The sequence below is a fragment of the Catharus ustulatus genome, chromosome 5 (genome assembly GCF_009819885.2).
Source record: "Catharus ustulatus isolate bCatUst1 chromosome 5, bCatUst1.pri.v2, whole genome shotgun sequence".
Lineage (NCBI taxonomy): Eukaryota > Metazoa > Chordata > Aves > Passeriformes > Turdidae > Catharus > Catharus ustulatus.
Window position 1 is genome coordinate 14,412,102 of NC_046225.1, and position 144,179 is coordinate 14,556,280.

General features: G+C 38.9%; 1 protein-coding gene across 1 annotated transcript; it reads right to left on the minus strand.

Moving 5' to 3' along the window:
• Positions 1-1,983: 1,983 nt before the first annotated feature.
• Positions 1,984-77,576, minus strand: LOC116996330 (hedgehog interacting protein). The gene is made up of 13 exons (XM_033059788.2): positions 76,941-77,576; positions 69,829-70,024; positions 61,468-61,624; positions 60,453-60,654; positions 26,842-26,993; positions 26,232-26,405; positions 25,265-25,408; positions 24,268-24,389; positions 22,123-22,246; positions 21,645-21,775; positions 20,966-21,047; positions 10,587-10,735; positions 1,984-9,140 (listed from the first exon to the last, which is right to left on the minus strand). Exons 1-13 carry the CDS (start codon positions 77,205-77,207, stop codon positions 8,947-8,949), a joined length of 2,094 nt encoding a protein of 697 aa, XP_032915679.1. The 5' UTR covers positions 77,208-77,576; the 3' UTR covers positions 1,984-8,946.
• Positions 77,577-144,179: the final 66,603 nt, after the last annotated feature.

The window sequence follows — 144,179 nt, forward strand, 5'->3', positions numbered from 1 at the left end:
ATTTACAGTTAAACCAGGAGCTGATCCATTACTTAGTGTTTTCATTAAAGTAAAACAGAAAAAAAGCACTTGTGCCATAATCAGTCTCATGAAACACTTGTAAATACGTAGTGAATTCAGTGCAATAGAAGAGAGAAAGCAGCATGTCTATAAGAAAAAAAAAAAAAGAACCAAGGACTTAAGGAACAGAGCTCTATGTGGAAATAAAAAGAAGGCAATAAAAAGAAGATTGTTCAAAGTATGTATTTTGGGAATAGTGATTAACTACTTAATCAAATATATGAGTAGTAACTGTATTACTAACAAGAAATGCTTCTGAATTGTGCATTGAGGCTTTGGATTGCTTTTGAAAGTTTTGGCAAACCACACAAGCCTTGTTCAAGAGGCCAAGGATACCTCCTTTGGTAGATCTGAAAGGAGATTCAGAATTTGGCCTTTCAGGTGTAGGATATCATCAGAAGCTCTAGGTAGAATTACAGTCCTGCTATACACAGCTGAGTGTATATAATTCTCTAAGTAAAATTCATGTCTTATGTGTTGTAAAAGGAATGAAAGGTAGCTGTTAATTCCAAGGCTTATAAATATGTCAGTGGGTTTTCATAATGTCTTAATAAATTACAGGAACAAACTCAGTGACTCATGATGTCACCAGAACTACACACTGCACTGTATTTACTGTAATTATGTACAAAACTCACAGAATTCTTTTTACTCTTTACATGAATATATAGGTACCACTAAAAAACCAAAACAATGCTCATGGGTTTCTTCATTATTTATTTGCCATCTTTCAGCTGTTCTTGTTCTGAGCAGTTTTTCAAATGGAGAAAATTTTCAAGAAAATATGTTTAAAAGAACATTGCTGCAACTGCTGTATTTATTAATTGAAAAACTGAGGTAAAATACAGTTTCCAAATATCCTCAAATTTGGGTGAAGTTCAAATTTTCCTTGGATCCTAGTTCTCTGGTTGGCCACCAGCCCATATCACGAATGGTATAGCTAGCTGAAAAATGGAAAAACAGTTTCATGAAAATTTCAAGATTATTTTGGCTTCAATCTGAAATGTAGAGATAGCATCAATATCGTAGAGTTGGTAATGCTTCATTCTTTAGTTTAAGGAATAAACACAGGACAGGCTAAAGGCTTTAGGTCAGTTAAATGTGTAAAACTAATTCAATAGCATTTCACACCACCAAAGTAAACTTAGTGTGTAAAGAAGCCCTTGGCACTTTAGTGGTCCTTGTCCCAACTGGTTTTTGCTGTCCCAAATGCAAGTGTGGTTTGCATTTAAGTGTTGTGATAATTAATTTTTCTCTGTATAATAAAACACACGGGGTTGATCTATGGAGCTGGCCCTGTTCCCATGTGTGTGCTCAGGTGCTGAGTTCAATGGAGCAGAACCTGTTACTTAGGATGGGGAGCAAAGGAAAGAATTCCACACTGCATCCATGTTTTATGGCCCTCATTTAAACCACTGGAAATGGTACCTCTGAATTTCACATACTTTGATTTGATGATGTACTCCTCTGAAGATATGAAATAAGCAACAAATAAATGACCCCAATGTTTCTCCCACTGTTGCTGAACTAGTTATCCAAGATATCTGTACTTCCAAAGCCTGTTCATGAAATCCCCTTGTTCCAGCTCCAAGTCCACTCACATACTTCTTGCCATGCAACAGATATCTTTTCAATATGGATGTCTTAATTTTCTGTCCAGGAAACGCCATTCCAGACTTCCCATTCCAAAAATAATAAGTAGTGTTCAGTCACATTTTATGAAAGCATCTTAGAATTTATATAAATAAAACTAGTGTACATTTCAAAGATTGTATAAAATGCTGGCGTTTTTCTTTTACTGCAAAGATCAAAGAACTGTTTAAAATTAAAATTTCATGAACTTTAAATTATGCATTTAGTCATAAAAAATACTGAAATAAACAAAAAAAAATTAAAGCAGCAGGTGTACCTTATATAGTAAGATAAAGTTTAATATATTTTATTAGCTTAAGGGACACAGAATAACTATCTAATCAGAACTTCAGGCATGCATTTACATAAATATATTAAATTAAGAAAAGCAATTATACACTTAAACATCCTTTTGTCTAAAAAAATCATTAAATCCACAGATTAACAATAAATCCAACTCTATGTATTTATCACTTCCAGATACAACTGTTCCATTTCTCAGATATTACACAAATACATTTGTTAGAATTTATATGCATTATACATATATTATATATTACATAATAGTGTGTATACATACATGGTGTTCAATAATATAATAATAATTTGGAGTTTTTATAGCACTTTTCATTTGAACAGCTCAAAGCGCTTTACAAGGATTGATTTCACTAATTTTTGGATGGGAAGTGGAGGCACAAAGATGCAATTATTTCAGGTTATATAGAATTTGTGACAGACAGCAACTAAATTCTCTTGTTGGGAACTTCAGTCCTGCTGTCTCCCTAAAAAGAAATGCACATATAGCATATGGAGTCTGTGTAGGTAGACTTGCAAAGACTTGTCTCAAACCAAGAAAGCACTTAATTATATTAATAATGTTAAGCACATGACTTCAGTGAGGCTCATATGCTTAAAATTACTTGTGTGCTTCCAGCTAGATCGGTGCCTGTATATGCTTAGTAGTATAATTCAGTTTACAGAAGATGTTTAAACCTAGTTTGAGTGATATTTTCTAAGCTATTTTCCCACATTTCAAATGTACATACAGCACCTGACAGCTACTATGAAATAGAACTAGTTGAACAGAGGAATGCCACTTCAGTAATGTTCTCAAGTGACAGAAGTTTGTTATTTCCTTTTCTGCTTGGATCCCATTACAATCTAATTGTTCTCAAAGGGGAATTGAAGTTTTAATTCTGCAGTATATTTTGTGGGGGACAGCTAATAGCATTTCTGGGTAGTTCACAGGGTAGGGTTACTGCTTCTGGTACTAATGGAGACCACTACAAGCTACATCTGGTGACTTAATACCAGGTGGTTTCTGCTCTCAGTATGTCTTGATATGAATTAAGTTCATTCTGCACAACACTTTTGACTGCCTAGAACATTTTCTTTTACAGCTCCTCCTAGGAACATTCAGAAAATGGGGTTGTTTGTTACTGCCTTGTGATGCAAAACACCCTTTTGTCCTACTGTAAAATGTATCCTACATTAAAAAAAAACCCCTGTATCCAAACCAGCCAACTCTCTCTGCCCTCTTTCCAAGAATACTGTGAGCACAGCCATTGTGTATATTCACATGCTTTAGCTGATACTGCCTTTCTGAAAATTCCTGGGAATTAAGCAGTTTTTAACTTATTTTTTACTTCATCACCAAAAAAAAAAAAAAAAAAAAAAAAAAAGGAAAATCTCATAGACCTTTGCTATATGATACACTGGACCCTCTTGATAATGTGTAACAGATGGAAAGTTAGTTTTTATCTGTAGAAATAAAACTCTTCTCCAGTAATGCAGCTTGCTGTCTGTTCAAGAATGTTTGTTTATGGAAGCCTGTCAGTGTGCAGTGGACAGTAGGTAAAGACACACATTATTTGCATGTAAGGCAAAATATTAAATGTTTGTGAATGTCTGTAGCATAGAATGATCACTAGATGACACTTTTTCAGTGCTGAGAGCTCAGGGAAGGAGGTGACTCACTCGGCTTTCACATCAGCTGGTTGCTGGACATTTAAAAAGCATCAAGAAGTCAGGCAGATTTTGTGTAAATTCTGGCAATACCAACAAGGAAACCCAGGAGTATTGGAAAGCTCTGTGGAGCTTTCTGCAGGGCTGGGTCTGCACTCTTATTCCACAAAACATTGGTGTAATGCTGCAGATGCAGACACGGAGAGGTCATGTGTGCACTGATGTCTGAAGTTAAGATCTTCTGCCAGCTAAGTGGATATCTTTTAAGGACTTAATCCTATAACTAATGAAGTCAATAGGAGATTATCAGTTGACATCAATGGGCTTGGAGTCAGGTCCTCAAAGATTAAAGTAATCCTGTACTAAGCTTTCAGGTGGCTTCTGCTATTTCACACCTATATGCCAAAAAGTACGTGCCTTATTTCACTGCATTACTCTGTTGCCAACAAACTTTACAGCAAAACAGTATTTTTTTTTTCAATGTTTCTGAAACTGCTTAGGGAAATATTTATTTATCAGGTTTTTTGTAGCCAGGACCCAGAATATTTGGTACCAATTTTCTGCAAATTTGAATTGAAATAAATTTAAAGGATTGGCTGAATTTTTTATGAGAATCTTACTTTTATTTTTTAATATTGTAAAATGAAAATAATTAGCTTTTATTTACCACCTTCTGTAATTTTCCAAGATGAAGGACACCTTTTAAGTTGGTCAGCAGATCAAAATGGCATCATTCCTAATTAAACTGATACACAAATAATCTAAAAGATAATAAATTAGAATGCATGGATGTCTTTTAAGAATTTACATGATTAAGGAGAAATTAGCAGAACAGGCTGTCCTTGGACATTTTTTTCCATGAAGAACTAATCTTATTAGAATTAGAATTACATGTATAAATACTCATTTTCACCATAGTGCAACTTTTCATCTGTGGAGAGACTTGTTAATATTTTTAGTGTCTCTATTTTGCATAATTTTACAGGAAAAGGTCCTTGTTTCTCAACCCAAATTAGAGAAAATGTGTACTGAAAAGCTACATTTCATCATGCTAGGGATGGTTTTCAGTTAAGGCATCTGATCACTGGATTGCAATGGGCAACTTTGTGATAAGCACAATGTCTGAAGTGATTTCTGCCTTCCTCCAGCTTCAGTCTGTGCCTGAGCTGTGTGAGGCTGGTACTCCTTAACTGTAAATGCCCAGCTAAGACACAATGCTAGAAGTCACTGTAAAATAACAAAATTCTGTGGAATGTCCAAAAGATAAAAGCCTCAGCTGCTGGGAAGATTTTGATGCACACATCTGTCAGGCGCACATATCTGTCAGGCACTTTCAAAAATAATAAGCACCTGCAGCAGCCAGGGATTGTTGATGTTTGCTGTGGGTCTAGAAAAGAAGGAGCTGCAAAACCAAATGTGGACAAGTGAGTGAAAGAAGGAGATACACAGAGATGTCACATCAGTGATATAGAATTTATATTCTTATTTGTACCTAACTTATACTTTGTTTGCATGAAATAGAATAATGTGTGAGGATTTAAAGGTGAAGAGGGCAAAAAGGGTTTGGATCTGTGTCCCTGTCTGTTAACAGAAGAAATTTATTCCCAGAGGGGGAGGCTTTGAGTTAGTATTTCTTGCTGGGTGCAGTAGAAAAATGAGTTTACTGTTTTTCTGAAATGGAGTGAAACAATTTGGAGCTGATTTTGCGTAACATCTTTTTGTCTCCCTACTTATCTATGGAGTAAAGATGTCTCTCCTTATATTCCAGTTATATGCCTTCCTTCTGATCAGCAGAATTAGAAAGAGAAAGATGAGTTTTCTATCCCAAAATAATAAAGCAGGGGTTTAACACTAGCAGGCATCAGGGAGAGTCATGTTTCTTGCAACAGGTATGTTTGTTCTCCTTTAGCAGCAGAAAAGCTGAAAGAATGCTTGAAATGTACAATGTGTTGGGAACAGAGAGGCAGTATCTCCGAATAAAGGAAGAAATGAATGGAATAAAAGATTAGGAGAGAGAGACACAGAGGCAGAGACAACTTGAACACATACATAAAATCCTTTCTGGAGGCCCTTATCTAATTGCCTCATTTATCTAGTTTCATTTATAAGCTCAGTTTTATTCTGGGACACTCTTGGAGGTTGTGTGAGAATGGCTGCAGAATGACCTAACTGGCAACAGGCTTTCTACAGACACTTTTTTTTTTTTTTTGTATGCCAATTCTCAGGGCAATTACTGCATTGCCCTTTTTATATCAGCATCTTGGGTGGCTAGGCCTGGGGTTTGCTCACTCTTTTTAATAGTATAATTTCTTTTGATAAATAAGCAGCTAGGATTTTTTGTGTCTTTTTTGTTTATTTTTTGGTTTTTTTTATGAGAATACTTCTTTTCCACTGGGACTTCCTATGAACATGTGAGCTTAATGCAGATGCCTGCTTTTACACAATATAAAAGATGATTTAAAAATTAATCAAAACAATTTCACAAGCTATCTCACTCTCCCTCTAACCTTCACTTAGATTATTTCTTAATTTTGAAGTTTTTACAGAATGACTCAGAGCATATTTTTTTTTTAAATAAAACAAACTGAAGAATTTTACTTAAATTTTGCTTAATTTTTTAAAGCGATTTTCTGGGTGTAGCACAGTCAACTTGAGTTTTTGCTGTTGATTTGAATGAAGCCTGGATTTAATTCTTAGCTCTTACTGGAGTTTTATTTTTGGCTTTCACTAGTAAATGAAATTGTTTTTACTAAGATCAAAACTCCAAAATCACTGTTTTTTGTTCTCTGCATGACTGTGGCATATATATATATATATATATATATATATTATTGTGAATCTTCAATTTAGATGCCATCTGTGGTATTTTTTAAGGCACTAAGCAGTGAGAAAAGAACTATCACATCTTCCCAGCTGGTTGTTGAAAATAACGTGTCACAGTGGAGTTAAAGTTGGGTTTATTTTTAAATATATTTCATTGAAGAAAGTGTTAAAGATGTTATCTCTGTCAGGTATTTAAATGTTTCTAAAATACTTCAGCGACTTTCTTGCCTTGCTGGTTATGAAGAGTGTAATGAAACCGTGCTATGTGACAGATTTAGACAGCTGGCTCATTCATGAGAAGTTCACATTTTTGTCACCCACGTTGAATAAGGAAAGATTAGATGCTAAGGTCAATTTACAAAAATGGTTGTCAGGACATTTTTTAATTGTAAAACTTCTTGTGATGGAATTCAGGGAAAAGACTAAAGGCAGAAAGCAGTGGAGACAAAGAGCTGCTATTAACCTACAGATGCTACCACAGGGTTCATTTTAAGATTGGTCACACTGCTTAGCCAATGAAGTGTTCGTGTGACTATAAGGGACCACCCTTTTCTGGGGTGAGAGGGCAATTTGGTCTTCATGCTCATTTAATCCCAAGATGTCTTTCAATGGACTGTCAGTTGAATCTACATTGTGCAAAATTATGCATGCACTTTTTAATGCAGACCATTGTTCTCTGAGCACTTAACCAAGATTTCTCAACCAATTTCCATTTGGCATGAGGTCACTCGAAACCCAGGCAAACATATATGGAAGGCAAATGTAACTGTCTGTTCCTCGGAGCTGGAATGTGTGAGACACACAAATAAATGCAAGTATTGGTTATGCTGTAATTTCAGATTTGATACTCACTAAATTAACACTGACAAATTTCTGTAAGGGAAAATTTGTTGCATGTTGCTGCCTTGGAGAGATGATTTTACTACTGGAGAGTTAACATGGTGAAAGTCTTTTAGATCTGTTTGGCTGAAGTGTTGTCAATTGTTGATGCATGAGCAGCTGCTTCTTAGGACCACGGGATGTGCACACTGGGGCTGCTCTGCTTCCTTTCCTTAGGCAAGATTTTGCAGAAGCTGCAGTAGGTAGTTTGCAGGTAGTGCAAAGGAAACCTGATAGTTCGTAAGTAGTGAACAAAGAAACTGCCAGCAGAGCTGGAGATGAGGGCACCAGTTCTGCAGGTACATCTAATTAATTAATACCTTAGAAAACCTGACTACAGCACGTACACCACATTTATTGATACATTTACAAAGACTGATTCTGTTGGCTCCCCAAGGAACATTTAGCATTCATTTGACATGAACTTCTGTGAGTTTTGCATCGTACACAGGCAGCACACGCTCGAGTGAGCTCTGCCCAGTGTGGCAGAGTCTGCCCATGCATCACCTCTTACACTGTCCTGCTACAGTGAAAAATCACTTTATGGACACTTTTAACACATGCTGTAATTTTATTATGGTTGGTGGGTGTTTGCTTTTTTTCTCATCTGGTGTAAATGAACACAAGTTGACACAAGGGTACATTTCTAGATTAGATCCACAACACATTGAAGTGTGTGTGTGTTTGCTCTCTCTTTCCCAGTCTTTCCAATTAAGTTGGTGAAAAATGTAACTTTAGTATTTTACAGGACATGGTAAAGCTGTCTCATCTAGGTGATGTCTATATTATAAAAATAAAATAAAATAATATAAATATGTAACATGAACCCAGTGCCCATCGTTAAATAAAATATATGATAAAAAGCAGACCTTCTAGGATGACTGGTTTTGAAATATGCGAATATAATTTAATTATTAAACACTTGAAACAATCTTGATATTAAGCTGCGATAACCAGATTTTTGCATCTATGCTAGATAAAGAAATAACATTCTGTAATAGAGTTACATTGATGAAAGTGAAGGTTACAGTCTTACAATGAATTGCCTAGATAGGAATGCATTAAGCAGTTCTGAAATATTGTCTCATGATGGAGTTCAGTTTACCTTAGAAACTATTACAACTGGATTTTATTAAGTCCAGCAGTTTATACAGCGATGTTTGGAAACTGCTTTCTCACTGCTATAATCAGATAGGTACAGGAATGAGATTTCTGGGATGTCAAAGAATCCATTAAGACATCAGGAAAGTCCTTTGACGAGAATGTGTTTTACAGTGGAATTGCTTCGTAAACTATTTCTCATGAAGAAATAAATATTAAAAAAAGATTCCACTCTCTGCAAAACCGTACTTGTGCTAGCGGCTGCGTGTGTATGTGTGCACATATTGGATATGGGGACGTCTGTGGAGACGTGCAGGCATATTTACACACATACAAGGGGTTTTTCTGCACATTGGTGGATATTACACTTAAATTAATAAAGTAAATCAAATCACCGGTGTTTGTTGCAGGATAACAGTCTTTCAAAAATGACAGGATTCAAAACAAATGCCCGTTGAAAGTGGAGTTTCCAAATAGTCCCAGAAACTATACAATGTAGCTGGTTAGGTCCAGCAAATAGGATGTCATGTCTAGGATCTGATCAAGAATACCTGCCCTCGTCACTCTTCGGATGTTTCTATCCACTTGTTCGCACTGGGGGCCCAGATAGCCTTTTTTACATAAGCATTTATTGGGCCTTACACAGACACCTCCATGTCGACAGGCTGGGTCACATTTTGCTGTGGGTGAAAAAAACAGCGATTTTCTAATTTGTTTAGAACATCACAAACTAAAAAAAGATACAGTGCACGTTCATTTAGAGCTTTTCTAACCTTGTTGTGATAACACTTATAAATTAAACACAACACAGAAAGGACGAAATATTAGCAGTGTTGAAAGTATATTTTTTAAACTTTTAGAATATGAGGGCGAGGAAGTAATTTTGTGTATCTGTGAGGATGTCCCCTCAAATAACAAATAACTCAATAACAGATTTTTTTTGAAATGTCCAAATCCCATATTCAGATTTCATTTAGGAATCTCAGGCAAGCACCTTTATATACTTAGAGTTCTATACTACACATGTGCTTTAGCAAAGCAGACTACACCTGAGCAGTGAACCAAATGCACTCCTTTGGCTCTTGAATCACTTAATGCTGGGACCAAAATTAAATTGCTAGTGGAGAAAAAAGAGCCAGGGTATTTTTCAACCATTTTTATCAGTTATAGAAGTTTCAAAGTTTTCCCCTCTCTTTAGCAGACGCCTGATGATTTATCTATAGAGGTCTAGGCTAATCAGCTTGCTTCAGTCTTTCAAATATAGCTCCTATTTTAAATTGTAGCCACTGTTAGCAAAATTAATAATCAATAACTTTAGTTGTGGAAGTATTTTCTTCTGGGGTAGTCACAGCACTATGATATATATATAATGTATATAATGTATCTTTCTTTTTCTGCAGGTGTTATACTGCTTAATGTTATCTATTGCAATGAACTTTAATATGGATTTATGAATATTTATAATACACTCTAGAAATTCAGGGTTTTTTATTTTATCCAAGAGTTTCTTAACTACATGAAAATGAAACTAATACCTCATAAAGTAAATTTTGTTATTTAAACTATAACAGCTTGAGGTTCAACTTAGAACATCCCTATTAATTGTTTTGTGGGATGTAAGGAAGGAAGATCTTTAATCTACATATTTTCTGTGTCTTTCTTGTTCATTGTGTCCATCAAATCATCTATCATAAAGCTGTGGTTTTTAAAATAAAATGTACAAAAACTAAAAAAATCTGCATTGAATTAGTGAAGTGCAAAAGATGCAATGGAGATCTGCAGTTCTGATTTACCATCTTCCCTGACAAGTCACCTCTCCTTGACACTGACAGTGATAATAGTGCAAGTGGAAGGTGAATGTCCAAACACAGGACATATATTGACTGCATCTCCTTTCATTTGAAAATCTTAGTGGAAAAAAAAAGAATACTGTTCTCATTTTTATGCTATCAATTGTATTCTGCACTGGCTCACAATGCATTAGATGAAATCAGTATTTTTTAATGTTGTCTTAGAACTGAAGGCCATATTGGTCAACATATACTGAAAATTTCTCTGAGCAAATAAAAGCCAATTATGACATGTCACTGCTTTTTTCAGTTGTTGCTATAAATCTGTATACAAACCAGTTCTGCAGAACTCTCCTTCCCAGCCTTGATTACAGCAGCATTTTCCTGTGGGAGTGCAGTGCCCGTTCCGACAATGCCTTGAGCATTCAGATGTCAGTATCTGTGCAGGCTGAGCTGTTCTTTTGCATTCTTCAGGGACTAAAGGCCTGAATAAAACCACACAAAGCAAAGAGTTAAAAGTTGGGATCAAGAAGAAAAATTTTGACTTTTTTTTTTTTTATTAAAGGCCTGATTCTCTGCTGTAACATTATCAGTGGAAGAAATCAAGATTTCTTTTTTCCTCAGAAAAAGCAGTAAGCCCAGAGATGATATGTTACAGTACAGAAAAATACAGTGCAATTTGCTATTATTTCATGTAACTGCCTTCAGAGATCTTCCACAAGATTAAGCAATAGTCCTTGAAAATTCTTGAAGCATGAACCTGCCAAAACCAGCTTGCTGAAGGTTTATCTTCATAAAGCTGCCAGCTTATCTCAGGCAGCATCTGAAGGTTGGTTTTTTTTTTAATTTCTAGCTGATCTAGATTTCCCCTAAGAAAGGGAGAAGAGTAACGTGAACAAGCTTTATGTCATGCATTATGATGTGTCATAATTTTGCAGAAGTATTTCCTCTGTCTACAAATTCAGTTTTAAACTGTTGGCTTTCTATTTCCATATTTCCATGGAATGATTTTTGGATTGTGCATTCTGGATGCTTAGTTAAGAATCTGAACATCAGAAAAGACTTCTTCACCCTGAGAGTGACCAAGCACTAGCACAGGTTGTCCAGAGAGTTGTGCAGTCTCCATCATTGGAGATGCTTGGAAGTTGTCTGGACATGGTCCTGGGAAATTGGCTGTGGGTGGGAGTCCCTGTTTGAACAGGGAGATTGGACCAGGTGTCCTCTGGAGGTGCCTTCCAAACTCAGCCATTCATCATTGAGTGATCCTGTGCAATGTATGCATGAAGGAAATTCTGGTTCAGATAAAATATTTGTGACCCTGGATGTTTTGGTTAGGATGATAGGATCATCCAAAGGCTAAGATTCCCAGTAGAGGTACCATGTTTTGTCTCTGCTGTAGGTTTGGTTGCACAGGTACAAGTTTGGAAAAGAACGTCAGGATCCCGCAAGTGATCTAATCAAGTAATTGAATAGGAGCATAATGGGAAATTAAGTTAATTAAAGACAAATACAAAGTTACTCATTCCCAAGGAAATCGTCTTAACTACTGCCATACATACTAAGCTTGAAATGAGCAGGAAAAAGATTTTAATAGTTTCATGGAGAGCTTAGAGAAACCTTGACTAAATGTCCAACTAGAATCCAAACAAACCAAAACAAAATTCTATGAGATGAATAGAATAGAATAGAATAGAATAGAATAGAATAGAATAGAATAGAATAGAATAGAATAGAATAGAATAGATCATTGTTCATTGTACTGACATCAGTATTAACAGCCCAATTATATGCAAGCAGCTGGAATGGCAGCTTGCACACTGATTACTCTGACACATATTAAATTTCTAAAGTGACACTCCTGTGCAGATGAAAGGATATTTTTTGGGGGTCTGAGAAAGATCAGGCATGATGGAGGTGCGAAAAACAGTGACAGAAAAAAAAGAGGAGAAAAATTTGGCATTCCTGTTTATCTCCCATTTCAACATCAGAAGAAATATCAAGGGAAAAAATTAAACTAAAGAAAATAAAATAAACTAGGTGAACTTGTGGCTCCTAAGATATCAAAAGATATCTGAAGCCCATGTTCTACTAGGATTTTAAATAGGTATTTCTGTGCACAATGGGGCCAAGTAATATTTGATAGGGCAAATAATTTTTAAAAAATAAGCATTCATACCTAAGTCCCTCACTGGCTGGCTGGGCTTACATTTCCCCCTCCCATTTTGACATGCATCTTGTTATTGGTCCACTACAGGGCTTCTTGCATTTTTCCTTGAAACAGTAATACAGTACAGGCCCACTGGTTTGTTTCAGCATAGCACTTTCTCTGCTCAGTCTTAATTACTACCATGATTATTTAAACATCCACACACAAGAACTGGTTCCCCAAAGATGTTAAGGACAGAAGGAATGTGTAGGTGCTTCTTTAGCATAGCACCAAGTCCTGATTTCCAAAGCATTTCTGAGAACCAGGTTGAAGTCCTGTATTATTTGAGGGCTTTAAAACATATTTCGACACCTTTGCTGCAGCATATTTGAAACCCTTTCAGTTTTACTGTTTACATATTTCCACAGCTGTCTTTTAAATAGAATGCATTATTTTTTTGACCTGTAAGGAATTCCAGTTCTGTAATGAGCAATGAGTGTATTACATATGATCTGGTTAAGAAAGTTTCTACCTTTAAAATTTATAAGCAATATTCACATGCAATACTGTTTTGGAAATGGTTCTAGAAAATAATATGATTTTCAGTGGAGACTTGTTCAGATTTAAAGTAAAAAGATCTGTCTTCTAATTCATACATCTGGAAAAAAATTCTACATTTGAATTTGTTCCTGTATAGCCAATTACATAGCATGCAACATTCTTTATCTGTCACTATTTAAAGCTCATTTATTTCAAGTTACTTTAAATGGGAGGCTTGTCTTTCTCTTGCTCAAACAAAAGTACAGTACAGTGTTTAGAAGGAAGCATAACCTCAGGCTTCTGGAGCATCTCTTGGAAAAGAGCTCCAGTGGCATATCTTTAGCAAAGAATGACCTCATAAGTCACACAGATATTTTATTTGGGAAGGTAATGATTTATTTTATTAATAGATGTGAAGTATTTGTCTATGATAGTGCTATAATATGTGGTCCTTTTTGTATGCAATTAGAAAGGTAGAAGTCACACTTTTTTGTATCCAGCTAAGCATGGCTGGTCACTTTTATGATTTAAAGTTTTCTACCACTCTTGGTACTTGTGAATATAACCTTGCCTTTTATTCTACCATCAATCAAGAACTTGCACTCATCAGCCTCGGATAATATTTATTAATGGTGGGGTGGAGTAGAAACAAAGATGGAAAAAATTCTGGTTGGCAGGATGCCTTAGGAGAAGAGGAATACAAATGCAGCTGCAGCAGAATCCTCGTGTGTGAGAATCGCTGGTTTTCCTTAGCTGTGCTCTGGGAAAAGCCACACTTCTTTCTCAGGGACCAACACATATCAAGAGAAAGCCTCTGCCCCACAGTGCTCACACTGCATTCCTAGGGCTTGGAAGGGGTGGAAATGTTCAGGCTCAGCACAAGCTGAAGTGAATCTCACAAAGATAACGTAAGTCCTGACACTGACTGTTGGGACTCTCCCGCACTTAGACAGGACCATGATTCTGTTTATATAACCAGTGCTTCACTGTGTCTCCTGACGTGGAAAATGGAGGGGAATAGATGGAGCCCCACTCTGGGCTGGAGAGAATTTTTTTTCCTTGTATCCCTCCATCTATAAAACTCTAAAGGGTACAGCTTGATTACTCTTACAGTAAGCACTATTTGGTCCGCAGAAAGTCAGCCAAAAATGTAGCTGATAATGACTATTTATATGGTCTGTACAATTCTAGTTATCTTAAAGAGCTGTTCATATATACAGTAGAGTACAGTATATCTTGCTTGTTAAAACAGGCTTTCATGAAACTGTATAACAACTCTAAATGTATGGAACATGGAGGAAAAGTTGTACTGGGGACTGGGGCCTCGCTGGATCCCTTCGCTGACGTGTGCAGTGAGCTGGGAATTCTTGACTGTGCAATGTGTAAAAAAATTTTTGCTGCCTTACCATAGCTAGCAGGAGAAAGCAGTCTCCACTGTTTAGAGGCATATAAAAGTCCAACATGCTTTATTAGATTAAAACTCATCCTGGCATAGCTCAGGGCTTCATGCTTTCTTTAGTGCATCTCTTTGCAGCTCCACTAAACACATAGAGTGATTTAATTGCTGTATGTGCTATCTGTAACTCAGATGTGCATAAATGAATGCAAATGGAGGGCCAAACTCAGCAGTAAAACAATGGTACTGAACAGAAAACAATTCCTGCACCAGGCTTTTGACACAATATCAAAAATTTCTACTTCCTTACTAAAGTGAGGGAAAAAAAAGGTAGACAAAATTCCTGGATGTTCAGATTCAAACAAGAGACACTGCTGTAGAAATCTTGATACAAAATATATTGAATGTTATGCTTCAATTACCTGCACATAAGATTTAGGTATTAGAATGATACTTAAGTATATCACCAACATTTGTGCATTAGGTGTTGAGGTTTTTTCCTTTATAAGGGAAAATGTCAAGAAAAAATAATTTTGTTTCACTCCTTGTCATAACCTAAATTTACTACTTGTCATAGAATAAATATAGCATCTCTTCAGGTACAGCTTCTAAAATTAAAAAGTATACCTTTAGTCCTGGGAGAGATGCCAAAAGCTCGTTACTTGCCTCCAGATTTACTACATGGGAATAATGTGGAAAAAACTCATGGCTTTTAAGATTTAAACTCAGCAGCATATCAAATTTATTCTTATATGGTATACTTGTTCATGACCTCTAGTCTTAAGAAATTCTGTCATGTTTGAAAACTAGTCCCTAGTGAAGTCTGTATCAATGTTAATAGCTAAGAGGTCAATGCAATTGCTAAACAGTTTGTATTACTGTCAGGGTGGTCATGAAAACAACACCTGCTGCATGAGCACTTGGCAGCTGGGTCAACAGGCACTGTGGGAATTTATCAATTTAGGGGGCCACTTGCATAACACTTTGACTGATGAATTGGGAACGACTGGCTTACTGGGCTAAAGCTGCTCTATTATGTGTGACTTTCTTTAGGATGGCAGAGGCTTCCTGCAGGCTCCAGAAAATAAGCAAAAGATAAACTGAGCTGTTTTTTTCCTTATAAAGCGATAAAAAGTGAGAACTCCTTCATAGCCAATGCTAGAAAGACGTTAAGAAAAGGGGAAAAAATATGAAACCAAAACAAAAACTTTACAGTCAGTGAGCTGTGATGTGATTGAAAAAAATCCTTAGGTTTTTCCATCGAGGTTACAAAGGAGTTTTTGTGAAGTACTTCTGTAAAGTGAAACTCTCTAGACTGGTATTCGCAAAAAGCTCTAATTTCTCTTTAGTGTCTCTTGTGGGAATAGTAACTGCATGTGGGTAAGTAAATGAGATAAGAATTTTGCATGCTCCGGCTAAACTAAACATAATTAGACATTAATTCTGGCTTTCCATTCCCTCAAATGACTTAAGGGATAGTAACTTTCTGAACAGAAAGAAATCATATGGCCCACCTGGGCTGGTGAGTGCATTCAGCAACAAAATTGGCTCCTTCTACAGATAGTTTCCAGTAGGAGCTTTGGAGTTTATCTATAACCCATCAGAGCTGAGTATCTTGATGCAGATTACTCTAAAACTGTGTGCTTCCATTTCCACAGGAATTAAAGTCTCAAACAGAGCTTCACTTTAATAAACGCTTTTCTTCTGTTGTACCACTGTCGTACTCCTGACTCATATTAAAAAATCAAATCACTAATCGTTTTCTGAAGAGCCTGAACAGCATCACAATGAGGTATGAGCTAGGTATTGTCCCTTCATGTCTGAAATCAGGCTGTTTGGAAAAGTTCTCCGACAGCGGAAATCCCGGAAGGTGATGATGGAAAGGATGATAAGTGGAATTATATACTCTGGAGGGGCATGAAAGAGGAGTGAGATGGTTTGAATCAAGTTCAAGTTTCAATCCAACGGGAAGCAGCTATTCCGGTTGTTGATATGAAACACATTTAAATCCAGATCTAGAAGGTGTTACAAGGACAGGAAGAGGAAATCTTCTTCGTATGCAGGAACACTTACTGAGGCTCTGCCCTCTTTCATAAAAATCACCTGCTGGTTTCAGTGAGCCATCCTGGTCAAAACAATTACTCATCCCCTTTGGAATCACTGTATGGGTGGTGGCAAACTCTTAAAGCTTCACATTCAAAATTTCACAGCACACCTTTTAAAAGGAAAACCTTTGCATTGTCTGTCATTTCTAGACTCTTCCCTGGATATCTTTCCTTTTGTCTGTAATTTCCTTAGAAATTAAAGTGATCATATTATAAGTACTCTAAAAGAAGACTTACAAAGCCTCTTTATAGCTGTTCTTCCACCTTCCAAAGTTTATTTTCTTACTTCTTGGTCTAGTAATAATGTTTAAATTACAGACTGCATGGACCTATCAACAGATCTTACTTACTTAAATATTCATTTTCACAGTTGATTTTCTCCTCTCATCATGCTAGAAAAATGATTACTTTTTCTTTTCTAATGGGTTTGTCTCCTATTTTCTCTGTTATCGACTAACTGGAATTTTTTGATGTCATTACATTTTCTACCTCATTGTTTACTTAGGTGTTTTTTCTTTTCAATTCATCAATACTTTTGTGATTTATATTAGTATGTATTTTAAGAAACAGAAAACACTACAGAAAAGTTATGAAACAGAAAGTAGAACACTAGATAATAAAAATGTTTTGGTTTTTGGCCACAAAAACAATTTACAAAATGCTAATATTTGCACTGACCTTCAGGATATCTGACTGACTCTACCTTTTAGCTGAGAAGAACGTAAGTCTTTCTCCCTAGTTTCTCACTAGTTCCAATTCCTGGAAAGAAGTGGTAACGGGTTTTTTTGATAATCATCAAACAATGGATTTATTTTTCAGAGACAGTTTTAACTTAAGAACTTCTTCTCTTAACTGCCAATTTAACTAATGTGCCCAATATTGGTTTTACATGCTTGTAATTTTTAATGTTTCCCACATCTCCTCCATCTTCAAAGCTAAATATGCTATTGGCTCTACTCATTTCTCTATGGAATTTTTGGCAATATGTAGTATATCTGTATTTTGCAGCACCTCACATACTTAGGGCTTTTCCTTAATCACTTCATTGTCCATGAGCTCTCAAGCATTAATGCATCACTATAACAACCTTTTTACAAAGAGAAGGATTATTTCACTCTGTACTTTCAGTAGGAGTCTATTTAGTTATTGATATGAAGTATTTGGAAGAACTGAACAAAAGTTTTACTGTGGTACCTGGACTTCTGTACTTCAAACTGGTTTGATAATTGTGGGATTCAGAACTTCTGTGTTGATCACGTTCATCAATTTGTCATGTATCACCTCAGTTTAATATCTCACTTCTGTTATATTTGAAGGAGAGTTTTAGGATGGGACTTTCCCATTGCTGCGTAATGCAAAGGGTTTTCTGGATTACCCTCATCTTCTGATCTTATAATGTTTCAACCTGCCCACTTAATTGGATTCTTTTTCTATATCCAAGTAGGAGATTTCTGTCTTAAGCTACATTTGAGACAAGAAAAATCCAAGTCATAGTTATGTTTGAAAACAGCTTTGGTTATGCAGTAGTTTTCTTTTAGACAAAAGAACATGGCCTCAAGCTGTGCCAGGGGTGGTTCAGGCTGGACATCAGGAACAATTTTTTCACTGAAAGGGTTTTTAAGCACTGGAATGGACTGCCCAGGGAAGTGATGGGGTCAATGGAGTCACGATCCCTGGAGGTGTTCAAGAAACACCTGGACATGGCACTCAGGGCACTCAGTGCTCTGGTTTAGTTGACAGGGTGTTGATCTGTCAAAGGTTGGACTTGCTGATCTTGGAGGTCTTTTCCAACCTTAATGTTTTTTATAACCTAAAAAGACCAAAAGAAATAAAATCCTGCACATTTATGTAAATTCTTTTAAAATAAAAGAAAATTTTGTAAGTTTGCAGCAGCTTACAAATGACCTCTAGCAGAAGAAGGTTGGGCTTGCATGGAATTATTAATTTTCAGCAAGGGGCTACTGCAAGGAATGATAATTTTATTCTTCTACACTGCCCCAGGCATGGAGGATTCTCTTTGCAAATTAACAGGTCTGCCAGGGGCCACCTCTCACAGGGGTGTTTTAGTAAGTAATGCATTTCTAAGACATGACAAATCAATAGTTTGATGATTTTATTTTTACCTGCTACTCATAATCCACCTGTAGCATCTTTATTCTGTGTTCTACAAAGTTTAGTGTGGTAGGGTTTATGTGAATATTCGTTGTATTGGTATGGTGCACACCACAATGAGAAGCAACAAAATATTAACATGGAAAAGAATATTATCTTGTAAATAACAATATTTTGTTACTATAACTTTACATGAACTTTTACCAAAGCCATGGAATTTTTAAGTTGTTTACACGGATGGTATGAACTTAGCATGGAATGGCAAATACATCTGCAATGCTCTATTGTGGAAGTCACTCATTGTCCTTCCCTTAAAATCTGCAATGGTGTGAGACTGAAAAACAACAAAACTCAAAACTTTGCCTGAATGCAAATTATCCCATGTTTCTGAGAAGTGTTACCAAAAACTATATCCCTTTGCCACAGTCTGTTTAATTTCAACTGTGTGCCAATTTAAAAACGTATTTTATAGTTTTCTGGTTACTTTCACCAGTAACAAAACACAGTCTTGACCCTTTTCCATGCATGAAAACAGCCAACCGTGAGTGCAGCAATGGGAGGTCTGGCCTTTCAGGTATGTCAGCTGAAGACCACCCTACTGGAAGAGGCAACAAGAACACAAAGCTGAGGTCAAACAAGGCAGCCCCATGTAATTAGATACTAATAGTGGATTTAGGGTGTAAAATTCACTTAAAACCATACACCAACAGACTAAACAATCCCAGGAAGAATAGAAAGTTTTGTTCTAAAAAAATGTTTTCAATACCAGAAAGCATAAATAAAACATACAGAATAACCTTGACTGACAGACTGTACCAACCTGCAGTAACATCTGCTTCCAAATTATTTGCTGTAGTTTTGGGATAGTACAATTATAAAACACTGAAACTCCACTACCACTGAAACTCTACTGTAATTTATAGTACAGTGTTAATCCAATGTCTTGAGTTTCTTTCTGTATTCACTTGTTATCCCACTAACAATGTTTAGAATTTAAGTTTGACAAGAAAATAAATTCCTCTCTTAACAGCAAAGCCAAAAATGGAGGTCTGTATCTGATAGTTAATGAAGGAACATGCTAAAGTAGATGCTGAACAAATAAGCAGCTGCTTTTGTAGGGTCTGATGGGGTCAAAGTAATTATACAACAAACTTTCTGTTGGCTGTCTCATTTTGTGTTGATTTCTGATACTTTTGCAGGATGGATGTGCTACTTTTACATGTCAGAACTTGGTCTGATAGAGCAGCAAGATGCATCATGAGGAACATGGTATTCCCCCAGCTAAAGTGAGTATCTACCTGCTAGTCATCAGCTCTTATTGCTGCTGGGGCCCCTGGGTCATGTTGGGAATTGGCTTTTTGCAGTCCTTCCAGATTCCTTAATATTTTCATACCTCCAGCTGCTCTGCAAAGATCATGCCTTGAGGAACTTTGATTTGATAATTTTCATTTAGCCTCATTTTACAATTGGTAAATTAGTCTAAATAATTAGAACAATCCTATTAATTCCATGTCCTATAAATCACTTGAGTGGGATTTATAAGCCCTTTGGAAGCAGTTCTTTAAGAATGGTTAAAGAATTTTGTGTATTTCTGGCACAGGATCCAAGGACACAGGATTTCCCTCCTTGGTGCTCCAAGCTTGGCCAGGGAGAGACAGGCAATGGAAGGGGTATGGAAGGATGCTGAGTATTAGTGACAACTCACACCTACTGAGAACTGAGTCCTCTCTATTATTGTCCATTCCTGGTATCTCCTGTACAACAGAAGAAATGTTTGGGAAAGATTGAACAAGTCCCTTAGAGCTTACTTATGGCCAAACTGACACTGGCTAGGACTGCCAGGTTATTATTCTGTACTTGCTTTTTAGTTCACAGAACAGGTATTGTCACATAGTGCTGATCTTTGGAGCCAGCTCCCGTTGTGCACTGTCCCACCACAGTAGCAGGTGAGGAAGCAGCAGCACTGGGGAAAATTCCAGCATCTGCCTTCTACTATGCTGCATAATTTTTTGTGGTACTTACAAATCATTTGGCTTCAGAGCTACAAGGAGCATCTTTTACCAGTCCATATGGTTCCACATTAAGTAGGTCTACTTCTCTAAGAATACATGCTAAGAATATACACCTAGGTGGGAAAGTGGGCAGCTTTCAGCACAATGTCAAAGTGTAAGAATTCCCAGAAGTTAGTGCTGGTTACCCCTCTGTTGTTCTGACATTCACTTGCTATGAACAGTGAATCTATTCAGCTTGCTGCTGCTGGAACATTTGCTTTTAGGGAGCCCTCTGCATTGAGAATTTTTCTTTTTACTGAATGTCAATATTGCATAATAAAGCCACATGAAGAGAACTGCAGTTACCTTCTGGTTTTTAACCTATTGAAGGAAAGACTGATCCCAAAGAGAAGTGCAATACTCACCTTTTTGGGTCAACGATCTTGTAGAGTTTTCCACTGTGGGGCTGTGTCATACTTTTACTGCTTGATAATATGTAAACCTCACCTGTTAGGGAAAACAGTGCAATAAATTACCCCACTTCTCCTTTCCTAAGGTGTTAAACATATGAGTTTTGTGATCTGGTTGTATTTGCCAAATGAGATTTTAAAAACTTAAGAAGAAACACTGAAATATACAACAGAAACATTTGCTATTTGAAAATTCATATAAGCACTTTCCCCAAATTGATACTAAAATGTGAAAAATATTCTATCAGGAAAGGTATTTTTTTCATGTAGTACAGAATTGATTAAAAAAATTAAATTGGTGAGGAAGGGAGAAGAGGGGTCAGTATGCCCATGCATTATTTTTGCCTCTTAATTCTGTAATGCTGGAAATAAAAGCAAGTATTTTACAGGTTGTGTCATAGTGAATGCCATGGTTCACAGCATGTGAGACGCAATAAGGATTTCTGCCGCTTCCAGCAACACATTCTCTTCTCAGTTCTTCCTACAAGGCTGCTTAGGTGTAGCTGAGAGCAGTGTAGACAGCTTCAGCAAAGGACAGATAACCTTCTTTTTAAACGTTAACTATAATTACGAATGCTTCAGCAGAAATTACTGATAAACCTTATAATTTAAGAACAATTCTTTTAGTATTTACCTAATTCGTCTTCTCCAAATCCCAAAACAGGGCCTGAAAAGAAACCTCTACATGAGCCAGTGTTGCCAAGACAGAGGGGTTTTTCTTGCCACTGTTTGGTTGCAGGACTCTGTTGCAGTGTTAAAAAATTTCTACATTCAAAAATACATAAAAAAAAGAAAAAGTCATATTACATTTTGAACAGAGAGTTTTCATTGTCCAGATGAATAAGTAAACACTTGCTGCAAGTAGCTTCATAGATACATCTGTGCAGTTCCTTGTCTTACAGTTTCCTGTACTTTTTTCCAAGGATTAGCTATGTTCTGTATGTCACCATTCATTAGAATGCTGTGCTATTTTATGCCCAGATCTAGAATCTAATCCACATTACCACACTGCTAAACTGGCCAAGTGACACAATATACAAGACTGTTGGTGTGGCTTTGTACAGGCACTTCACATGCATTTTTTGTTTAAGAGTGAGTTGTAGAAAACGTACCCATTGCGGTCTCCAAACACGTAACTTCCATAGAGCCTCTCCGACTGGCAGCCCCGATACACAAATCCACCAACCAGGGATCCACTACTAAATGGTTTGAATTCTAGAAGGGAGGGCTCACTCTCTGAAAAGGAACTACCTTAGCATTAGATCATATGCATTTCCATACTGATGCACATTTAGGAAAATGTTACTGCATGAAAAAAAGAGATTAATTTCACTTAAAGATTCCTCAGAATTTGAGGTGTGTTGCCAGAAATAAGATGTTAAAAAAAAACCCGGAAAATTACAACAAAGTCTGTTCGTGGAACAATCCATTAGAGATTTCAAATGGAGAGGCTATAATTGCTGGGAGAATAAAACTATGTAAAGATTAGGCTGGACTTCCATTGAAAACAATGTGATTACTGCTATTAATTTCTACATGTCAATCCAGTCTGCAGACTGGATCTCCTGAACTTCAGGAACAAAATAACCTCTATTCACTGTAGAGTCCAGTGCCGAAATGCCAGTGATTTTCAGTAGAATTAGTTTTGAAATCCTTTCAGTAGTTTGAGAAGCTTTCCAAATGACAGTTTTAAAGATGGTATGTGTGTTATATCCCTATTACTATTATCCCTAAAATATTACTATTACTGGCTTTATCTTCTCATGGTAATTTATTTTATGCTGCTGTAGTAGTTGCAATTTCTATACTTTTTTTCCCCTTTTTTATTTCACAAAAACCACGGAGTTTAATCCTATCAAACAATTCTTCAAGGAAATTTCAGTATTTCTATTCATGCAATCAAATACTGCTTAGGGTACATGCAGGCTCCATGTGACATGCTGGCTACATAGTTTTTAAAGAAAACCAGTAGACCATTTTTTAATAAATTTTTTTTCAGTCAGAGGGCTATCTGCATTTGATAAATGCATTTCCCAGATTGTTCTACATGAGTTAGAGCTGAAATTTTATGGGCGAGAAAAGGATGATGAACTCTTTTTATTGAAGCCATTGACCCACAGCCTAGTATTAATATTGGCAAGCTACTCTGGATAGACACAATATTGCTTAGTTTACTCTGCAGTAAGGATGCAGTCAAAATTCCATTGGAGCAGTGGTTAACCAAATATTATTCTTTGGTTTGGCTTTTATAAAATGGACACAGAAAATCCATGCAATAACTGAAGTAGTACAATTGCATTATGCTATTGTGTACTGCTGTGCCAGCCAGCACAGCTGCTTAGCTTTTAAGGGAAGTACAGGTGGCAGAACCAAGGGATGTGAATTAGAAAGGGAAATGCTGAATTCCAGGAGCCAGGCCAGTTCTCAATGCCTTTACAAACCGTTGGCATTTATCACATGTTACCATCAGGAATTTACAAGCTGCTAAATGGGCACTCAAGGCAGGTGATAGCTTAGAGGAAGTGTCTGAACTTGCCTGAACTAGCAAGGGATCTTGGTGAGCATCAGAGTTAACATCAAATTGAAATTGTGACTGGCAATCATAGTGATTCAGAGAGAGCATGAAGCACTTTATTATTTTGAAGTCCTTAATTGAGTGTATTAATCTTTTTGTAATTTAATCTAACCTAGTCATTTATTATGAAGTAGTAGCATAGTGCCTTTTTCTAAGTTTTTTATTTTTAGTAACATTTAAACAGAGCTCAGTCATTTCCCTGTTTGGTTGTCGTCTGTTGTTGTCTACCTCACTTTTTCCATTATAAGAGGCACATTACATGAGGTTTCCATTCTCTGTCTTAAAAAGTTATTTGTGAAAGACTAAGAATACATTTTCATCATTTCCTGATATTCCAAAATATTCTCTTTATGAGCCAAAACATGCAGCAACAGTGAGATATTTGACAGACTAGCAACTGTCAAATTTGTTAAATCTTATTTACATGATATTCTACACCAACAAGAACAAAGTTGAGTCATTTCAATTTGGTTTGGCCTGCATCATTTATCTGCTTCTAAATCGAAGTTTTCTCTTGAAAACTTTTCACTTCTATCTCAGATAAGTTGTCTATCCTATCTATCCTGTAAGATCCCTATCATGGCTATACAGGCATTTACATATTCTCTTCTGCTTTCTGTTTATTATTCCATGGACTTAGAACCTGACTGTTGCCAGCAGCTTTACCCTGGATAGAACTTACCATAGTCTTTGCCCTTTATTATTTGTAAGATCCTTGCTGAAGATCTGTTCTTTCCATTTGAATCGGAACAAAGTATGGTTAAATTGATGTTTACATCAGTTGGATGCCGGTCCACAGCACACCTTTATAACAACAAAAAAGAGAAAATCCATGAGAAAGGTGAGTTCATAATATATAATTATCAATATGAAACATTACATTTTAAAGTGTTATTGTTTCTTTGCCTCTTCATTTGAGGGATCTACTTCATGCTGAGCCAAATTACCTGAGAAATGTGTTATATTTATATACAGGAGATAAAACAACTTTCCCATTCCTACACCATTTCTTCATAGTATGAAATAAAAGTATTTTTCTCTAGTGATATAATGTCGTCTGCAGTACAGCACCTGAAAAGAATAGTGCCTTAAGCTAAATGAACTTATATGGTGTGGGAATTTTGGACTGTTAAAAAGTCCAAGAATGAAGTCCTTATCTGAACAACCTGACTTTCTGATTTTTTCCAAACCATGACTTTAAATGTCACTTCAGTACTACCACCCACCTAATTTGCTGAATTATGTGTTGTTTAGTTAAAGCATTGTTCTCCTCCTTGCTATTGTTTAGATATCACCAGATGTTCTCATTTGTTCTCCACGTGCCTTTTTTTCCCAGTCAAGATTCCCATCTCAGCTGTACTTTACCAACTCTCTGCTTTAAGCTCTTTTCTTGCACAAAGGTAATAATTTTATTACAAATTAAAACTAAAAATCCTGTATTTTGTTTCTGTCATTTTGGTCTTGACTTGTAGTAGTTGTGCATGCTCTTCTCTTTCCCCTTTGCCAATGTACATTTGTTTCTAACTGTGACATATGTGTGGAGGTGGAGGAGTGGAAGATTCAAAAAGTTCACGAGTGCTTTTATTATTAAAATATTGCTGCCTGACTGTATAAAAAAAAGCCTGGTTGGAAACAGTGCCTGCTCCAGAGTAATTTCAGTTTAATTGAAACTTACTTACCGGCCTGGATTGTGGAGTCCATGTGCAAAAATCTCAGGAGGTTGGTTTGTGCTATTGAAGTGTGGGTTGCTCCGTGGGATGGAATAAGGAACATTGCACAGGTCAGTATTGACGTCAAGGCGCAATACAGAACCTGTAAAATCACTGAGAGAGTTGGAGGGTAAAATAATTGGGTTTTTAAAAGTATTTTACTGGTAGATTTAATCCATATAATACTAGAGTGAACCATCAAAACAAATGACACACTTTACTGATGAATCACGTAGAGATTGATTTCATAGCGGATGCAAGTCCAAAGAAGAGCAGCAGAACCTTTCAAAGATTCAGTTTAGCAACTATCCTGACTTGTTATATGCAGACTAAAATGCCTCTGACCATGTTGTTGGGAAGCAATTTGATCATAAGAAAAACTTTCCAAACATCATAATTGTTTAGGACCTCAAATATAAGGCTTCTAACTCTTTTATACTGTGTGTCATGTAGAGTAACTATGGATATAATCACATTGTAATGACAAAATGCTTTTTGCTCACACTTTGGATCCTACTCTTGAATTCAACGATTTCTGGTCACAATACAATTCAAAGACTAATATAGAAAGCAAATGAGAAAAAAAATTGTTTGAATGGAGATATTGATACTTTTGGTAAAGATTCAGAATTTTCTCGTTATATGAAATAGGAGAAACTAAAATGTTTTAACTTACATTTGTGATTGTGTTGGAGGAAAGGAGAAGTAGAAGAAGAGCATGAAAACTATTTTCATAAACATGAAAAAATGATGTTTAGATTAATTCCATTCCATTAATTTAAAAGCAAGTACTACAATTGCCCTCTGGTCTGGGTTTTGAGTATATCCTTATATTTAAAAAATACTTTTAAAACCACAGGAGCACCTGCAATTCTGCTGAGCCAAAGAGGCCTTTTGAGCACAATAATAGAAGTCTATCCACTGGTAGTTTTTGTACCTTAAACCATCCATCTCCTCCATGTCATCTAGAGTGATCATGCCATCTCCAAGAAAAATGTATAGGAAACCATCTGGGCCAAACAGCAACTGTCCTCCTAGATGTTTTCGATGTAGTTCTGCTACTTCTAAAAACACTCTTGCTGTCCTCATGTCAACTTGGTGTGGATTTTTCCTGCAAGTTAAAGACATGAACGCATTTTTCACAGTTCACTATCACTGTTCATCTTTCTGAAAATACACTTGGATCAATCAAATTATGCTTTGAGATGTGGATGTTGTAACTTGGTGGAAAAATGCCTAACAGTTTTGTCTGAGAAATTTCAATTTTCTAGCATTCACAAACAATTACTTTGATGCCTATACATAATAAGTAGGAAGTAATTAAAATTTAAAAATGACAGAATAACTGAAAAAAAGTCTTAAAAAGAAAAAACAGTGTACTTACTGTCATCCCAAAACTACTATTTGAAATAAAATCCACAATAGTTTTTCTGCAGGTGCCCAAGTTTATACATTGTAAACCTCATATTCATTTTAGAAATCAGAAATACTAAAGTGCAGAGGTTGCAGAGAAATACAGTTTGTTAATTTCAGACTTCTACTGATACCTGGATACTGTGTACTCTACGACCCTAAGGATGTGGTCATGAGGTCCAATAGCCCACCGTTCTTGGTTGGTGGTATAAGACACATACAGCTTTCCATTTTTCTTGTAATTGGGGTGGAATGCAAGGCTTAACAGTCCTCTTTCATCTCCTCCCTGCAGTCAAATGAAAAACACAAAGAATTGTGAAGTTAATTATGTTCTTTATTGTGTTTCAGCTGGAACCCAAAAAAAAAAAAGTTTCTTTCTTGTGGATAATCTTTGCCCAAACTCTTTTATTTCTTTCCTGACTACTGCACAAAAAGGATTATAAAACATTTCACTTTGGGGAAGTCTTTAAGAGTTAGAACAAGACAATTGCCTTATGTAGTTATCTATGCACAAGTCTGTTACGCCACTTTTGTGGAGTGATTTGTGTATGTAATCTTTGGGAAGCCATGAAGACAAGTTTAAGTGCTGTGAAGGATTCTTTGCTGGGTTACTAGGTTGCTTGTAATTCGTAGAAGACGAATAAAAAGGTCTATAATCAGCAGTCACTTCTAATCCAAGTATCCAAAACCTAAAACACAGTGCTGGCTGCCAACTCCCACTGTCTTGGCAATATGTTTAGAAAACAGTTAAATTGCTTGTGTAATATGTAAACCTTTGTTTTACCCTGGAGGCAGCAACATCAGTTGTCACAACTATGGTGGTCTGTTCATCATAGCTGGTGTACTGTAGGTAATAAGCAGCCTTGGTCTGTGTGCAGAGAAACCATAGTTTTACATGTGGTCCCTCACTGGAAAGGTTTTTTGTTATTTTTTAAAATAAAAATAGAAAAATCTCAGAACAACTTTCTTTTGTTATTATGTTTGCCATGAAGATTAGTACAGTTATATGTTAAGCATCCAATCCATGTAATGTACTGTGACAATGCAAATACCCTGTGAACTTAAATAGAAGGCTATTTTCTTTTTGGCTACTAAAAAGTTTCTAAAAATGTATGTACCATTACTATGCCTAAAACTGTATTTGTATAAACAACGAATAAAACTTGGATTTATTTGTTGCTCTTGAAGCAATACAAGGGAGCGAAACTGAGGCACGGAAATAAACACAGCACATAGTCAACAATTCAAATTCAATTAATATATGTGATTATTCACAAGGGGCTAGATGTTTTGGGGTTTCACTCAGGACTTGCCAGCCCTTCATAACCAGAACCAGTGACTCTTGTAGATTCAAGTGCTCCAGCTCTGCACCCATAAGGAGACAACATTTTGCAACTCTAACCACACCCAAGATAACTAATTATGAAATTTGAAATTATAAGAGAGAACGAAGCTTTAAAAACGTATTTGCATTTCAGAGTGATGGATGGGCCTGTCTTCCTGTTGAAAGTCATCCCACAAAGGGCCTAATTGGGAAAGTGCACAGCTTTAATTTATTTTAATTCAACATGATTGCCGTACTTCCTTTTTAATCACAACCACCAAAGAGAAACCTGAGTCAGAGATGGAGATGTAAATAGGTCAAGAGATTTCCATACAAACAGATTTGTACAATGAAATCTGGATTCTGCTAATTTAGAGGCAGACAAAATTTGCTAGTTTGTTTGCTAGAAAAATTTAGTTTCAGGGGGTTATCAGAGAGGTTAGTTTTGAAAGTCTAGCTAGAGCTGCCAAATCAGTTGCAGTCATCATGGATGAAGGGACTGCCAATCCAGCTCCTTCTCCCTTATGAGCCAAAAATAATTCCGCAGCTGAGTCTGAACTGATTGTAGATATTATTGTTTGAGTTTCTAAGGGTTTTGACCAAGTTGCTCTGATAAAGTCTGAAGCAAAGGGAGGCAAATCAGTTGCTTTGGGAACAGGAAGGCATATTTCAAAGATTCCTGATGAATGATTCTATCTGTTGTGCCCAGACAAAGACAGTCCTATTTCTTCTCCTGAGAGATGAGTTCAACTCATTTAAGGGGCCAGGAATGTCAGTGAGTCACACTAGGTCTGCCATGCAAGGTGAGTTATTGAAAGTATTAGTAAGAAAAGATCTTTTTGTTACAGAGCTGAAGATTTTATTTAGTGCTTGATGCCATGGCAGCCGTCTCAGTGTGAAAGCGAAGCTGTTGAAAGCGTAAACAGGTGAAAATTAAATTAAGAGCTTTTAATGAAGTACACATGAAGCAAGAATTTGAAAAATGAATGAAACATGGGACCTGCAAGGTAGTAACTATGGCAAGTTGCATTTGTAGGATGAGGCTGTGACTTTTACTCATGGCTGTCTTGCATGATTGTTAGAGAACAGTTTATCACTTTGTGGATTGTTTCTGTTACTTCTTAAAAAGTCACACTGCTGTTTTTCAATGTCAGATAGACACATTTTGTTCTAAAAAGTCTGTTTACTCAGGCAGTTAATAAAAACTTTGTGAATATCCCTCCAAGACACTGAAATCAGTGCAGCATCCAGCTATTAGTTGGCTTATGTTCAGCTAGAAATCTAGATGAGGTTTTCCACATTTAGTTTTCTTGGTTTTGGAAACTGATTCTTCATGTGTATTTTCAACTTTATCACTAACTAGCAAAGCTGTTCTTCCCAATCAAATTCCTGCCACAACTTCCATAGCTTTTGAAATGCCCTCTATGTGCCAGAAAGTATATAGTTGTAATTCTGAAGTGTTGTCTCATATGCTGTGTGGTAAATTGAGAGATATCCAGCAAAATCTCTTAGAAGTAGTAATTTTAGTACTCCCAAAATGAATAATTATGTACAAAATCTCAGACTTTCTTGCTAGAATATTCCCCACTTTTATTTTTTATCAATGGACTTTTGATGTGAAACACGCATCCCAGGCGTTACAGTCTTTCCTGTGGATACCATGTGTCAAATATCTGTTTCTATTTCTCAGCAACTTGAAAGGTTATTGACATTCTTTTCCTTGAAAGTTTCCCTTTAGATGAAACCAGCACCAACAAACTGTAGATGACAAAGCAGCTTGTATGAGATTCTGCACTGCACTATTTGATGGAATAACCATTAATGTTTGTCAGTTGTATAAGGAAGGGCAAGAAGAATGAGACAAATCTTTGTATTCCATTGGGATGTCTGTTGAAGACAAAGAATGATGGTTGGCTGAAATGAGCATTAATTACTTAAACATACTGTGGACTGGGGCCAGTGTGAAATTCGTGTCGTAACCGAATCTGGCAGCTCCCACGTTCGATGTCTGCCTGTGCTGCTCCGTAGCTTGAACGCTCCCCTCTCCTCTTCATGGCTGTGGCACCTCTGCACCAATACTACCCTTTCTTTCAAAACTGATCTCCTTGGGGCGGGAACACTGGACCTTTAAACCCCAATTTGGTCTAGTTTAAGACCACAGCCATGAGAATAATTTAATCAGAATTCCATAAATCAGCACAAAACCAAGCAAACATTTTCATTTTTAAAGGGCTGTTTAGCTACGTTACGTCAGTTCTGAAAGTATATTGCAGCAGTATGTGTTCTCAGCTGAAGGATATTTTTGATATTTCTTTTTGCGTTGTAATTTCTGCTGTAATACATTTACACTTGTAAAAATGTTAAACAAGTGCACAAAATGATCCACTTTGTATTTCGACCTAACACTGAGAAGTAACTTGCCTGTGAATACTGGATGTGAGGCATGTGAATACTGCATTTTTATAGAATGGTGCTATTTTCATGGAACCACTCCTTAGAAGTGGGCTCTGCTTCCAATTTGCGTGCTTTCAAAGGTACTCTGGTATACCTCTGATATTATAGACAGAAGTTTTATTATATTATTAAGATATTATACTGTTTCTATAATACAGAAACATATGCTGCAGTTATTTTTAAGCCATACAGCCATTTAATTATGTCTATATATGTGTTATTACATAGAGTAAATACAGAGAAATACACAGGAATGCTTTAATTGGTATTTTAAATTATTTAATTTAAAATAGATCATATTGTAAGTATGACCCTTAATTACGTATCCTTAGTAGTAATTAATGCTAGTAAGTAAAACCAGACATGACCATTTATTTCCATTACTCTGTGTGGCTTAATAGTAAACAATGTAGGTAGCATATTCCAAGTTCTCCTTTAAAATTGATTTTGAAATGCACTGTTTATATAATACTTATAAAATAACAGTATTTATACTTAACAGTACTATCGTGATGTATATATACATATGGGATATAATGGTTTTTATACTTGACTTTTTTGTCCGGACAAACTCACTTCCTGCTGGAATGGAGTAACAACATTTCTTAAAAGGGGTTGTGCTTAAAATATGCAAATTTAACACTGACTTCATATTTTAACTCTAATACCTTTATATCTTTCTTTTCATCTATTCTTATTGTGCAAATGCGTAAGTTGTTGATGTAATATAATCACTTTTAATTTAGTTTATTTCCTATGTAATAAATAGCATAACCAATATGCCTTACCAAGTGTTTGATCTTAAGGAGTTTTATTTGTAAAAAACCTGGGTGAAGGGTAAAACCTCTTATCAGGCAGCACCATCTGAACTCTTCAAGATGAGATTCAGGAGGGCTTGGAGATCAGTGTCAGGTATTCTTCTCAGTGGGAAATATTTGCTTAATTGCCATGTTTTGGAAATTTGGCCTCAGCACAGGACAGAAACGTGACTCCAGCAGAAGCAGAAGTCTGCCAAGGTCTGCTGCAGGGGTACAGCCTGCCCTTCGAGCTGCACCACCTATTCTGAGCGCCACAAGAGGGAATTGCCCCTGACTGGAGGAGATACAGCAAACACAAAATGAAAGGAGCAGAAGTTGTCTGGGCTGCAGGCAGGCTGCAGGAGCAGAGCTCCTGTGAGACCTCTTGGGTGTTGAGGACTCCAGTGCTTTGCTATCTGTGGGGCCTGAGGCCTCTGGCAAGGGAAGGATTTGAAACATAAGACATTTACCTTAGGGGAAAATAATTACACTGATGTCATGGCTCAGTATGGTCTACATACCAGACCCTATCTCCAAAGCATTTCCTTTTTCCTCTTGTGTTGCAGAGCTTAATTTTTTTTCCTTGTTTATAAAGGGCTTTGCACTTATCTAAGGATTTTTTTTAACATTTTCATCATTTTTTACTGATTTCAACAAATGTACTATTTTAATACTTGACTTTAAAATAACTTTAGGTACAGGAATGCTTTACGATTAAATTTATTCATGAGAAATACTTAAAGGGCTGTACTCTGACTTGGAATTTAAGCACAAAACCTGCTAGAGATGCCTTTTATTCAGTTAGGTGCAGGGCAGGATTTAGCTGAAAATGGTCAAAGTGCCTCCATCACAAAGTTTTCTGTTCTGATGTTTGATAGCACTAGAACTTAAAGCCTAATTCTTTTTTTTTTCTTACTTCTGTTGCAGCAAAGACAAAATTTTGACATGGGGGGATCATTTTTTTTCTTTTCCTTACCTTCACAGTCCTTTGAAGATACCAGTCACTAAATGCAGGACCTTTCACTTCTAGTCCTAGTCCTCTGTACTTATTTTTTTAATTCCTCAACTCCAGATTTTGCTGTTCTGCTGGGCAAGTCTTTAGTTTAATCCAAATGACAATCCTCGTCCCCTGATAATACAATTCTTTCTTCCCGTCCTCCTAAAGAAAGTACATGAAACTTATAAGTGCAGATGCCAACCCAACACAAACCCACAGCTTGCCTCCTTCACACTCTCCTGGTACAACAGGAATGCTGCTTTTGCAACTCTCCCAGTTATTGGTTGAGAGCAGCTGAAAGCTTGAGACTGCCCAGAGCCAGCCAATAATTGAGAGGTTTCGGGCAGAGTGACATACGGCTGCGAGTGTGCTTGCAAGGAGGTGGCCATGAGCCCATGTGAGGTCTGCATCTGGACTGAGAAACTTTATGTACTGCACTGCTTTAGGAGAATTGGAATAACAGAAGACAGTGGAAATCAGTCCCGGAAGAGGGAGATTCAAATAAAGACCAGATGATTATTGCATTCAGTAAAGCTGGCTCAGGAAGGTGTGAATTACACACTTTCCTGCACCACAGAGGCCTCTTGAGCTGTAAGCAGCCATTTATCCTCTGGGAACACAGGTGGTGATTCCACCTCTGTCCCCAGCTGGATTTATTTTCAAGGAAGCTTTACATTCCACCAGCAACTCAGTGAGTGGTTCACCAGCGGAGGCCACTATGGGAAGGTAAAAAATAAGCATGCTCCTTCTCAACTCCCTGGCATGCCTCCACTTTCTGGTCTTTTATTTATTTATTTGGCATATCTGCTCTCCTACACTTTTCCTCTTCAGCATTCTTCCACTACAGACTGTCTTTCCCTGACAGGTTTTCTGCTGCATTGGTTTGAGGTCTATTGTGCTGCAGAATTAGCCTTCCAGGAAAGCAAGAAAGCTTCCTTCCACTGAATGAGAATGCAGTAAGTGTTCAGAGATTTACTGACCATGAAAATCCTTCATTAATAGGGGAGAATAGACTTGATGACCTTTGTATTTTTTCCTCCTCCTTTCTGTTGCTCTGAAGCTTTACCCACCTTTCCATGCCACTTCTGTGATAAAGGCAAATTTTACAACTCTCTTTCCACGGGCAGTCCAATAAAATTGGCTCAGATGATGCCCCACAGAGAACAGACTACATTCCATTAACATTCACAAATACATGACATGATGACAAGACACTAATAATCCTTTTTCCCAGTCACCAAGACTTTACCTCTTCCAATCAAGAATGACTTTTTAAAACTTACACCCTATTTTGATTCTATCTAACTTTATTTTTCTGTAAACACACAAACAACACAAATTAATCTTATTAGTGACTTGCTGTTCTACCAATGCTCTAATCTGACTAAGATCCTTTCAACCATGTGTTCTGATTTTCTCATGCTGTCCTTCCTTCACTATGTATACCAAACTTAACTTTGTTTTTCACTGGCATGTTCAATACAATTTTTCATTTTGTTTAAAATACAGATAAATGGCAGAGAGTTGTCAAAAGACTCTAGGAATTACCATTCAATACATGCTTATTTTATGGCATGACATTTCAGCCAATCACTGCTGTCACTTTTGTCCTTCCTATGGATAAAAATATGCTATGGAAAAATAAAAATCCCACTACCATGCAAAGATCTTCTTGAGCTGCTAATTTTGATTAATGTCCACAAATAAGTCTATAGCACTTTAAATGAGCTATAAGACTTATTTTCTTTTCTGCTGAGAGAGGGGAAAAAAAAGGATGGATGGTGACACAGAACAAATTTGACAGTGCTTATGTAAAATGAACGAACCTACAACAAATTCTATCCTCCGATAATCGAAAACAAATTCATGCTGTTTTACCGTGACCACTTTATATGGAAATTTAGGGATGTAATTCAGAACAGAATAACAGTAATTATCATACTCTCTGCATTAAATTAAAACCAGAAATGTTGATCTGTCTAATTGTAGGCATTAAAAATAACTTGTTTCAAAAAACAGGGGTGCAAATGGGAATATGCCATGATGACATTATTCTTACAAACAATTCTGCCTTTCTCCTTTGGCTCTCAGTGCTGAACTGTCACCTATTAGAGCAGGTATTTGCTTTTTCTGGTTGCAAAAGGAACATTACATTCACATGAGCTATGTACTTAAATATTGTGGGACTGGGGGAGAACACAGAAAACCACAACCAGCTTGAAGGAAAAAAGCTTTAGATTTCCACTTAGATTGGTCTCCATGTCCTTACTGTTGTCTGCATGCTAATGGATATTAAAACTTGCTCATCAAGTGCCAGAAGTTGCTAGCAGTCTGCATCTTGCAAAAGAAATGGTTAAAAAAAACCAAGAAAAGAGTGCCCCTTCAACAGGGTACTTTTTGCCAGAGATTAATAAAGGACTAGAGGCACTTCATTCAGTCCATACCATTTGTATTTCTTTGCCAAGTATTACCATGATAATCATTCATGTTTGCAACATAACCTGGATTAAACTGTGGCCTTTATGAGCTCTGTCACTGTTTTGAGAGAACAGTGAGTTCCATGGCTTATCAAATGAAGCTCATCTTTGCTGTAGATGTAAAGGTAATCTTCTTCATTGAAGGTTATTTCTTTTAGCAAATTTTTTTGCTTTGGTCACTAAGGTTCTGAAGGTACTTAGGAAAGGCTTTAAAGTGATTTCTACCAGATATTTCAAATCTCCTTTTCTTCTTAGTGTAATAAACTGGAAAATTGTATTAAATTAATGGTTTTTAGGAGGGGAGTAGGAGACAATTTGAAGGATAGAAGTTTAAGTCGCATAAAAACACAGGAGAAAGAAAGGATAAAAAACGGTTTACTGCAATTGATGCATATATTCCACCTATGATCTTGTCTGAGGTTCTCTCCTGAGGGCAGAGACCCCACATAGAACATAAGGTTTTGCCTGCAGGCCCTGAAAGATGGGAACATGCCACTATTTTTCATCTGCCAAAAAATGTGTGTGCAAATCCTAGCGATAAAGCAAATGCTATTTTGCTCTCTAATATCCAAAGAACTTTTGGATTCTGAAATCTGGATGCATGGAGAGGCATATTTCAGCCTATATTTAGCATCAGCATTCAGCATAGTTTTGATAATAACGTGTCATATCTTCAAAGCAAATGCTGGTTGCATGTGTTGCTGGTTTTCTCAGTAATTATTAAGCTAAACGTAATAGGCAAAGTCAGACTTTGTATGTAGAAGCTCTGTCAGTGTTCTTCAAGATTTTACCAGTAGACATACAACAGCATTGCTGGATGAAGGCTAGGCCACTCTGCTATCTCTTCTTACTCCAGTATTGAAATTATTTATACATAAGTTCTTTGGCCATTCAGCTGTTCCAAAAAGTAAATGGTCTTGTCTTATTGGCACAAATGAAAACAGAAAACCACTTAGATGTCCAGCATCTGCTACTGAGTTTTAAGCTTCCACATGTGAGTGTGAGCATTGGAACTGTATTTGTTATGTAAAATCAAACTCGAAATATAAGGACTGCACTTTTTGGAGTCCTGGTACAAATGCAGCCAGCAAAATCCAAAAAAGGCTATGATTGCATTTTTTGAACAAAAATCACACGTGTGCATCACATTTGTACTTGGGTCAGAAATACACTTAAGGATTGAACTCTCACATTTCTGAAAAGGTACTGAATAGGATGTGGGACTAAAAATGCATTTGAATTCTCTGATACTGCCCAAGGATTTTTCTCCCTGTTTCTTTGACAATCCCATCAACCTCCCAGTGCCCCACAAACTGAGCAGCCCAAGGGCAGAAAGGCAGTTAAGCTTGGCTTTAAATACTGCCTTAAAGAATCAGATTATTTTACTTCTTTCAGTCTTAAAAAATACATGTATTTTGCCAGCTACCTGAAAATGAGGAGTAAATAAATCCAGAGATATCCAGATTTTTTCCGCAGACATTTTGCAAATACCAGAGGAAGCTAAAATAATCAAGCATTTTTTTTGTGGATCCCTCATATAGGTCTTGTCTTTACCTCTCAACTAAAATAGTGAGAAAAATATTAATATTTTGAAGAGAGACATGAATATTTTTATGAAATGTGCCAAGTGGAAAAACCAGGGTGGTGGAGGATATACGGTTTGCTCTCCATGACTAGAATCTGTATATAAGAGGAGAATGATGGCAATCCACAGCCGTGTTGACAATTCAGACATACAGGAAATACCCTTGTAGGAAACTAATACCATCTGGGTTTGGCCCAAGATGTGTGAATGAGAAATATGTTTCTTGTTGAGAATGCAAAGATAGTTTTGGACATTGCAAAGAAGGAATGTGTTAAGCATGCACAGTTATAAAAATGAAATAGGGCGAGGCACTGCATGCATATGGAATAATTGGAGGAATATGTTTGTGTGTGTCAATAGCTGATGCAGACACAGAACTTCAGAACTCATTTGTCCTAAGACAACCAGTAATTTACTATGAAAAATGTCTTCAGTACAAATGGCTGGAAGCTCTCAGAGTTAAGACCGTGTTGGAAAATGCTGATTTGTCCAAGTGCCCACTTTCCCTGATGGAAAAGGAGGTTTGCTTGTCACACATGCTGTATTTGGGGAGCAAAAAGTAAAATATTTCTGAAATTCTTGAAACATCCAGTTCTAATATGTGAAAAAGTTGGAATTTTGATTATTTCAGTGAGTTGTTTTCAGTTTAGAAATTAGTTTTAGTTAAAAGAATGTCAACACTGAAATGAAATATTTCATTTGGCCCTTTCTGAGAACCTTTCAGTCCACACTTCGTGAGAGTATGTTTTCAAAATTTCAGAATATTCTCACTCCTCTCTATCCTGTTCTTGCATTAACTGTCTGAGATTTTAGTGTCTGTTCTTGGCATAGGAAGGCTCTCTGGTTTCTAACGAAGCCATTGCCAGCATTCTGAGGTTCCTAAGACTCGCTGCCTGCGGGATGGATTTTTGCCTCTCCCTTGACACCCTCATCTACTTGTGAAAGCCCCAGCAGTGCTGATTTTTCTGTTATTTGTGAGGATAATGAATGCCTTGCATGGATAGGAAAAAGTTCCAGACTCTCTTTTTGGTACACATTTGCCTTCTGCTCCAGACTAGCCTTGAGTACTATCATCCCTCCTCTAAGTTCAGGCTCTAAAAGCTTTTTGTGAAGAATATTATTGAGAAAATAAAAGGTTTGCTAGACTTTCAAGATTTCAAGATTCTGGATTAACCCTGTTCCAGGCTCAAAGACACTCCTTTTGCAAATTACCTGTTCCTTAACTCAGCAATGCTCATATGATGACAGTAAAATGGCTGTTATTGTATCTTGGTCTTAACTTGGTTTTCAGCATATTTTTGACATATCTGATTTCTCACTGTTAAACACTCCTGGAGATATTTATTTAACATGTATTAATTGTTTTAGTGCTTATCCAGAAGTCTGAATGCGAATAAGAGAAAAAAGATTTTTCATTCTTTTATTTTCCATTCTTTTTTGGTTGGCATTGAACTTGCACCGCACCTGAGACCTTTAGACAGGATGACCAAAGTCTATTGAACCAAAGTTTATTAAGACACTGCAGGCACACCATTGGGCATCTTTGATTGATGGGCAACCTGTGCCAGTGTCTCTTCACCCTCACAGTCAAGAATTGCTTCTTCATATCCAATCTAAACCTGCCCTCATCCTTTGCTAGGCTGGACACACAAAGCTCTGCTTTCACTTGCATCTCCTGTGGAACGTGCACATCTGCCTTGCACATCTGCCTCTCAGGAGAGGATTTATGACTGTGCAGGGCTTGGATTTTCCAAGCTGTTTATGCATATGCTTTATGCATATACTCACTATGTACACTTGCATCCAGCATTTAGGTGAGCACAGTTTTCCTTGGCCTTGTAGGTTAAATTCTCATCAAATGTAATTGTTTTTGTAGCCCCAAAAGTGGAACATGAGTGGGTATAAACGGTGCACACATGCTTGATTTGCATATCTTAAGGCTTAAATAAATGGTCTTTGAACTATCTAGAAGGATTTATTTATAGTAAAAAATAAACTAATGTTGTTATGCCTGCAACATTCAATTCCACTGTTGGGGAAAAAGGGATTTGAAAACTGTGCACTTCATGTATGTGCCCTGTGTATTTTTAAAGAACTCATTAAATCATGGTTGTACTACATATTTTAAATATTGACATTTCTGAGTGGGGTTTAATTTTTATTCTGCCAAATGTTGTAAATTCCTGTTTTGGATTCTGAGGATTTCAGTGGAGGTGGAAAACCACTAATCATTTCTTCTTGTTCACGCAACTTATATTCACTTGCATGTTTTAACTTGAGGCAGACCTTTTCTATTGATGCTGATAACACTGCTCTGAGTGTAAACCAAACTCTTTTGGAGATGGAAAGAGGAAAATTTCCTCTAAGTAATGGCAATGATCATTACCTTAATATAACATTTTGTTTCATAAGGCCCTAATTCAGCAAGTATTTAGGCACATACCCAAACTCCACTGATTTTTTTTTCTACTGCAAAACAGGATAACGTGAGGCAGCCGATTCTCTCCAGTTTACTTGATTTTTGGTATCAGTAAATGAGATCTGATACAATGATGGAGAGGGGGTTTATCAATCAAAAATGCTTCTGATTGAGGAGGAAAAAACTTACTGAAAAAAAAAATGAAAAAATTTTCTCTTAATTTTACCCTGAGATTTCATAAAGATTATTTTATGGTCTGTTGCTAACGTGGTGGTTATGCAGCTAAAGGCATTATCTTCACATCATTATAATGAAACATAACACTAGTATCCTTGACTTTATTAGCCAGGCTTCATTGGTATCTGACATTATATATTTCCTATTATAAATCTAAATAAGAACTTACACTGACCTGCATTAGACCAAACATTAAACAATTTACTAAGATTACAACTTTAGAAAAAAAAAAGAAAGAAGTCTTTTAGACCACCAAGAAACAACCATAAATTTAAGGAAATATGAGGTTTCCACCATGTGACTTCCCCTGCAGAGTTATGCAACAGACTGCTGTTACTTAAAGGTCATACATAAAAAATTTATGGTACATTTTTTAAGAGATTTATGGTGTTTCTATTTATACAACTTATATGTCAACAATTTAAAGGTATAGTATACTAAAATAACAAATTAAACTCTAATCCCTTTGAATCCTTGATAAAACAGAATGCTTTAACGTAAGTCATACATAAAAGAGGTTTAATAAATGTATCTGTATTAACTGATGTGGCATGTGTGATGTAATGATTAGCTGTTTATTATCTATTACAGATCATTTGCAAATTTTTATCCTGAAAATCATTTGCAAATGGGGCAGGTTAGGGGAGCATTCCTTGGAGCCTAGGCCCATTACATGGTGGTGTAGCTCTCTTTAGAATTGCTCTGCGTATCAGTCTCAGAACTAACTTTCCTTTTGTGCTGAGCTGAATCATGCCATTGATACAACCTAGACCTCTTGTTTTGGGATATCTTTGAACTCACATACATGTCATTTATGGAAGATGTTGCTGGATTTTCTGGAAGTAAAAATTTGTGAGGCTATATGATGGTACCAAGCCTTAGTTATTTGCTGAACTTTATTTGCTTTGCACTGGAATGGAATAAGAGCAGTTAGACACGCAGTCAGCATTGCTAAGGCAAGAGGGTGACAAAGACTGAGAGGGGCAAATTTCTCAAAAGCTTGACCAGTGGGACTTTAACTCAGCCATGGGAGTGGCATTGTGAACCTTGCCTTTGCACACCTAGTGTAAATATATCTACATGGGAGTGGAGACTGACAATGCATCTTTTTATGCCAGAAGTCAGAGCCTAATATGCAGATCTGGCAGGGATTGTTGATGCTAAATTTATTCTTGAATTTTGCATATTAAGTGAATTAATTAACATGATGGCTCCATTGGGGCATAGCATTTAGAGTACCCTGATATGTGTACAGTAATTTCACGACCATAGGGCGCACCGGACTATAAGGCGCACCCCCCCGGGAGTCGGCAAAATTCGCAACTTTGTAGATCATATAAGGTGCACTGGACTATAGGGCGCACCTTTTTTTTTTGCAGAGAGGATCCGCCCCCAACGCCCCCCACGCAGTTGCTGGACGAGGCCCCGCCTCAACCCGGCAGCCATGGGCCCCTGGCCCCGCCTCCACCCAGCTGCCACAGCATCCCGGCCCCGTGGGCCCGCCTCTACTCAGCTGCCGTGCCCCTGCGGGCCCGCCTCCACCCAGCTGCCATGGAACCATGGCCCCGCCTTCACCCGGCTGCCGCGGCCCTGCCGGCTTCCCCTACGGCTCGCAGCTCACACTTCCGTGTTGGCAAATTTCCCAACTTTGTACATTATATAAGGTGCACCGGACTATAAGGCGCACTTCCAGGTTTGGGACAAAATTTTAGTCAAAAGGGTGCGCCTTATAGTCGTGAAATTACTGTAAGCCCTGTGACACCATAAATATTAATTTCTCATGAAGACAAGTCTTCACAGATAAACAAAAATCCTAATATGTGTAACATCTATGAACATGCTCAACCATAAACACACTGGTAGGACCATTGCCTTTGAGGTCAACCGTACACACAGTGCTGAATGGGGCAAGAGCATTTGGAGAAAGACACTAATACAGTCATGGAGATTTGTGATGTTGTGGCATAATCTTGTCCTCAGTAAAGAGCCCAGGAATGCAGTCTGGTGGTACTAAATTCCTAAAAATAGGGAGGGGAATTGTCCACAATTCTCTGGCTTGCTGTGCCACCCACTAGGTTTAGTTGTGGAGTCCCTACTGACTCAAATCATTGCATCTCATCCCTTGGTGACTCCCGAAGTACTCCTGTAGGGATGCCCTTTTTCTGGGCTTGAAGAAAGTTTCTGCCTTTCCCTGGGAAGACTGTTTTATTGGTGCCCTTGGCTGCTGCTGTCTCTGGCTCTGAAGATAACACAGAGCACCTGAGCAGCCCTGCAGAGCTGGAACTGATCCTGTAAGAGCAAAATCACCCCACAGACCTTTGCAAAAAGTACTTATGTAACCCTGCATTACCGGGCCTCTTGCTGTATAATAGAGCTCTACAGGTTCTGTGGATTTTGGATGTTTCCAAAGTTGTGGCACCCTGTGATTTGTCTCTGCTGACTGCAGGAACATATCGCTATTCCTAAGCTGGTCATCACCCCTTCATCAGCATAATTCATTCCCAGAGTAAGAAACTGTTGTAAAGAGATTAGCTACAACTCTTTCAGCAGAGTTTATAGGTTCGTAGGCCAACCCAAGCAGCAATTAATTTAAAAGAAGATGTGATCATTTCCTATCTTTTATGCGCATTAAATATTTTTTTTTTCTTTTTGACGGAAAATATTTGACATGTCAAAGGAGTAGAATAAGAGCCGATAGTATCTATGGTATTTTAAAATATGAATATCTTTTATAAATAAGAAAATCACAAAGTGTTAGAAAAGAATAACAGATACGGCATTTTAAAAGCTGTTTTTCTTTATAACTCTAAGTCTAGAGTTTCAGAGAGAAAACACTAATAAAAATTAGTCAGTCATCATTATGATGTCATTCTCATAATTTCCCTTGAAGTAAACTAGCAAGTACAAATAATATTTGTAATGTCTGACATCATCTATGTAGCTTTCCATATGCTCAGACTTTGGGTTAAATTTAGTGATGTTTCCCATTTGTTAGAGAGAACACCTTCTGGGTGGAATGGATTTCATTAAGAAAATCTCTCTGAAGTTAAGCCATCTTTGTAACTTGTTTGAAACAAAACAAAACCAAACCCCAAACAGTCCAGGAATGATAGGAGTACAGCAGTAGCAATTTGTCAAAAATGTGATTGTCTGTAAGAACCAAAGTTTCACTCCCAAGTCTTAGGGCTCACATGAAGAAAGGAACCATGCTCTTTGGTGTTGCTCTCTTCTAAAAGAAATAAGCATCATCATAATTGTTTTATGTAAGAAACAATTTTTCCTTCCCAGTGACAAGTTCACATTTATCACACTTGGTCTGCAAAGGCTTCTTGAAATCACACTTTAAAAATTGTTTTAGAGGAGTCCTGGACTAATTTTTGTTGCTTCAGCATGACTGGGTCATCAGCATCCTTGTCCTTAGACAAATATCTACTAGTTGAGTTAATTTGTAATGAATTATTACTGGGATTATATCTTTCAAGTCATCTTTCAAAGTATGCAGAACACAAAGGATGTGGACTAATTTAATCCAAAGACCCCTGATAGCTTTTTTTTCTAATAGTCCACTGCATTACTTAATATAAACTTGAAATTTAAGTAAATATTATTCATTATTCCTGATTTTGTTGTTGTTGTCGTAAGATTTGGGCATCTGTTTTAAATGATGTCATTATTTACACTTTTGCATTTTGAATGGACATTAGCTAAATGTGACAGTTATTCAAACTCAAAGCAGAAAAAATTACTAGAGCTGTCAGAATATTGTAATTCACTGATATATTATTCCTTGATAAATGCCAACATTTTCTATTACTTTTCTTCCCCCCAAAAGGGAATAGGAAATTCACACATTTGCAATCTATACTTAAGTACTGAATGGAACAATTCCTGAAAGAAAAACAGGCTAACATAAACATAATTTCTTCTTTAGAAATAGGAGGTATGTAATAATTAGTAGAGCCTCCCTAATGCTACAGAAACCATATTCCCTTGGGAGAAAAAGAACAGTAACTTCTGAGAAAATGACAGGCTATATACAATTTGCTGTATCTGAGGAATAAAAATGTAACTGCTTAAACATATTTAAAAGTGGTAAATTCACTTCCTCTATAAATTCATAAACTCAGAAATATTTCCTTGCAATTGTTCTTGGAACTGATAGAGGAAAATCTCCCAGGGACACACGAAATGTAATAAGTGTAATATGAAAATTGCCCTTTCTGCTCTGAAGATTGAAACAAAGCAGATATTCTCCAGAACACCAGCAGGTTCCCCTGCTCTCTGCCCATATGGGCTCTTCCCACAGCCTCACTGCATGAGGGACTTATGAGCCTCGTCAGAGCTGACTGTATGGAAGGAATGTGGGCTCAAACATTTGCAGGCATGCCACAGAACCTCAGCAATCCAGTCTCTTGTTAATTACAACTAATATTTCATTATGTTGTGGAATTTTCAGCTACATAGCTGTGTGCACACATCTTAGTACGTCGTGTAGCCAGTGCTCGCAATTAAATTACAAGCCTTGCTAAGTATAAGAGGTGTATTGAAAGCTGAAATTAGTAGAATAAAGCACTGCAAGTAGGTTTTCAGCCTTTTAATTTGAAACCTTCAGACTTCTTGATTGCAGGAAGAAGTCTGAGAACACAAATCAAACTAAGAAGTAAGGAGGCAGTGAATTTCCACTCCCCCTGTTTTCAAACGGACTTTTTAAGCACGTGGCTTTTAAGCCAATTTCATGATTTTGGAGTCTGCCTCGTGCGTGTGTGAATGGACAGGATTGAAGGTACTTTACATGGCTTATTTAAAAATAACATCCTAACCCAAGCTATAAATCACAATAAGTATTTAATGCCTTACGTATATAATAAATATTCAAGTCTAAGTATCTGGTTACAGCAGTGATTAAGAGTTCTGAAAATCAACCCCTTAAAGGACAGACTTCAGTGGAGATAGTGTGAGTGGTGAGGCTTCTTTCACACCCTTCCATGCACATCTGCACTTCACAGCCATTAAGCCAACAGCATCACAGCATCTATTATTTCTGAACTCTGATGCACATCCATGCACTTGGCAAATTTCATTTGAATTCTGGTGTTTGAGGAATTAAAGCAATTCTTAAGACAGAGAGGAGCCAGCCTGATAAGAAGTTCTAAACCTTACAGTGTTTAAAGTAGCTTGATGGGTTTTATGGTGGGAAGAGGGACTGAAGGATAAGAAAGATATCTTGGGGGGGCTATCTCTAGATTCTAGGTTTTAAACAGAATCCTTGTTTGTGTTAGGGAAGAACCACCTCTGACGGGATAGCCCAGCCAGAAGGAATGAATCAGAACTACAGATAGAGATTCCTGCAGACTTTTTCTTTTCCAAATCCCATTACATTTGCAACAATGCAGGCAGGGAACTGACTGGCTGGGGACAGCTCTGCTGAAAGGGAGTGTGGGGTCTCGGCAGACAGCAAATTGAACGTGAGCCAGCAGAGTGCCCTGGCAGCAGAGACAACCAGCCACAGACTGGGCTGCTTCACAAGAGCACAGGCAGCAGAGAAACACATCATCCTCCCTTCTCTCTGCGCTCAGGAGGCTGCAGAACACTGCACCTGTAGTTCTGAGTTCTTCAGCCCCTCAGCACCAGAGTGGTGTCACTACACCACAGTGAGCCCAGTGAAGGGGGGCTGGGGATTGGAGCATTTGCCCTCTGCAGAGAGGCTGCTGGAGTGGGGCTTGTTCAGCCCAGGGAATAGAAGGCTTAATTCAGGACCTTGTTCTGCAAGTGGGGTAGTTAAGTGTGGCAATGAAATTAGGGAATGTTATCCCCAATGTAATCGTCCTCTGTGAGAGTCTGTGACTCTTATGCTAGTCTAGGAGTTTTGGCAAAACATTTCTGTGGCAGATATTGCTGGAAAACCGTAATCAGTAAAAAACACCCAGTTCAGGCATCTAATCTAAAGATCTAACCTGTCAAACTGCTTGTTATATTGTTATGGACTTTTCTTCCTTTTCTTTTTCTCTTTTTACTAGAATTTCTAGTCTTGACCTGAGAAGGTTTCCAAACAACCTTCCTAAGGATCAGGAGAGGAATTCTGCACTTGATTCATGACAGGGATTACAATCTTTAAATTGCATATCCTGGACAATGTCCTTGATCTCTATCGAGCAATGAGTCCCTTTTACCAAACAATATTTAATTTCATGCAGTAACACAGCAGGTGAGCAAGGACCATTGACTTTTTATTTGCCTTTGAAGCTGCCTCTCTGAATTTAATTGTATTATTGTATATTGTGTCCAATATTTTGTAATTTTACAAGCTTCCCCAGAAGCATATCTTGACAATTTCTAGTTACTGTTGGAAATGCTTTCTATTGCATCTAGGCCTAACACAGAGCAGCCTGGACATGTGAGTGTGGTAGCCTAAATGAGTTATCAAGTCACCAGTCTTTGCAGCATACCTCAAGTTGCACATAAAAGCCAATTTTGAGATGCTTGGTTCTGTCCCACACAGAAAACAAACACTAGCACTATGTTATTTCTGGACAAGGGATCTGAAGCAAAGATTAAAAGTGATTGTTCTACAGGCAACCACACCAGCAGACACAGGACCTACCTGCACCCAGTTTTATTGAAAGATGGCCTAATTCCCTATCAGGAAAGTTACATGGCTGCTGTATTTTTTGTAAACAATTGGATAATAAATTATAGTAGCAGAAAAGCTACAGGCAAATACTTCATTAATTGGTGCTGAATCAAAACCATCAAAGCAGCAGCATGTAACAGCAAGTGATTATGTTGCTCAAATGTCATTCCTTTCAAGTGTGACAATTCAATTTGTTAAACTTTTTCATCAAAGAAAAATCAGAATGACAAGGCAGTATCGCCTTCTCTGAAATGTATTACTTCACCTATTTCTGCTAGATCTTCTTTTTTCCAAAATAAATATATTTTTAGATACCATCAAAACCCTTTACAATACTATTTTAGTCAATTGTATCTTGCTGAGGATGCTGCTGAGTTAAATAGTGACAGTGTTCATTGCCCAAATATCTCTTTTAGATACTGCTCAATACCTGCTTTTTATAGTTGGTTAGATTTTTGGAGTTGTCACTGACACTCTTTATAATTTTTCCAGGATAGAACATAATAAAGTGAGAGAGCTATCTGTGTATTGAAAGATTCTTTATGTTATATTGAATTACTGTGCCATTTCATTACTTATATTTTAAAAATCTCTCTAGACTTCCTTCCAACACACTCAATCTGGTATCACCAGCAAATTCTGACACTTAGTTATGAACTTTTCAAAATAACAGCTGATTTTCTGGAAGTAATACAAGATTACACATTTTAAAATTATTTTAAAGATATGGATTATTTATTCTTCTATTTGTTTTTCACTCCTAATTTAGAAGTGTACTGGAGATATGTCCAGAGGCATTGATATAGAGCAGTTCTTGCCTGAGTGCAGTCAGAACCACAACAGGGTGTTTCTATTGCATGAGCAGCAATCCCTCATACCACTTTCTTCAGAAACACAAAATAAAACTCTTAGAAATATAAATTATTTTTTCTTCATTATCTTACAGATTCTTTTACAGTATTCTGTTTGTGGCAAGAAATTAATATATAAACAAGATGCTTTTTTGGCCCTAATCTCACAATTCTCCTAATTTTTCATCTAGGATTTTTTGTTCTCCCTTCTCTGTTATTTGCAGTATGACCTTCAGAGAGAGCTCTTTTAAAGCCAGACTCAAATATGAAATATTGTAAAAACAAATAGCACAGGTTCATTACCTTAACTACTCAAATTTTCAGTTGCTTTAGAGCACTTATTTTCAGGGTAATTTATACTGGTGCTTCCCATGATTTCTCTTCTCCCTCTCTATTTTTCCCCTTCTCATCCTACAAGTGGAGAAGCAGCAGATGTTAAACATCAATTATAGGATGTGCTTTTCTCAGTTTCTCTTATAGAAAGAAATCAAGTTGTATATTTTGCTTTTATACTCAATTGGTCCACCTAACCAGCCCCTGCCAAAGATCATCACCCAGCTTGAGGAAGTTCTTCTATCACAATGTCTTAAAAATTCTCTATATTTCCCCCTATTTGTCCTTTAAATTTCCTCTCAAACCTCAGAATGTTGTTCTACCATGAATATTTATGGGAAACTCCTACTTACTCTGTCAGTGAAACAATGGCAGGATATAACCCTTACTCTGGTGTTCTGAATTTATATTCTGCTCTCTTAGTGCCACTTGAGTGGGATTTCCATTTTATTATAGGATTATTATTTTTTGGGGGCCTAAACATTCCCTTGTACCTTGTAATATTTCTCACCTTCTTGATTCCTGATTGTTCCAGTATATACATATTTTCCCCAAGTCTAATAAGGTACTTTTAAAGAACCTCCATGCTGCTTCTATGGATTTTAATTTCCTAACTTTCCCCTTCAGGCTATTTCTAACTTCCTCAATATAAAAATCTTCCTTTTTTGAAAAGTGCTGTAATATTATTACCTTATGGTAGGTTCCCACGGGAGGATGTTGAGCTTAATTATATTATGGTCGCTTTTATTTAGTGGCTCAACCACGTTAACTTCCTGGATCAACTCATATATTTTGCTCAAGATGTGCATCAAGACTAGATTTGCCCTTTCAGTATTCCATAGAGATTGTGATACCCTACAACTGAAAGCCCATGATGATGCCCAGTAATGTACCTCAAGTAATCAGTTGTTGTTGTGCTAAGATTTATCTGAAAACAAACATTAGTAGTGAACTATATGGTAGTTCTGAAAAGCAGATTGAAATATGGTTTGTCTTTGAACTAAATCCACTGCTTCTCTGAACTTATAAACATGACTTAGAAAGAATGTACACTGTTTTCCTGATTAGAAGTCCCTTCTCCTTCTTTTTTCCATTACTCATTTATTTCAACCCCAGTTTTAAAATCTATCTCATTAGAAAAGCATTCTCAATAACAGAAGTTGAAACAAATATAGACGTGTATCTTCGTTCAACACAGAGCTATTACTATTACATGTTATGAGAACACAATATTTGGTCTGTACTAGACTAAATTTCTTTATTATTTTAAATCCCAAACTGATTATCTTAAATTGAACTTTTCTTAAATTTTCCAAGAAAGAAATGTTTGCTTCATTAATGTTATAATTTGTGATTCACATTTTGAAAGAAAGCTAAAAATAATTTCTAAAATAGTGTGTCTTTCTGACATAAACACAGCTAACTTATATTTTTGCAGTTTCCAGGATTGTTTCACTTGTACAAAGCAGTAAAAGTATCCTGCTCTTTCCATTTTTCTCGTACTATAAGAACCAAGAAAGCAGGAATTTGTTTAGCTCATTGGCTCCATTTATCCCGAGCCAAGACCATGATCTTGGAAACCCTGTAACTTGGCTGAATACAGTACAAAGTTCTTTGCAAAAAGCCAGTGCAATTAGAACAACACAGTGTATGTTCAGTCTCAAAATTAAGACGATAAAGTTTCAAATAGCAGAACTGAAACAAAGTATCATGGACCCAGACCTTTAATCAGTTGAACACAAATCCTAATTCCACTAGTTTTTGATCAAATGAAGAATTGTGTGCTTGAGGACAGCCTTGAGAAAACACTATTCTACCTTTTTGTAAATGGGCAGAATTCACACAGAAAACAAGGAAACATAATGGAAGAAGTGCAAGTTTTGTGCAGTGCAGCCTTGGGAGCTTCTCTGAATACTCAGACAGAGGGATACTCTAACACAGCAATACCCTTTGCACTTTCTGCTTTATCACTGCTTACTGCTGAGCACCCATACACATTTGCTAACCAAATCAGCACACTGCAGATTCTGTTTTAAAATCAGTGCTTCAGTTTTGAAGCTGGTTTTTGGGGTTTTTTCCCCCCAAAACCTCCCTTTCACTGCATACTTAGAACTTCTAACACATGCATAAGACATTCTCTTCACTTTTATGATATCATCTGTAATTTCTACTTTGATTGTAATTTCTACTTTGATGAACTTAAGGAAATCGAATAAATAAATAAATAAATAAAATTCAGTGCCAAGGATTCTAGTTTATTATGCTTCAATTCACCTAAATTATTAATGGATTGTCAAAGGTACATTTTTGTTGTTGTTGTTGAGTAAAGGAATTCTCAGGCCTTATTAAATTAACTTTAGTTCTGCTCAGATTGAGAGTATTTTTCTTTCATGCATTTTGTTTGTGTTTTTTGTTTTTGACCATTCATATAAAATGATTTCAGAAGTTACTAGGTTAGTAAGGAGCAAATTAAGTTCACTTTGTCATTTACTACCTTTTCTTCCTTAGAACACTTAGTCCTGGAAGTTGAACTATTTATGTAGATGGTAAAATAAAATAAAATTTATATACTCTAATGAAATGTATATGCATTTTGTACAGAATAGGGGATTATTGTGGATTGTATAGAACTATGTTCCTTTTGGTTTTTATTTGTACCATATGAGTCTAATATACCATTTTAAAAGGAAAAAAATTAATGGACCATGTAATTTGTAAGGAGAATGTATCTCTACAAGAAGTGTAAAGTGTTGCAAGTTACAAAATGCTGACTCACTAAACTACAGAAAACCAGTTTTCAATGCTTCTTCTTCAGGGATGGCATTACTTTTAAATTAAGTAATCCACTACACATTTCTTTACCAAACATTTGTAAATAAAGGGTTTGATCCAATTTTACCTGCAACCTTCCCAGCCCCACAGGCCTTTGGAGAAACATGGATCCTGTCTGTGAAATAGTTTTGATTTTCCCCAGTGAGGGAGAACTAACAGAGGGGTAAAACCCCACAGGGGCGGTTTCTGTGGGGCAGTTCCCTAATATCCCCTACTTTTGGATTTGTCTGCTGCTTCAGACTTTGGATGTGATGTTTGGACCTACCCTGGGTTTGGCAGGGCTGTGATCTTTAAGTCACTGTAGGGGCAAACTGGGGTAATCTCATAGGAGGTTTGTTAAGGTTTATTTAATCTTCTGGTTTATTTACACAGGCACACACCTGCTTGTTACACGAGAGCACTGTGACTTCTTGTTCTTTCCCTCAAAAAGTCACTGGAGCGATCCTGTCCTGATAATATTGTCCTGTTGTATCTTGTAAGGCCATAATGGGGAAGGAAAACAGCAGCAATGGAAGCTACCACCATTTCACAACACTTCCCTTCTGATCTCAGATTCTACTGATTTGATGAGATCTTTAAAGTGCTCAAGGTTTTAACAGCCCTGGACATGGTCTGCTACTTGATAAAGAGAGTCAATAGCGCCTGGTCACGTCTTCAACTCGGCCTCTGTGAGGTGTACAACATCATTTTGCATTCATTACTAACCATTAAGCACCCAGTTTGTTATGGAGAGGTCTGTATGTATTTTCTTTAAGGAAGAGCTCAAGTAAGTACTTTTCTAATGTGGTTTGATATTAAAAAATCTCTTCTCATTTACAGTACAGCATCACTCAGATCCAGGCATCTACTACCACTTGTGTGCTGTCTCTGGGCTGTTAACAATGATTGAGAATCCAGCTGATGGAGATTCACCAAATTTTTAAGAATGCCAAAAATATAAAAGTTTTAGGGTGATTTACTCCCTCTTTTATTTCTTTTCAAGGCATTCAGTTAGCATAAAAATAATGATTATTACATAAATTAAAGTTGTTGCAATTCAGCTGTAGGGATTGCAATCCAAAGCCAGTGAAGATAGATCAAGGTTTTAAAAAGTATCTGCTGTAAATTAAAAACAAATGGTTGAAAGTATTTTGCAGACCTCTCTCCCACAGATTGTATATTCCATTTTCCAAATTAAATCTAAGAGAGAATATTACTTTATTGAGATTTATGGAATAATTTTTTTAAAAATTCCAGCAATATGAGAATGTAGGCAGACACTGACAATGAAGAAAAATAAGTGTCAGCTACTAAGTGGTTTCATCTTTTGGAGTTTTTATGTTTTTGGTAATGGGAAAAATTAGTTCTGACTGCTTTTTAAAGCTAAAATTATATATAAACCATTAATTAGGGGCAGATCATTTGTCCAACTTTTACTGCAGAGGGGATAAAATGGGTGGAAAACATGATAATATACCAGTGCTCTTTGGAGGAAGTGTTCCTCCCTCAACCCAACTTGCTGATCCTGTCTGAGGAATAAGACTTAAGATCTTGTGAGAAAATGTGTGTAAGAGGCTATAAAGGAAAATTGTTCTCTGGCATCTGGGGGAAATATATATAGGAATAGCACTTGGGCTGTATTAACTATGAAAGTAAATGTGTTACTCAATTTTTCACCTCTTTCAACACAAACACAGGACCCTTTTTCCATGTGGCACAGTACAAGGGATGTAACAAAAGGAAATCTGATGGACAGGAAAGCACAGGGAAGTCCCAAGGACACAGGACTGGTTTTGAGAGCTCCAGTATGTCATGGACTCCCTGAAGGATTCTTGGGACCTCATTACAGTTTTTGGGGTGTCCAAGAGCTTAAAGGGATGATGAATCCTGGAGCCTTAGTGGACTGTTAAACCTCCTCCCATTAAAGAAAAACATGTGGTTGAAACTGTGTTGGCTAAAAACCATGGAATTTTCTGCGTAACTTTATTCCTTCTTTGCCATTTTGTGTTGGCTATCATGATCTGCCTGTTATATTTCAGCAAACGCAATAATTTCCTTTTAATTAGATAATTGCCATGTTATTCATTGGTTTTGATCACTTCTAAATTCAGCTTTTGGTTTTAACAAATGTAGTTTCAGAAGATGATGGATTTTTACATTTTTTAAACCGCTAAATGTTCAAAAAGGATTTGTACACATAACAAAATTAAAGTAGGGATTATCTAGCACTGTGTGTGGGATACAGCTATAATCTATACAGAGCATGGAAAAGAAACTGGCATTCTCAATTGCACTGCACACATCTCAGTAATAACAGGGTATGAGGCATACAATTTCATGGAACACCCACAATGAAAATTATTCTTTCCAAACAGAGAATTGTTTTGGAATAAGTTAGGTTAATTGGCACCATGGGATTGCTCTCAAGGAAACACAGAACATTAAAATCTACACATGTGCATGTAAAATGATAAAGTATTATCTTCTTTCCCCTCTCAGCTCCTCAAATCTGAGACACGCTACCCAAAATCAACAGAAACTATTATGTTTTGTTGATTCAAATTTCCTCAGAATAAACTGGCAATTCTTCATCTGGTCAGCTTACAACCTGAGAGCCACTGCACTGTTCCACAATTGCTAGCTTGAGTCTGGTTATCTAGTGCAGTCTCTCACACAAAAATAGAGGTCTCTAGAGCTTTTGGCACATGCTTTTTAAATAGTGAGAAACTTGATTTGCAACAAAGCTGTATGGTGCTAAGATACAACCTCTTTCAAAGGCCTGTTGTGCCCCTATTAGTATTAGAATCAAAATCTGCAAATAGTTAATGAGAAATCCAGGCACGCTTCACTGTCATTATACAATCTTCGGTTAAAATGTATTTTACAGTTTCTGAACAGAGTTAAAATATATTAAGTCCTCACAACAGTAATATCGCCCTCTCAAAAGTTACTAAGAACTTATCACTGATGAAGAAAAAAAATCTTCCTTTTCATGAAGAAGGCTGAGTTCTCATGCAGACTGTTCTGCTGTGTGCATTGTGCCTGTTACTGTTTAAGATCACTATATGATATTCTATGTGGTTTATCTTCAAAATGTCCTGATTTTTTTCACATTTGGCCATTTCACACCTTAACCATTATTTCTTTCTGAGTTTTCTGCTCCAATTATGTCAAGACATTTAAAAGCAATTAATTGGTGCCTAGAGGGCAGGTCACAGGTGAGGTGTGGCCTCAACAATGATGTCTGTTGTGCCACAGGTCTGACTGCTGCTCCACCTCTTGGATGAGTGAGAAACCCCCATGTCCTGTGAGCTGACATCACTTCACCTGCAGGTCCTCTGCTGAAAAACAGACTTCACACTTCCCTCTGCAGTCAACAGGATAAATCAAGGTCTGTCATTTTTGCAACAACACAGGCAATGTTGTATTTCAGTTTCTCACCAAAGACATGCTAGAGTCCCCCTTTTCATACACTGAAAGAGGCGTTCCAGGACACCCAAGAATACCCCAAAATGTATCACTGTTACATGCCAATGATTTTATTCACCTTGCCCCCCCCACCTGGGCCTATGCACATATCTTACATGGATTTACCATTTCATTACTCTTAGAAATACAGGAGCAGGACAGCAAATAGAGTTTGCACTCAGCTCTGGTGCAATTAATTGTGTAGAATGCAATTAAAATGAAATCTTGATTTGTTCATCATAGAATATGTCATACTTATGTTCTGTGCCTCAACGTTGTTATTTCAGAGGACTATCCCTATTCATATAGAGATGAGAGCTTGGTGAGGTAGGACAATAAGAACAGAGTTTTCATAGTTTGTTTCCAAATAACTCTGAAGAATTGCAGGCCCATTGGGTGAAGAAGGAAGAAGTTCAGACAGGATCTCTCAATTGTCCTTCCAATGCAGCGTGGAGAAAAATACAACCTTCCACTGCTCTCCTTTCTCTGCATTCATCAAAATAATCCCTTTTGGGACCAATTGGTCACGAATTTAGTAGCCACTGTAAGTTTGGCTTTCAAGGGAGCAGAGAGCAAATAACCTTTGTGGAGAGCAGAAGCTTGTGCTTAGTGGAGGAGAGCCCAGCTTGTTATGATGTCAGGACAAAAAGTTCAAGAAAGGTTCATTTATTTCAGCTTCATCCATGTAAGTGTTCAGAGGAAAATAAATTGAAATTGCTGGACTTGGATGGAGAGATTAGCATGAATTATGTGAATTGTGGTATTCTGTCAGTAACATAAATCCTCTGGATATCAATAGACAGTGTATGTGTTAACTTAGAACTATCTGTGCATCAACAAGATGCAAGAACAAATGTACACATGCAGTCAAGAGGAATATGTGAGAAGTTTTATCAGTGACAGAACTGAGCAATGCAGCAAATAACACAATCGACCTGATTCCCACACTAAGTTTTAATAAGATTATGTCCCTGTAGTTTTCTGTGGCCACTCCTCACTGCACAACCTCTTACAAGCTTCTTGGAGCGGGTTTTTCCAGTGCTGGAGGTAGTGGCAATTTAAAAAAAAAATTGATTGTATGTTGAATGACCTGATTAATACATATTCATGTGATTAAATGTTACAGAATCATGGAATCATTAACGTTGGCAAGGACCTCTGCGATCATTAACTGCAACCATTAACCCAACACCACCTGTTCACCACTAAACCACGTCCCCAAGAGCCACATCCACCTGCCTTTTGAACACTTCCAGGGGTGGTGATTCCACCACTTCCTGGGCAGTCTGTTTCAGTATCTTGACACACACAGGAAGGCACAGTAGATGCTTCACTACTAATCATGCATGCCAGCAAAAAGATGCCTGTGGCCACCAGATGCTCATTTGATCCTGAGAAACTCTGGAATAATTGGCTCAGAGCAGCACAGTTAACATATTTAATGCCTGACAGTCCACTCCCATACTCTTATACTGAACATATGAATTGCTGTGTTCCACAGCAGTCTTCATGGCATCACAGAAAATTCCTACCTGAATCACTGGATCACTCATTAATAAGATTCTGCAGGACTGAAAGCACTTGTGCTCTGATATAAAAACTACCAAAGCACAGTGAGAGATATATCTAGCTTTCAACTCATTTAAAAGGTGTTACTTGGAAATTTGCTGAGCATACACTTAAAATAATTATCAGATATTTCTATGGAGGTTTTTTTTTTCCCTGCAAAGAGAACTGACTGTTAAAATATTTGTAAGGAATTAAATAGGAATATAGCATTTACAAAACTTTGGGAATTTAAAAACTCACATAAAGTAGTCTTACTGATATTAATTTGAAAGCAAGATGAACTAAGAAGGTGACTATGGCTTAATATTTAGGGGAAGTTTCTGTTTAAGTCTTTCTGACAAGGAAAACCATAGTCTTAAGTCAGAGAAGGAGGTGACAGAGGTCAAGTTTAACTAATATATTCTCAACAGTAAACTCTGATACCATTTAACTGAGATTTTCTGTCCCTTTTCCCTTCCCTTCCCTACCCTGCCCTTTCCTTCCTCAGAGACTTTGCCCTTTATCATGATATTCCCATGAGATGCACGAGAAATATTTTATTACTAGCTAAAAAAAAAATATAAATAACTGAGTCTCTACACAAGTGCAAGTGGTAATTGCATAATGGCAAACTGAAGGACACCCATTTTGCAGGGGTTTCTGCTCTCAGCACTGTGTGAGGCAAAGTGCAGCAGAGTGCAGCCGTTCTTGCTGGCTGCACAATTTATGACCCCGTAGCCAGCAGATACACACCAGAGCTGCACCAGAGCTTAGTCACAATCAAAAACAAAACAAAACAAAACAAAACAAAACAAAAAAAAGCATTAAACTGAAAATAACCTAAGGATCAGAGATGACAAGCAACTGAACACAAAGCCCTGCTGCAATTCTGTACCTAAAGAGCTCGTTCAGTCAGTGGATTTAATAAGTAGAAAACGATCTCCTAACTACAGGGGCTGGATTTTACCTTTGGCAGCAGTAAGATGTAAACTTGGCCACTTTGTACAGTTCTGAGGTCCTTCATTTTAAAAGGATTTGGGGAAGTTGAATGATTATAGGGAAGGACCACAAAAATGATTTAAGGACTAACAGTTGCAGCCCAAGAGCTACTTAGCTTTTCAAAAAGTATCCTGAAAGGTGATTATAGCATTTAATTCCCAAGAGAAGTGGTAAGTTCCTAATTTTTTTGTTGTTGCCAAACCGTACCTTGATGCCTTCCCTTCTGAACAATATATTTTAGACCAATATATTTTAGACCAATACAGGTTTTTGGGCTCAGGAGAGAAGAAAGTAAGTGAAAATTGATGTAATAGGTTGTACTACATTTTATGGTGATTGATGCTAACCAAAAGGTTTCCAAACCTTAGGAAATAATACAGTTAATAAGATAAAATACAGTCGCAGGAGTATGACAAGTTGGAGAACTGCTACAGCACTGATCCTTTTTCTTTAAGTTAGATACAATCTTGAGTACAAGGTGACTGGACTGATCTTGTAATAACAACTTGTTCAAGACTGTTGCATCCCCAGAAATCATTAAAACCAAGTGCTTGGAATGTTTTTGACACTTCTTTTTCCCCTGCTGAGTGCACTATGGGATTTGCATTATACTTTTGGAGCCTTTAATTATTTTGCCTAAATTTTGACAATAGATTCAGACACTAAATTTTCTAGATAATTTATTAAGGTCTCATTAAATGCTACTTGAAGTGTTACCATTATTAGTTCAATGGCTTCTCATTTCAACATTCTTCCTCTTTTCTACTTGGCAATAGTTGAAAACAGAAAGAAAATAACAGTAGTGAAAATCAGACTGAAAGAAAAAATGGGTTCTAATATTTTTATTAAAAATTTGTCTTTGCTAAATAACTTTGAAGGAAGAACTGCAAAATGTTGCTCTGCAACTAACAACTCTCTTCACCACAACATAATGGAGCATTAAATCACCAAAACAGGGAGCAGACTTTTAGTGTGGGTGTTTTATGGTTTTTTTGGTAAAAGGGTCATTCTTTTTTTCTGTATAAACTCAGGATAGTTTGCAAAATTAATGGGTACATTAATATATTAGGAGATCAAATCAGTATTTTCTCCACTACACTGGGCTAGATATTGCTAAATAGTTGAGCCATGAGCATGGCCTAGATCTGAGTTACAGGTCCATGTCTAACTCATGTCCTTGCCCAGCTTTGAGGCAAGACCAAGGTACACAGCTTTTTCTTGTCACCACATTCCTGACATGGGGGAGAAGGTGACAGGAGGGGGTTAAAATTCTTGATTAATATCCAGTCATGGATTCCAAACAACTAAGTTAAAAAATAGATCAAAAAAGCATTCCTGTTAACTGTGCTGACACTGAGTTTTCGAAACTAGGAGATGTGCAAAGAAAAATTGGTTCTTAAGATTTTTTTAAAAAAATCTTCAGGAATCCTGCATCTAATGTTCTCTTGAGTATGGCCACCAAGAGCACAAGTCAACATAATCCATTCATGGAATCTATCTCTGTTATGAAATACTTCTTCACACTTGTGCTAATTGCTTCTGAGATACTGGCAGCAGATAAAATTATCACTGCTCCTTTTAAATTTCAATTCTTTAAAATTAAATCATGTAACTGTCAGTAAATATACTGCAGCAACAATTTCCAAGCAGTGAACCTCAGTGACTTCAATGAACATTAAAAGCCCATGGACCAATAAAACTTAGGCAAAGAGTTGTACCACTCTTCTTATTTTATGTTTATATCCACAGATCTTCCCAGGAGTGATGGACAAGAAGCAGGTCCAGACAATCCTATTGATGTGCTTAGGGCAGCAGGGCCAGTGAAGAAGCCCTACAAACTTGCTCACAGCAATGTTAGGGACTCCAAATGAATTTCATCAACACAGGGACCAGTAGATCCATTAGAGAAACAAAAAGGCATCTTTTTAGGAGGGAAACATGGCTTGTTATACATGCAATCACCTCTCTTCCTCTGTTTTTGTACATTATTTTCCTCCTTATCTGACTGCCAGTGCTGTAATGAGTGAAATGTGTTAGTGAGATCAGAACTAACCTTTACTTTTATGAAGGGAAGATATCACTTCAGTTTCTTAGTAATATCAGCCTCAAGATAGTTTTGAGTTGATTCTTTGGAACAGATTTGCTACTTTATGACATAATGATTTTATCACTGCTAAATTTCCATTTGACATTAAAAAAAGAAGACAAAATCAACCACCACTGTATTATTCCATCTATTGGCATTAAACAGATCTTATTGGGACAGCTGTCCAAAATTCTTCTCAGAGGCATCAATTTGTATTACCTTTGATTCAACCACAGCTGCTTATTAGCATTACCATTAGCATTGTCATTATCAATATTATAATTATTTACTGGGTACAACATATGTCTCTAGAAGTCTGAAAAAATATTTTTGCTGTCACTGAGTTCAGTATTTGTATATCAGGTACAGAAAGAAAATAGCAGAAGCTGCTGTTTTCAGACCCTTGAGTAAAAGAGCAAATTTTTACACTTCTTTTGAGGGAAAAAAAAAATTGTTTGCCTTTTCTTGCTATTATTGCTCCAAGGCTGGAAAACAGGTGAGTGGTTTTTGCTTTCTTCAAAGTGTGTACATACAAATTCTGGTATACTATACATGTTTCCTGAGTGAGCACAGAGGACACATTCCATGATGTTGCACTGTGCAAGTTTTACACAGTGGTTTGTTGAGTTTTTTTTTAACTGCTGACTGTTCTGCACTGCCTGCTGGAAAATCATCTATCTTCAGAATATTCTCCATTACTGATTTCTAGTACAGAAGTGTGTAACAGTTAAGTAAAACCAAATACTCTATTAAGTAGGGACAATGCTGCCATTGCCACAGTGATCTCCCATCCTTGTGGGTAAGGGAACAGGGACAATGATTATAGGAATCAGACTGCAGAGGATAAATGTAAAAATGTTTAAGAACCCTTGTTTTAAAACTACCATTTTGGTTATGTGGGGTTTGGGGTTTTTGATTTATTTATTATTTTATATAATGTACTCATTCCACAAATTCTTTACTCTTTCTGTTTAAGAGCTGGAGTCTTGCTCCTAAGCAGATTCCCTTTCTCCTTACCTGCAAAATAGCCTCCATTCTTACCAGCCTACATTAAACATGCAATACAACTTTCCTTGGTCACTGGACTGTTATCTTAGGGAATCAAATTAGGATTTCTAGCTTAGAAACATCAAATTATTTACACAAAATGTTACAGTTGAAACAGATCCAGTGTAGAGCATTATATGATGGTTAGAACAGTATAGATTGAAAAGATCAGGTCACAGATTTAAAACAGAACTAAAAGTTGAATCTGATCCTGAGGGTACCTTTTGAGAGTCATATCAAGCAGGTTAGTGCCTGTTAAGAAGCATGGAAAATCAGTTTTCCATTTAGCCTTGTCTCTAAGTTGCAGCTGTAAAAGTTTCCTCTAGAAAGGTTTCTTTGGGACCACTAAAAGTTCTGTGGAAATTTCACTGTCAGTTTTCCACAAGTACAAGTGATGAGAACTTTTGGTTAAGAAATATGAAACAGCCTTAGATGGCTGCTCAAAAACACCTCTGATAAGTCCCTTCTGTTTGGATATCTTGAACATAATGCTTATCTGCAGGGGCAGAAAGGGAAGCATTCAGCAAAATATATAATCATATAAAGTGTTTTTTTTTTTCCTGAAAAAGGTGCACTATGTTTCATTGCTCTCTTTTTCAACACACACTAAAAACCTCAGAGATTTTCTCTCAGAAAAGTTTATCCCAATTGGCCTCTTGCCCTTATGGCTGGAACAAAATTATGAGTTAACATGTGCTATGGCTTTCAAATTGATCTAGTTTGTCACAATTATTATTTAAGGTCCCTCTGTCAAGAGTATGTCAATATAACTTTCATCCATGAAGGCTTTTTGATACATAGTCCTGACTGGTCTAGACATAACCTGATTACAACTTAAAACTTCTTTATATAGCTGGATTTCACTTGCATTACCATTCTGAATTGTGACAAGAAATCGACATGGAATAATACTTGACAGCATTCCAGAAGTAAAATATCTTCTAACAGATTTACGAGTTTTCCATTGGTACTTACCCCATAAATGTAATTCCTCACCTCCACTTTCCAACATATTCCCATCAGTGCCCATTCCCCACTCACTGCCCTGGCCATGAAAGAGTTCCCAGTGAGCAGGATGGAAGCTGTTCATCCTGCCAACCCTCATGTCTGAATTTAGTGGGTCGGTCACTTTAATGTGCCCCTCCAATAAACGCAGCTTTAAAGCAGCCTCCCACCCAGGGAAGCTTGTGCTACATTTGGGGTTGAGCCAAGAGGGAATGAGCATCCCTGTTCTCTCTCCAGGGCATCCCTGAGCATTCCCAGGCCCCCTCCTGTGTCCAGCTCCTGGACATCACTGAGCACATGGGGGAAGGGGAAGCCCTAAGGCAAACTTGCTCCCACTGGCACCACAGCAAAACTCATCTGAATTCAATGGGATGGGAATGAGCTCAAAGGATGAAAATACAAAGATATTGCTGTGGAATGCTGGTGCTGACTAGTTTCATTTGAATTTAAAGTGAGGAAAAAATGAAGGGAAAGAAAAAAGTTTGATAGGAGTTACAAGATGCTGTTTTCCCTTCCCACTACGAGTTTTCATTTCTTTGCCAGAAAGAACTGTGGTGTCTCTTGTCATTACTCTTTTTTGTTATTAAAATTTAATTAACATCTAAAACCTATTCTTCCCATTTCTCCGATATACATGCTAAAATATAAAAAGGTAGAGGTAAGTATAAAATCCAACCTTTATTCCACTTTGAACAAGCTTGTGTATATCCAAAAAAGGTTCCTTGAGTATATCTCCTTCGGGAGTGAAAATCTTCACGTATCCTTCTTTCTCAAGAATAAAGAGGCGATGGGATCCATCCCCACAATGTACTGCTCCAACAGGCTGCCTTAGTCCACTCACAACCTCCTGAATACAGAAGCAGTTGTGCTTGTGTTTTCTAAAGAAATTTAAAGAAATAGTAAGACATTTCTTCTCTCTCAGAACCATGACACAACAATGTCCCTAAAAAACAGAATTACTACTCTGCAATGACATTAAAAACAGGTTTATAATAAAACATTTTTTATATGCTAATGTGTATAAATTATTTCCTTGAATGTATGCCAGCACATAATACAGAAAATCACTTGAGGGAAATTTGGTCTGCATACAAAAAAAGAGAACATTAAATAAACTTAGATCCAAAATGTAAAGCACTGGGAGGGAAAAAATTGGTGAAAGAAGAGAATAATTTAGAAATACAGAATTTCTACTATAAAATAAACACAGAAAATTCCACCACTTGGATAAAATTTGGCTTCTAAAATCCATTTTAAAATAATGACTTATGATGGAATAATCTAATTTAATTATTTTCACAGAAAAAAACCATGAATGAAATAAACTGAAGATCACAACATAAATATTTGACTAATAAACTTATCATAATTGTTTTGTAATATTAACGTTAGGTACAGATTACTTCCCAGAACTACGAATGATCCATGGGCTGGATGATAACCAAGATCCACAGGGTGGATCAGAGCAGGATTCTAACACCTTTTCAGCAAGGCAAATATCAAATGGTACTGAAGTGCTGAAGCTCATGTAACTTTCTTTTTTGACGTACACTAGCAGCAGCAAAAGAAAGTCACATCTGGAAAACACAGCTGCTCAGCATAAGCACACACTGAGCTGTTTCACTGTGAAAACCACAGGCTTTGCTAGATTTTTTTTTTGGTCAGATTAAACAGCATTTATCTTTATGAACCTGCTGATCTCTTCCTCTTTGTCGTATTCTTCCATGTGGTCCAGGGAGTTAGAAGCTGGCCCTCGCACTTGTTTTCTTGGAAAATCTGGAAAGCACACACCACCATCTTTTCTTGCATAGTAATAGCAAAACTCATCAGCTGTAGTTTGGAGGAAACCTTAAAAATGCAAAAGAGCATACAAATATTTAGTGTGTTGTCATGTCCTCAGTTTTGTGTCATCAAACTCATCTTTAAATAGATTTTAGTGGAAAAAGAGGTCATTTTAAACAAAGGGCTATCTGCAAAAAAAGAGTCTGCTCTGAGTAAACACAAATGTATAAACACAAACTGAGCATTGCCTTTTACAGTTTATTCATCGGTATTTGTATTAAATCTCATTTTCAGTGTGCTTAAGTTTCATTCAAATGCCACAACAGTTCACTCACTAAAAAATTAGGAGGCAAAGTTCAGAGTTGAGGCTGTGATGCACTTCTCCCTAATTTTAACCCTATCAATCAAATGTAGTATCTGCTGCAAAATAGCCTGAGCAGCTTCTGTTTAACTTTTTTAAAATAAGTGATTAGTTCTAGTTAAAATCTCAGTGAAGACTCTGGTAAAAGACATGCAGCAGAAATTTTGTGGAATGCTGCCAGCAAAGGACATTGGTTGGAGAGGTGAGAAGTGGGAAGTAGTGCTGAAAACTGCACCGTGTTGACTTCCAGCTGGCCTCTGGTTGACTCCCAGCATTAAAGTAGCTGCGCAGAGTCCCATGGTGAAGTTGATTTCCTCAGCCCCATCCCCTGAAAGGGGGGATATGTTTCATGCTGCATTGTATGAAAAGTGGTCCTTAGGTTAAAATGGGAAGGACTTCAAAGACCCAGAGAAACACAAAGTTGATAAAATCAGAGCCTTTGAAGAAAAACCCTGCCACTATTGCTATTACTTTCTTGCATTATGTTTAAGAACATAACAAAAAAAATCTATTTCTGTTCACAAACCTATTTCTAGTCATTTCTATCCAAGTTTTAATCAGGAGTGTTAAATCTAAGAAGACAGAGTCTGGCTAGTTATACATGTACTATTTTACCAGAACATTGTTAAGATAATACATCTTAAGTTACCTTTGTTCCTGTTTGCATTACTGGCAACTGTCTTAGGATGTACTACAGTCCAGGACATAACTCATAGGATACATGGAATTAGCACTTAATTGGCATTAGAGACCTAATTTATGCATGGCTTTACCACTTGTGAATAATGCAGTAATCCATAGATCTTGGCCATAAAACCTCTGGCTTACGACGTACAGTAAGAACTGATCAGGGACAGCTGTGTTTCGTTGGAAAATGCCAATTTCTTACAAGCAAAGCTTTTTCAGAAACATTATCAGTTTTGACAAAATTTTACTTAGCATGATGTTTCTGGTCCAAGCTCAAACTTCTGGTCTAAATGAAAAAGACAGAACCAGACAGCCAACCTTGTACCACTATACTCCAATGTCTTGTAATTAGGGTGTTTCATTAGGAAGAGGAATATTCAGGTCAATGCCCCTCATCTGTCAGGCAAGAGTTTGACCCTAAGTCTCCCATTTCCCAAGTAAATGTCCTAACAACGACTTTATTAGCTATCCTGGGGTGGTCTCTCTGTGGCTTTCTTCATGGAAAATTTCGAAAGAGTTCAATTTCTTCCTTATGTGGAATAGGAAAATTTTTTGGATCCCAGAATTCTTGTGGACTGAAAAGCCTTTCCCACCCAACTATACATCTTTTCATATACATCTTCCTTTAAAAAATATAGAAAAAATCACACTATAAAGCCTGTCTTTGATTTCTATAAAATAATATCTGGAAACACGTGGTAGTGTGTTGTGATGTAAAAATTTAATTACCGTGATTTGGAGCTTCAGTAAATTTCATCTCTGAGGAGCTGCTTTTAATTTACAGTAGTTATTTGGAGAAAATGGGAGATGTAATTTCAAGTGGAATAACTGAAGAGGAACTCTGATATAATAATAGAGTAGTATTCCAAGGCTTGTAAATATAATGCCAAAATCAAAGGTAATCTAAAATCTTGCTATTGCATTATTTAATTTAAGAATACAGGGGTTTGTCTTTAATAATTTATTTCTCTAGGCACAGTGGAGGTGTATGATTACTAAGAATTTCTAGAAGTTTTCTAAGTGTACCATTACTATTTACTAAAGATAAACTTCTCTTGGCTCGAGTGTTACCTTTAGGCAGGGAAAGCCAGAGCAGGTTGTGATCACATTGTTCACTTGGTACATGTCCATTTCAAATTACAATCAGATGCAAAATCACTTGACCAGTGCAATGCCTTTTCTTATATGTAAGACTACAGTAATTTCACGAATACAAGCCGCACCAATTTGACCAAAATTTTGGTGGAAACCCGGAAGTGCGGCTAATATTCCGGGGCGGCTAATCTATTAACAAAATTCTAAAAGCTGCCAACACGGAAGTGAGAGCCCGCGGCAGCCCCAAGCCAAGCTGGAGCCCGGCCGGCCCCGGCAGAGGTGGGAAAGCCTGGCAGAGGCGGGGCCTGCAGTGTGGGGGGCGGGCGGCAGAGCCTGAGCCAGCAGGGCGGGGCAGGGAGGGCGGCAGAGCCTGAGCCAGCATGGCGGGGGAGCCCGGGAGAACTGGGGCTAGCAGTGCAGGGGAGCATGGCAGAAGCAGGAAGGCTGGCGGGTGGGGCTGCCTGGCAGCGGGGGAAGCCCAGCAGAATCGGGGCCAGCAGCGTGGGGGAGCCCGGCGGTGCGGGGGCCTGCAGTGCCGGTAAGGGCGAGGAAACGCGGCGGTGCAGACGGGAGGGGGCGGCCGGCGAGCCTGGTGGCGGCGGCGGCAGCCCCGCCGGCGGGGCGAGCGAAAGCGGCGCTCGCGAAAGCGCCGCTCGGCGAGCCGAAGCGGCGCTCGCCAAAGCGCCGCTCGGCGAGCCGAAGCGCCGCTCGCCGAAGCGCCGCTCGGCGAGCCGAAGCGCCGCGAGCCGAAGCGCCGCGAGCCGAAGCGCCGCTCGCGAAAGCGCCGCTCGCGAAAGCGCCGCGGGGCGGGCGCGGCGCGGGGCGGGCACGGCGCTCGCGAGGCGCGGCGCAGGGCGAGCGAAAGCGGCAGCGGGGCGAGCGAAAGCGGCAGCGGGGCGGTGCTGACGGGAGAGGGGGGCCAGCGAGCCCGGCGGCGGCGGCAGCACCACCCGGCCAGCCCCGCCGAGCCGTGGCGCTGAGCTGGGCCACCCGGCCCCGTCGGCAACCATGAGCGGGCCGAGCCTTCCTGGCCCCACCCCGAGCCAGTAAAGCCCGCTATGCCGCGATCCTGTTACTAATTGGCCAATTTGTGAAAGCTGCGCACGGATTCTCGCGACGAACGAAAGTGCGGCTAATATTCGGGGTGCGGCTTATCTATTGACAAAGACAGCAACATTGTCGAGGCACCGGGGGTGCGGCTTATAATCCGTGCGGCTTGTATTCGTGAAACTACTGTAATCCCTTTGCCTCATGAAATATTTTATCATGCACTAAAGTGCATGGTGCACTGCAGTTGCCTTTTGCTGTTTAGCAAACCCATCAGCAGACTCCAAGAAAGGATAAGGCTTATGGACCATTTTCATTAGAAATGCTTGTAAAAAAGTGGAGTTAGAATTAAACTATGAAAAATGTTGCATTACTGGAAGGAATGTAACTTCTGTAAATACAGTTTCACCTGTGCATTAAGGGTGGAATTTTGCTATTTTGTTCTATAAAAACCATAGTAATTTAGAAAAAAAAAAAAATCTCCATGTGTTATATATGCTCCATTTAACATACTAACAGCTTCACTGAGGACATTTAGAGAAACATTTGCTTCTACTCTCCTATCTGCTTGTAGCCATTTATTATCTTCTTTCTCATGCTTAGATTGTAAGGTCTTTAGTGTACAGTTTGCCATTTTGTTCAGAGTTTGTACAGTGTCCAGAAGAATGGTTCCTGACAAGTGCCCCTAAGCACTAGAATTGTTTGGCGAAAAGGGAAAAAAAAAAGTAATAGGGACTGCAACCCTTGGTCCTGTGTGAATTTCTGTACTTACTAATTTATTTTAAAAGACTCCTACATATTATTACAAATTTCCTACCAGCTGTGTACGTGTTGACAGAGCAATGCCTGTGTTAACAAAGAAAATTGAAATCACAAAGGATGATTAAACATCATGTTTAAGTGTCAGATTTTGCACAGGCTTGCATTTCTATGCTAAACTTTCTGTCTTACAAACAAGAATCCAACGACAGGCTTTTCAGTTAAGGCAGCTACAGTGAAGGCTTTCTGTGTTCGCCTTTATAAAACACTGTGGGAATAAATTGCAAGATTAAAAGCCTTTTCAAAGGAAAACTGCTCCCAGCTGATCCCCACCTCCTCTCTCTACTTGTATTTGCAGCCAGTTGTTCCTCACACTGTATCTCCCTTTCTATCCTACCTTCACCAAATTCCCCTTTGCTGGATTCCCTGATTACCCATTCCCTTGCCTCGTCTCTGTGACACACAACTCCAGTGCCATGGTAGTACATGTCTGTGTCTTTGCAGGAAGTCAAGTTCCCTCCTGTTTGCATTGCACACAGGACTGAGTATCACCCACTCATCTGAGTAAACCTGCACTGCCTTTGAGGGCATCTGGAAGTCAGGCTCACCTGCTTTATTTCTGCTGTGACCTTGAGCATACAGTTCAACACTGTGTCAAAGCAGCCTTCACCTTTTGGGGTTTTTTTTCTGATTTGCACCTTTGACAGCTAGAAGTGAATTTGATTTCACAAAAACCCCACATTCTCCTCTCTTCTCAACTGCCAGTGAAAAACAAACCAAAGACGTGATTTCAGACAGATTGTTTCAAAATGTGCTAAGTCCCCTGGTAGCTCACATCATTTCCAACTGGTTTTCAAGTGACTGGTTGCCCTCTTCCCCTCTTCTCCTGCCCAGACTCTGCAGGTTCCTGCACACAGGCAGGGCCAGGATTGATCCCCTTCATGCTCTTGTTACCAGTAGCAAATTTACCAGCCACTACTACTTTTCTGCAGGTTGACTATATTGACTGTGACTACTAATCAGCCATGTTAGAACTTCTGGAAGTTTTCTGTGAGTTGTAGAATTTCTTAGAATTCCAATGTTTTGAGCTAGAATTTAGAATTCCAACATTTTGGAACATCTTGTCTGGTCCTTGAAAAATGCTATCGGACATCTGTTCTGGTAATGCTTGGATTCTGATCTGGGCCTGGATCTGAATTCACCCACAATCATCTGGAACCCATTTCTTCAAATAAAAATAATGGAGGCCAGATAGCTCAAAATCTCTCCCACGTCCTTGGATGGCATCATGGCTGTGGCACAGGTTAGAATATGCCACTTCCAGCGGCATGGATCAATTTTCTGCTTATGTCTAAAGGCAGAATCAGCACTGCCATTCTTTACTAGCTATATTAGTAATAAATATCAGACAGTCTTCCCTTATGGAAAGGGAAAACTTAGAATTCATACTGACTGAAGACACTTCATTAAATCACTTAACTTCAGTGTGTCAATAATCCCCTAAACTGAGGCTTGCAGTAAGGATTAGATGAGAAATAACCAGAACAGTTATCTGGAATGAAGCAGAGAAGTTCTAATCTCAAAGTCTTTGTGAAACATTTACACCCTCCTGCTCATCTATACAATCCTAATAGCTTCTGATATTATTCTGCTTGAATAAAGAACAGGGTCCACTTTTTCTCTCAATATTCCTAAAGAAGTCAGTGGAAGTTCTGATACAGTCATAACTGGTGGGTAAACTACTGTCTTCAAAAGAGTTAACCAAGGATCTGCTAGAGTTTTCATCTTTGCAGGAGACAGAACAATAAATTAATTTTTGAAGCTAATTCAGAAAAAAACTGATGCATAATTTGTCAGCCTTCTTGGTTAATATGTACTGCTGACATTTCAATACCAGAAAAGATGCTTGCTGTCTTAAAATGTTAATAATATTTCTCATTTGCACAAGACTTAAGGGATAAAATTATTTTTGTAGTCAGCAATTTCCTTAAACTCTGTTGTATTGGTGTTCAGAAACAATTAGCACTCCCTAATGGAGGAAGAGTAATTATTCGACACTTTAACAAATGCACCGTGAATCATTGCCAGAGACCTTGGGTTTGGGGGCCTGTTAATTTTCAACTCTTTGTAAAATCCTCCAGGCTAAGCTGAAAATATATCTTCCACATTTTCTATTTTTTTCTTTTGCAATAAATATTATTACAGATATACAAGCCTCACAAGGAAAACAGAACCCCTAAATAAGTTATTTTAATTATTTACATTTCAGAATGAACAAGACTATGAAACTATGTTAAAATCCTATAGGCCATCTTCTCAAAAAGTGGGACCCGAATCTTAATGATATTTGGAATATCCCAAATAGGTATCAACGACAATGAGTGCAAGTCAACTCACCAAATTAATCCTGTTGGTGGATGTAAGCATGCAACAAGTTTTTGTTAGTACAATCTACTTTCAGGACAAGTATTTAGAACAATTATTAGCATCTGATTGATGTAGGAAAAATCCTATTTTAACTGATGCTAAAGTATGTAAGCTCTTTTCCTGCAAAGCACAGTGCTCTGCCCAGTGCTAAAGTTATGCTTTCATCTGGTTATCTTTCAAGACAACCTGGGTGGTCACAAAAAGCACTTGACATCTTGATGCACTTCAGCAGTTTTACATATACACAAACTTTGTAGAAAAATAAATTTGTCATTCGTCACCACATATGTTGATCTGAGGAGCGAGGTTCCTGTGGCTGTAGCTCCTGTGCTGCTCAGCCCTTTCTCATTCTCCCTCCCTCCCTCCACCTCCTCCTTCTTTCCCCCTTTTCCCTCTTTCACTTTTTTCAATTAAACAAATTGTTTCCTCATAAACACAGAATTTCACAAAACAACTCGGAGGGTCTTGCTCTGCAGAATATGAAAATCATTTGTGCTAGCTAAAAACTCATGTCAAAAATGTCTTTCTGCTGACTTCTTATATGGGCCAAACATTTAGAATATCTAATCTGTTATCACTGTTCAGCAGGCAGTCTTGGCAAGTATGATCTATTCTGCTTTGCTTTGGGGAATGTGATAAAGAGCAAGAAACAGCTGGTTTAAGAAAGCCTTAGAAACATCTCTTAGTTTATAAAGACAATAATAATATTTTCATATTTGAATGGGTTGAGATACATGTTAAACCACAGTAAAGGGAAAAAGTAAGTCAATTCAAAATGTTTTCTCAAGTCAATAAAAGAACACTGCAAAAAATCCCTGCACTCTTGGGATTTCAGAGAAACAAGTACACACTGTACACATGCAATTAAAAAACCGTCCTCCAAATCCCATCCACTTAAACTATCCCCTTTACTCAAATATGTTTATATTATATTACAAAGCTGTGTTCATATGTTAAAAGTGACTATTCACAAATTCATTTTTCATCTCATTATCAAGTCCTTTTTTCCAGTCTGTGTTGCTAGTTTAAAGGATTAGAAAAAAAAAAAAAAGAAATCTTAACCAATTTAATTATTTTCTCCTGTGTGGCATTGTTTATAAGTAGTGTTTGGACAGGGAAAAAAGCATAGTTTAAAAATGACAGTCTTAAACATATAAATAATTTACTATTGGGAATACCAAAGATGTTATTTAACATAATAGTGTCTTAGACACTGTTTCTAAAAGAGCCATCTTCTGCGGTTATTTTGTTGATATAGTTACAAGTGATAGCACACATTTGGTGACTGCCTCAGACAACACAGGGCAAACTCTGCTTTTGGTTATATCCAGCTAACTCCACTGACTACAGTGAGGAAGTGTTAGGTAAGTTAACAATTTGCTTGTTAACAGCATGCTGGAAGTGATTCAAAGATCACACAAGTCTATCAAATAGGGCCCTTTGATTTCAATGGGCTTTAAACCCTGTGGAAAAAACACCAGTTTCTAGGGTAACAAAACCAGAAAAAACACTTTGCTCATCAGCTTTTAGAGGCTACAAACAGCCAGGACCTTCTATTTCTTGCATTTTAAAGCAATCTGTCATTTAGTATAGCTTTCTGGATGGCCAGCTGCTTGTTTGCATGATTAGAATGAACACACTAATATTTCAGCAAAGGTAATAGTTTCAGGTGCCTTTCACAACAATCAAACCATGTGTGTTCAACAGGAAGGTGGCAAGAAAGTATTCACCTCCCTACCCAAGATCTGCTGTGAAGACATTCTGCCCCTGCTTAGACAAATTCCCCTGGATATCAATGGGGATTTTTCCTGGTTAAAAGCTGGATCTGTAACTGCTCAGGCAATACCAACATATCAGGACATCTTTCAGCCCCATATTTGGTTGTGAGTTTTACCTGGTATGTGACCTCTGCAGGTGTAATAGAATTCTTTACAATAGTCTTTGCACAGGTAGGGAAGCATTAGTTCTTTTTCAGGAGTTTCCCCTTTCTCAGGTGAGTGGAATAGGTTCTGAGCATGAGGTGAGCAGTGTGCACACTTGATTTCCTCCAGTAGCTTCGCACATTCTGTGTTGTTGGTAACAGAAAGGACCTGCAAGCCACAAACCAGAGACAAGTAAACCTGTGACCCATGTCCCCATCTTACACAAAGAAAGATTGCATGGCTTAATGCTACAAATAATGCCAGTGGAACCAACACAGTTACTGTCAATGCATGGAGTTTCATGTCACCGTTCTGGAGGTGCAAAAGTTATTAATATGAAATGTGCAATATGCCATTGGTACAGTGAGATTTTAATTTCTCTGATTTCTTATAGAGGATTCTTACAGAATCTTCTATAAGATTTCCTATATGAGCTTGCTTCTCACATAAGAATAACAGTACTCAAGTTATTTTAATGACCTGTGCCTGCCATCACATAGGCAATCTTTGAACTAGAGGAATCATTTATATGAGGGAGTTACAGAAGCAGGCCTACCCACTTCTCTTACAAGAAATACCTAAAATCCTAACTTATAAGGTGGCCTACCCAAGTGTTTAGAGACTAAAAATTAAAATTCTCCCATCAGAGCACATCAGGAAAACCATGTCTAGGTACTTGTAAAATAGGTGTATCTTGAACAACACCACAGCCTGGCTGCTGAAATGACTGCTGTGGAATTCAGCAGGTGCCATGGATTTTTCATGCTTTAAATGCTGCTCTGCTTTTTGCTCTCTCTGATGCACACTGTTTGAAGGTAGGAAACCCTGTATGTTTTCAGACATATTTTTCTATTATAAGTGTAAAAGTAGAATTTGCAATGTCTTGTTTGTGCCAATATGGAAACTGAAAAAGCATGTATTATGTATGCATAGCACTTAAAGAGGCACGAAACCACAACTGATGATGTGCTTAAGTAAACACAGGAGCCTAAGGAGAGCAATGTCATCAAATCGCGAAAAATAATAGAAAACAGTGTAGTTGTCTATTAGCTTTTGAATGCAGAGCACTTTGTTAATCTATTGTTAACCACATGGATTGTTTTTTGATCATTCATCCCAATGGTGGGCAATGGGAAATGTGTTCTCTCCATTGAGAGGTCTGAATCTGATCCAGTGCAAAAACAAAGCCCAGGTTCTTTCTGCTATTTATATAATGCAGTTATAAACAGAGACTGTAAGACATTTATGTTAAGATATATTGATGTGGTAAATACATGTATTGTATGAAATTTGTAAATATTTGCAAATCACATACTTGAAAATATTGCTAGTTTTTCTATAGTTCATATCTCTGAGCTTTACAGGAGGACTTTCCAATGTCATTCCCTTGCCATATAACATTAAAAGGAATTATCTAAGTTACTTTTGATAAATAAGTTATTTAGAACAAGAACACTCTGGATATGCTTGAGTTTGCTATCTCGTAGGTCAGCTCTCTTCTAGGATGCTGTACTTTAATAACACAGGTCTGAACTCAGCTTTTTATTTATGAGGCATACATAGACCTCAAATGCTTGAGAGAAATGCACTTTCAATTGTTTAAAACAGATATGTATCCAAAATATTACACAATATATGACCCATACATTTAAACAACATCCTATTTAAAACAACCTTAATTTAGATGGCAAACTCTATCCAGGAAAATTTAGTCTTACCATAAATGCATTGTCAAAAGACCATCTGAAATGCACACTAAAGTTTAGTGTTGGAAGCTGGACCACTGATTAGAAGAACACCATTTGGCTTCTATCCTTATTCTGGATGTGCTGCCATTGGCTTCAAAAAGAATTCCTCTAGATTTTCCAGGATCACTAAATGCATTAAATTTTCTGTTCTTCAGACTATCTGCTGTCAAACTAGCCTCAGCTTCATAGCACCTGCAGGCGACTAATGTGATTAACATCTGCCACACACAGTTTATTATCTCTCTTCAAACCTTTCTTGAGAATATAATTGTCTCACATATCTTGTAAAGGGTTTGTCTTTATTTTTTTTTAAGTTTTAATACAGTAATCAATCAATTTCATGTTGCATGTATGGCAAAAGGTTTGCATGAGTCCTGAATTCTTTTGGGAATTTTTTCTATGGCCACAGGCTTTTTTCTCCTGAAAAAGTTTAGATTCCTTTTTGTCCATTTGGGCCATAGCAGTAGAATTCTTAACCTTGATGTTCTTTCTTGAGTTTCAGATGTTGTTCTAGATATGGAAAATCTTGAAGACAGGAACAAAAAATATAATGATAACTATTATAAACTATAACCAAAATACATAGCAACTAAAACTTTGATCTTGAATACTGCCTAGGATTGCAGTCCAGGTAGTAGAGAAGAGATTTGACATGCTTGCAGCAATCCATGCTTCTGAGGCAACAGTCTGCACTAGCTGGACTTTCCCAAGGTATGCTGTGATTCTGATACAGGGAAGGGGCCTGTATAATTCAATCAGGACAAACAGGACAAAGCCTGAAGCCAACAGAGGATGAGCAAAGCTACTGTCCATAAATGTTCCTTTTTAAGAACATCATGTCACTTGTCTCTAGAAGTAAGGATGGAATGACTCATTTTGGTGCTTCCATCAAAGGACTGTAAGTACAGACCCTTCAAAGTACTTGCCTACATGCAGTAGTACCACCTGGTTTGCAGAATTCTCAGAAGTTTTCATCAGGGAGTTCATCTTGGGCTTTCTTGTGGTAACAGTGTGATGGTGTGTTTAGAAGTACAAGTAAACACAAGGTATTACTAGGTAAATATTCAGTGTGTTTATTGAATTAACTGCACAGGGATGCAGATAGAAAACTGTACTTCTACTGGAAGACTCCAGAACACATTGTGAACAGGAGGGAAAAATAAATTACAGGATGGCAAAGCTAATTTACTGTTTCTTGTGGAAAACGTAATTGACGTTGCCTGGTGATACAGGCTTGCCAACATTTCAGTCCTCAAAGTTAAGACAAAAGGATCCTAATCCCCCTGAGCAGCTGCTATCCAGGAATTAACCACAGGAATTCACCCCCTCATGTCATTTCTGGAATGAATCTTGGTCATATAATAGCTAATCGGAAGATTAAGGAATGAGAGTCAATCAATTATCTGAAAATCAAGTACAATGTTACTTAACTTTTAGAATGCTCAAGCAAAATAGGGTGGTAACATTTGCTCTGTGTGAGGTCTGATGTGTAACTGTACTGGCTTGGAGATAGGACAAGTTTTTATTATGAATTTCAGTAAATCGATAATGTATTTATCCTGGAGAATACTAAACCAGTTCTAAGCAGATTCTGAAATACTTACTTAAATGAAGCTTTTTCTGTTGGATGTCTACTTTGAAAATGACCTTAAAGTTGACAATGGCTTCGGTCTTTTGAAGAAATGTAAACTAATTTTCTGCTTCAATTTTTAAAGTCGTATGTGAAACCATCAAACTGCAGTGGTTTAAACTAACTGTGCTCTGGAAAATATGTAAAACTTCCAAACATTTATTGCAACATGCCTAATAATGATTATGCCTGCTGCTGACTAATTTACAACATCTGTAAGATCATCCTTTAATCTCTAGCCACATGAAAGTAAAACGGGTAGACTAAAGGTAAGATAAATCCTGGAATGCACAGGAAAGCACAGCATACTAAATTGGTTTATCAACAGAAGGAAGAGGGCAAAGAAGACGAAACAGAAGATGACACAATAGACAGAAATTCTTTACGACTGATATTGTCATCTGTTTTATGTACTCTGTCATATCTAGTTAGAGAAGGGCCGTTGATTTGATGCTAACAGAAGGAAAAAAACCCAGTGAAATAAGTAATTGCATTAAGCCATATTTGATATACAAGGATTTATGTCTAAAAATCGTGTGCTGATGAGATTGTTCTGCTGTTGAGTTGAACATATGCCTCTTCTGTATTATAGTGCTGGATTATGTCATTAAAAAGTTCAGTTTCAATTTTAGGGTAATATTTAAATAGATCATTGTACTAAGGCAGCTGTTAAAGGGACCCCAAGATGAGTTATTTGTTTAGTTGGATGTGTTCAACAATAGCCTTTGTTCATGAAAGAGCCAGAGCAAACAAATGATTGTAAAAGGGCACACTTGAAAACAATTACTTTTCACCCATTCCTTGACAGCCTTGGCTGTGAAACCATCCAAGGTGGAGAGGACTTCTTTGCCTGTCAGGCTACAAGCAAACTTCTAGAAAAATTGATATTGCAATGTTTGGCTGGGATGTAGTAGCCCTTCATAAACAAGGGGATATTGTCAGAAAAATAAAAGAGTTAAATGTCAACAACATGATGCAAATTTGTTACTTGAGCCAGTGCAACGCTTTACCTGCTCTTTACGGTAGCTCCATTGTTGTTCCCAAAACTGCAGGTGGTGTTTTCATTTATAAGCACAGATCAATAATTTGTTCAAAAATTCTCACAGACCCAGCATCTTAACCAAGAAGCTCTTATTAGAATGTCTACTGAGCATGGCCAATTAATTATTTTTTTTTAAAGATAGCAGTGCTCAGATTTCTGTTAATGGCATGGCCACTCCATCATGTAGGTAGATGATGGAGTTTTTAAAAACTGGTTTGAGAACTGTAATAGTTTAAAAAATGTGCTTTTAGAAAAGTTATATTCAAATGTATACCATAATACTTTGCCATGTCTTTTGCAGAATGACCACCCCATTCCGTCAAGTATAAATGACGTATATTTTGACATTTTTTTTAGCATATATGTTTATCAGATATGATAAAGCAGATTTGTGAATTTCATAAAAATTAATCTTTGGTGAAAAAATTCTGATTTTACAATGCTGTAAAATAACATTCCTTTAAAATGTAATTTATATTTTAAATAAAACACAAAACGGGTTCAACAGCTCAGAAATAGGTACTGTGGCATATATGGTCACTTTTTCACATTTACATCAGATTTTTAGTACTGTCAGTAAGAAAAAAACACATTGAAAAGAAATTAAAAGATCTTTTGAAGTAATAGTAAGAAGAGAATAAACACTTCAACTGCCTGGGGATGGAAAACTAACCAAAATTGAACTTCCAGTTTATTGCATTCAACCAATTACCACAAGGGTCTCCGAGCACTGAATAATCTCAGTAGCATATATGCCACCGAGACATTGCAAACAGGGTGAATTAAGGACATATTTTCCAGTCCTTATTATTTTTTCCTCTTTTTTCCCCCCTTTTTTTTTCCAGCTAGATCTTTCAGTTTATCTGTGTGTGGTTATAGTTTAATTCAATCATCACACAGGAGCCTAATGACACTGTCTCTAGACAACATGAAGAAATATATCTGCCTTGAATCTCAAACTGCTGCTGCATATGGTATGAATAAAGAGAGATCTGCAGCTGAAAACCTGCAGTAAGACAGTTCTCAATCATCTGGGAATAGAGGGGGTAGGACAAATGCTCCCTCAAAAGGCATGAACATTTGGACAGAGCTGGGGACTGAAGGAGAATGATGTTCTCCAGTTTCACCCATTAGTGAACCAACTAACAAACACAATGGTGTTGTTGTTATTCTTTTGCCATAAGCAACAGGACTCTGTGTGTGGGCAGCAGTTTAGTGGGGAGGAGGATAAGTCGACCCCTTTTTGTCCTATTGATTTTTTCCTATTTGCATGACTTGAGCAAATTAAATGATGCAATATGGCTTTTTGTTACAAAACAAAGTGAGAGATACCACCCAGACACATATGTTGATTCGTAGAAGCTGTTTACATGAGAATGGAGTGAAATCTACCGTGAACCGAGCATAAAAATTCGATTCAGGCTGGGTATTTTTTTTTATTATGCTTGGGCCAGCAAGACTGAAACACAAGTTTTCCAAGAGTCTCTCAGACCTTGACAACTAGAGAGTTGTAACTGAGGAATTCTTAATTAAACCTAAAGAAGGATGAAATGTTAAAAAAAAAAAAAAAAAGTAATAATAATTTAAAAAATAAAAAAAAGACACCTGATTGTTTATTTCATGTGCAGTGATTCTTAATGACATTATTCAGCAACTTCCCTCCCTGTGCGTACCCCCCGGATGCAGCACTGGCCAGCACAGCACAGCTTATCAAACACGGTCCTGCCTGGTTAGGTACCCACGCGTTTGAAAATCTAAGCAACAGGCTGATAAGCAGAATTTAACTTGCTAAAGGATGCAGAGAACTTGACAATTTTAAGAAATCGGTGAGCAGAGGAGGTGCTTCCCTTCACATGACCGCAGGTTGAAATTGGGCAGAGAGGCTGCCAGGTAACGTGGAAAGGCAGATATCTCACGGCACCTGGTGAGACACCGGCCCCGGGGAGAGCCGGGACACCGGGGCTGCACAGCGGACACTTCGGGGGGCTTTCGGCGCTGATACACGGAACCGTGAGTAGCACACGGGCCCCGAGGCGGCCGGAGAGCACGGAATAAATAATGTTGGTACACCGGCATCAAGCCGCTACTCAAACCCCCCTCCCGAAGTAAGCACGCGGAGCAAACTGGACATGATTTTTCACGCCAGGAAAAGCCCAACCCGGATGGCACCGCCGGGCGAGCGCACAGCCCCTCCGCTGCCGCTGCCGGGAGCCCGCCCGGCTCCCCCGCCCTTCCCCGCAGCCGCGCCCGGGCAGCGGCGGTACCTGCGGGCGGCCCGGCCTCGCTGCACCGCCACGGGACCGGCGCCGGGGCCGCCGCCACAAACTCGGGCGCTGCGGACAAAAAGTAACCGGGGGGCAGAGCGGCTGGCGGAGCCGGCACAGCGCTCCCCCCGCGGGGCGCGGACCTGCGCCGGCTCCCCGCGCCTCCCGCGGCAGCGCCAGACCCACTCCCGGATCCCGCTCCCGCCGCGCCCTCGCCCCACGGGCAGCAGCGGCCGCCCCCCGCCGCGGCATCGCCCCCACCCGCGTGGGAACGCGGCAGGTTCGCGGCCGGTGCGTGGCTCGGCGCAAAAACAAAACCAGAAAAAAAAAAAAAACCAACAAAAAACCACAACACCAAAAACCTCCCCCAAAGCCCGGCGCGGCCCCAGGTGGTGCCTACCTTGGCCTCGGCGTGCGGCAGCCCCTGTGCCTCGGAGCGGGAGCAGCAGGACAGGCGGGGGTAGAGGCCGCGGCACATCGCCTCCCCGCCGCCCGGGGCCTCCGGGGACAGCACCCGCCGGTCCCGCTTCTTCAGCCGCCGCGGCGGGGTCCCGTTGAGGCACCTTCTCCTGCGGGCGCCGCTCTCCCCAAACTTGGCATCCCCTTCGAAGAAGCACAGAACCACGGCCACCAGCAGCAGCTTAAACGGCAGCATCTTGAGCATCATGCCTGAGGGAGCGTGTGAATGCACCCAAACCGGGGGTGGGGGGGTGGGTGGGGGGAGAAGGAAGGAGGGGAATCCCACTGACTTTTCTTTGCACTTCAGATCAGGAAACCACCTCCCTCCCCCAGAAGGGGAAAGTCTGGAGGAGAATAATAACAGCAGCGGTTAAAGTGCCGACGGAGGAACAGCACCTCGGCCACCCCCGCTTCTTCCAAAAAGGCGGACGCGAAGAGGCAGGAACGGAGGGGACCGAGCCCCCGAGCCCCGGCGGGAGGATGCTCGAAGCCGGCGAAGTTGTGCGAGCGGCACAGGTTTTAGCAGCTGCCGCTGCCGCGCCGAAGCGCCGAGGCTCGGGGCGGGCCGGGCAGCGGGCGGCGGCAGCAGCCCTTCACTTGTCGTCCCATAGGAAGGGTGTCCCCGCGGCGGGACTGCGGCGGCGGCCGGGCCGGGCGATGCCCCCTCCGCTGCTGCTGCTGCTGCCGGCGGCGGCGGCGGCTGCGGCTCGTCCGGGCTCTCATGTTTCGCTCCCTCTTTTCTTCTTCTTTTTAAGCGGCGCGCGGGGAGGTGCTGCCACCGCGCGCCCTGCACGTCACCCGGCGGCATCCACCGGCCGCGCGTGCCGCCCGTGGGGGCCCGCCGGGAAGCGGGAGCGGCGCGGGGGCCGCGCCCGGCGGGAGGGAGCGGCGGCGGGCCCCGCCCCGAGGAGATCCCCCCGCCAGGGGGTCCGGCTGCCCCCTTCCCCCCGGGGAGCGGGAGCCGGGCCTCCCGGAGGGCCGGCGGAGAGAAGGGAGGGAGGGAGAGAGGGAGGGGGCGGGCGGCTTTCCGCTCCCCTCTCTCGGCGGGAGCCGGTGGGATCGCGGCGGTGCCCGGCGCACGGCGAGTGCCGTAGGTGGGTCCCGCGTCCCCGACGGCCGAGCCGCCCGAGGCTGGGCTCCCTCGGCGTTCGGCTCGGGGTGTGCCCGCCCGCGCCCGCCCATTGCCCCACACCTCATCCCAACGCCACGGAAGGTTCCAGAGGTGCGGGGCTAAGCCCGGGGCGGCGTCGACGGCGGGAGCTGCCCTCAGGTCCCGCTGGCTTTTTACATCGGGGCTTCGGCACCATGGCTGCTCTGAAGGTGCTGGAGCTGGCAGAGCCGCGGTGAGTGTGGGTGCAGTGACCAAGGTGCATCCCGCTGGCGATGGCGGCCATCACACAGAGGTGTGAGGGAGCGGCGTGTGGAGGGTGAGCGTCCTCCCGTGTCCCAGAACGGGAAACCTGTGTGTGGGAAGAGCAGGAAGGTCCAAGTACCTGGTAGCAAGAAAGCCCTTGTGAGGCCAGGAGCCATCCAGAACGGGAAGGCCAACAGGCGTGAAATGGAGGGAAAAGATGGAAGCCCAGAGAAACCCAGCCCAGGGTAAGCCCTCAGAGGTGGCTGAGGTGCAGGTGCAGCTACAGCCGCTGTCCTGGGCAGCTGCATAACCAAAGGCAGAGGTGTGTTCACCAGGGACTGGCTGCTCATCCCAGAAACTGAGGAAAAATTGGCTTGTACCCAAAGAACCCTCTTAGGAGGGAGACAGGGAAAGAAGCATTGCATTAGGGTCCTCACGTGCACTGGTGTCTCTAAACCGACTAGGCCCTGCTCCTGTTTTTCACCAAACATAGCGAGTCTCTTCATATTCAGCTCTTAAACAGCCACACTGAACTAAATAGGAGTTTGGCATGGATAAGTAGGACATCAGATAAATTACTGAGTAGACACAAAGACTCCTCTCCTTTCCAGTGCATTTTTGAAGGCAACTCACAACTAGCCCTTGCCTTGCCACTGACTCTCATTTGACCAAAGTTTTTCCCAACCAAGGCTTGAGCCATATCCACATGAGTAGGGAAGGCCTGTGGTGCAGCCTGGGCTTCATCACTCACGTTGGTGAGTGAAATAAGGGTATATTCCTGAGATACCACATCCTTGCTTTGTAGTTTTAGAGAAGAGTTCTGGCTTTGCTATAACTCGTTCCATGAGCAACCTGACATGGCAGAACTCTAGCCATGCAGTTCTATGACAACATCTGTACCCTTTCCATTACTCTGGGGTACTGTGTAGATTATTCTGAAATGAAGGTGATTCTGGTATACAGCAGAGTATCAGTATCATCACAAATTCACTTTTATTCCCAAGCAGATCCCTCATAGGGGTTACACTGGCAGAACTGATTCTGGGGAATGTACTGTTGACCTTGTACAATATAAAGTGCTCAAAACTTCAAGCTCTGTTGTGGTGGGGTGATGCAAAGATGTATAAGCAAGACTTGAAGAAGGCTGAATGTACTTTAAAACCTCTGAATAGAAATTGCTGATTCTCGGGGTTTTGTGCAAGATGACCTGATTTAATCTAATGTTCCTTTCCACTATTTAAAAGAAGTTGGCTTCTTTTCTAATGAAGTATTTTTCTTAGTTGATACAGAATTTTATTTTAATTATGCAAAGTTAAGATCAGTGTTAGTATATGCCAGTTCAGACTGTTAAGTTCAGGTGACTTCCAGCCTCTGATAAACAGAGATAAGGGAATATTTTTGAAGTGAAAACATACACATAGGAAATATGGATAATAAACATGTCGGTTTTTTAAGGCAACCTGGATTCTGTCACATGAAGCTCATTACTAGAAATAATTGAACATGGTGATGCCATAAGTGAGCTGAATAAATTCTGTTATTTCTTCAGATATACATGAGAATCTTTGTGGGATATAAGTGAGAATCTTTGGATTACAGTGCAATTATGTGTGAAAGGGTTAGAAAGTTTTTAAAAGGGAAGCTGTTTCTACCACACTGTTTGAATGTATCTAGATTTTCTTCTAGTTTTGCCTGGGAAATAAACAGAGTGTGGTTAGTTACACCATTACTTTAACTCATCAGTATTATTTTGTATCTAATGATAACTCCTTAGGGACCTGTATCCTGAGGATTGAACGTGTCAGAGTGTAGGACTGATTGTGGCAAGCACTTAAACTTACTGTTTCTCAAATTATTTTATGTTATATGTATCTTGCAAGGGAATTCAGCTGCACCAAGAAACTTGCTTTCAGGTTTGAAGACCTGTTGGACATCAGGAAGAATTTTTTTTTAAAGGATGGTTAAAGCATTGAAGCAGACTGTCCAGGGAGGGGTGAAATCACTGCCTGTGGAGTGTTCAAGAAAAAACTGGACGTGGCATTTAGTGCTGTGGTTTAGTTGGTGTGGTGGTGCTCAGTCAAAGGTTGGACTTGGTGATATTGGAGTACTTAATGATTCCATGATTCTAGGTCCATGAAATCCCCAGCAGTTTGAACAAAAGAGGAAATGTGTAGTTACGTGTAGCAGCTAGTGTCAGTTTTGGGAAATAGTTACCACAGGAGTTTGCAGATAGGAGCAGAAGCTGGGCAAAGTGATTTCATGGCACCAGGTTTGATAGAAGCAAACAGTAGCATCAAATTATCCCTAAACTGCCAACAGATGTTGTTTGATGGCACAGATTTACATATTCTTGTGATTCACAGGGAAACTTTCCATGTGGTCACTTCACTTGTGAAAAGCTAAGCCCATGTAGTGTGAGATGTGTATTCCTCAGGGCTAAATTCCTACCTTCCACTCTGGTGGCAAATACCTGGCATGCCATGAGGATGAATATTGCAGTGTTAGAGCAGGCTTGGAAATTATGATATTATGAAATTACCATATTCTGAGAAATTATGGTATTTCAGGTACTAGTAGGGGAACATCACCCCTGTGTGTCAAGAGCATAATTAGATAAAGCAGGTGGACTTCAGATCTTTGGAGAGTGGCTCTGCTCTTGTTTTAGCTGGAATTTGAGTTGAACTTCTGAAACATGTTTATTTTGTAAAGACAAAAAAGCTTTTTTCTTTTTTTTTCAGAACCACTTACTTGAGGGTAAAATGTCTCCATATCTCATTACCATTACTCTTTTCACTGAGTCCTTGTATAAACTGTAGGATGTGTAGTGAAGCCAATGATTCCTTTTCAGTCTAGGTAGTTCTATGAAGAGCAGGGAGTTGGGCTTGATGATCCTTATGGATCCATTCCAACTTAAAATAGTCTAAAATTCTGTGGTCTTACTGGGATTCCTCTGTATCATAGACCAGTAAGAAACACTCGGTCATGGATTCTGTGCTATAGATGTTCAAAACTAGAGTTCCATTTCCAGATTCAATTCTTTAAAAAAAAAAAAGAAAAACCTTTAATTTGAAATTTTGTATGTTTCATTTAGAGACGAAAGCAGAAAAATCTTTCTAAAGGTCACACAGTTTGTTTAAATTACTTTGAAACAACACCAAGCTTGAGAGCCCAAGCTTTGAGGCTTCTGCCTCAACTGCAGCTCCTGAAACTTCAAGTTCCCATCTCCCTGTTTTCTGTCAACTAGATGGACAGAGACACAGGAATCTGGAAATTTGGAATGAGGACCTGGGCAGGAGTTTCAAGGTTTGGCAGTCTGGGCTCCTGTGCTTCTGGCTTTTTTTGGGTGAAAGCCCAACTGTCCTGAGAGTCCTATTAGAAGTGAAGTTGAGAGTTTTTTCTGGCTCTGGGCTGCGTCACTGAGGCTGGGGTTCCTGTGGCTTCAGGGCAGAGAACTGAAATATCAGGAAACTCTGACTGTGGGACAGTCTTAATGGCAGGAGTTCCCCACAGCTGTGAACTCCACAAGTCCACTCGCTGTAGCAGCTCCTCTGGTAATGAAGAAGGAAAACTGCTGGAATGGTTTCATTAAAATGTCTTGTGGTTAGTCAGAAGTTTATAAAACCATTATATTTTTGCTTATATTTTTGTTTGTGATGTAACAGAATTTTTTTCAGTTGGTCAAAACATTTCTGGTTGGTTCTCCCCACCCTGTACTATAGCCCACATAATTTCATGGGGTTGAGAATAACATGTTGCTTGTCTTTGCATACCACAAATACAAGGTGTGAAAAATGGTATAGCATGAATGAACAGGACTTGTTGGGATATTTTTTTATGGGAAAATAGGTGCCCAGACAGTCACAGAAAGGTTTTTAGGGTATGCCTTTACCACAGATTTCCCCATGGCTCTTAGAAATCTTCTCACCCAGCTGAAGCCACCTGGACCATTTGAGTCTGTAAACTAATGCGTCTCCTCTCTGCACAAGACTTCAAAAAACCCTGATTCCCATCTGTGTACAAAAGCAGTATTGGACTGATGCTAACTCCACTTGATTGGCTCATCAGGGATTAAGACCTGCAGATTGTTTTAGCACATCACGTCAGCTGCTAACACAAACCTTCAATTACGTGTGTTCAGTTTTGCAATGAGGGCTGGTCTAACTAGGAGGCAGATAAAGCAAAGCATTTTGTGAGGGAATGAAGACTCAAGAGGCCCTCCTGCCTATAGCCTGCATACTTTCACTACCTGCTGTAATTCACCTCAACAGCGGGTCTCTATTTATGTGTGTTACAAAGAGACAAAGGAAGCTGCTGTGGGAAAAATCTTTCTTTCCTGCCGGGGACTGTGGTAATCCCACTCTGTACTGCAGTTTACAAGCCACGTGTATGCTGTGCCTTGCTCCAGTGTTTGAAGTATCCATAACTTGCTGTAGGAACAATTTGCATAAGATGTCAACAGGAGAACTCTGAAATGCTTGTAATACTTACCAAAGTAATAAAGGTCTTTCTGAATAAGTGATATTGTGCATGCCAGAACTAAATAATGGACTTAAATATTTGTGCCTAGTATTCTTTGTAGCCTGCTGAGTGTGGGGATGGAAATTTTTCCCTGGCAGTGTTAAAAGTAAACGGTCATGAGGATCTGCTGTGAGCTGCCCAATGACTGGGATGTCAGACAGGATTCCACAGGTTTCCCCTGTGTTAATGCAGTGCATATGTATTTCTCTCTGTCCCATCGATCAGTGTGAGTCAATTCCTCTTTGATATGGAAGCTTGGGGAAGTTCATTGTAGTAGCTTTTGTATAATACATGCTTAGGCACCGTGTACAGCATTGCTGCATATCAGACATATATGCTACTTGGGGCTACTTTGTATATGTTAACTTGGGGCTACTTTACAAACAATAAAAAAAAAACTTTTCCCACACAGATGGAAAATAACAGTGGGGCCAGCAACCATTGCCACATATTTTTCTGGAACAGCATGTGTCCAATTCATGTGTGTGATGCAGCTTTCAGAAAGATGTCTCTAGTTCAGTACCATAATTTATCTTTTGGAAAGTAAGGAGTTCAGCTCTGTTACAATTGCTCTTCAGTGCATTGTTCTCACAGCTACCCAGGATCCGGCACACAGGAGAAGCACTGTACCTGACACTCATCCTCAGCCCCGTGCCAACAGCCTGCCCCAAATCAGTCATTCTGCCATGTTAAGTTGTTCTGAGCAGTGCCAAACACTGTTTCACGTTTCTGGCATCACACATGAGCTCTGCAGCCTAGTGTGCACTTCTGTGCAGTGCATACATTCATCAGGCCACCATTTCCAAGTGCCTGTCCAACCCCCACCCACCTGTGGTTGCAGATTTTACCATATCTTTTCTTTACTTTTACCATCTTTCTTCCCTGTCGGAACATTGTGTTACCACTCTGAATCCTGGCTGGATAAGATGAGTCTGGAGAGGATTAAAGCTGTAGCCTGAGTCTCAGTCTTGTAAAGCAAAAGATGGTAGAAGCAGGTGGTTTTGTAAAAAGCCAATTCTTACAGATGATCTTTGGGAATCCCTCACTGAAGTCACTCAGTTTGGTCTGCTTGCCCCCCATCACACTCCTGTGATGCACAGCAAATTTCAAGCATATGCATCTCAGATTATGTACAATAATACATCTTCCAACAAAAAAACCTGCTCCAGTTCCCAGTGATTAAAATGGAATGCCAGTACTTTTTTGGCCAGTAGCTTAGGATGTGGCCAAAAGCTGCTTCATCTGCACAAAGTACTGAGAAACCATAAGGTTTTGGGACTCCCTGGTTTTGAGCCTGATACTGTTCTGCCAGGAATGCGATCTTCAAAGACAGATTGGACTGTCTAAATTCTTCAAGCCTTGAGGTAAAGAGTCCATTAACTTTGGTGAGAAATAAATCTAAGTAGGTGGTGGGTTCACACACAGGTGGCAATGTGTGAGTAATTTCTTTCATTTGACTGTAAGATGCATGAACAAAGAAGATCCTTGGATAAAGATGTAAACTGATGTGGATGCCAGATGAACTTTGACTGAACTTAAGTCCCAACCACATTTTAAAAAATAAATAAATTACCCAGGATAAGGAGACACAATAGCAGATGCTGGAACCATCTGTTCCTGGACAGCTCTAATAGAAAACTCCTATTGCATGTTTCTTTCTCTATTAGATAGTAGTGTTCTCCCTGTGAAAGTGGTCTGCCTGTGGTAGGATATGAACAATAACAGCCTTGATTTCCAGGTGAGTTGTCCTCAATCCCAGAACTTCCATATGCAGCCTGCCTTCTGCAGCATTTGAAATTCTGCGTATAATCAAGTGATTGAGTTAAGCACTCCATCCTAACCTTAAGGCATGTATTACAATCACTATCAAATGAACTTTAAGGATGAGCTGTACCGCTCCATGTAATTTGTTACAGATGTGAGGGAATCCCTAATTTCCCAAGGAATGGTCACTGCAGACTAGATGTTGTCTGAATGAGGTAAACAGACTGCACTTAACCCTTATGGCACAGATTCGATTTTAATTTGGGGAAAAACATGATTTAAAGTCATCAGTATTCCAGTTTTTTAACTTTTCCTATTACCCATATAATTTTTTTATAATAGGGATTAAATTATGAAACAGAATAATAGCATTGGATAACAGATACAAAGTTACAGATTACTTTCTGGGTTTGGGACCAGATCAGTAGGTATAGGTCACCACTCAGACATAGTATTGACTTTCATGAGGGATCAACTTTTTGAGACACATCCAGTGGAATAATGATACTTAACGGTTTTTAATATGGAAATCCATTGTTTGCAGGACCATGTCTATGTCATGGTCGAGTTGTTGAATCTTGCTAGCAAATCAGTCAAGTATCAGTGAGAGGCAGATGAGTTTCTATTGCCACTCAACATTTTTTGTAAACTTAGGGGTCGGCTGGATGTTCACAAGGGAATTCTTTTTTCCAGCATTAATTTTTTTTTCTAATACAGAGTCTGAGATGTACTTCTGTGGAACTGTTTATGATAAACTTATCTGAATATATGTAAGGAAGAAAGGCTCTGAGGACATTCAAATCCTGTGCCTCTGGCAGCTTGAAGGAGCAGAGGGACTGTGTGGGTTGTTCTCTCTGGACCTGTGTTTTTTTTAGTAGAACCTCACACCAAACATTCATTTCTTCTGGGAGGCTTGTGTATCGCTCCACCAAGCATGGCTTTCCAAAGGGTTTGAACTTTAACACCAGGGGCACTTGCATGTCTCAGGAGGAGGTAATCTGTATAGACAAAACTTTGGGAAACACTTCTAAGTGACAGCTGCATGTTCCCTGAGAGTGCTGTTGTACCAAGAAATCAGTGAACTAGTCTGGAAGTCTGCACAATCAAATTGTTTTGACAGAGCTGAGTGGGCAAGTAATAATTCGAAATTTTCCAGTATTTTTGGATATGAGACAGAATTTTAAAGTTTTAATACTGATTTGAACAAGATCTTAAAAATGTCATTTCATGCAGATAACATAGTAGTTATGAGTTATTTATCTTTCTGCTTTCCTACAGAGAGGGAGTCATGTAGGACATAAATAGGACACCTCTAGAAAAACAACTTGATGGGGATACAGTCCTGTGCTTCCTTCTTACTGATCCTTAACTTGGAGATTTATGGAATAGGATTCCACACCGATGGTTAGAACTAGGTAAATATCTTTTATTTGAAGAAAGTTAAGATTCATTAATAATGGTAAAGTAAGACTATAACTGAAAAAGTACTGCAGAAAAAAGGAAAAGAGCAACAATTAGTAATAAAATAGAGAAGGAAAAGGGAGTAATGAAATCAAAGTTCCTTCACATATGCATTATCCTCTCCATTGTGGCTTGATCCAGAGCCCTTTCAACAGGTTCCTCTGAATTTCACATCATAGAATTATGGAATGGTTTGGGTTGGGAGAGTCCTTGAAGATCATCTAGTTCTCACCCCCTGCCATGGGCAGGAATACCTTTCACCAGACCAGGTTGCTCAGAGCACCATCCAGCCTGGCTTTGAACACTGCCAGGGATGGGGCAGCCACAGCTTCTCTGGGCAACCTGTTCCAGTGCCTCACCACAGTGGAGAATTTTTTCCTAATATCTAATCTAAACCTGTCCTCTGTCAGTTTAAAGTCATTACTCCTTGTTCTCTCTTGATCCTCCCCTCACTGTGGAGATCTTTCTCTTCTGGACCTGAACTCCTTGTTATACTTTATTTTTTGCTCACAGTCCTTGCCTACTTGTTTGGGGAGTCTTATAGAAATGCAAAGCACCTCTTAAGTGCTAAGTACTGTTTGTAACAGAAAATATTCCTTCCATTCCCAAACCTAAGCTCTTCCCAGAAAATTATTTAGCCAGGCTGTGCTTTAACTTTCTGTAGTGTTTAAATGAGAATGATGTTAATTGCTTCATTTGGCATGTAAGATACAGTCTTAGTGTATGGCAACCCAGAAAATAGACAGGAACACTGCAGTTTGTGTTATTAAATTACTTACTACATGTAATAAACATGCACTTTTTCATTGGCATCAAGGGCTCTGAGAAGCTGTTTTGACATAAAGCAATGAAAATTGAGATATTTTGTGCTTTGTCATGCAGGTTTGATGCTTTGTGAGTCATGATTTATAAACATTGTGGAATATTTATTACTGTCCTGATAGAAAAGAACTGAAGATCTGTTGTGTCAATATACGTCAGTTCAAATGAATGATAAAGATTCTTTATTTTTCATAGTTGCAGTTTTACATTTTCAAAATAAAATGTAAAATACTGCAGAGATGCAATTTCATGAATTTGCTTTGTTTGTGGAAATGCAGCTTTCTAAAGGGCCATAGTGGTTGATGCTCTGATTTGTTTACATGTCTGTAGAAAGGAGACAATTGGAAATGATGAAATCACTGCTTTACAGGTAGCCAACACCCTTGGCTGTGTGGATCTTGGCTGAGATGGTGAGGAGTGCTGCAACCTAAGTGTGATTCCACTGCCAACTCCATGGATGCTTCATACTGAGAATGGGTAATTAGTTTTCATTAAACACTTTAACTGACAATAAAAAATATGATGTTGCTACAGAACACTATTTGCAGGACCTGTATTGACATTTTGGTACAATGTACATAAAAATTACAGTAATTTCACGAATACAAGCCGCACCAATTTGACCAAAATTTTGGTGGAAACCCGGAAGTGCGGCTAATATTCCGGGGCGGCTAATCTATTAACAAAATTCTAAAAGCTGCCAACACGGAAGTGAGAGCCCGCGGCAGCCCCAAGCCAAGCTGGAGCCCGGCCGGCCCCGGCAGAGGTGGGAAAGCCTGGCAGAGGCGGGGCCAGCAGTGTGGGGGGCGGGCGGCAGAGCCTGAGCCAGCAGGGCGGGGCAGGGAGGGCGGCAGAGCCTGAGCCAGCAGGGCGGGGGAGCCCGGGAGAACTGGGGCTAGCAGTGCAGGGGAGCATGGCAGAAGCAGGAAGGCCGACGGGTGGGGCTGCCTGGCAGCGGGGGAAGCCCAGCAGAATTGGGGCCAGCAGCGTGGGGGAGCCTGGCGGTGCGGGGGCCTGCAGTGCCGACCAGGGCGAGGAAACGCGGCGGCGGTGCAGACGGGAGGGGGCGGCCGGCGAGCCCGCCGGCGGGGCTAGGGAAGGCGGCGCGCCGCGGCCGGCGAGCCCGGCGGCGGGGCTAGGGAAGGCGGCGCGCCGCGGCCGGCGAGCCCGGCGGAGGTGCTAGGGAAGGCGGCGCGCCGCGGTCGGCGAGCCCGCCGGCGGGGCTAGGGAACGCGCCGCGGCCGGCGAACCCGGCGGCGGGGCTAGGGAAGGCGGCGCGCCGCGGCCGGCGAGCCCGCCAGCGGGGCTAGGGAACGCGCCGCGGCCGGCGAACCCGGCGGCGGGGCTAGGGAAGGCGGCGCGCCGCGGCCGGCGAGCCCAGCGGAGGTGCTAGGGAAGGCGGCGCGCCGCGGCCGGCGAGCCCGGCGGCGGGGCTAGGGAACGCGCCGCGGCCGGCGAACCCGGCGGCGGGGCTAGGGAAGGCGGCGCGCCGCGGCCGGCGAGCCCAGCGGAGGTGCTAGGGAAGGCGGCGCGCCGCGGCCGGCGAGCCCGGCGGCGGGGCTAGGGAAGGCGGCGCGCCGCGGCCGGCGAGCCCGGTGGCGGGGCTAGGGAACGCGCCGCGGCCGGCGAACCCGGCGGCGGGGCTAGGGAAGGCGGCGCGCCGTGGCCGGCGAGCCCGGCGGCGGGGCTAGGGAAGGCGGCGCGCCGCGGCCGGCGAGCCCGGCGGAGGTGCTAGGGAAGGCGGCGCGCCGCGGTCGGCGAGCCCGCCGGCGGGGCTAGGGAACGCGCCGCGGCCGGCGAACCCGGCGGCGGGGCTAGGGAAGGCGGCGCGCCGCGGCCGGCGAGCCCGCCAGCGGGGCTAGGGAACGCGCCGCGGCCGGCGAACCCGGCGGCGGGGCTAGGGAAGGCGGCGCGCCGCGGCCGGCGAGCCCAGCGGAGGTGCTAGGGAAGGCGGCGCGCCGCGGCCGGCGAGCCCGGCGGCGGGGCTAGGGAACGCGCCGCGGCCGGCGAACCCGGCGGCGGGGCTAGGGAAGGCGGCGCGCCGCGGCCGGCGAGCCCAGCGGAGGTGCTAGGGAAGGCGGCGCGCCGCGGCCGGCGAGCCCGGCGGCGGGGCTAGGGAACGCGGCGCGCCGTGGCCGGCGAGCCCGCCGGCGGGGCTAGGGAAGGCGGCGCGCCGCGGCCGGCGAGCCCGGCGGCGGGGCTAGGGAAGGCGGCGCGCCGCGGCCGGCGAGCCCGCCAGCGGGGCTAGGGAACGCGCCGCGGCCGGCGAACCCGGCGGCGGGGCTAGGGAAGGCGGCGCGCCGCGGCCGGCGAGCCCAGCGGAGGTGCTAGGGAAGGCGGCGCGCCGCGGCCGGCGAGCCCGGCGGCGGGGCTAGGGAACGCGCCGCGGCCGGCGAACCCGGCGGCGGGGCTAGGGAAGGCGGCGCGCCGCGGCCGGCGAGCCCGGCGGAGGTGCTAGGGAAGGCGGCGCGCCGCGGCCGGCGAGCCCGGCGGCGGGGCTAGGGAACGCGCCGCGGCCGGCGAACCCGGCGGCGGGGCTAGGGAACGCGGCGCGCCGTGGCCGGCGAGCCCGCCGGCGGGGCTAGGGAAGGCGGCGCGCCGCGGCCGGCGAGCCCGGCGGCGGGGCTAGGGAAGGCGGCGCGCCGCGGCCGGCGAGCCCGGTGGCGGGGCTAGGGAACGCGCCGCGGCCGGCGAACCCGGCGGCGGGGCTAGGGAACGCGGCGCGCCGTGGCCGGCGAGCCCGCCGGCGGGGCTAGGGAAGGCGGCGCGCCGCGGCCGGCGAGCCCGGTGGCGGGGCTAGGGAACGCGCCGCGGCCGGCGAACCCGGCGGCGGGGCTAGGGAAGGCGGCGCGCCGTGGCCGGCGAGCCCGCCGGCGGGGCTAGGGAAGGCGGCGCGCCGCGGCCGGCGAGCCCGGCGGCGGGGCTAGGGAAGGCGGCGCGCCGCGGCCGGCGAGCCCGGTGGCGGGGCTAGGGAACGCGCCGCGGCCGGCGAACCCGGCGGCGGGGCTAGGGAACGCGGCGCGCCGTGGCCGGCGAGCCCGCCGGCGGGGCTAGGGAAGGCGGCGCGCCGCGGCCGGCGAGCCCGGTGGCGGGGCTAGGGAACGCGCCGCGGCCGGCGAACCCGGCGGCGGGGCTAGGGAACGCGGCGCGCCGTGGCCGGCGAGCCCGCCGGCGGGGCTAGGGAAGGCGGCGCGCCGCGGCCGGCGAGCCCGCCGGCGGGGCTAGGGAAGGCGGCAGCGGGGCGGTGCTGACGGGAGAGGGGGGCCAGCGAGCCCGGCGGCGGCGGCAGTACCACCCGGCCAGCCCCGCCGAGCCGTGGCGCTGAGCTGGGCCACCCGGCCCCGTCGGCAACCATGAGCGGGCCGAGCCTGCCTGGCCCCGCCCCGAGCCAGTAAAGCCCGCTATGCCGCGATCCTGTTACTAATTGGCCAATTTGTGAAAGCTGCGCACGGATTCTCGCTACGAACGAAAGTGCGGCTAATATTCGGGGTGCGGCTTATCTATTGACAAAGACAGCAACATTGTCGAGGCACCGGGGGTGCGGCTTATAATCCGTGCGGCTTGTATTCGTGAAACTACTGTAATTTTGTTTTCACATGGTGTCATGGATAAAACAGTGTCTGAATCACCTGCTTTTGGAAATTTACTTACTACAGTCAGGGTAATGGAATAAGATGTGGTGGAAGAAAAAGCTGAATACAATTATTTTAAAAATCTTCATTATGTAAGTTACTTCAATATAACACTAGTCTTTTGTTTTAAGCCTGTTGGAAATTAGTTTTTCCATTTGTATTTTAAATGTATTTGTATGTTGCCCCGCACAGTGGCAATCTGCATTTGATTTTGTCATTTAATTAATATTACAGTAGCCTATAGAGTAACATTAGAATAAATCTGAAGTAAACTAAGGATATATGGAGATGTAGGAGAAACATTTATTAGGGTAATGTTGTGTATGGAGAAAATGCATGCTTCCTTCTACTAATAAATTACACATCTCTGCGTAGTAATTGAGACTTGTTGAACTCTGGTGTGAACTCTGAGCTATGGATAATATTCTAGATGGTGATTTCCTGGTTTTGTCTTTTGTTCTAAGTAAATTAGTAAAGATTTTTTTTTTAAAGAAAATGCTAAATTAATAGTTTGATTCATTTACTTATTAGTTGTTTGGGTCTTAATGTAAATTTTAATTTTGTAAAAGGAAAACATAAGCCATTACTCTCTCTGAGATTTAAAATTCTAAATTACTGAAAATTTGCAAAATTCTTAGCTTTTGAAGTGTCTGTGCTCTGAGAATTAAAGAAAAAAATACTTCATTAAAACCCGTTGCAGAGTCAGATTTTTGTCCTTGATGTCAGAGGCACAAAAATTCTTCTGCTGGGACTTCCTATGATCCTTTTATGGCCACATTCAAGTCCCAGTTGTAAAAAAGAAGAGGAGGCCCATCAGCTGGTTGAAACTGCCTGTGTTGATTTCAGTTTGAATAATCTCTAGCTACAGATTTGTCCCAGGGTCTTTCTGTAAAGACCCTTCTGTGTTGTTAATTTTTTTTTTTGAGAGGTAAAAAAACATACCCTGAAAACAGCAATAGCAACAAAATGCTTTGTGCTCCATCTTGTGCATTATCACTTTGGGATATTGAAGTGTAGTGGCACTTTGGTAGCAAAAGAAAGGAAGGTGGCCTGCCAACTAAAGAAGTATGCAATTTCCTTCCACCCTCTTAAATGGTCTTTGTTAGCCAGCCTCTGTTGTATTGAATTTGTCTTCTACACATTATTTTAAATTCCAAATATAGAAATACTGTTGGTGCTCATAAGGCAGAATGAACCAGAAAAATATTACACTTGTAACCAAACAGACAAAAAACAAAGAAACCTTGTGCTCTTTCACCTGTTAACTTAAGACATTTGGTAGACAAGCATTACCACTGAGGAGTCCTTCCTTTGGTGACACTTCAGAGACAGCCAACTTGAAAAATGGTGACAGAGATGGTGTGGAAAAACGTGAGATTCTGACTCTGTTGCTGGCCTTAACTGTAGGGAGAGTTCACCAAATCCAAAGAACTCTGAAGTGATTCTTCTTCAGTTTGTTGTCCTGGATGCTTCACATTCCCTATGTCCTGCAGGAAAGGAGTGTTTCTAGTTTGTTGTTGTTTCCCTCCCCAGCTCCCCACCTACCCCACAGAACCAAGTGTTACTCAGTGGAATTCACCTTGCTGAAGAGCAAGGCTTTTCAAGGCTCCTGGACTGCTGCACAAACACAAGCTGCTTGTGTTGTTTTGGCTAACAGTTCAAGTATCCCAGCAAGTCCTACTTAGTAAGATATGTGATAAGGCTCGCTTGTGCTTCACTGTGTTTGAATTTCTTGGGGAACTGTTTAGATGATGAAAGTGCTCCAGTGCCTGCATTTGTGTAAAACTCCAAAACTATAAAACACAGCCTTTAGTGTCTCTCAAGGTCTCAGATGATCAGAATACCAAAAGGATTTGCATATTGAAGTATTTTACTCAATATCTCAATATTGGCCTAGATGATACATTGTGTAAATAATACCTGTTCATGTTTTACTTTCTATGTTATGTGTTGTTGGTGTAACTGTTAAATAGACTAGTCAGAAAGCAATTTCAGCTCCTTGCACTATCAGAACCTACTGAAGGAAAAGGTCATGTGTAGATCATCTAGTGTTTGTCTCGGCAACAGAGGATTGTGCCTTGTATTTCTGAGAGATTCTTCTCATTTGTTAAGCTTTAAACAGTATTATCAAATTGTAGGTGATGCTATTTCTCTTTGGCATTATATTTCCATTAAATAATATCTTTTGAAAATGGTGTGTCCTCACGGACTGACAGTGTCTTAACATTCATCTGGAAAAAAATCTACATTAAATCTTAACTGATCCTGGGTAAGTAGTGAAGTATTATTGTTGTTACTATGCAGTGACTTTCTTCTATCTAATTGCCCATTTTACAAATTATAGAATACAAGCTTGCATTATGTACTTGGCCTAAGTCTTAAATTTTCAGAGCTATTACATAAAGGAAAAAAATTTCAAGCAACAGACTATGCTGTGACAAATAAGGAACTCCGAAGGAGGTTACAGTAAACTTGCTGCAGCTAACCTGTTTCAGACCGTCAAAATGCTATACTTTTGCACACATTCCTTTACCTCACACTGAAGATGTTCAGGTGTGGTTCTAGTGCATTGTTGTAACTGTGTTTGTTTAGCTTTTTTGTTTAAATATAGCTCTTCCTTTCTCTTCTGCTGTGGCATTATTTTCACTATTCACAGTGTTTTTACTTAAATTCATAATTTTGATAATTCCAATTGGACAATTCTGTTTCATTTACTTATGGCACTTCATGTGAAACAGTTCTGCCTTCATTTCCTGTTTATTTTTAGTTGCTAATTTTCAGACTTTTTCCATTCCCTTGGGTTTTTAAAAATCCTGTTTGGTACAAACCAGGGTGGTCCAACTGGCAGCCCAAGGAACAGTTCCATCTGGCCTGTTGCATTTGCCAAGGAGGAGCTAGGAAATGCCTGTAAAGGCATGCACTGCCCTCACAAGCACATGTTATCTATTGCTCAGATACAGAACCGTGCTTGAAGCCCAACTGTTGTGCCATGTCCACCCAGAAAAGGAGTTTGGCACCAGACATTCCTTTCCTCCAGCACAACCACTTGTCTAGGGGGCTAGTTGTCCTTTCAACAATCTTCAGAGAGGATGCTACAAGTGGGAGCTGCCACCTGTCCCTAAACAACTAGGCCACTGACATTTTTCCTGGTTAGATTGATAAATTAAGAGACAAACTGACAGGGAAATTGTGCTTAAGCCCCAGGACAGCAGGAGCTAGTTAGAATTTTAATATCAACTTGAACAAAGCTGATGTTACCAATTCATGGGTTTATTTCAGGCTTTGCATCTGCCAAGTGCCCTCTGTCAAGTCACCCAGTCTTTTTTCCTTAGGCAAGATGAGCATGATGGTAATAACCAAGCACTGTGCATTGAAAGCACCCTAAGAACCAAGTATATTTGGTCAAATTGACAATATCATTTCAGAGGGTTTCATTTGGTTATTTTGCAGGTTTCTTTTTGTTGGAGAATCCTGTGCCTTCAGATGCAGATGGGTGCCTCACTTGAAATCAGTGCATCTGCCAACATGCGATTTCTCATAAGAAATTATCTGAAAAGCTGAACCGATCCCATGTACTCCATTATATTGTACAATAATTGCCTTTTTGTAGCAAAATGAGCCCAACTAAGCATGAGGTCTAACCAGTGCCTCATAAAACAATTATATCATATCTTTTGATGTGTATTCCATTTCCATAAAAATATTTATAATGTTGAGCAAGAATGGGGCAGACTACAGCTTGGCAAAAGGTTGAATTAAGCAATTAGAAGCAATATACCCCAATGTCAAATTTACATTTACTGTTGCCATGTATTATTGTGTGATGACAGCAGAGCTCTGTGGTTTTATTATCCTTATTCAACATACTGTAGCATATAGAGGTATCAAGAACATAGCAAAAAACCCCTCCCTAATGTTCAAGCTATTTTATACTTATTCCTTTTACCATCCTGCTTTCCTTTTCCATTGTAGAGAAACACCAGATTAATGTTCATAACTTACCTCTTTCTGGTTTAGAGTACACAGCAGCACAACTGCTCTAGTCACTCTGTGCTCATTTATTTTAAAATATTTATTCTGTTTATTGTCCTACTCTAGTCTGTAGTGTTCCCCATTATACCAGGCATCTCCAATTTTGGTTAAAAACACCCCTTATTTCTGATACAGATCATCTCCCCAGGGCATATTTTTTTGGTCTTGATTAATCTTCTTTGTTTTCTCTCTCCTCTTTGCCTGTTCTTTCTTATTGTCTAATCTTTATGCTATCTATGGCTACAGTGTTTTCCCCAAGTCTTTCTTTCCTTTGCCTTCTTTTCTCCTTTCATTCTCAGCTCTCTTTTGTACAGTGATTTGCCCTGTCTTCCTTTGGTGATCACCCCCTCCTCAATTTTCTTCCCATATTCTTCAGTCTGATGGTTCCCTTCTGTTTCTGCTCTGTTCACTTTACTGCACTGTCCTACACCCCTCTTGCTTTTGCTTTACCTTCCTTAATATTGTCTTGTATTTGGGAGATGACTGATGATAACAGAAAAATGGAAGGGAAAACAACAGCTGAAGTAATTTAAACATATGCAACTTTCAGAGAAAAGTTCTGTTCAGGAATAAATAAGTGAATTTAAGCAACTAACAGGAGCAGCAACAAAACCACTGATTTCTTATGGGTAACTTCATTAGTAAAACTGAATTTTACTTGATGATTACAGTGAGCCATATTGTAGAAGGACTACGTGATGACATATTTAAAAAGAGATAAAATTTAAGTGAGGAAAAACATAGTTATAATTGTTAAGTATATTTAGTGAATAGTTTCAGGGTTCATGTCTTTAGAACTGTTCATGGAGAGAAAAATGGAGAATAAGGCACTGGAGGATAAAAGAGGCTGGTGAAAGAAAAAAAATGCATAAATCAGGTGAGGAAACTACACATGATGTATGAAAATATGGTGAATCAGAGGAATAAAGATTTGCAAAAAGTCTTTGGGGATGGTTGAAAACCAGAAAAAGTAGCACAGAACTGAGAACAAGCAGTGATAATTCTGTTATCCATGATGGAAAAAACAGGAGCAGTGGAAATGGCAGCAGAACCAGTTTATTGGGTACCAGACACACACTATTAATTAAAGCAATTTCAAGAGGGTGCAAAGCTTTATGGATAAGACAATGAAGTCCTAGGAAGCCAATGGGTTTGAAAAGGGGTATATTTCATACTGGTAAATTCTTCCTTGTTTGGCTTGCAGAAAGTATTCAACTAGAGGAATTCAGGTCATAGTTACCCATTGAACAGTGGTTTGTCAAAATTTTTGCATCTTACTGTGATACAAAGGTTGGGTCTAGATTTTTCTATTTGTATTCATGTTTTCTGACAAAAATTTATTCTCAGAGTTGTTACCCTGATTTAATGAAATCACGACCACAGGCAGAATATGGTCAGTCACTGGCATTGCTGGAGTAACAGTCCTATAAAAGAATCACAAGCTTTTCAATTGCAATATGTGCAAGAACTCAATTTCCAAAATAAGATCATTTTAGTAGCTTTGTCAGCAATTCCAAAATCCTGGTCACCCCTCATTGCCTCCCAAAGATTATGATTGTGTGGTGTCTATTATAACAGTCTGCAGCTTCCTGGAAGCCAATGAATCCTCTGTAGTATCTCACATTATTTGCAGTGAATGATCAGAGAGCATAACCTTTGTTGCTGGAACATTTTTCTTCTTGAAAGCCACATTTCCTGGAAGTCTTACATTAAAGAAAATGGTAGCACACATCTGAGTACCATGAATTTTGTTAAATTAAAATGACAGAGGCATATCCTTAACTAAAACACCAACAAGGTGTGCAACATTTTACAGGTTAGATTAGGGGTGGCCAGCATGGCTTCATCAAGGGCAAATATTCACCAAGGGCTAGTTGTGCACGATTGATCCTGCAGCCTTCAAGGGTGGATTCACTGCATCAGGGAACAAGGGAAGAGCTATTGATGTCATCTCTCTGGACTTCTGCAACATTCTTGCCTCTAAATTGTGAAAGACATTAATTTGACAGAAGGACTATTAGGCAGATAAGAGTCAGTCAATGGCTCAGTGTCCAAATGGAAACCAGCAAAGAGTGGTGTCCCTCAAGAGTCTCTACTGGCACCAATGCTGTTTATTATCTTCACTGTGTCCATGGTGTTTGCATATAAAGAACGAAGAGCAAGAAATGTTTCATCTGCTAATTGTTTTCAACTGTTGACTGAAGGAAGAGAAAAATAAAATAGATGAAAATGTTTATTCAAAAGCAAAGGAACATTTTATCTGGGACTAGATTCCATGTTACAGGTTCATTAACAGGAGTGTTATTTTGATATGTGAATTATTAATTTTTATAGCAATTTGTAGACAATAAGGGAGGAAGAACAGGGAACACTATACTCTGAATAGCTGTGGGCACTCAATCTCCAGTCTTAACAATTGTGGTAGGCATCAATTGTCTCAGAATCAGTGTGAACCATGTATGTATATCCCTTATTACTATAATGCATATACTTAAACAATTTGCATGACACTTTTATCTGTTCTAGCCAATAGCCACTTTAATAGAAAAGAAAAAACTTTCCTTGGCTTCTGAGCTGTGAAGTGTTTGGGGCAAGTAGGACTGAGAGTGGTTATAACAGCCCTTTGATTTTCATGTTATTCTGTCCCCTTACTTGCAGTGAATTTTCCTTGAGGGCATGTAGGGAGTGAAATTTACTTCTGCATACTGTTGTAATCTTTTTTTGCAGATGATGAAGTCAGAGAAAATGAGCGCAATGTAGACTCATCCTTTTTGTTTAAAGTATTGATTCTATTACATAGTCATAGTTGTAGGAAAGAAATGAAGGGGATTCTCTCCCCCAAGTGAAGCAGATGTCTTACTGTGCCAAGTCTGAGATTTTATTCTTTGTAAGGAAGAAGAGGGTATGCCTATTTATGGTATTTTGCAGCTACACCGAAGGAAATGGTCTCTTCAGATTATATTGAGTGGCTCCATAGTATACAACGTTTGTGGTCCTTCTGTTGAGCCAAGAGCCATATAAGCAACATTTACGCAGACTGGACCTTAAGAATCTGATCCTCAGACAAGAAGACAGTCCTTCATGAGTTTAACATTCAGGGAATTCAGGACTCTTTGCAATATTTTTTCCTGTCTGAGTCACATAGGTTACTAAATCAGTTGCTGGTTGTGCTTTTCGAGTTAAGTTCTGTGAGGAAATGACATGTAATTGCAGCTGTCCGAAAGAGACGGAGTTGAAATCCATTCTGTATCTCCAAAGTTATTCAAGGTGTAAGTAGAACATGTTTTAGTTTTATGTTCTGGTGCAACAGATTTTAATGGAGGGCAAAGACCTAAGGAATCATCTGCTTCCCAACTGAATGTGCAGAAAAGCAGAGACTCTTCTCCTGGCTACTACTGAACTGACATGAAAGCTGAGGGTATTTCAGTCCTTTGGATTCCTGTAGCCCTGCATTCTAGTTCTTAGTATGCACCTGTTATTTACAGGAATATCAGCAAATTCTGGGCAATAACTTTATTTTAATTAATTCAGGAATCCTTTATCTTACTAGCCCTGTTGGTAGTAGGGTGTTTTGTCCCAGAGGTCACAGTGTCTGTCTTTCAGGCAAGCCTGTCTATCCGTATATGGAGCTGTGTTGCTCCAGTTAAATATACCTCAGATGAGCTGACAACACAGCATAGCTTTGTGGTTGCATAATCAATGTTTTCCCCTTTTGCTTTGTTTGTGACCTCTAGCCAAACCCCGCTTTGAGTAACTAATTTCCATGTGGGCTTTTCTATGCAATTGCTGCTATATTAAATGAGTTTTCTGCAAGCAAGAAATAATTTATTTTGTGAAATGAGCTCCTTTCTGTGCCCCTGCAGAAATAGCTGTGTACTTGAAAGACTGAAAGCAAATCCTGTTTTGTCATGAATGCCTATTCCTCAGAAGGCAGGAGACTTTAGACCCGATTGCTCATATGGTTTTGAGGTGCTTGTAGAGATTGAAGTGTGAAAAGCAGAGATCTTTTTGACTTATGTCACTGTTGTAAGAATTCAGGTCTTCTGGCAGACTTCAGAGGCAGAACAGTTCCAACAGAGCAGTCTTCCATTGCATGAATGAGACCTTGCTTTCCTTTCCCTCACCTTTCTCCTGGAATTGGCTGCTCCCTCAAGGGCTTGAGTGCTGTTCTTCCCTCTGGATCTCCTCTTATTCAGCTCAACAGGGACTTTTCAATTCACATTCAGAAGAGAAGACCAATCTTTGATTTTGCTTCATTTCAGGGTACTGTCTGTCTTTTGGAGGAAATGAGGCAGAAGTCTAGTGACAATGTCCTTATTCAAAGCCTAGGCCTCAGTTGTTCCCTAAACACTGACTACTGAATGAAGCAAGGATCCCAAATATATTCATGTATATGAATAAAAAATAAAAAAAGGACATTCCTCCTGCACACAGGAAGCAATTAAAGATGGTACAGGTGAAGCTAATGCTGACTTTGAGTAAGAGTTTGCAGCATGTGTCATATTTTCTCTAGATTTTAATGTATCATTATATCTGACAAGGTAGAATGTAGTAAAGGAAGTAAGACCTTCTTGAAAATCAGAATTTTTCGTAGGTGGAGGTACACAGGCTGCTATCTTGGTATTAAATAGAGATTTTACTGACCTGTGGCAGAGGCTTTTGTGTGTCTTCAAACAAAGTATTTGGCAACAGCCGTAAGCTGTCATCTCCTTTGTGGGTTGCCCACACTGTGGAGAAGACTCATGCAGTTCAGCAGTTCAGCAATGACTTTCCCAACAGGATACCTACAGCAGAGGAATCTTAAATTTGAGAACTGTGTCTCCTATTTCAGATTCTTGTGGGAAGTAGTTGTACTTAGTACTAATAAGTTGGAATTAGTAGTACTAATTAATATTTTTCACACTTTTCCCAGCAGTTTCCCCCCTCTGTTTTTCTCCTGTCAAGTCTCCCCATACACTTTTCACTCACTTTTTTTATGAGCACTGCATCTTCCAACCCAAGTGATTCTTTTTCTGAGCTGTGTGTATAACAAGAAGAACATTGAGAACACAGGAAGACTGTTTGCCTCTTTTCTGTTCCAGTGCCCAGTGCCATAATTGTTTCTGGCAGCCATGAGGAGCTGTTGCAAGGAAAAGCTCTGTTCAGTCTGGAAGACAAAATGTGAAAACAGGCTCTGTAAAGAATGTTGCTTGATACCCTCTAGCAAGCTTTCATCGAGCACGTGCAAACTCCTGATTTTTCTCAGAAGTTTAGAGCATGTCTGCACAGGGTGACACTGCGTAGTGACAGTGAAAAGGACCCTGCCAAATTTTAAGTCCTTTCTTCAAAGAATGAAGATTGAAGACCCTCTCAGTGAAACAGCTGTAAGAATTTTTTAACACAGGCAGAAGTGTATAATGAAGCTACTTATTGATTCTTTTAAAGAAATGGGGTTAAGTCCATTAAATTGAAGTATATAAGCACACACAGATTTAGAGGACTCCTAGAGGCAGCATTATTTGCCTGATATCACAGAAAGTTCCAGACTCATCTGTAGAACAGGACTTCCTAGAAAAAAAAAAACAACCTTTTTGTGGGAACCAGAATTGTCACTGGGAGTTTTTAACATATGTATCTGACAGTCTGCATGAAATAAAGGTTTTCAGACAAGCTAAAGCCTAGCTGACACTTGGTCTCATTTCAGGAGAGAAATCAAAAAGGAATGATTTACCTTGCTGCTCAATAAATACTACTGTAAATGAATTCTTGCATAGCAATGGGACCACTTTGCATTCCTTGAAACCTCTTTGGCAATTCATAGTGTGGTCAGCTTCAGTATCTGCAGAGAATGTGTTAGATCTTGAGTATAAAGCCCCTCTTTCCTCAAGTAGTCAGGTAGCACTTAAATGATTTGTTAATTCCTTCCATGGCTGGTGAAAGCTGCTTTTGATAGCCAGGTTTACTGAGGAATAGTACAGGAGAATTTCACAGGGAACACAAGAGCAGACCCCTGCCTATGTGATTAATGGCTGGGGAGAATGAAAGGACAAATCAACAACCTAACATCCTCTGCTGTCCATACTGAAACCACACTGTCATCCAAGAAGAGACAACAAACAAGAGCCCTCCCTGAGGCAGGCTGAATTGTCAAGACTACTACCTCATCCTCTGTTCCTTCTGGGAACAGTGCTGCCCTACAGTAGCCCTAAACTGTATGAAGGGTGGGAAACGAAAACTACTGGACTCTTGCCATATCATGACCCAGGTTTTTTCCTCACACCCATGCAAATTGCATCCAAATGTTTATTGTAACCTCCTTTGGCTCGGACTGTCCCTTTTCCCTATAGTGTCATATTCTTTGCTCTCTGGACTCCAGGTTCTGTCAGCTCAGTGTGCAAATGTTTCAGGAAGTAATTAGAAAGCTATGCACTCTTTACTGCCATGTAAATTGATCACAGCTCACTCTCCAGATGATTCACATAATCAGGCACCTCCCTTTCCCAGGTCCTAAAGGAAAGGTATCATTTAAAACTCTCTATCATTAGGAAGTTGATTTAGTTTCTGTTTGATTTTGATATGTTTTTAGTGAATTAAACACTCTTAATTTGAAGGGAGATTTTAACTGTGTGGAATTAAAGCCAGATTCTGATGACTAGCAGCAGCAGCAATCTGTGAATTACTGACGTATACGTTTAATATTTCCCTTGAGAGCAGGAAAGTTCTTCAAATGTTGAAACTGGCTTAAATAATTTAAATTCATATGAGTGCTGAAAATTCTTTGGCTAATAATGTTAGCCTGATCTCTTCACTTCCATTTAATCTGGAATATTTTGAATAGTTGTTAATAGTATGTTGATTTATTTTAATATCTTATTCCACAGAATGGTTTGCATCCTTACACTTACACCTTAGAACTGACTCCATTAATAATCTCAGCTTGATATAAACAAGTATATTTTCATCAAGCAAATGATTATATTTCTGCACATACCTTGTTTTGCTTGTTTCACTAAGAACTAGCAAAGTGTCTGGCTATTTTTCTTCTCTGTTTCTGCAAAAGCTGTTAAGGACAGATTTTCTTTTTTTTCCCTGAAAATTCTACTTCATAATCACTTTTACTAGGAATGAAGAAGAAAAAAAAATGAATGAAAAATATTAAAAATAAAGGGAGCACTGGGATTGAGTTGCAGAAATCTGAGTTTCAAGTTCCTACTCTGACATTAAAATAAGGACACTGACAACTGATGCCTTTTGGCTGTTCTGGACTCTGTCTTCACTGCTTTTATGTGGGGAAACTTTGAAATTTCTGGGGTTAACTCTAATGTGGGGAAGAAATATTTTTAAGATTTCAAAATTTCAGAGGAAAGGAACTGTTTACCACCCAGATACAATGTCAAGAAATAGCATGAAGCAAAACAATTGTCAGCAGCAATCATTCAAAGTAATTTCTTGTTCAGGTTTGAAACTTCAAGTTCTTACCCACAAAATAGGTTATTGATAGGATGGTCTTTCTCATTCCTTTATAGAAATTGAGTTGTTTAGTTTAATGGTAATGAAGTCCTTAGGAATAAGAAATGGAATTTAATGTAATGAAAACCATTGGGTAGTGTAGCCACTACATTGGGCTTTCATATTTTTTTTCCTTAGACCCATCTATTTTCTTTCTGTGTAGTTTGAAGACCTGATATCTCTGTACCTGAAGAAGTGTTGAACACATCTGTCTATCTCTTTGCAGAGAGAAATAAGCAGCACTGCTTTCACAACCATTTGATTCTGGTGGTTTATATTAATATCAAGGCCTACAGTAACTCCTACAGGGTTTCTTATTCTTCTGTTGTTTTCTTACACAGCCAAACCCAAATTTTCCTTTCTTTATGAAGTAATTGTTCACCTTTCTTATAGACACAATCACATTTAAAATTTAGCCTCATAAAATATTTATATTTTACTGTCCAAAGGAAAAGTATTGTGATACCTGCACCAATTTTAATGAAATAACCCAATAATGCACTGCTGTTAGGTATAGTAAGGGAAAAGTAATGCTTAGTGTCTTTAAAAACTTTAACTGTGCATATGATCAGGATTACACACTAGGGTGATATCTGGATTTCATACTAGCTGTCTCCAAGGGAAAAAGAAATACACTTTTCAAGTTTATAGTAGCAGCAACATGGCAAGTGCTGCCAAGTCAAGAAGTCTTGTTAAATTCAGGCAGGACTAGAGATGTGTAAATGAGACCTGCACATCTAGCACAATGTAAAAGTACCCAAATACCTGTATAAATAAGCAAGTTTAACCACTGGCAGAAATCCTGCTGGGGAAACTTGCATGTTTTCCAGACTAAATATGCTGATATGTTTGTCCATGGCCATGCAGCAGGATGTCTTCTTTTGGGTGGCTTAAAGTGAGCCAAAAGACATCTCTGCACTTCTGTCTTTTGTACAATCCTTTCTGTAATATAAATTAGCAGTGGCAAATCACCCTTAAATGCCATTGTTGTGTAAAAAATTTGTTGTTATCCTATTGTTGTGTAAAAAATGATGCATTAGAAGATTATGTTCAGAAAAGGTACAGTAAGTGCTGCTAAAACAAAGTGTAATTTATTGTGTATTTTGATCAGCAAGCAGGAACAGAGTTAGTGAGATGCAGAAATTGTTGGATGAAACTATTCTCATGAGCCCCTGGAAAGGCATCGCTATCCGAAAGCTTCTAGCTTGCAGGATTCTATACCTTTTCAGTTACCAGAGAGAGGCAAAATCAAATTCAACTGCTGAGAGTGAAGGCTTTTGACATTCAAAAGTTGTGAAGCTTCTGCCCTGTAAGACAGTGTTTTTCTGATCATTTTGTGTTGCTAAAAATAATATAAAGTGGGGTCACTCATTGCTAACTACTTTGAGAACCATTTTTTTGCGTCTTATAATGCCATACATGATTTATACCACAGTCTTTAGTTACTTAAGACTGCTTAGTTCCAAAATGCCTTTTAATAAATATGACAGACTGTCACCTTCTGACAGGCAGCATGTGTCATTGAAATAAAGGCAGTCATACAATAGCTTTAAAGGAGGAGTGTCACAGCTGAACAAGCAGCTTCTATGTTCTTTTTTTGTTGGACCCCCTCTGGGAGTAAGGAGTAAGTTTAACTTATTGCCTTAGTTTATCTTTCCGTTTAGTGCTAAACTAAATTTTTCTGGCAGCAAGCTTGAATAGGATCTTAGCAGGATAATCTTCCTGAAAACACAGTAGAACAAATGTGGTCAGACATGGCCATACACAAAATGTAATAGACATAAAATGCTTTGTACACTCTCTTTGTTTTAGTGTTTGTGTGTGCAGGTACCTGTACCTATATGACTGCATGCATAAAATTTGATTTATGTGGGGAGGAGTACTCTTGTATGCAAAGAGCCAATAATTTACTGGTGGGTTAATATGCATCAGAAATAACTACACTGAAATCAAAATAGTGTAAAACAGTGTGGGAAGTGAATCACACCTCCTCTAGCTCAAGAGCATTGGTCAAATTTGGTTTTTTTGTGAAATACATTGTGTACAAATCCCAGCACATACACTCTCAACCTGTATTAAAACAACAGTGTTAAGAGTTTTCAAATCCAGAAGTCAAATCATAGGACTTAATGTATTAGCATGACCTGTGCAGCTTGATTTGAGCTTTTGTGTCTGCACCATGTGAAATTACATGACCTCCAACTTTTTGTTCAACTGTGCTTAGAGCAGACAAACGTACCCTGAGGGGTATGACTTTGCTGCTATGGGCAGGCTCATAGGATTGCATATTACTGGAGTTCCAGAGTTCCACCTGTCACAAAATCAAGTTTTCAGCTGTGCTCTTCTTTAGCTATAATAACCTTGAACTGAACTCCTGCTTTGTAGACATGTATTCCTGCGCTGTTTGAAACTAGATTGGGTCTAGGTTCAGTCATTGGAACAAATAAGTCAGGCTCCTTTTCTTTTTGCTGTTTTGAACTCCCATGGAAACACAGAGGAGAAGTTGCCTTGGTGGAATGTAGGCTGGGTAAAGGCAAACATATATAAATAAATGGAAGGAATTGGGACAAGAGCAAGAGAGGTGTGGACAGTGGGCATAACAGACCTTCAATAAGGGATAAGGAATGAGAAAAAGCCTGGGAGGTTTTGCTGGTGCAAACTTGGTCCCTCATGTGTTTACATTTAATTATGAGATTACACTATTTTTCCACAGAATTCCTACCTCATGCAGGATGCACTTTATGAGCAGTTATTAAATACATTGCTTAGCCTTTATCATGCATGGCTTCAAGCCCTACTTGTTACAGAGATTCCACATACTTGTTCAAAGGTAGAGTTATTCATTTTTTTCTGAGATTTTTGTAAGTTTTTTAAGTGGCGTTGTACCAACAACACTAATCCCAGAGTTTTCTAAATTTTCAGTGCTTCAAGTCATAATCTTAATATATAAATTTTTGCTGTGCATAATTACACATACACATTTGTGTATATATATATATATGATATAGTGTGAGCAGACTGACATATAAATGTTACTGAAGGACAGAAAGCTGTTTTAATTTTAATTTTAGAAGGACAGAAAGTTACATGAGGGCATGAAGAACTCCGGATATGACTGGCAATATAAGAAAGCAAAGCTATTCCTTACTATTTTTATCCATTGTGTTACATCACGTAGTCCTGCAGCAGATTAGTCATCACACTGAAAGGTTGATGGAAATAATAGTGAAAAGCACTTGGCGGACTTTGTACATCTATGAGGTAATCCAATAGAAGTGACAAATGACTTCTGGCATTTAAAGGTGAAATGGAAAAACTACAGCCAGAAACCTGACATTTCTGGCTCTTTTATGGTTGTTTTTTGTTTTGGTTTGGTTTGGTTTGGTTTTTTGTTTGAAATTTTAAAAAATTCATAAGTGCAATATGTTGATAACAGAGCAAGTTCTAAGGGTCTGTTCAGAAATTAGGTAGAGTACAAGAATATCACTTATAGTAAAGTAGTTCTGTGATTTAACTATTTTTAGGTAGTGTAGTCTAGAGAGTCCATGGGAGAAACAAGCAAGATGAAGTTCTTGCTGGAATGGTTAGGAATGTGATATTTGAGGGAAGGAAGCTGGCAATTTCAACATCTCATCAGTACACTGGGACAAGCTTCTCCCTAGAAGTATATAATATCTGACAATAGTTTTTATGATTCTTTGAAAAAACTGACACTGATTGTTCAGCAGAGCTCTGCAACATCATTTTGCAAGGCTTGCATAAAATTATTGACTGGCTCAAATTGGTGGAATCCATGTTAAGAAGAAAGGAGTAAAGAAGAAAGTTTGAATTTACTTTTTAAATTTTAGAGATAAAATAATTTCAACAGATAGGAATAGTACATTTCTAGAAAATTACTACTATGTGTCCTATTACCTTTGATATGTCTTTATTGCTTCACATATGCAACACCCATTTAGGTTTAGGACCTGTTAGGACCTTCAAGGGGGCTAAAAATTACAGGAATAAATAAAACAAAGTGTATGAATAGTGAGGAAGTAGATGAAACTTGTATGTGAATATATTAATTATTGCTGCACTGATCAAAATAATTTTTTTTTCAAAAATTTATGACAAGTATGGGTGTAGTAACAGTAACAATCATTTTTAAGGGATCTGACATAAAATGAGGATAAAATTTATTTAACATTTTCATTGTGTGATGAAATGGCAATATAAGTATTTTTGTCAGGTTAGGTTTAATAGCAAGTTATAAATGTTAATATTTATGAAGCAGAAAAAAATAGATGAGGGCAAAAATTTATCTAAAAGTCCCTTTTTCAGTAAGATCCTAAGGCAAATGTAGAATAGTATGCATATTAATAAGCAGGGGATACAGTGCTTGCTAATGTGATATATTAATTTCTTGTTTGTACGTATTAACTATGTCACATGAACAACCATTTGCTTGACCATTTAGTATTCAAAGTTCTGTGGTGCTAAAGATGATGATCAGTGTGTTCAGGAAAGTACCATGTGATTTTAGGGCTGCAGTTTCACAGTTGGTGTAAACCAGTTTAAGTCTATTCTGCTACTGTCCCATCACTTTTCCACTCCAGGCAGCGGGTCACAATGCCTTTCTTCTGCTGGCACCAACATTCAGGCAGCTGTGTAATTGGTTAGATCAAAAAGCTGATCTGCCTGAAAACCAATTAATTAATTTTTATAGTTTTCAGCTGAATAGAGTCAATCCATCTGATCCAGTGCTGGCTCAAAAGAGGGGCCAAGGACTTAATGAAATAGGGAGAACTTTCCCTTTTGGTGGCAACGTGGCCATGGATTGTGAAAGAAACTAGCTGTGAAACTGTGCTGGAATTGTGATCAACAACACAGTCTACAGAGGATGGAGAAATAAAAAATGAACTAACAAGTTGCAAATGGGTACAGCATAATCAGTGGAAGTGTTGTAGGAAACTGAAAACTCTGTTTTGAAGTTAATGCACTGTATCGTGGAGTAAGGAGGGAGTATTTCTTCTCTGTGGGCCTCCTCCAGTTCTGAGTCCATAGAAAAATGATCATGTGTTTAATAAAGATGGGTCAATTTTCTGTTTGAACATGAGTAAAATTGAGTGGCTGAAAGAAAAATAGTAGTGACAAGTTTACCAAGGAAAAAAAAATCTTCACTGAATATCCATAAACCAGTGAAATGATTAAATATATTTATTTGAAACTTAATATATTAACAAAATATTTCATGAATTTGGAATGTAGTATGGCTTGGTGTTTGAAAAAAACATTTTAAAGTTTGTTATATTTGATTACTAATGATCACAAAAATTATACAGTATTACTACTGTGTCCTGGTCAAATAAGTACTATAATTTTCCTAAATTCCAATTTCTGATGCAATTGCTTAATTTTGTTTTTCATTGATGCTTGTTTTAAAATTCATTGCTTGGGCATAATAGAAGTACTTGTTGAGACGAATGCAATATAGATAGTATCACAGATAGTTAATTTCTTCATTGAATATAGCTTCATGGATATAAGAACACTATGGTATTTATTTATCCCAGAAATTTGCAACCTGCTCCTAAACATCAAATTTCAAAGAATCTTAGAAAGGACAGTGAAAAGACAAAGTTACCATAGTGTTTTAAAAGATAAGGTATAATTTTTTTTCAATATTGTATTTTCAGTATAGCTTTCAGTATATTTTCAGTATAGCTGAATGAGTAATTTGTTTTCCTGGAAAATATTCTTGAAATTAATATTAGGATTCTCTCTTTAGCTAGTTAGGTGAAGGTTAGTAGTAAAGTTAGTTGCTGTCCAAGTTATCTGCCTTTTTTTCTCCTCTTGACCTTAGTCCCACTTCCCAAGGATGCAATATTCATCTAACTCAGATAGCCTTCCAGAATTAGATTTACAAAGTCCTCTGGCCCTCTAAGTTGCTTTTCTCACATTCATTCAATTCTCCCCTGCCAACTTAGCCTTCTGTCCTCCACCCATCCCTGTTTTGATTCATTTCCCTCATGCCGTGTGCCTAAATATTGCCCAACCCATGTGGAAAGTCCTTAATTCTTGTCAAGACAGGGTCATGACTAGCCCACCCAGGAAGATCAGAACCAGGGCTCTGAAACTGGGAACAAGGCTTGCCCACTTTATAGTATAAAAGCCATTATTCCCTCATGCTCTTCCAGGCCTTTGGGTTAGCAGACAGTTGGAGCAGAGGCACAGAAGGCATGTATTAGGAGAAATGGGATGCACTGGGAAACAGCAACAGATTTATCAGGGACACACAGGGGACGATGCAAGGGTGAGTGGGTGACTGAGGCTGACTGTGAGACTGTACACAAGAGCAGCAAACTGATGTTAGAGGGATGGGACAGGAAGGGTCAGCGGGTGAACTGTGCAGGAGAAAGAGGTCTTGGTAAGTTGGCCAGTATGTTTTCCCTTAGTTAAGTCTGGGCATTTGTAGGAGCTGGGGAAACAAGCTTGGCAGAGGACCAGCAGGCCACCTACTCCAGCTTTCTTACCCCATGGGGGAGGCTTGAATTAAAAAGAATTACTGAGCAGACTGAGGCTATGCAGGGCTTAGTTGTGGAACAGGCCCACCCTCAGTTCTGTGATGCCTTTGGCCACCTCCATCCAAGTCTTTGATGAGTGTTGCCCTTGGTCCACTGGATTCTTTAACTGCACAGCCTAATGGTCCATTGACCAATCCATGGCCTGTAGGATACTTGGAGAATTTAAAAGGCTAGCAAGTAATAAGAGGAACAGATCAAGTGCCCTGGGGATTTGAAAAACTGAGAATTGACCACACAGGGATTTTGAGGAAAGGCAACTTTTTGACGATGGTATCGACAAGCAGTAAGACTTAAATAAATATTAGAAAAATCCATTAATCCAACTGAACCTTCACCAGATGACAGTGGACATATGGTATGAATATAATTACCATCTGTATTACCAACCTCTATTTTGCATACCTGGGTCAAGTTTCTGGGGTTTGTGTAGAATCTGTTCCAGCCCAGCCTGGAGATGTGCTTCAGACAAGCACAGTAGCTGACATCTTTTTTACTGCTCTCCAGGCAGCAACCTTTTCTGACTATTCTGCTACTCTCTTTATCTGCTCTCATGTAGCAAAAGTATGTTATGCATAGCAGTATTATTTCTTAGGCACATTTTACTAGAGAGCAACTTCTGTGGCTTATCCTCACCAAAGCCTGAAAATATCATCCAAGTACTATTATTCATAGCACTTGATGTTCTGAGAGATCTTTTCCAATGTGATTGATTCTGTGATTATGTCCCTTCCAAACCAAACCATTCTGTCATCCTATGACACAGTAGGCTGCTAAACACCAGTTTTCTGGAGAAGAAGGGGAAGAGCCAATGGTCATGCTGAAGAAGCTGTTGTGATTTAACTTACATGTCTTTGGATTACATCACATAGGCCAAACTTTGTGGCTACCTACATGTATGTTGTTTTACAGATATTTCAGTTTTTACCTGAGAGAAGGCACATAAAGCATGGGAAGCACTCAGATCTATGTCCTCAATTGTTTTCTTTGGTGGGTTTTAGTTCTGTGGGATGAGAAGTCGTAATTTCTGAAGGCTGGTCATCACAGTGGTGCAAAGTTTTGGTTCAAAGGCAGTTGACCTCATTCCAATCAGGCTCTGCTATTTATTCCTTTCCAGAGTGTTGTGTCCTGTGGCATCTGGCCAAGTAGTGTAAGTTCCTGTGACACCCTTTGAAGTCCTTAGCCTTTCTGATGATTGCCATGAAGTGTGGAATTAACTGGACCATCTGGCCCTAAATATTTGGCTCTCCTACATGATATTTGTGACCTGGAATAATCAGAGAAGTGGCTTATTTGGCTATGAGTGGCTAACCTCAGTTTGCTGTCATTGTTATTCAGCAGACACCTTTATGGACCTTAATTTTGGTCATCTTATCTGTGCTTTGTGTGGAGGATGTTCACAGGAGTTTATTAGAAATTTATTTCAACAAACCTCTTAGGAGAATGACGCCATGTACACCAGAGATCTGGTTGTTTCCTCCCAGAGCTCATTATCTAATCCACACAGTTCATACAGAAGTACTACAGGGAATGAGCAGCAGGAACCAAAGAATGACAGGAATATACATAGGAACTGTACATTGTACAGATGTAAAGAAAGGCTAGGGAGAAGACAGAGTGTTCACAGTTCTGCTCACAAGTGGAATACATGAAAGATGAATGTATCAAGGGAAAAATAAAATGCTTTCAAGGAGCCTATAGAATAAATTTCCTTACTAATTAGCAGAAATCCTATTGCTTCAATATACTCATGACAGCGGGTAAGTGAAAGGCACAAAGCACTTCTGAATGAAGAAGGGCTGCATGAGGTGACCTTATAACTCTGCCAGGTGTAGTATCTCAGCACACACACTGCGGCAATACTGGTAGGAACTGAAGTAAGGAGAAAGCTCACTACAGCTGTTCATGGCTGGCTCATCCCTGCTAAAAGTTGGAACGGAAGCACTTGTAGAATGAAGGTAGTGTGCTTGTGGCCAATTGACCAATGTGGCATGCTCACTGAAAGTACCCAAAGAATGTTGCTGTCCTCCATTGCAGCTATTTGTACTACATTTGGGTTTTTTACTATCTGATATATTGAACTTCCCATTTGATTTATTTGGATGTAAGGTGTGAAAAATATTTTAAGTTTTATTTTAGGCATGATAGTTTTCCCAGTTCAACTAGGAAAATTGATTTCACTGCCTTTAAAGCTATGCTCCAAGATGACAGCTAAGAACTGTAAAGGACTTACTTTTTTCAGAATTAGTTTTGAGACATGAATTTAATGTCTTCCATTCTTTAGCATTTGCCTGGAGCTTCTCTGTTTATATCATAGGATACACTGGTACTGTTTTAATTTTTGTCTGGAAAAGTAATTCTTGTTTCTTTTGACTGAAATTGAACTGATGGAAATGACTGCTTATAAAGTCATGCAATTACTAATTACTGATGTAGATGATGGGACTGTGCCTGCAATTTTCAGGAGCTTGAGGTGTAGTAATATCAAACAGTAATAACACAGTTTAAGTAAGTAATACTTCTTGAAACCTATTTCTGTGTTCATGACTAGACTTGATTGTCGTCAGTAAGACACTTGCTAAGGCAATAGGACTACAACATCCAGGATTTTTTAGTAACTTACTCTGAATCATCATGTTGTGTTTTTAAAGTAAATTGCAGTAAAAGAAAGAAAAGAAAATTTCTGTTTCCTTCATTTCACTAGGAATTCTGTTTTAGTGTGAATGCTAAAACTTTCAATACCAGTAATTTCATGACTATAAGGCGCACCCTTTTGACTAAAATTTTGATCGAAACCTGGAAGTGTGCCTTAAAATTCAGTGCACCTTATTTATGGACAAAGTTCGGAAATTTGCCAATCTGGAAGCGAGAGCCACGAGCCGAGCCGCACCAGCCAGCGCCAGGGGCAGGCGGGAGTGCCGGGACCCGTGGCATGGGGAGGGCACCTGGGGCTGCGTTTGAAGGCTACGCCAATCTGTGAAAAATGTTTGCAAATTGATCACCTGCCAGTAAACCCCGCCATCGCACGATTTCATTACTAATTCATACTTTGTTGTGCGCAGATCCTCACTGCAAAAAAAAAAAAGTGCACCTTGTACACAGATGCACCTTATATATGGACAATGTTCGGAAATTTACCGACACCCAGAAGTGCGCCTTATAATCCGGTGCACCTTATACTCGTGAAATTACTGTACTTGCTTTCAGAAAGAATATTATGTGACAACCCAGACTATTTAATATAGTTTGAGACACTATTTCTACGGACAAAAATTAAGATAAATGTTTTTTTGGCTCTGTTATAAACAAATGGGCTTATTGCTCTACAAACTGTGGCGACAGAAACGGACTGTACCGTGGTTTTGACATCAGTAAATGCTATATTTCTGTTTTAGTCATGTACCTGAACACTTGGGTTTGTGAAATACTGGCATTTAAATACAAAGCAGATGATTTCTTTGAAATACAGCATATACTTTTGTGGATGACAGGTTGAAATCAAAATCTGTTGTTTTTGTGAATGAGACCATTCAGCACCATAATTATCCAGCTGTGATCATACAGTTTTAGTCTTTAGTCCAAATAGGGGCATTTGTACACAGATGTTTCCAGTGTGCAACATGGTGCTAACTTCAACAGGTTTAATCTAAAAGCACTGAAAAAAGGAAAAAAATTAAAAAGTGAGATATTTTAATCACCTTAACTTTGGTTATGTTGTCAAACCTTCTACCGTGCAGTTGTTCAAATACAATACAATTGTTCAAACAAAGCAGAATATTAAAGACAAAGATTTAAATATAAATTAATACCCAGAGACACTACTGCCAAAAAGCGAATGTAATTTATGTCCAAAATAAGTATGTACATACACAATATATGCCTCTGTATGTCTTTGAACAAAATTTTGCAACTCTGCTGACTGTTTTCTATGATATTCTATTAACCAGAGATATATATATGTAGTCCCAGGGATGGCTCTTTGTGTGAATTGTACCTTTGTATGGCATTGTCTTTTCCTCTTCGTAACTACTGGTATTTTGGAGCTGTCTTTGAGGGAGGTAGGAATGGTTTTCTGAAGGTGCTCAGCAATTTGAATTCACGTTAGACAAGCTGGCCCAAAAGTATGTGCAACCTCTGAGCTCAAACAGAAGTTTACACACTTCATATATTGAAATAAAATATGTATGGAGACCTACCCAAGTAGATGAAGAGCAGACTTCAGCAACACATGCTGTATGTACCAAAACATGGAAGAAATCCAGTAGCCAGTTGCTGTTCTTAATTTTGGAAAAGTTACTTGACTAGTCCCTAAGAAAGGGCAAATTTGTATTTTAAGATGGATTTACTGCACCAAATATTTTCAGGTGACAAGTGACACTCATTTGCAAATGTAGTGGCTGAGATGGTTAAATATATTTACTTGACATAAGAAGTGTTAGTAGAGAAGAGGTATTAGTATGTCTTGATGGTTCCAATATATTTGTAATGTTGTAAAAAGAGAGACCAATCAAATGTAATTTTTATCATATTGATGTTTTCTGGTGAGAGGAAAACATTCAACAAATGTGAAAATATTGTAGTGGAAGGAAATGGCGAGAGGGTAACTTTTCATATTTGCCTGTGTGACAAGTATGAAGTAAATAAGGTGTTTAGAAACATGGCAGCTCATGTGAAATCCATCATGTTTGCTCAAAAACATTTTAAGGAAATGTAATACTTCATTGTAAGACAAACAAGAAAAGTCTTGTGTTTTTTCATTTGCATGTAAATACTAAACCATATTTTCTGTATTCTTAAATATTCCAGTTTGATTCCTTATTCTTTGTCTGGTGATACTTAACTGGAAAAGGTGTTGGTAGTTTATTATCATTGTATAGAATGCATTAATGATTTCAATGTTCTATATTATTCTGTAAGAATTGGGGTTTTAAAAAACATAGTATTTGCTTATAAGAAGTATGAGTGAAAGAATCTATTTCAGAAAAAACATTAAAGGATATGTCAACTGTACTATTTCTTACAGCCCCATTTAAAGATTTTTTTATAGGCTGTTGGAAATACAGAAGGAAAATACATAAACAATTAATGAAGTATGGAACATACCATGAACGCACATCAGTGAAACTCTGTAAAATGTTAGCATGAATTATTTTTTTGCAACTTGGTGTGGCTTTTGCTTTGGAAATCATGCATCAGTTTTCTAGTTTTGACTGAAATACGGACCACCCTGAAGCCAAGCTTAACTGAAATAAATCCCTTAGGAGGCTCTATTTATCACTTTGTTGTAAATTTGGCAGCTAAAAAGACATAGAGAAATATGCAAATTAGAGATGAAATAAATTTTACATTAAAACAAACATTTAATTTGGGGTATTGAATTAATTCATCATTGGCAACTGATTCTTTGAGGAGACAGAAAATCAAAAGTAGTTCTGAAAATTTGCCAGGGAACCTGGTAGTAGAAGGTGCAGAGTTTCTCCATACCAAACTTTAGTAGTTTTTATTCATCATGAAACACTTCTGGAGAGACAAATGCTGTTAGTATCTTAAACACCTTAATATTTACCAACAAGCATGACTTTTCATCTGTTTCCTTGTGTTGATAAAGGAGAGCCTCTATGAATAATTATCTTGTAGGCAAAAAAATTATCTCAGTATGTTTACTGTCCTCTATTCAGAAGAGTTTTGAAATCTGAGCCAATCACTCGCACTGCCAATCACTGCAATCTTGAGACTATCTCTTGATATAGAGTGTGATGTTAAATCTGTTGAATGCCTTTATATCCAATAATTGGAGTTTGGAAAAATATCATTAAAAGTATGAAATCACTCGGACTAAACATCATGGAGATGTTGGTTATAAACTGTTCCAACTTTTGTATCAGTTTATCAGTGATAATGTCCCTAAGAGACGGACATGGCACAGTTTAGGAGTTTGAATTATAAAATATCTTTGAATTCTCTGATTAATACTTCCAGCACAGGAACCTTTTGAAGCAAACCCTCCTGTTTACTCTAGTGGCTTCTCATTCAGGTGTAGGACTGTCTAATTCCAAATCACCTCTCAGAAAGAAATCACAACTGCACTTGATCAGACGTTGCTCTGGAGGAAGGTGAAATGTAAGGAGGTTGTACTGCTAGGGAGAGATGATTGTGAAAATAATGCCTCTCCTGAGATGTGTGGTAAAGTGTATGCTGAGATAACAGACATTTTACAACCTACTGTTACAACAGCTTGGAGTAATAACTTTTGTGATATTTCATGGCCTTAATAAAATGGCAGGATTAAGCTCTTAACCATGCTTTTGATTTCTTTCTGTACTTTAAAAGCAAAGTGATACACATAGTGATATGCTCAAATTGCTTATAAGAACAACATAACTCCTGTCTATTTTTAATGTGTAAGAGCATGCAAACTGGTAATTATTTATTCTTATGTATAAACTTATGTTTGGAAAAAAGGAGTTATAATTATACTGGAGTGATTTTAAAATTATTACAATGTTTATGTTCACTGAAATTACAGGAGCATTTTCAGGCAAGTCATTAGTTTTTCTAATTTGCTGTCAGTTCATCCCTGGAGTACCCTGCATATGTCACTTTTTATTATGGTGACAAAACATTATTTGGTAGTTTATGTCAGCAATAAGTTAAGTTTCTGTCTATTTGCACTTCACTGACTGATAGCTCTTGTCCAGATAAACCCAGCAAAGGTATGAGCTCTGCTCCTTAGCCAACTTAAAACTGGAAGTCAGTTTACTTGCCATTCCTACAGTTCCACTAGAACTTTAATGTATTAAAATGTAGAGCTTAGAAGTAAAACTTAATTTAATGGATTTAACATTTGGACTCAAGGATCTCAGAGGAGTTTTCCAGCCTAAATGGTTCCGTGGTTCTATGAATCCTTTTGTTACTGCGTTCTTAAGGATGATCCTACTTCATTGCCAAAAGCAAGGCATTGAAATTAGTCAGATCAAGCAAATATTGAAATGTCATCTTGCTACAGTTCAGATGAGTAAAAACTGCCATTGAGGTAGACACAGATTCTCAGAGGAAGAGTGCAACTCCAGAAATGGTGAGGAAGCCTGAAGCATTTCTGTGCATTGCACCATGTAGCATATAGTCTGCTTCAGCTCCATGCTTCCAATTCAGCTGGGCTCCCTGAGTTTGGACATGTATGATCAGACCAGGAAGAATGAACTGTATTTTACTGAGGTAGAATATGGAAGCAGAGGATTTATACTAATATGTAAAGAGAATTAGATGAAAAATGTTCTGTACCTCCACAACCATCTGCATTTGTGACTCTGAGCACTGGAAGCTTCACAGCTTCTGTTAATTTCCTTCTATTTTAAAACTTCACCTGGATAGACTATTTTCACATTTCACTGTTTTTTGATAAGTGAATGAAATGACAGACTAAGAAAAATTGATTTAGAAAAATCGTGAAATGTTAGATCCATGTCAGTTGGGTCCGCAATAGTGGACTTGTATTTATTGGGAAGCAATTACATTATTTATTATTTATTATTTCTGCGTGTTTAAAATGCTGACTAGCCTTCAATCTGCCTTCTTGGAAATCCTAATTATACAGTAATGTAGTCTGTTTATAACATGTTTTCAATTTTCACTGCATATTCTTCTGTCAGAAAAAATGACATTTGTTTTTATGGAAATATTTAAATCACAACATCAAGCTACTGCACTGGAACTCTGGCTTTTGAAGACAAGGATGGGCTGGTGAAATTGTTCTCTCACAAATGGGACATTCAGAAGAATTCCCAATTGATTTCCATAATAGATGAGTTAAGTCACTGTGGAGAGCATCTGAAATTCCATTGTATTTTAGCAACACTTGTAAAATGGAAGCATCATCTAAAATGCTGATGAACAGTGTTCAAATACTGATCTAAATCAACATTTTGACTTATTCTTTGTAAATGAAATATATCTGTGTGACTCAGAATTTATCAAACTCTTTGTGGCATTTTAACATATGTGCTTTTCAAATATGTGTTATCAGATCAATTTTGGGAGTACTTTTTATAAGGCTAATTTTTGCTCACGCTATTTTTTAATGGAAAAACCTAAAGAATTGCTATCGATTTGTATTGCAAAAGAGTCTGTTTTTTATAAGGATGTATGGTTCTTAAAAACATTGTGATAGCTAATAAATTATCAAGGGCAGCCACAGCATGTTGCAATATTGGCAGTGTCATTAAAACAAGGCCTTCAAAGTAGGTATCTGTAGACAAGGCCAGGCTTGACTACTCTCCTCAAGTCCCATCAGTTATTGTCACTGTTGAAAACAGAACAGTGGGCTGGATGGACCTTTCCCTCACCCACTGAGGCATTTATTTCCTTATGGTCTTACAGTGTTATCTGCTCACTTTTGTTGCTACAAATACGCTGTGCAGTGTATTTTACTTCATACATAGACAAATATAATTGTAATTTGAGGTGCTGCTTTAGTGGACTTGCAACATCAGAGAATTTGCATATGAAATGTCAGAAAGTGATTAATTAACTTTGCATGACAAATAAGGTTATTTTCTTGAATCCTCAGCTTTTTGTGTGAATTTTTCCACTTAATTAAATTTATTCACGCTCTTCACACGCTCTTCTTGCTCACAGTGATACTGACTCTATAACTCTTCAGAAACTTCCTGTGAGTCTGCTGTTTTAAACCTACTATGGAAGCTAGATAAAAAAACTCCTTTCTGAGCTTAGGACATGCTTTCCATCCCATGTTTATTGTAAAGCAATGCAAAATGCTGCATTGCTACCATGTGAATTACCACTTGTTATGCTATTACCTAGCCAGGAGACTATGTAGTAGATTGCTGTTGTACAACATCAGGCAACTCCAGCCAAAATTCTTACAATCCATACTTTGTGGATCTGACAATAGTCATTTTCCTTAGGACATTCAGTCATTTCCTCGTTAGTCCATGTAAAGAGCTCATCATCTCAACTGGTAGTTAATTCTGTGGGGGGTGTAGCGGGGTGTCAGAGGCAAGATTTACTTTGTCAGATTTTAACTCTCAGATTTCTGCAACTGGGAATCATGGTGATAGGGACAATGGAAATTCTCTGATGGACAAGAAGGTATCTCTAGCTAAAATCCTATTTTCGTACTGTGTATTCCTTTCTTTCTCTGATCTTTTACTCCTTGCAGTTAATTTCACAGTCCTAAAGTCCCTGCTGTGAAAACTTCCCTCTGCCAGGTTTTACTTCCTGACAGTATACAGATAGATACATTTAAAAGACTTACACCTGTAAAAAGCCAAACAAACCCACTCAAACTGTGAATTTGTGGTAGCCTCATTTGTCCCATTTTAATTGGATTTTCTAACAGCCATTTGTTTCTGAATTTGTTTCCTTCAAGTCTCTTAAAACATCAAAAATTTACTTTACACCAATGATGTGACAGGCTATTGTTCAAAGTCTCACTAATAGTTCTCGGAGTATTTTGAGGTAAATTTTCTTGATTTGACCTTAAGTCTATGAACTTTCTGCCAAGTCCTTTTCTCGCATAAACATCGCATCCCAAAGTTTTTTGTCACGTTAAATTTAATATCGATGTAGAGAAAGATAGGCGGAGAGCTGAACTGAAGTTACAATGAAAACCGAGAGTTCACAACACCATGCTAAAATATTTCTAGAAATATTCTCTTCTTTCTATGGACATTTTAAGACTTTTCTCTGGTTTCTACCTTTTGCAAGTAATAAATAGGACTTATATCCACTGAAAAGAGGCTTCTGGTGGTTGGTTTAATATAATGGAGGATAGTCAATTTATTTTCATACATTATCAAATTAATTTTCTGAAAAAATTATTTAAAGAATGTCTAAGAATCTCAGAAATCTCTAAATCAGGAAGCTAATTCAGATGATTCTGTGTGATGCCAGAAGGGTGCAAGTTTTCAATGTTGTAATGCTGATATTTAGAATATTTTCAGGGACAGGATTTAAACCATTTTTTAAACTTTGTAGTAAGCTTTTCCATAGTAGGGATTTGAACCCTGTTTACATTTCCAGACTCAGTGAATTCCAGTTCAGTTTCTAGATGTAGCCAAAACAGATGGGGAAGTCCTGCCCCTACCCCAAGACATAATGAGAATCCACACTCCTGATATCCAACAGGAAGCTCTTTGCTGCTAAGGCCACTGTCCTCCCAGGGGAATAAAGAAATAGTACATTATTTTCAAACACAAAATCTATCTCTCCAGGCTGCCCTCACACACAGCAGTTCTAATTTCAGGTGTCTCATCTGAATCAATACCAAAGTAAGTCCCCTAATGCAGTGCTTTTGGAATTAGAAGGCCATATTCAGTTTCCCCATGAAAACGTGTGGAACTGCATTTCTTTAGGAAAGTGCTGATTTGGATTTCCTCAGACCTGCATAATGGTGATGTTCATGATATCCAGTTATTAACTTGGACCTACAAAAGCAAGGGGATTAATAGTGACCAAGCTCCAGGTTTGATTTGCCTGTCTGCATCTCCTTTCAAGTTTTTCTTAAGTGTGGTTCTTTGCTGCTTGTCTAAACTTTTAAATGTTTTTGAAGCCAGCCACTGTTTAACAATTGCCACATTTCCTCCCACAGGCAGTTATGTTTCACTTGTGGTTTAACTAATCCATAACATGTTATTGGTTACTATGAGTTTGTCAAAGCATTAGTATTGACTTACTAATATCTTTGAGGGACAAAGAAAATTTCATTCATTTCTAAAACTGAGTACTACTGCCATAGAAACTCCCTAAATGCTGGTAGTTTCCCTATGACAGGGGACATAAAGAGAAGGATCAAGAAAGGGAAATACTGTTCTGGAATGAGATCTCATACTGCATCACTTGCTGTGGTATACATGAGAGAGAAACACAGCTAAAATGCAAACAGAGACAAGGAGAACTTTTTAATTTTGTTTAATTTTAAATTTATTTTTGGTGTTTCATTTTTTATTTTTTTTTGTACTTTTGGCCACAATAAATTTGGGGTTGGAATTGAAAAAAAAGAGGTGGAAAGAGAAGACATGCATGCCTAATACTGAAGTAGAACTTGTTTGTATCTAACATATTGGAGAAATTGTTTGAGAACATTTCATTCTAGTGAAAATATTACTTTTGTAATGCTGCCAAGATCAGTGTTTTCTCATTCATGAATCAGAGTTCTTTGCTCATTTGTGGTTGCTTTCTTCTCATCCTCTTTCCTTTCCTACTGTCCTTTTACAGCAAAAAGCCATCCACAGTTGCTAGCTAAGCACTTGCTCAAGTATCAGTGGTGAGGGTTCTACAGAACAAGTCAGCTAGGACTGATGTGCTCTTCTTATTTGTGTAGTCCACACAACTCTTTGATTTTGTGTGGCCACGCTGGGGTTCTTTTGCAGTTACTTAGTTCTACTGCAGAAGAACTTGTCTGTCTTCTGGTAAAAGAAGTGTGGAAAAGGTGTTGAAAGGCTGGGCCTTGCTGCAGATGTGGGCGGTCCAGCACAAGCAAAAGCACTGTGTGGCTTTAATTCTTGCCACCAGCTGCCAATTAGGTGTGGGATTGAAGACCAAGTGAATGTGTGCTTTAAAATCTGGAGGTGCTGGGCGAAAATATGGAGGTAACACAGGTGTAGGTGTCTCCCTCTTAGAAACTATTATGTAATGACTAGATATCGTTTGGGTTATGAAAATATTGGTCTGTCACTACAGCTATCCAGGGGTTACTTTTCTGAGATGGATTTCCTGGTTCTACCTAATTCTGTTCACATGAAACCTGAAGACGCCTGACAATTACATAGCTGTGGATGTTCTGTGCAGGAGAATATTGGCCATTTAATTATAACAAATCCAACTAAAACAAAGTGATGGCTGCGGAAGGAGGGAGGGAGAGAGGTAGGGGAAAGGAAGGCATTATTCCTTACCACAAAACTTTCCTCTCTTTTCCTTCCTCCCCTAAGCAAATTAACAGAGTAGGTTCTTTATGCATGCAGGCCTGTGCAGGAAAGTTACTGAAGCACTGACACAGAAGGAAATCATACAAGACACTGTACCTGGTTCCAGTAAAATGTGAGTGTGTGGGTGGCAGGGAGCTTAGTTCCATGTGCTTTCCACCCCACAGGCAGCTCCACAACTTCCTGTTGTGGAGGTTTCTCCTCTTTCCTATGTGGCTTTGTGCAGTAGGCTTGCCTTTCCCTTAGTTGACGTTATTTGCAGCCTGTGTACAGTAAGTAGCCTTGTGCAGTTTGCTCATCCAAAAAGGCTGCATATAAATTTGACTTATGAACTCTGTAGGGTGGCCTTATGATGAAGAATTATCTCAACTAAGAATAATTTTTCATTAGTTAAACAGGAGATGACATAGTCCCTGATTTTTTTCCCCTGGACTTTTCAAAACGTCCCATTCAGGAATCAGGACCAAAGACAATGTTATTTTAGTTCTTTTTGAAATATATTTACTCACTCCCAATGTGTTCTGTTCTTCTTAAAGTGACACATGTTTACTCAGAAAGGAATATACCAATCACTAAAATTGTATATTTTCTGCTTCTATGTGAAGTGGTTTTTGGCAGCCTGCAAGAAAATTTTGAGACTAAAATCTGATCTCTCAGTCCAAGTAATAGGTCTTGGCTTTAATGATTTACAAGCTAAATTACATACCTACTCCCTTTGCTTCTGAGTTTTCAAACTAAGGGTCATCATGAGGGTAAGCTGTATCTTGCTGAAACATAGACAATTCTTACTCAACTGTTGAATTTATACCTTTTTTTTTTTCACGTTCTTGATTTATTAAGGGAGAAGACAGCAGAATGAATGAAAGTGTAGATCAGAGCCAAGACTTTCATCTTTAGTGTGGATCAGATCTGAATAGCAAGGTGAATGTTTTGTGTGGTTGAATGGCTGTCAGGGAGTAGCAAGAGTGATTAAGTAATGCACGTGTAAGTAATTTTTTTAATGATTGGAAGCCTTAAGTGTTTTGACCACTAACATGGAGAGGTGCAAAACTCTGTTTGATGACATAGGATGTGGATAGAGGATGGGGGTTACACCATTTTGTATTTATTTATCTTTATCTGTCAGTCATCATCAACAAGCATTCAGATTCTGTTGACACAGCAGTATTAAAGTTGTTTCAGCTTCAGTAACGTGAGTTTGTTTTAAATTTCAAGGGATTTAGCTAAAAATTGGTAATGAAAACATAATACAAATTTCCATTTACCATTTTAGTTTGACTAGTACAGGTCAAACAGCTTTGTATTTTATTGCCTTAAATATGTAGGGTATATTACAATGGGATGTTTCATGGTTAAGGCAAACTAATGTTTTTCAAATTGAAGGCATTCACAATAAATGTTTATAATGTAAGTAGCATCAATAACTCATGAATAGGCATAGATGTCAGTTGCTTCATTTATCAGATAGTTTAGCCAGGATGCTAAACAATTTGGCTGACTTTGAGGAAACTATTTCATAAGTCTAAAGAACAAGTGTACAGTCTTCTTGGACAAACTATAGATTTGATTTGAACATGTAAACAATATAGATTATATACTCTTCTACCATTTATTTTACTAACAGAGTTTTCACTTCCTGTCTAACTGAAATCCCAATTTAAATACAGAATAATGAAAATATCAACCTGTCTTTAATGGTGATACTAACTGTGAGCTACTAAGTCTATTATTTTTGCCCATTAAGCCTTTTTATAGTTTAAATAGCCTTTATATTAAATACTTTGGAAAGAATGAGAAAGTTTACAAATGTTGATCCTCTGTGCAAATCTACTGGAGCATTTTGTTTAGTCACCAAATAGAGTGTGTTTGGTTGGTCCAAGTACCAGGCACATGAGTCCCAACTGGCCAGTTTGTGTGGGAGTGTGGATCTTTCATCTACATACCTCATTCCTGGCCACTCTTTTTTCCCTTTATCCAATCCTCAATGAGCTGCTGCACACACATTAATTGCCCTGAGCTGACAAGTAGTCTTTTCTGTTTCTATCATAAATGCCACTCAATGAACCAGCCACTAGGTCATGCTCAAGTGCAATGGAATCTTGTTTTTCCCTCCCAAACATCTAGCATCACCTCCACCCTGACTTTAGCTTGTGTGAGGCCAATGAAGTCCTTTCACAAATACTCTTATAGTGGTTGGTGTAAATATAATGTCTGTAGATCAAAATATATTAAAATTATAATAGTTTACAGGAGTAGGATGTAGAGGTAATTGTCAAATTTATCTTTTTTTCTCCCCAAAACTTCTCTCATATTTTAAAATTGCTTATTTTATCACTGTGCAATTAAACAATACTGTAAAAGGCCTCCTAATATTCAGCCTTTCTGAAATCACCTAAGGAATTGTATCACCAGTATTTTCTTTTTCATGAGGACAACAGCAATTGAAATATAAAATTCCTTGTCTTTCTTCATATACTTTCATTACCTATCTTTAAACTTTGTTTAATTAAATCTGTTATTTTAGGAGTGTATTTAGGGAAAAAAAATTATGAAGAGTGTGTCTATGAAAACAGGTTAAAATGTTCATCTTCACATTCCTAGTGTCAATGCAGATTTTAATTGTAAAAAAAAAATCAAGAAAATAAGTTACTAAAATGTGCAAAACAAATAGAAGAAGCTTCTGGGAGTTCTTCATGCAGAAAATACTGTGGATTTTTTGGGTATGCTTTTTGAGTCACCACTATGAAAAGAGTCTTTTAGATGGAGAAGATCATCAGACATAAAGCCATTAACTTCATGTGCGGTTTTTTACCTTTTTCTGCAGTCTTTATGAAAACTAGAGAAGATTAATTTGCTTTTACATGAGATTCTTTTTGATAGAAGAGTCTTAAATTAACATAACGATGCCTTAGCATTTTAAGCTTATTTGAAGTATGTTGCACATCTGAAATGACTGAGAACCATTGGCTTGAACAGACATTACCTAACCCTGCAAAGTCTGAGTTTGTGGAATTTGATGAATATATGGAGAAATACATTGAGTGCAGCACTCTTTCCACTGGCTTAATCAGTCCTATGGAATTACCTCACCTTGATGGTTCTTCCTCCAGCAGCTTCCCTTTGAGAAATTTCCTTACCTTCAGGCAGTAGATCAATTGTGACAGTACCTTGCAATCTCTTGCAGTGACTGCTGCCTCACTTTGTAGCTTGTGCTTTTGTGGCCTGTTTACACTGTGTCACTTGGAATGCAGTCTTGGGCGCAGAAGAGAAGTTTCAAAGCCTGTTAAACTGATGTTCTTTGTTTAAGGCATGGTGCAGAACTCTAAACAAGTTGTGAAAGAGGGACCCAAGAAACAAGGACCATCTAGAAAATCAGGTATAAAGCTAGGATTGGGATTTAAGTCTGCTGCATCGTGATTTTATGTTCTTTTTACTGTATCAGCCTTTTTTTTCTCAGTTCTGGCTAGTCTTTATCAAACCGTGTTACTGACATGCAGCTCCTGGGCCAATACATTGCAGAGTATCTGGAATTGAACCAAAATACATTAGAAAGCAAGGTGAGAAAACCGTTAGGTAAAATGATGAGTTAGTTATATTTTTTATATAGGATTGTGGGAAATGAAGCTTGTTGTTGGTATTTATCTTCAAAAAAATCCAGAAAGGCCCTGCTGTTTGCTAGGAATCACTGTGGAATGAATATTTGTCTGACTGACAATATTTGTTTGAGGAAGAGTTGCTACTCACAGGAAAATTTTGCTGAGGCTGAAGGAAAGGGCTTAAAGAACATTTGAGACTCTCCCATTAGGGATGCTAGAAACAGGACTAGTGAGAAGGTGGTGCTGAGGAAAAGATCAAAGTGTTTAAAACCCAGCAGCTTCTGAGAAGGAGAGTTAAACTGAGACCTGCAATAAAACTTTTCTCTGCCTGAAAGTTTTGAAAAGAGATGTGCTATGACATTAATTTAGTCATTACTTCTTAGCTGTAAATAATAACCAAAAGTTTATGAAATAACTCCGAAGTGACAAATTGTGGCTGGAGACTGTGTCTTGAAAGAAGGTACAGAATAACTTCAATGCTCTTAAATCCAGCAAATATTCCATAGACATTCTTTTTATTCTCAATGACACGGATTTAATTCTGCTTAAGTTGGAGTCAAGTTGAATCAAAATTTTGCCTGTGTTTTAGGTTTAATCATGGTCATATCTAGGATCTCAAACTGGGGTAGGATAAATCATGGTGTGTAAGTGCCTGTCTCTCTGAATTTCCTAGAAATGGAGCTTTGCTTGTGCGTTTAGACCAGATGCAGTTATTAGAGTTGGGAGATATGAATGCCATTCATAATGCAATAACCTTTGTAAAGGTTATCAAAGGCCTGTTGTTACTACTTATTAGATTACAGCAGACCAGATCTCACACCTTAGAGGAGGGACTTTTTGAGTTTTGTTGTATACTTGGTACTGGATGTGTATGTGATATTTAGTAAATACTGTCTGAGTCTGATATCTCAGTGAACTGTTACTGTGTTACTAACGCCTTGGGGTTTTTGTGCAAGCAAATTTGGATTGGAAAAACACATGCTTTATTTGCTCTTTCTACAGCATTTCCTAGGGCAAATTACTGTATACATATCCAACTTAGTGTTTAATTAGCAGTGCCATTATTTTAAGAGCCTTGCTTAATGTGCTTTTTCACATCCTACCAGCATCAAGGTTAATTATGTTAATTTTTGCATTCATTGCTCTCAACCAACCTGCAATAGGCTCTCTAGAAACAACAGATGTGTGGAGGTAAATCTTTCTACTACCTTACAAGTACAAGAGGGTCCTCTAAACGCTTTGGCAATGAACATGATAGAAAAAAAATAGCTGATCCTGAAAATACCACTACCACTATTTATTTTGAAATTGACACTGCACAGTTTTCAGGCTAACACCCAGATTTAGCTGTGTATCTGAGATAATCCAACACATACACAAATCAGCCTAAAATGTCTTTTCCTTCATCTCTGTTATATCCATTTAATTTCTTGAAGAGGTGAAGAAAACATAGATCGAGAAAAAGAAATCAACTAAGGAATTTTGTTTATTATGATTGGACAGCTGCAGTTGGTCCACTAAGGATCACTTTATGTTTTATTTTGATTAAGGAGATACCAGTCTGCCAACCATAATTTGTACAATGCTGCTATTGCAGTTGAAAATAGATGACCTTTTGCAGCTGACAGTGGTACTAATTAAGGTGTCATTGCTGGGCAAAACTTTCCATCTGTGACATAATCAGTAATGAGGTTTTTGTTTTTATTTCTACATATTGGTATATTGCCTATTTATTCAGTTACTCTTTGCTGAGAGTTGTAGTGTCCCCCATTAATGTGTGAGGGTTAATTCAAGTCATATATTCAGTTAATCACATATTTAGTAAATGTTGATGAATAATTTGTACACACGTTCAAAGTTAACCATTTTACTGAATCAGGGTTAAAATTTAATTTTTCACCACTTGACTTAGTTGGAGAATGAATATTTGTCCAAATGATATTTGTTTCTATTTTGTTAGGAAAATAAGTGTTCTCTCTTTTTTCAAATTTTCATCTTCATGTTCTTGGATCTGCAGTCTTTGCCCATGTGGCTATGTACCATTCGTAGCCTTTTTCTGTCTGTCTTTTCATCCTGTAGGAAGTCATGGACACCATACTAGTCTTCAGTTTGTTTCTCATTTTATGCCTGCTTTTCCATCTCAGAAGAGAGCTACAGAACAAAATTACACAGTCTTCCCAAAATCATGACTACTGAATAGATTGCCTTTTTTTTTTTTTTGCCTATGGTTCTACCACTGAGTTTAAGTACAAAAGAGAAAAGCAGAATGCCATTCTATAGCCATCATGTAGATTAGGTCATGTCTCTGGATTATGCAAATTTATCTTGTACTGAGGAATACTTTCTCTCAAATGAATGCCCATACATCTATTGAATTAAAGAAAAAAGCAAGCAATATACCACTGGTGGTCAAATAAGAAAGTTATATACTGGGTTTAATTTAAAAAGGCCATGTTTACTGTTCTAGCACCTCTTACCCTTTCCTGACTTTCTCCAAATAACAGTAGCATGTGAGGCAGAAGTGTTTCAATGCCCATTTTTTATTTATGAAACAAATCTGAGCAGAAAAAGGAGCAGCACCTAGCCTCTCATGAAGGATAAACAGGTAGCAGCTTGAAGGGTTCTGGTTCTGGAGTTTGCCCAGATGGATTTCAGGTTTATTAATTTTTGGGCTATGCTCCAAAAAGACATTTAAATGTACACTGAGCATATGAAAAGTAATTGTTTTTGGGGGAAAAAGGACAGTAGGGTATGACAAGCACGGTGTGAGACACTCTAATGGACTTTACTAATTGTCAACTCTAAGGTAATATTCTGTTGCTATGAAACAGTTGTTTGATAAAAAGGCTCTAAAATGTTTACAGAACAGAATTGTGTCATTAAATGCAATTCTGTATATCCAGGCTAATTGAGAGATAAAACAAAAAATACTCTCAGAAATCAAAAGTTTCTGGATTGCTGCACTACCCTATATTATTTCTCTAGAAAAGAATTCTTTAAATATCTTTTAAGTTTTTAAGGTGTAAGTAAAGCCTGATCATTTGATTTTTACACCACTACTGAATTTAAGGAAGTTTTGCTTTTTAAATAGAATTTAGACTTTACTGTTTCATCAATAATGATTTCTTTTAAACTAAATTTTGAAATACTTCTCAGTTTGTTTATTTTTAAAACTCCTGAGTTTAGCAAAATTCACACTAAGTATTGTGAAACTGTATAGCGTGGGCTTCAGCTTCTATGTATAGGATGCTAATTTTTTTTTTCAAACTCCTAGACATATTCTTTACCTGAGATATTTCCAATCAAATATAAAACAGGGATGCATGCATTGGTGAATGAAACAGGAAAGAAACACATGACTTGCAAATCCCATAATACTTTTTATTTCTAGAATTTCATGCATTAGGCACTGGACTACATGGATTTCAACAGTGGATTTCAACCAAAGGGATCAAAGTTCAAAACTACTACTTACTCCTGCTTTAATATTTCCTGTAGAAGTACCCAAGGTTCTCTCTTCAGCACTGGCCAAGGCCATTGAGTGAGGCACCAACTTAGGGGTGTGAGTAGCTCCACCAGTGTCACTAAAGTCAAGCCTATGTTTGCTTCCTTAAGAGAACATGCTTCTAAGGCAATGCTGATGTACTTAGATTTGGAATTTGGGCAGTTTAGATGTAGTCTGGTTTTGAGGTATTTGTACTATGAAACAGCCTGTTTCAATACAACTGTTCAAAGTGTACAGCTTGTGCATGTCTTACCCTTATATCCCAGTTGTAGGGATAGGTGAAACAGAGCCACTATCACTGTTGTCTCTGCAGAATTGCAGTGTAATGTAAATAATTTTGCAAAGAAAAATACCGACATGACAAAGTCTATTTTTATTTGCTATGTGCTTACGATTCTTCAGTTTCTGGGACAATATATCTCACATCTCACTTGTACTTATTTTGTGAGATTATTTGCTGTGATGCAAAAACCCCAGAGCTGACACAACAATTTAAAATCAGTGACTGTGACAGCAGTTTTGCAACAAATATGTGGGTCTAGGTTGCAAAAAAGCACAAAACCAATAAATACTATGCAGTGGTGAGATTTTCAGCAGAGAGGAAAAGGCAGCTGTAGCTGGAAGCCTGCCAGGATGCTCTCTTCAAAGTACTGCATCTGTCCTTGCACAGACTGCTGTCCTTGGTTGCAGCAATTGCAGGGAGCATGACAGACTCAGTAATCTATTTTCAGTTTATGGACACATTTGTGCAACCCATCAGTTTTGAGAAGTGGCTGTGATTAAATGGACCAGGCCCTGCCTTTCTTTACACATTTGTGCAGTTCATTTCAACTGATTTCAGTAGGGTTGTAAGGCAAGACCTGTGACATAACACAAAAAATATTCACATTACAGTCTTCCTTGCTTTTTCTTAGGAACATCCTTCAATCTTTTTCTTTAAGTCTACTTGTGTAACTTAGTTTTTGTGTTTATTGAGTTTTGAGTATTTTGGAGTCTCCATCTCTATATCAAACTACTGGGGAAAAAAGGAGATGTCTGGATCTATGCCTCAGCAATATAAAACAATTATTTCATGCCATCACCGAATACAATCTTTATAACTCAACCTGCAACACTGACTGCTTTGGACAAGAACTCTTTTTTTTCCACATAATTTTAAAAGGGGATCTGGTCAAAAACAGCATTTAAAAAGGAGGGTATGGTAGTTGTGATTAAAGGGGCAATGGAATTAAAATAACATGTCAATATTACACTGTTTACCAGAAGTAATGTGTCATATATTGTAGTGTTTCTGTGTGGGGGAAGAAAAATCATAAGGTTGACCACAGTAATGTTTCATAAATTTAGTTGGAAGCAAGGAGTTAAATTATCCATTGTCAAGAGATTGATTGGGTTTTTTGACTTTCAGACAACACTATGGTAATCTCTTCCTTTCCCTCTATAATTATACCAACATGAAATGTTGATTCTGTGCTGTCTGGATGCTGTCCCAGGTCATGTAGTTGAAAAGTCGTGGTATATCATGACAGGTGATTTCTTCATTGTGATGGCATTGTGAATGTCCAAACAGGTTCCTTTCATCCAAATGAAGTAGTACTGACTGCCACCAAGCATTCACAACAGGAGCTGTGAAAACTAAATTAGATCCAATGAAACAACTCAAAGGGAGTAAAGAAGAGGCTGAAGATACCTAGAGGGACTGAAATTCAGGTACTGAATTTTAGCACTGCGCACTTCCCCTTTTGGGACCGCATCTCCCAGCCAGCAAAACACCGAGAACAACAGTGGTTGGTGGTCATCAGAAAAAACCCAAAAGCCTTTTAATGGACCCCTACCAAGAACCCAGAGCAATGTACATACTGAAAATATCTACACTTCTAAAACCTCAAATATGAGGAAAACCCAGGAATGAAGAGAGTGTTCCAGCTAGTTCCTGATTGCCATTAGATCTATTATCACTCATTATTGCCCACCCAGTCTTCACTGTGCACTTGACAATTTCTTTTTAGTATTCACAGAACCACATGCAAGAGTCAAAACCACAGATCACTAGGATATTTATTAGGAAATTAGACTCTTGAATAAGAAATGTGATTCAAACAATCTTCTAGCAATATATTATCTTGACCTCTGCATATACTTTTGCCAATTTTATGACAGAGCAACATTAAATTGAGTGGGTGGTGTAAGCTAGGAAGGATTATACGGGCCAGAGGGAACAGATCCCATTACTGTTGCGTTCCAGATATTTCTAATTTAAGGGTTTTCATAGGACAATAGTTTTGAAATAGTACACACAGTACTTGTTTACGGGAGTTATTGGACTTCACTGAAACATATGTTCAACTTTCCCTCTTTTTTAATATTTTTGTTTCTTCATCCCTGATTCTGTAAAGAGGCCCTGGATATGTGAAGTGAGTTATGCATAGGGTATGTTGGAAGAGCCACATAGGGTGTGTGGGAAGTCCTCCATCTGAGGCCTTTCAAAGCAGGTTCTTCCACAGGAGAAGTGTGGTGGGCTGTGGGAAACAGAGGATGGTGAAAGGGAGCTGGCAGACATATATTCACATGGAATATATTAAGCACATTCCAGTCACTCCTCTGGGTTTCCCCAATAGCTTGAACCTCTGCATCTGACTCACTTGGTTTTATGACCTCTTATTGCTCCTCCTTTTGTGCTTTTGATGTTCCTTCTCCTTCATCATGTCTTTGTCTGCCCACACAATTTGTTTCTTTAATGTGCTTCATCTTTCTACTAGTTGAAAGCAATGTGCTTTCCATCCACTATTCATATACCCTTCTCCTTTCCCCTTGCTCTCTGCTGTTCCCTCCGCAGAATCTCAGCATATTTGTGTGGTAATGGGTAGCTGTGCAGTGCTTTAATATTAAATGCCTTACCACATGGATGCCAGCTGGTTCTTGGCTTATCTTAGTGTGATTGTAAGTATTACAAACTGTAATGGGCTTCCCTTTGACATTCTGAATGAAGATATTCCCAGATTTCTTCCCTGCATTTCTGTCACTGTGCTTTTCTCAGAGTACTGAATAAAAGGGTGATCCTGCTCCACATTGGAACTGTGAGATGCATTTCAGAATACCATGTGTAATTATGTTTGTCATTCCACAACATTTGGCATGCTGCTGGTGGTGGCCTACTTGTTGACAAGTAACAGATTTTGTGACAGGCCACACAATATACCATAAAATACTGAGTATCAACACTGGGCAATCAATCAAACAGGCTTAATAATACAAAGAGATTATTATTTGAGGAATACTAAGTGTTCTTAGGAGCCTACACAGAGATGAAAGTGGTTTTTCAGGCTCCACTAGACCAACGAGGACTACTGTTTTAATAGAAGGGGTAAAAGAACTTCTGTGTTAATATCTTGTCAAGATAGGTAGGGGAAACCCTAAATGAGGGGAGGAAGGATAAAAGTGGCTGGTCTAGCAAGGAACACATTGAGCAGCCAAACTCAAAAGAGAACTTACACTTTGATTTATGCTTTGTAGCCAGTGCTGTGTGTTTACTAAGAAAGACAGGGCCCAGGGAGGGAAATGTTTGGACTATATTCACTGTAGAAACAGTGTGGGAACTAAGCACTTCTTTTGTTAAACCTTTATTAAAGCAGGATAGAAATTAGTTGCAGTCTCTTAGCTAAGCTTCCATACAACTAATGTGGCCCCAAAGATACCATGTTTGAGGCAGCTAGCTGACTTGAGAGCCAGCAAGGTATTCATTTTGATCAAAACTTTATTTTCAAATATTGTATCTTTTATAATAATTATGTGCTAAGTACAGCTTCTTACACTATGAAAGTTCACATGGCTCTTCTGAATGGAACATTTTACAAACTTGACCATGGTGCTGTATTTGGAGTTATGTCTAAATTATGCAATTGGTCGTCTACTGCCCTTTTTAGAGTGCTGTGTGTTCTCACACTTGTTTTAAGGTATGCTTATAATATTCACAGCACAGTCAATAACTTTTTTTGTAAGATACCATATGATTTTTGCCTTTGCAGGAAGTAAGTATTTAAAAGAGATTTTTAACTTGTAAGTTCAGTAAAAACCCCACAACACATCAAACCACAAGAAATGGTGGAAGGCATGTGAATATTAAGTTTGTGAATAAGGAAGCTGAATTATTCATTTTGCAGTAGTCTCTGGGGAGGGAAGAGAAGTGTTAACTATGGGAGATCACCATTAAAAAACTATGTCTGTCACTTAGTCTGAACTACAAACATCCACAATGATTTCACACTGGATGATGCTCTGACTCACTTTTAAATGGGGAGAAATGTAAAAACTGATGGGGTAGTAGCCCAAACTCTGGTCTTAGCAGCAGAATGGAAAAAACCTGATTTTCGTCATTCACTACCTTGCCTTATTTTCCAAAGATTATTAAACAAGATTTACGGCTCTGAAGAAACAAGCTGATCTGGCAGTTGCATTCTTCAGTTTTGGTGAAAGCAACAGTCTTTTTCAGGGGGAATTAGAGGAAAAAGACAACTGTTATGGCAGCTGGAAGAGAAGGAAAGAATGCTAAATGTGAATGACTAAGGGAGAGAGAGCAGGAAATGATTGAAAGTAGGCAGAAAGAGGTTTTGGGTTATTCTAAAACCCATTTTTGAGAAACATGAACTGTTTTCCATTTTTTGTGTAACAATCCAAAAACCGTATGACTGCTTTGTAGGGAGAGCCCATGACAGTTCCTGTTGTTAAGCCAGGGAATTGTGACAGTTTCCAAAGGCAGGATGTGCATATTGGGTCCAGTATTGCTGCCCACTAATATTGCTGTGTGTAGCATTCTGGCTGAGGATGAAGAGGCCCAAATTCTCATTACAAGGTGATCTTTTATATGCCCCGTTTTGCAGTCTGCATGAGGCCCCAGTGGTCTACTAATAGAGGCCTTATTATGATGTAGTGGAGTCCATTTCATTAATATCATTAAGATCATCAAATTCCTTTGGGAAATAGACGTACACAGGCACAAAGGTGTTAGAAACAGGTGGTAAATCCAAACGGACCCCTGTTCCAGGTGGATGCAGCTGATAGTTTGGACAAATAAAGCCTAGTGGTAATGGAAACTTGGCTCAGTCTAGTAAAAGTGAGGCTAAATTCTGATGCAACTTCTAAAAGAAATAGAACTGTAGCTCAAAAAACCTATCAGTGATTCAATTTAGACTCAGGTGTGGACTTTGGATGCACAAAAAATTCGTATTTTTAAAATTCATAATTCTCTTTAATATTATTCAAATAGAAGTTTTGCAGAATTGGTGCCTTATGTTGGTATCTGTCTTGCTTAAAACTTATGGTTTAAACCACACCTCGATAAAAATTGCCAGTGGTAATTTCTGCCTGGCAGTGTTTTAACTGGAGATTCATTTAGAGGTGACCAAGAAAGAGGAGATTATACCAGAGAAAATCTGAATTTTTCAACATCTTTTTTTCAGATTTGATGGAGATAATCATGCACCGGTTATACATTTTCACTTCTGTGCTTTACTACAATTAGAGTTCTCAGTGGGAAGATCTTTTTTGAATTTCAGTGTTTATAAAAACACTATGTGATGAATTATTTGGAAACTCAGCTCCTTAATTTAAAATACCACTTTCTTAATATTGAAATTGAGAAAAATGACATAACCTCATGGCATTTCTGCTATGGTTTTCAATTAAGTTAACTAATATCTCCTAAGGGAGAAAACAGGGTCTGACTCATTTATGTGCCCTTGCATGTCAGCCAAAATGTTGGAGTGTTACAAATATTTCAAAGAATATTATTTATTTTATATTTTTAGAGTATTTTTTATGCCAGCATGAACTTACCTTAATAAATCTTGGTCAGCTGGCATGGAAAAAAGGTCTTTACTAACCATTACATTCACTCAGTATTATTAATGCGTGCTAACTTTGAATAACAGAACTCTTGGAATTTTTTGTACCAAGTTCCAAAAGTTTTTATTGGGATGCTGGCACTGTGAGGCAGGTGTGTGCTTGCTCTGACCTTGATGACACATACATTTTAGAAAGCCTGAAATCTGACTATTAAAATATTGCAACTTGACCATCTGGCTTTTAGTGTTTGTCTTAGGTTCTCATCTCATTTACAAATGAGCACTGGATGCCCGTTATGGTGGTGTAATAGTGTTTGCCTTTTCCTTATCTGCTGTGAAAAGTAGAGCTGGGTTTGTCCTTGCCATTTCCCTGGGCAGTCATCTGTTAAAAGAGAAAACAGAGTCCAGCCATGAGATGGAACAAAATGAAAACCTGTAACAAGGATAAATTTGGAGGGTGGTGGTGCTGAAAGATAATTCTTTTAACCACAAATTTGCATTTACATTGAAGCTTTGTAAAATGGAGCCGCTAATGCAGGTTTCTTCCTATTATTCAATCTCAAACTGTAGGGTTACATTGTTTCTTAAAATGTTAAATTTTAGAACTTTTACTTCAGCAGCCAATTAAGGGATTTACTTGTAAATATCCAGTAAACAGTCTCTGAAAGAAGATGTGCTATGATTTTATAAATAATTTCATTTAAAAATATTGTTTTAAGAACAGTAATCAAGTCAGCACTACTGTAACCTCTGTAATAAAGGTTTCATCTTTTTAGCCTGATTCTTGAAAGCTTGCAAGGACTCCTTTAAATGGCACAAATTAAACCAATACATGCCTGGCAACAAAAAATACAACTGTGCCTAAGTCACAGTAGGAGATATAAATTTTTTGTTTGCAAATCATGTAATACAAAGCCGTCTTTCTAGCTTTCTCAAAGTCATTTTCTCTGGAGGTTACTGGAGGTACATTAATAAAGAAGAGACTGTCAGAGCCAAATTCAATTTTCAGAAAGATCATGAGAAGCAAGTTGGCAATGCAAACATGAGTATAACTTTGGTGTGATTTCCACCGAAGACAACAGACCATCCTTTGTTTGGGTTTTTTTCTGTGTCCTAATAAGCTGTACTTTTTTCCCAAAATACAATAATTTTCTTGGGAAGGACTGATTTGGGAAGTCTAAGCTATCAAGAATCACAGAGTATTCTGAGTTGGAAGAGACTCACAAGAATCATCCAGTCCAACTCCCAGCCCTGTACAGGACACCCCAGGAGTCTCCCCCTGTGCCTGAGATCATTTTCCAAACACTTCTTGAACTCTGGCAGGCTTGACACTGTGACTGCTTTCCTGGGGAGCCTGTTCCAGTGCCCAGCCACCCTTTTCTACTATCCAACCTCAACCTCTCCTGACACAACTCCAGACCATTCCTTCAACTCGTGTCAGTGGTCACCACAGATAAGAGATCAGTGCCTGCCCTCCTCTTCCCCTCATGAGGAAATTGTATGTTCTCACTTCAAATTAAATCTGTGGTTTGAATCTGTGTCCGCTATAGTGTATTAGTGCAAATTTAAAGTTTCTGAACTTAGATTTGGCTGGAAAATTCTGCCTGGCCAGGATTTAACTTCCTGGTGAAAGCTCAGTATGATTCCACGAGAAATTATTGTTTAAGTGCATGAGCATTCTCAATTAGAAAACCAAAAATTATGTAAGGAGAGGAGAAAGGAGATGAGGAAAATAAGAAACCTTGGCTGATGCTATGTAATGTTTATATCTCTGTGTGATTCTTTAGGGCATTTGCCCTAGTGAGGCGTGCTGAGTTCTTCCCTGTGGCAACTCACTACTCCTCTTAGGAGATTGCAGCCCACCTTGTGTGTTGCTTCCAGGTGTGATGAGTCACAGAACATAACCTGGCCTGACATACAGGAGTGGAGGAAAGAGCTTTAAAATTTGTAGATGTCTAGTTTTGTTTAAAAATCTGAACCTCTCTGGCATGATTAAATAATTCCCATAAAATACTAGTGATGATAGTGGGGAAGAAGGTAGCAGTTTAGGTTTTCAGGGCAACCTGGATTTATACCTTGAAATAGCTACCAACACTTGTCAGTAACGTTTGATATTTTAGTTAAATTGCTACTGACTTCTCATCTTAGTGCCAAGAATTCTAGAGTGCTTTACCAAATGGAGATGAGGAAATTTGCAGACTATATTCTTGAGGCTTTTTTTCTCTTTTAAGACTGTAGGACAGGATCTTTTCACTTGTGGCCTCTTGATTAAAAGCAATTGGACTTTGGCCATTTTGCTTTTCCTCTTCCTAGGACTGCCAGTGTTTTGCACACTGGCCTGGGTTGTTGCTGGAGGTTTGCACAGTAGGTTGTTTTTTTGCCTGATGCCTGTACACCAGGGTGGCCAAACCTTTTTTACGTGTTGGCTGTGCAGTGATTTACAGATGAAGGCTCTGGCCAGCAGCAGTGCCAGCAAGGCTGCTGTTCTCTCTCGCTGACACATCGCCCTGCTTTCAGCCACAAACTCTTTGCTTACCCTTTTGGACTTGTTATACTCCTGATCCCACATTTCCCTTTGGTGCAAAACACTCCATTTGGCACAAAACATTTATGCTCTGTGCTGGGCTCTGCTCCTATCTCTGTCTCAAGTAACCCATGAAAATGAAAGAGCAAACAGAGGCAGCTGGCTTTGGCCTACCTGTCTCGGAAAGGGGACACAGAAGGGACCACATCTGCTGCAACCTGAAGTTCAAACCTGGGCCAGATGTTGAGGATTGTTCAAAAAATGTTTGTCTTGCAGCATTGTCCTTTGCAAGTCTCTACAGAGATCATTCTTGAAATATGCAACACACTACAGAGGTTGGCATAGAATTTCTTAGACAAGTGTGTGTTCATGGATCGTAGTCAGAGCTGAGTTCTGAGTCCTGAGTAACTGTGTCATTTAAAATGCAATATGGTAAGTTAGAGGTCATTCAGTAACGCTTCCACGAAGCTCATCAGAACTGGCAGTTGCATGTAAGGGAAGAGAATCCATCATCGTAACTGAGAGTTCCCTGAAATCACTCTCACAGTGTGCAGCAGCAGCCAAAAACAGCCAATAAACTGCTGGCATTATCAGGAAGGGTACTGAGAACAGGACAGAGCCTGACTGTGTAAAAACCCTGATGTGCCCACGTGCTGAGTACTGTGTGTTCTTCTGACTTCTGTGTTCAAGAGGAGATGGTGAAGGTGAAAAAGGTTCAGAGGAGGGCAACTTAAAAGGTAATGAAGATAAAACATCTGCCTTATGAAGAGCAACTGAAATACTACGGTAGAAACAGAGATAGCCAGAAAGAATTACGATCAAAGTTTGCAAAGGCACAAAGGTGGTAGTAAAATGAATGCAAAATGTTAATTAGGTTCTCATGGTACTTCTACGACTGGAAGTCTGTTATTGAAACTAACAGGAGATCCATTTAAAGTGGATAATTCCTTTCTATAAGGCAGATAGCTAATTTTTGTGTGCACTTTGACAGAAGACTGTGGAAACAGCATTAATGGGTTCAAAAGGGTTTAAAAGAATTCATGAACATCTGGTCCATAAACAGACACTGATCAAAATAGACAGGGAGGTACTCTTTAACATCTCAAATTTAGAAATTTTGATTGTTGGAGAACAGGGAAGACGCTGGACAGAGATCAGGCTTGTGTATTCTCCCCAGCAGCATCTCCTGTTGCTATTTTTCAGTATCCCAGGCTAAGATGGACCATAGCTCTGCCCAGTACAACATTCACCACAGTCTTTTGTTTTAAAATGTAAACGGTGGTAGCCAATGATGGAAAACTTACAGCAAAGCATTTCAAGTTGTAGGCACTAACTGTGGTTAAATTGCATATTTCCCAAATTGATTTAACAAAGAAACTAAATCTCTAACCAGAATGCTCCTTATATATCAAGTAGCTGTCAATTATTGATATTATATTTATATTTACTATAGAACACCTGGGATTTGCAACCAATAAATCACTCCCATTTCATCCATGTGCCACTTTTAACTCCTTTTTTTATTATTGATTGCTATATTACTCTTAAGTAGAGAGAAAAATGCTCACAGAATAACAGAATAGTTTTGGCTGTTCTAGTAATTCCAAAGTTGGAAGGGGGAAAAAATGTTGACTTATTTGAACTCCTGACCTTTTACTCTGTAATTCTTGCATGAGAGTGTTTAATGAGTATTCTGCCTTGAGACATGTCAGAAATACCACTGAGATAGTCTCTTTTGCAGATATTTGATACTTCCACTTCCAACCGAGATCAGAAAGTGTGGAGAAGTGTGATTTTTTGCTTGTTGGTTTCAGCTAACCAAACTGTTTGAAAGTTTTGAAACAAAACCTGGTTTTCACTCAGCTTTGAGGTGGAAGAATAATTGGCTTGCACACATTTTGAAGTACCAGTACCAGGTAATGATGAACAAAAAAGTAATGGAGAGCTGCAATAGCCTTATATGATATACTAAACAGCAGCCAAACACACCTGATGGCTTCTATATTTGTAAATGGTTTGTGGAATTTCTGTAAGAGGGCAATTTGAAAGATGTTTTTACAATTCAACCATTAATTGCCAGCATGGAATCTTTATAATGGATTTATAAAGTCCAGATTACTTCACCTGTAAGCATTCCATAGAGAGCTTGTGAACTAAATATCACAGTGAGAGTTTTGGGATGATTGAGCATGGACATTAAGATATTATTTAATCATTATTGCATGATATCGCTGAATATCATTCTAAAAAGTATGCATTGTGCTGGGAATATCTTTTCAAAAAGAATGTGCTGTGGAATTAATGCAATTGAATGCTGCCACTGGTTGTCCTGCACATTCCTTGCAGCGCTGCTTGACTAATAGTTCTGCTGCTGCTCTCTGAAAATGATGTGCAAAATGTCTGACAACATTATTTGCTATAAAGATTTTCTTTTTTTTTTTTTCCAAAGTTGAGCTTCATCATCTTATCTTCTAATTTTTTGAGGTATTTATTCATGGGAGGAAAAAGGGACAAGATGAACAGTAGGCATTGAAGAGCTGTTTCAGTCTAGTAGCTGGCACTGCAGATTTTTATAAATTACTACAGGATCTCTCCGCTGTATACAAGAAATAAGTTACTAATTTAATGTTCTCTGTGTCTAAATTTTCAGTTTTAGGCTTCTGCTAGAGAAGTAGGTCCCAACAAAAAGTGAGTCATCTTTGCTACTGTACTAATTTTAAAAAAGAGTTGAGGCTCTTGTGGGAAGAAATAATTTTAAAGTATTCAAAGAATAGTAGTTATTTACTAACATTAAAATAATTAAAAGCTGTATGATTCTTTTATTTCCTGCTAAAAGAAGCTTTTTTCCCTTCCTCCCCAACTATAAGAAATTGTGATTTCCTTCTTCAGATGGAGCATCCCATTCAAATTTGGGGTAATTCTTGATTGCAACCTTTTCATTCTTTGGTGCAGAAAGTGGACATTTGTTTTGCATAGGACAAGCCAGGGTTTAAAATATTTTCTTTTGATTTTTATACTAAGACTATTTTCAAAGGAAGTTGGTGAGTTTTGTCTCTCCACTGGACTGTCTTCCACAGGTTTTCTCCTCTTTTCCCAGTATCCCAGCAGAGTGCTGATCTTCCTGGAGGTTATCCACTACATGCTTGAAAGAGATTAAGGTAGTCTACAGGGGTGGGAGATATTTCATCAGGATTTATTACTGTTCAAAGCCACCATAAGGGTCTCCATTGAAGTCTTTAGTGTTAAAACCCATGAAAATTGCTGATAGCGTGGCAAGTTAAAAATGCTGTGAGTGTTTTCCATGCAGTATTCCAAAAGAGACCATGGAGAACCAGCAGCTGGAAACTTGGCTAACTTGTCGTTAGTCTTATGCCATGTTGAATCCAAGTTGTAACTTGTGTTGTACAACACAGAGATAAACTTTGGGTCGATGTACCTTCTGCTGCTGTTAGTGAGTGAGCTGGCTTAGTTTTTCTCCTTGTCTCAATAAAAGATAACAAAGAGCAGAAGAAATATCCCAATTATAAAATTTTGAGCATTGAAAGCTTAAAAAAAATCCCCAAATAATTAGAAAGTAAAGGGATGTGGTTTTTTAGCAAACATGCCACACATAGCTGGTACATCAATCTCATTATTAAGTATCTTTACTTTGCCTTCAGGAGTGTGGTCCATCTTCTTATGTTGTGTCCCGAGCATAACCAGATGTAAAAGGGGTTGAAGCTTTTGTTAAACCACACAGTAAAACACTCTGGAATGGCTGAATTCCTTTTGATGTGAGCACACCTTAGTTCCTCTCACTTCTAAAGGGAGCAGTCCAAGGAAACTATGCAAAATATACTTAGGAAGTTGCAGATAAGGTATGAGAGATCCTATGGATTTAAAGATATAGGCCATTTTTTTGCCATTGTTTTTAAAATATTCTGGATGACCAGACTGCACGTTCCTGTGTGAGTGTGGAGCTGTTCAGTTAAAAGGGAATATAGTGATAATTCCTATAGTTAGCAAACAACTACACATGCACACCCCCTTAATGCAGGTTTGTGGATGTTTGTTTAGCTAATGAGCTAATCTTGATTCAACAGCTTTCACAGGAAAGGAAAAAGATTCACAGCAGCAGAAGTCACCACTGCCATGTCATGAATCACAGTAGGGATCACTCTGCATTTCTTCATACATTTGTCTCTACATCTGTGTTTTGCTCTTCCTGGTTAATTCAAACAATGCTGAAGACAGTGGGACTTTCCACTGTCACAATGAGTGCCTCTTTTTAGACTTCAGGGTCCATTCTGTGGTTGCTGTGCAAAGCAACAATAAGATTGTGGCCTTAGAAGTATGAGCAAGATAATACCCCTGACTGCCACTGGGGAAAGGTAGCATGTTATACCAGAGAGTCATCAGGCTGACTGCTGAGTTGAATTTAGATGTTTTTGTCACCTCCCAGCCTGAATCTGCACCAGTCTGCCCTGCCATTTTGAAGAGACTGGCTGTTTTCTGTGTGTCAGCTGGGAACAAGAGGAAATGCTGGCATGTAGTTATTTGATTCAAACCAGTGAGACAGGACAAACATCCAATATGCATTCTGTCTTTGACAGTGGGTTAATGATCTTCTAATAATTTTTTTCTGGGATTTTTGCTGCTCTTTAATTTCAGATAAAGTATTTTCTATATAAATTATGAGTGTGATTTCCAGTGGTATAGTAACAAATTTAGGGCTATTTCCTCATGTCTCATCTTTTAGGAACAGAGAATTGGATCTTTTTCAATCCTGTCTGTTGTTGGCAGATTCAAAAGTATGAACTCATTCAAACCAGTTTTAGGAACAGGTGCAGAAACCTGCCACTTTCAAGACATTTTCAATTATGTACTAATGAAGGACATAGAAAGTGAGGAAATTAGGTTGTTGGCTGTAATAAATTAATAAATCCAAAATATTTATATTGTTTTTTAAAAGAGATTAGGTTCCACCTATCTTGCCATATTACCCAAAAAAAAACCTAAGTAGTGTTAAGGCCAGTTTTTGAAAGTGAAGAGGTTTCTTTCAAATATAAAAAACCTAGCACTGCCTTGTACACTGAATATGGCAGAGAATACTGTAATATTCCAAATTAAATTAGAGCCAAACAATCAGTATATGTAGATGTATGTGGTGACAGTGACACCAAACATATGCAGGGTTATGTTTTTCAGTAGCTGTATGAATGCCACAAAGATAATACAGATTTACTCAGGAGAGAGATACTCTTACTTTCATTTTATTTTTCATTTTAGACAATGAACAATTACAATAAACCATTGATCTGATGTTTAATTGATAGTTCTATGCAATATCCTGCTTGGCATCAGTTTTTTGTTGAAGAAATAGAAATTTATCGATGGATGTCCCAACTTTTTCTTTATATTTTTTCTCCTATGTCTACTTGATATAAACACCTCCAGAAATGATGCCTGTGCATTGCAGTTTGGTTGAACAGTGAGATACAATCCTTTCTACTTTAAGGAATCCTCAGCATTTCACTGAAGATTATGTTCCTTTAACATGGAGAAGAGAGCACTTTTTATTAATGTTTATTATTTTTCTGCTGGAAATACTTCTTTGGAACGTACTGCTCAAGAAAGTAAAGTCACATGCAAACTAATGGGATTCCTAAATTGGATTCTTCTATCTGATTGAAGTTTTGTCTTTATGACTCATGTTCTTTAAATTCATATGCTCTTGTCAAGACTAAAATAATTTGTGATTACGTACATATTTTTATAAACTTATTTTATAAATGTACCCAGAGATTTAAGGCAGAATCTGTTTTGAAAGTTCTTAAAGAGACTATGGGACATTTCCAAAACATAGCTTGTGTGCCTTGCTTATTTGCATCAAAAAGACAATGAAATGAAGTAAACAAACTTTGAGACTATAAAATATACAAATTGAGGAAATTGTAATTTTACTGCAACAAAATTCCTGTCATTTTAGTGGAGTCAAGATCTCATTGTCCTGTGCTTCCTGTAGGGCTGGGCAAACCATTTCTTTTAGGACATAGACAGAATAAGCTCCTTCTAAATTCAGTCATAAAAGCTAAGGGTTTCAAAGCTTCACTCTGGATCCTGGTTTTTTACAAGTTCAGAGGGGTCTCTTGAAGTTCTAATTTAAGGCCATGTCTGCTTATAATTTAACCATATATGGTAGTAATTGTAATACCTTAAAGGACACTTGAAGGGCTTAGGAAAGAGGATAAGGTAATAATTTCTGGCTTGTCTTTCATGGTAGTTAATGACAATGAAAGAGTTTCATAACAGTGATGTATATTATGCTGAACCACTTAAAATGAGGTTTATTTCATAGTTTGAGGGGAGTTTTTAGCCAATAAAATTCTGTTGAAACATGCATAAAAATTTAAAATCAATATACATGTATGTAGAATCATACTTTAGGCATGAATGTTGTCTGGTCCAGTCCCCTGCTCTAAGCAATGCCAGCTTCCATGTTGTGTCAGCCTGCTCCATGCCTTGCCTAGTAGAACTTTGAGTACTTCCAAGGATGGACAGTTCACAGCCTCTCTAACCAAGTTGTTCTCTGCATACTTGTCATCTTTTCAATGTTTTTTGACTAGTAGGTGATTAGGATTTCAATTTTTTTTTCTTTTACTCTATATTTCTGCAAATTACCTGACTGGCTTTTAGACAGCTGAACAATAGAAGCCCTAAGACTTGACTTCACAAATTCAACTCTCAGCCTCTTCTCTTGTGTCATGTGCTCCAGACCAGTTTAGTGGTTCTCCTCTGGACTCACTTCAGTTTGTCGGTCTCATTTCTACTGGGGGCCATGGAAATGTGATACCTGTATAAACTGTTCAATAAAAGAAATTACCTTCTGCACTAACAGCTTTTAAATTAGGGGGCTTCATCTTTTAATAATTATACAAAAGAGAAGCTGTAAAATTTCCTCTATAAGTTAATTTTTATATTCTCATTTAAGAAATAACTAAACTGAAATAAATAACCATATAAATATTGCTAATCTGGGTAATGGCAGATCTGAAATTAAGTCAGAAGCCCTGCTGCTATTTTTTTCTATTCAATGACTAAGTAAAGTTATTTGTTTTCTTTTTTGATCCCTGAAAAATTGTCTTGGTATCCTAATATTTATATTTAATGAAATTCAAAAGCTTCTATGTGAATTATAGGTTTTGTACCTCTGTTATTTTTTAGGTTTCTTTTGGCATTTCATTTCTCTTAGTACAAATGAAAACAGGCTAGTTTTTACTTTCTTTCATAGCATTCAGATTTTTTTTTTTGTATACTTTCTCTGCTTCTTAATTTGGAAAAATTTTCTCCTTCTGATTCACCTTCCTGTGTACATTATTAAAAATGTGCTGCCCCCACAAGCAGTCTTACAGCAAACCACAGAACTCAGGGGAATATAAGTAACTGCTCACCTGTAAAGCCTATGTAAACCATTTTTCTACTAACTTAGGTCCTTCACTGCAGCCTCAAAGACATGAGATGCCATGCTAAAGAGGACCCCAGTACTCCTTGTAGGCTTTGGAAGGTTCATTTCAATAGGGGTTGGCTGTATTAAAGAACCATTTACACTTTGTTGTCAAGGAGAACTTGCCAGGGGACCTAAAGGGTCATTACCTCCACTTAGCACCATGCAGTGTAGCAGATGCTTCATGACATGTGACAAGGGAAGGCTTTAAATGGAGTATCAAGAAATCCCAGCCTCATCACTTAATTTTTTACTAATCTGTTACTGTCTAGCAATTATAGCCATTTTATTGATAGTTGAGCTTTTACTTATACATGCCATTGATGACAGTAGGAGGAAATTAAAGAAGCATTGTCAGGATGTTGCATATTTTACTTCTTTTAGTAATTCTTCCTACTACATATAGTGAGTTGGCTGTTAGACTAGAAGTAAATCCAGAAATGTAAATTCCTTGAGCTTTTAAAATTCCATTTGACTCATTAATTGTCAGTGCAGACCATTTTTTTTTAAAGGATTTCAAGGGCCAGCATAATCATCAGCTTCCTTTGTGCACTGCAGCTACCAATGTGTTGTAATCCACAAGTGTCAGATGTGACCTATGCACTGTTTCAAGACTCTTCCTCAACGACAACATCATGGAATATAAGGATAAATAG

What these genes read in the sequence shown, in the direction of transcription:
- LOC116996330 (XM_033059788.2), bottom strand. Translation starts at nt 77,207, where the DNA reads ATGATGCTCAAGATGCTGCCGTTTAAGCTGCTGCTGGTGGCCGTGGTT. An exon ending in CTGCAGAGGTCACATACCAG is followed by an intron (nt 61,625 to 69,828) that starts GTAAAACTCACA and finishes TGCATTTTTAAG; the next exon opens with GTTTCCTCCAAACTACAGCT. An exon ending in AGGAGAGTTCTGCAGAACTG is followed by an intron (nt 9,141 to 10,586) that starts GTTTGTATACAG and finishes TTTCACCCACAG; the next exon opens with CAAAATGTGACCCAGCCTGT.